This window comes from Dermacentor silvarum, chromosome 11, assembly GCF_013339745.2.
Source record: "Dermacentor silvarum isolate Dsil-2018 chromosome 11, BIME_Dsil_1.4, whole genome shotgun sequence".
NCBI lineage: Eukaryota > Metazoa > Arthropoda > Arachnida > Ixodida > Ixodidae > Dermacentor > Dermacentor silvarum.
The window spans coordinates 97,557,192-97,701,370 of record NC_051164.1 but is presented as its reverse complement, the minus strand read 5'-3'; the positions used below and the strand labels follow the sequence as shown (position 1 = coordinate 97,701,370).

General features: G+C 45.7%; 2 protein-coding genes and 1 long non-coding RNA gene across 8 annotated transcripts in view; 1 reads left to right on the top strand and 2 right to left on the bottom strand.

Annotated features, from left to right (window-relative positions):
• LOC119433776 (treacle protein-like) overlaps nucleotides 1-48,380 on the bottom strand; it is a 135,583-nt gene extending 87,203 nt beyond the window's left edge. For all 5 annotated transcript variants that reach the window (XM_049659131.1, XM_049659130.1, XM_037701026.2 and 2 more), the window contains exon 1: nucleotides 48,189-48,380. The gene's annotated coding sequence lies outside the window, so the exon portion shown is untranslated. The remainder of the gene's footprint in view (nucleotides 1-48,188) is intronic.
• A 32,595-nt stretch (nucleotides 48,381-80,975) lies between these two features.
• LOC125941576 (uncharacterized) lies at nucleotides 80,976-138,250 on the bottom strand. The gene is made up of 4 exons (XR_007464454.1): nucleotides 138,107-138,250; nucleotides 132,500-132,634; nucleotides 106,255-106,315; nucleotides 80,976-81,091 (listed from the first exon to the last, which is right to left on the bottom strand). It is a non-coding gene; the product is annotated as an uncharacterized LOC125941576 (long non-coding RNA).
• Nucleotides 84,129-139,980, top strand: LOC119433607 (dihydropyrimidinase). Of its 2 annotated transcripts, XM_037700862.2 has the most exons (13): nucleotides 84,129-84,421; nucleotides 116,667-116,761; nucleotides 117,089-117,162; nucleotides 118,048-118,158; nucleotides 118,814-118,981; nucleotides 121,051-121,193; nucleotides 122,982-123,050; nucleotides 124,904-125,181; nucleotides 126,211-126,352; nucleotides 127,660-127,743; nucleotides 130,012-130,275; nucleotides 132,060-132,288; nucleotides 139,664-139,980. In XM_037700862.2, the coding sequence occupies exons 1-13, from the start codon at nucleotides 84,419-84,421 to the stop codon at nucleotides 139,747-139,749; spliced, it is 1,746 nt and encodes a 581-aa protein (XP_037556790.1). In that variant the 5' UTR covers nucleotides 84,129-84,418; the 3' UTR covers nucleotides 139,750-139,980. The 2 variants fall into 2 exon arrangements, with proteins under 2 accessions (XP_037556790.1, XP_037556789.1); XM_037700861.2 differs by lacking the exon at nucleotides 84,129-84,421 and having other exon boundaries at nucleotides 116,661-116,761.
• Nucleotides 139,981-144,179: the final 4,199 nt, after the last annotated feature.

Here is a 144,179-nt window from a genome sequence, read left to right as displayed (position 1 = left end):
GCTACGCCGAGTTTGATACCTCAAAGTTCTCATATAGGCACGGGAAACTTGACTCATAGCCTCTAGCGGCGCTTTCGATACGCTGGAACGAAGTTGCATTTGTTAAAAAAATTTTCACTTTTTTAGTTGTACTAATTAAGCTTTTACTCATACCGTTCAATTGCTTTTCTTGCGTGTAAATGTACTTTCCATAGCCAGAAATAAATGTGAACAAGTTTTCATTTTTTTTTCTTGGTCTGGAACCGTGCTTAAGCATTACAGGGTTTAAAAAAACTTGACTCTTCCCGTTCGAGACAGGTGATATCCCTGCAGCCTTTGTCAAAAGTATACGGGCTACGTTGCATGCAGCAGGGAGGCTGACTAAATGCTGTTTAATTGATTTCCTCTGGTATGCCATACGTCCAAACGCCCTGGGGAAGGAAAACAACTCGCCTTCTCACCAAACCCGAGACCTGAATGGCAGGAGTACCACGAGAACCGCACCATGACATGACATGACACATACGGTGAACGTGCGGACAAAGCCCGTATACTTTTGACCAAAGGCTCCACCTACAGCGTCCACAGCTTGGAGCAACGTGAACGAGCACTGCTGTACAGGGCTTCGTCTTCCAATTACAAAAATAAAAAATTAAAAAAACGAGGAAGGGACATGTACGAAACCAGGAGGCAATGACGTGGTGGTGTGACGTCCTGAATCCACGAGCCAGAGCAAGGAGGCCACGTGCGTTAGGATCACATTCCTTGACACGAGGACATGCGGATGTGGGGACGGTGCCGGGAGTGTTTTTCTTTCTTTTTTTTCTGTGCACACACACAAAGTTTCGTGGGTACGGGGCAAAGGTGGCCAGAGGAGCGGGGCTTGAAACAGACAAAAAACCACGCCGCGGGAAAGTCGTGTACAGCGAGAAAGCGAAAAGCCAGTTCGCCGCAGAAGCTCCCCGGCGACGCGAGCAAAGCCAGCAGCAGCAGCAACAACAACAGCCGCGTCAAAGCGCAGATCTCACGGATACGAATTGACAAATTGCCCAAGGCCGCACGAATAACTGTTTGTAAACGCAGCGTTTCAAAAGACAAGTGCGACAACTGTGGTACGTACCACAGAGCCCGTTCGGCACATCGCCTTCAGGCGTTGTGCGTACTATTTGTTGTACACGCCAAGACAGCGCATCAAATGCAAAAACAGTTATGAAAATAATGACGAGTCACGTTTCACATACACCTTGAGAAATTTCTGATTGGACGTTTGCGGAAGGTCTGAATAATATGCGCAAAGTACGTCGTTTAGGGAAAGGAGTAGGAAGGTAGACTTCTGGGCGTTTCTTCTCGGTGCCGATGTGTCGTCATGTAAAGAGCTAACTTCCTTGATTGTGTATGACAATGTGTAGGTCGCGATAATATGGACGCGGCCCGAAAAATGTTGACCAATCACGGATGTCTAATGGCGGACTTGGAACAAAAACAGAGTGTAACATATTTACGTTATCGCGAGCCAGATATATTTCTAAGTGGTGACCCGCCATCGACGTATCCGCGTTGTCCCTCAACTCAGCAACATCATTCTATGAAGCAAGAAAAAAATATCATACCCTTAAAGCATTCAATTCTTAAAGTTGCTCTAAAAGACTCACGCAAGAGTGGAAGGGCATTTTTGTCGGTTATAATTGTTTGTTTGCCGTGTGTACTACAAAATTTATTTAGCAATAGCTGTGGGCGCAGCTTGAGCAAGAAGTGCGCTTGTGAATGAAATACCGAGTATGAAATGCGCTTCTCTGTTGCTTCAGGTGCACTGGAAAACTGTCACATTCTGTAGATATGTTCTGTTACATAAACGTCGCGCTGGACATGTAACATAAGTTCTCATAACTGACTTTCCCGTATATATTACGCCACATTTTCAAACCTACCAAACTCATGGAAGAAATGAAGGTTCCTAATATCTTCTAGTTCAGCTGCAGCACACTTTTCATAATTATAAAGGCACAAGAAATGTGGCGAAACTAAATTCTCAATGGTCAGAACTGAATGGCGCCTGTAGCGGGTTTCCTGTTTCAGCGGCCAACCTATAGAGCTGAAGGCATATATTGTGAAAGTCAAGTGGACAAAATTTGTCGGTCACTACTAACGCTGAGAAGCACTTTAAGGTTGCATCTCTTATACTTTAGGCAGCGTCAGGGTTTACACTTCCTGTTGTAGGCTTACCTTCGGGACGCTGGCTCGCTTGAAAAAGGTCTAGGAAAGGCTTGACGCACATTGTAGTGACCGAACTTCATCTTTACATCTCGTCACATGTAAATCGCAAGTCCACCCGTCCCTTTTTTTAGTTTCTTTTTTTTTTCATTCCGGCCTCTCTCTCTCCTACATTCTAAAAAAAAGTTACACCATTTGGGGCTTACTTTGTCCCCAAATAATAGTTGTCATCTTACATGTGTTTACTTTCTTTAAACGTTCTACGCTCTCTATACTTTCCTGTAAGGAGCGCTGTGTCAAGATGATGCCAGCATGCAGTTCGCAACCTGAAAGTACCCGTAGCTTAGCGTTAAGAAAAGGAAATGCACGCTAGGTAGTTGACGATTATTGCTTGCATGGGAGCGATTAGAGAAGCCTCAAAAGGTGCACATTTTTTCTTAGAGCAATACCTTATCTCGTTCCCTCTGCCTATAGCATGTGGGCGACTTCAAACTAGGGATATGCTGATAGTAATATTTGAGACCGAATCGAACGCGAATAACTCTGCCAGAAGCGAATCGAATTGAATACGTGTCGAATAGCTTTCGATTAATGAACAGCCGTTCTCACCATTATTATAAAATGATGTTCAGATATGAGTGTTCTTAACGCTCGTATGTTTCTGTCTCTGCATTGAACGTTATGAAGCGTTGCTTAATTAAAGCACAAATTGAGCATTACTTAGGAAATAAATAAGCAGTCTGCTCGCATGCACAGGAGTCTTCAGGGCGCGAGAATGATGATTGCATGTACGGTAAAGTCTGGCTACCTGAGCGACGTAGCCTGCTGCACTAGTTCGCATGTTCACGCTCAAGTTGTGCTGTCTTATGCAAACACCATGCCTGCGGGGATGAAATTATCGTATTTTGCCGCCAATTTCATGCTTGGTTTCGCACAGTTAACGTTTTTAAATATTCGAAAACTACACGCGAAAATATTCGTATTTACGAATAGCGATTGTTCTTCGACTGTTATTCGAAGTGTTATTCCAATAAACTATTCGATTTGCAGGCCGAATAGAATAGGAGACTCTTCGAATCGTTATTCGAAAGCTTCGAATATTCGCACACCCTCGGTATACACACGCCGGCGAAAGTCTTTCCATTTCATTAAATAATTTTCTCTGTGTTTTCTCTCACACATGCAATCATCTACCGAACGTTGTACCGCTTCTTTAAATCGGAAGGAGCAAAGCAAGAAGCTTCAAGTCAAGTCCCACGGTACAGTCACAGGTACTCGGACGCCGCCAATGCGGCGTCCGACACGGCCGCGCTGCAAATCTGTCGCGTGTTCCAGTTGTGCCCACAATGCAGAGCGTCGCATGGCTGTGGCAGAATCGGGTAACGCTATATGTGGCCCCTGGCACGAGCTATCCGGTACGAGCTGTCCTGGTACGAGCTATCCGAGAACACTCAATCCACTCGCCCAGCGCTGGCACATATTGCCACGCTCAGATATCGGCACCGCCACATTTTGCACATTTGTGGCGGACTGCGTTCATATCATTTGACCGTGACAAGCATACGTGATCTACGAATCAGGATATATCTGGAACAACAGGTAACATCAAAAAAAGAAAATATTGCACACGTTAGTTGGGTGCGAACCAAGAACCCGACAGTTCTGATAGAGGTGCCGCTAGTGACTTAGATTGATGCAGGAAGCTGGACTGCATTAATGCAGTCCAGCTTCTTTTGAGCCGCAGGGGAAGCTTTTTCTTTTTTTGCTTCTCAGGACCACAAACCGAGTGAAAACACTTCAACTCTACATGGTAACGGAGACGACACAACACGGGACAATATCTGCGGTCGTCTTTGTCCCCTCGTACTTTCCTCTAACGATTGAATCAGCGCCAACGACCGAGTTCGCCATTTTTGCTGCAGTCTGCGAGCGTTCAGACGTCCCGCATATTGTGCACATGCAGCCGTCGCCATAATAAGCAGGACTCCCAGTTTAGTCAATCGCTGTAGTATAATGCTTGCACAAAAAAATGTGAAGCATCGGCAGCAATGATACACGGGAGGCTGATCTTTGTTAGTTGAAATTTGGAAATTGATTCCAACCGCCTGGTTTGTAACAGGCTGAGTGGGCGGCAGGGATAAACTGCTCCTCCGGCCTGGAATTTGGAGCGTTCTTTGGAGGCCGCGCCTATACAGCCGTGTCTTTTGCCGCGCACACGCACTCAGCAGATCTGGTTTGGTTTTCCATTAACAAGAAATTCCTAAGCCGGTTTCCCCTTCTTCATCATAATCAACAGCACCCTATTTTAAGTGGACACTAAAGAGCACCGCTAAATTATTTTATAGTGGTAAAGTAGTAAAGGCTGCTGGTAACGTTCTTTCACAATTTTCCGTATTCATTCACTTGGCAGGAACACGTTCATCACTACAAGAATAAAATGAATGTCAGATTCATCCCCCCCCTTTTTTTTTTGCGTCGATACCTCTACACACGATACGTCACTGCTGACGTCACAAATTTCAAATTATCTCTTCGTATTTGAGCCGTTCTGGAGCAGAAATGGCTCTCGAAACTTGCTCCATAGCTTATCTGTTAGGTTGAGTCGCTTGTAGATTTCACCGTTTATTCGTTTTTCGTTTTTCTTGATTTCATTCGCGCCGTTTCCCGTGACAATAGTTTCGTCCTCTTCTTCCTATTACATGTTTCGCTTGTTTTTAGTGTAGCCGGGAGCTTCAGGGAGTCGCAGTGACTTGAGGAGGCCTGGTCACAAGCGCAGGCTATCCAACCGGGCTCAGCCTGGTTAACCTCTCTGCCGTTTCCTTATCCCTTCTCTCTCTCTTTTAACCCCGAGGTTCAGGATTACCTGAAGGTCCGGCCACAGGTTAACATGAACAATCAGCACCACGGGAGTAGTGACATTGCAGTGGTAGGATAACCGGGAAATACAAAAGTGTGTAGAACAAATCCCATGGCATACAGCACGCTTCGCGTCCAATTCATGCGCAGTTTGTCGAAACCATGGAAACGACGGCAGAGCAATGCCGGCAGCGGTGATTGAAATGTTAAACCGTAATTAAGCATATACAATATAAACCTTCTTTGAAATGCTCCTTTTAACACGAGCTTAGCGCGCCCCTGCCAGCAGTCTGTGAAGTGGACTGATTCCGAAAGCAGCGCACTGAAATCGTGTCGAAAATTGCCATATCGGTTTCGAATGGGCGCAGGCCGAAGAAACAATTGAGTAAAGAAAGCAATAGACTATCCCTGCTGGAGATTCGTCGCAGGACTTCGCGAATACGACCTCTGATCATCAGGCAAAGGCCAGTCTCTTCTAGGGATGAACGTAACCTCGGCTGGCTCCGTCGAGACTTGCACCGGCGCCCCCTGTAAACCGCTCTCCGCTGAAGTAATCCGGAAAACTTTCAATAGAAAAACGTGTTCTGTCGCCTCAAATTGTGTACACCTAACGTGTCAGTTAAAAGGCATGAGTTATGAGCGAAGAGCTTTGTGACCGCTTCTAAAACGCCTCAAGATCATCAAATACGTCTTCTACATACGAAGCAAAGCTGTGAAGGGTGCCATAGCTACTGAAGAGGTTGTGTAGAAGGGTATGGAGACGTGGTCTAACTTGTGGCTCCTGTTTCTCCTTATTAAATGCTGTTGCGTTGACAAGATCGAAGTTTACGCGCATGTACAAGAAGAACAAACATCAGCAAGCTGCATATGGCTAGGTTTTAACCAAAAGTAGGAGCGTCGGCAGGGTGTGTAGAAAGAAGTCGCGTCGACAAAATTCACTCCACAGTAGCCTATGTATGTAGGTTCCTTGACATAAGTGTCAAAACCAGTGATGGATGACCATCAGGTTACAATCTACCCACCAATTAAGGTGGATCTACTAAAGGTGGATGACGGAGGATTAAGGTGGATTAATGTAGATTGGGGTGTCTTTGTCTTGATACACACACACACAAGCACACACACACATACACACACACACACACATATATATATATATATATATATATATATATATATATATATATATATATATATATATTGGAAACGGCCCTGGCGAAGAGGGTTCCACTCTTGAAAATATTGGCGTAAATACAGTTCTCTTTTATGACAACGCCTTCGAATCGAATTCTGGGGTTTTACGCGCCAAAACCACGATTTTATTATGAGGCACGCCGTAGTTGGGGACTCACGGATTAATTGTGACCACCAGGAGATCTTTAACGTGCCCCCTATATACAAGACACGAAGTTTTTGCATTTCGCCCCCATCGAAATGCAGCCGCCGCGGCTGTGATTTGATCCCGCGACCTCGTGTTAAGCAGCGCAACACCACAGCCGCTAAGCCACCACTGCGGCTGACAACTCCTTCATGTGTGCCATCATATATATATATATATATATATATATATATATATATATATATATATATATATATGAGTAGGAATCAAACCGATGAGTCAGATTTTATTGGTCATATCATATGAAGCCCAATGACACTAAGGGGAAATTATCTGCAGTTCTTATTTGAATTAAAGAAATGATAAATAAATGGAAATGAAAGTGGAAGTAAAAACTGGCCACAGGTGGGATATGAACCCGCGTCCTCGCATACGTGTGCGATGCTCTTACCAACTGAGCTGCCGCGGCGCTGTTTTCCCATCTACTTTCTGGGGTACCTATGTTTATCTACTAAAGGCTCATTCACACAGCGACGAACTTCACAATGTTTCACGAATGACAGGACATACCTATACAAATCAACTACTGCCAGATGCCAGTAGCGCTTGTCCCGTCTGTCTCGCCTTACTATAGGCCGACACGACACCGATTTTGGTCTGCCGACTGTTGGCGACAGCGTTTTCGTTCCTTTAAACTGCTGTCGTCAACAGTCGATCGGAAGACCAAAATCGGTGTCGTGTAGGCCTAGTGTGAATGAGCCTTAACTAACCCTGGGAGTGTTAGCCAGCGCCACTACACACGGCCTTGGCGGTGGATGTGAAACATTCTTTCTACAGCATGGCGTCAGGTAGTACGCCAACTTTTTTGGGGAGAAGATAGTTGGTCAATAAACCCACACATGCTACCTGAAGGCATCACAGCTTCTTATGATATATGACTAAAAATTATCAGTTTCGCCATAAGGGCGAAGCAATGAATGCGATAGCAACATGTTAAAATGTTACACGAAGTGTAAGACTCGTAGCTGTAGTGGCAGTATGAATTGAAGCAAACGTAAGCTGACTAAGAAAGAGCGATCTGTTGTGCTAGGGCTCCTCTGTATGAATCCTGCCATCGGACAATTTCATTTATGTTTATTAATTGAAGCCAACGTATTTCTTAGCGACTTTACCACCACTTTCCCGTATCGGGTGTTTCAAACCTCTTTCCTGGTGCGATCCCGAAGGTAGTGTGGAGCTGCACCAATAAAGTTACATCATTTTCAAGTTTGCGCTCTGTTATTGTTTCGCGCTTTAATGATTTAAGTCTCATAAAATTTACGATAAAAGGCATGCGCTGTCACTGTTTTCGTTCATGGCATTTGTTTGTGGGCTGCCATTCTCAAAATTCTGAGGGTAATTTTGTCAAAAATGTAAGACCTGGCATGATCAACTTTAGTGATAGAATAGTGTGGCAATATAACCCGCACATACCGCATGCTATATAACATGGCAAGGTATATAGCATACACATACCTAAATATATACGGAACATCACGGCGACGCCGACGGCAAAAAATTCGCTTGGCGTGTCCATATAATTATAAATCGTCCCTCAGTTTCCTTTCTTCTCGTTCGTTATATAGCGAGGGTCTCGAATCCGGCCGCCTTGATGCCTTCAGGTGGCATATGTGGGTTTATTGACCAGTTGTCTTCACTCAAAAAGTTCAAGTACTACGTGACGCCTGCGGCAGAAAGGATGTTTCATCCGCCGCCAAGGCAGTGAGTGGTGGCGCTGGCTAACACTCCCAGGGTTTGTTCTAGTAGATTAACATAAATACCCCAGAAAGTGGATGGGAAAACAGCGCCAGGATAGCTCAAGTGGTGAGAGCGTCGCACGCGTAATGCGAAGCTGCCGCCAGTTTTTCATCCACCTTCATTTCCGTTTAGTTATCATTGATTTTTTTTTCAATGAGGAACTGCAGATAATTTCCCCTATGCTGTCCTTATTTATGGCATCTTTCATCGTAATTGGACAGCTCTCGGTACAAGCCATACCAACTTTTGGATATGGAAAAATGCGATTACTAGCGGAGCTGTGGCACGAGGAATTTCGACTATGGGAGCGCGCGAAACCGAAGCTGAGAGATTGCAGCGAGCACAAAGCCGCAGTTCTCGAGGCGATGTTCTGGGACAGCGAGGAACACGGAGCCGGACTCGCTGGCTGCCCGCTGGTGCTAGTTTCAAAATTCGTTCCAAGTGAACGTGCCTCGTGAAATCACTGACTTAGTTCATTTCGGAAAGTGCGATACGTACGCTAAAGCAATTAGCTAAAAGTCGTGAAAGGGAAAAAAACTGTTATCGGCCAGAATGTAACACGAAGCTAGGAAAACCATACGGGTTTCCTTTCTAGCTCCTTGTATTTGTAGGCTTCCTTGTACTTCATGATACTTCGTCCACCTTGAGGGTTTCCGCAGATTTGCCATAGTTAGAAGTTGATTAGTGATATTTTGTTTATCATTTAATTATGTATCTTGATTTCTAGTGCTGCTTGTGCCACTTGTGCTATATGCCACAGGCGATTTTAAAAATTGGTTATTGTTAATTAATTCACCCAGTATGTAAGCCACCGGTGTGCTGGTCAACGTCTTATACGGAATAACGTGATGAAACAACAAACGCTACCTAAATATTCTTACTGCAACAAATATACGCCTTCCAATGCATGAATCCATAGCAGTGACGCAACAGCAAAAAGTAGTGGGGAAAAACGCTGGCACAATGTTGCGATTGAAAAAAGCGTCACAAGATCTCGCACCTACACTGCTGTTAGTGTCCGGTATTCGGGTAAACGCACGCGGACTGGGCGTTTTACCGGATGAGCGGAGGCGCAAACGTGAACGGCCTGCACGGTGCAGCCACCTGGTGGCACAGAGCTCAACCAAACACAGCTAGTATTGCAGTAACCAAGTGTATTTTATTTCGCTGCTGGTGCAAATCTTCAAAAGCGTCGTAATCGTGTTGCTGCCGAAAATTTACACCACTAAAGTAATAAACACTTGGTTACTGCAATATTAGCTGTCTTTGCCTGGTTGAGCTCTGCGTCACGAGGTAATTCAGAACGGTAATGGCCACTTAAGTTGGCAGAGCATTTATGCTATTCTATGTTAGAGCTGCGCCTGATATCACCTTTGTTCACAGCAAGATTAAAGACCAGTTCAGCGGTGGGCCAGTGCCACTGAGCAGACCGCCAGTACATAGAAGCCAGAAAACTCAGTTGACAGTTGTGGCCTTTACACTTCTGCAAAAGACTACCGTTTCAGCCTTATCTGGTAATGTCTGCTTGAAACTTGTGTTCATAATGCAGTTGCTTTTTTATGTGGAAATATTGTATTACCTGTGAAGTAATCAAATGTTTGAATAAATGTGTGCCATGTGAACAAGTAGGTGCTTTATATCGAAGCAGTGATATATTCTTACTTGTTAAATTTTTAGTTTGCCACTGTGCCAGCCTTATGTTAAGCACAAATTTTTTTGTGCAAGTATAATTTACCTACATTATTACCTACACTGTCAATAATAGCTACCCTTGTGATGCTAAAAATGATGCAGCAGCATGATATTGTTGTAATTTGAATGTTGCATTCGTTCTCAAGATTGAACGCAGTGTTGAAGATTTTGTTGTAGAGTACCTTCGCAAATGTGATTATTTCTCAAAATATTTTGTACCTCCTACATAAAAAAAAATTCAAGCCTGAAAGATGACCGCAATAGCACGCGAGAAAGTGCTGCGCGAGTAGTCGCGGGCGGCACTTTCTCGTAATTTGCGGGTTGCCTTACCGCTTGAAAAATAATTTTAAAAAAAAAAACATTTATGTAGCTTGCATTGAGCAACAGAAAGATCGACCGGGAATTTTTCGTGATAGCCTACAATTTTCTGATGGATAATTTTGCTCTGTTTATATAATGTGACAGGAAAATTCATAATAACCACTAATTACGTAATTAGGCGATTTGCGAAAAATAGTCTGACTTGCTCCAAGTGACGACAAACAAGATTACATTGGTTCTGTCTAGCTACGTGGAACTCACTTTTTTTTTTTTTCAAATTCTGGCACAAGCTACGTGGGACGCCCTATATGTGCACATATACAGGGTGTCTGCCTGCCCGATGTATTCCGAACACAATGTCAAGTTGCGCCATGTTGTGGAATTTGCCATCTTTTCAGTTGTTACCAGACTGCTACGTCCTTTCAGAAAATAGCGACATTTCGAGCCAATCAGAGAGGCGGCAGCATCCCTTTGGTCCAATCAGAACTGGACAATATGGCGGAATTTTACAATGTCCCGAATAGCACCTTGGAATAGCATCCCCTTCATGCGATCCTGTCTTGTCTTGACTCAATAGAACCTTTCTTTTTTTGTTTTGTTTATTGCCATGTTTTAGACAGAATACACATAGAATTAATAGCGTCGAAAACAAAACCTCCGTTAATGCGGCTAGAGTACTTTTACGTACGCTGAAACTCACGCTACATAATGTTTCGCTATCTATAAAGCAGTACAACGTTTCAAGCATCGGATTAAAATTAAAGATATATTTTGTGGCTCCTGATTTACTCATTGGTGGTGTCATAGTGGTGTCATAGGTGGCGCCGCCTATTGTGCGGCGAAGTGCACGCGCCTAAATTTGCACGCGTGACAATTGGTATACGATCCTCATTAATCCCTACGATCGGTCTACTCACTACTTGCAAAGTTTCGTTTTGGCACTTCTAGAGTTTCACCTGTGTAAGCTCATCGTAAATACGCTTACGCGAACTTACGGCTTACACGAACCGAGTTTCACCGTCTAAAAATTAAATTCTGGGGTCTTACGTTCTAGAAACACTGTGTACTATAGGGGACTCCGGAATAATTTCGCCCACCTGGAATTCTTTAAAAGGTGCACTCAATACAGGCGCGTCTTTGCATTTCGCTCCCATCGAAATGCGTGGCTTTCGTCACTTCTGCAACCAGCCCTCAATGGCCTGAACGCGGTCCACGTTGGCCGAATATATCTTGACACTTTTCGTCGACACCTCGGAGGCGACGCGTACTTACCTCGTGAGCAGGTCATCCAAGAACCGTATACCACAAGCGAACAAACTAGCCACTACTCGCAAACTAGTGCTACGCTACTGCACTAAGGCTTTCTCTACGCCAAGCACGAACAACTACGAAGAAAGAAGCGATAGAAGGAAAACAGTGGTGCACAATTGGGGGAGGTTGTCAGCAAAATGAAAAACAGCTCGCCACTACGAGAACGTAAACACACGAACTACTACTGCAGCGCGATGGGTCTATAGACCACTCTACGCCAACCTACGCCAGCCTTATGCAAAGCCTACGCCAACCTACGCCAGGCTTCTACGACACAACCAGCCAAAAAAAAAAAAAAGGAACAAGTAAGCATACAGAGGGTGCTGCGTTGCTCGACCAAGGATACCTGAATAAATCAAGCAGGCTAGGTGACTATTTGTCACCGCCCCGTTTCAAACGGGATATCAATAAACCATCATCAAGGTCACCAAGATTTACACGACTGCGCTGGCCGTCACACCGTCCCGGGTCATCTCGCCATTGCGACGAGATGACCCGGGAAATTCAGACCGATCTTTCTCTTCTGCGTCTCTTTCTTTGCTTACCATGACAGCGCCTACGATAAGACACGTTTCTGCCATTCCAGAAGTGTAGCTTGTTGAAACAGGTTCGCGCAACATTCTCGTTAGTATCATTGCGGTATCGTTATTATTCTTGCAGACCACGTGAGAATTGGGTGCAAATGCGGCAACACTCTTCTTCAAAAATATTTGACGTGGGAAACATCAGAGGATGGCCCTTGCAAAATTCTCTTTCGGGTAGAAATCACTTAGGCACACTTCACAATCTTCATAAACGGGAGACTGCTTTATCTTGACGCATTACAAGAATATGCTATCCTCCGATTAAAAGTGATAGAGTTCTTCAGTCCCTATTGTGTCATGCAGCACATTTGTGTAAAATTTGCAAATATGCAGTTACGCCCTACTCGGAGCTTATATGCGGGCGTATGTGTGTGCGTGCGTGAGTGTACTTTCGGGCCGCTGTCACTGCTTTCCATTTCGCATTTGCAATCTCCACAATTGAACACAAAGTTATATCTATCGTTGGTCCACATATCAGCTTAGGCTTATCTATCACAAGTCTCGCATATCCACTCAGCATTAGTGAGTTCCTCCTATTGTGAGGACAGCATAAAAAAAGTACAATGGAAGCAGTGAAGGCATTGTTGGCTATTTCGTGCATTAATGTATACCTTTCTCTAATTCGCTGTCAGTTGAACTGGCTTCTAAGAATAATGAGAGGATGGGCTGAAATAATTGTATGCTATTTATACTACGTAAAAGTTTTGAAGCTCCCCTTACCCAATGCCCATTTTTCGGGCTTGTAAGGTATTTTAAATAAATAAATAAATTGTGAGCGCTAACTGTGCAGTTCATCATCGTCTTCATGTGTATATACCCATCCTCATAATCATCATCATTTTGTCGGGTTGGTGTTCGTGGGCTGTCTCGCGCTGTGTGACAATAGATGAGCTCTGCCTTAGTCCCGGGCGTCGTCTCACAAGTGGTGGAGCGTGCGTTGATATCCCCGTCCTCTTGCTCTACCGGTCACCCCTGGAGCTCCGCTCTGGTCGACGGTTGTGCTCGCCAACGCCAGTCATGGCACAAACCAACGCATCCACTGCTGCCACCACCTCAGCTCCGCCAGCTGGGCCTATTTGGTCCGTCACCGCCTACAACACGACGTCAGAGCCACTTCTGCTGCCGGAGGGGTCCACTGTTGCCATGCTCATCGACGCAGCACCAGTATGTGTCGTCACTGCTTTCGCCTGTTTCCTCCTTCGCCGAGTGTACGCCCACGGACGGTTCACCCAGTGCTCTCAGGGCCACTGTGAGTTCAGATCTGAGCCCAAGTCAGACTGATGCCTTGCTGAGCATCTTAAGGAAACACCAACCTTGCTTTGACGTGTGTTCGGATGGCTTGGGTAAAACAACCGTGGCCGCTCATCACATCGAAACCGACGGATCCCGCGTCATTCGTCGCCGCCCTTACCGTGTATCGTCTGCTGAACGGAAAGTTATAGAAGACCAAGTCAACGACATGCTCGCACGGAACGTTATAAGGCCTTCAGCAAGCCCTTGGTCGTCTCCTGTTGTCCTAGTTAAAAAAAAAGGACGGTTTGGTACGCTTTTGCGTCGATTATAGGGCACTAAACAAAATTACCCGTAAGGACGTATATCCTATGCCCCGTATTGACGATGCTTTGGATACCTTACAAGGTGCCGAATACTTTTCGAGCCTCGACTTGCGTTCTGGATATTGGCAGATCCCGATGCATGAGCCCGACAAAGAGAAGACGGCGTTTGCAACACCTGATGGCCTTTTCGAATTCAACGTAATGCCTTTTGGTCTGTGCAATGCGCCAGCCACATTTGAACGAATGATCGACACCGTACTACGCGGCCTCAAATGGAAAGCCTGCCTATGTCACCTGGACGACATTGTCATCTTTTCGTCCAGCAAATAAATAAATAAATAAATAAATAAATAAATAAATAAATAAATAAATAAATAAATAAATAAATAAATAAATAAATAAATAAATAAATAAATAAATAAATAAATAAATAAATAAATAAATAAATAAATAGCCTGAAGAAACGCTGAATGCTTCTTGGGAAGTTGCACTACAGCAAATTGTGTGACAATGGCTCGGGTATTGTCGTGGCGTTGACAGGATGGTCTCCTACTGCCATTCCTTGAGCAAAACACATTGGTCGAGGACGTGTATATTGAAGTTGCTACAAACGAAACGACGTACACATGAGCACAGGAGCAGCATGGTTGTGAATGACAAAGAAAAATACGGGCTGCAAGTGTGTAGGCATGTGCTGAGTTAGGCATGTTGGCTGTGGGTTGTGGCCAGCCTAGTGTTTGGTGTGTTATCGAAGCAGGGGGACGGGCTTACAATAATAGAAATTGCCTGACAACGTTGTCAAGCAACGCGAGTTGTGGCTACTGGATTACGTGTAGCAAGGTGGTGCATACAACCGGCACTGTCCAATTGCGAAGGTCAAGAAGTGAAACACTTCACCGAAAGCCGAAGAGAGAAATAAAACATAAAACCTTCCTTGTCAGTTTAGAGCAAATATTCCCGCTCTTGACATGCTATTCGCAATTTTAATTTGACTACAATTTTCATTTGACTTTTTTCGTTATCTTCTTAACTACGCCCCGGTACTCGGAGGTTACGATAGGATTTAGATGTGCAGAAATAGAAAGTCTTGGCTATGAACATATGGACAGAATTATTTCAAGTCAGTCCCAGGAACACTTAAATATGTCCTGCCGATTGGTGCATATTCATTTCAGAAAAGTAACAGCGCTTTATCTAGACGTAAAGTAGAACACAGGAGAGAACTTTGTCGCCTTCCTTTGTCCTATTCATTGCTGTTCTTGTAATCGGTGTCCCCTGTGAATATTAGTCCTAGAGCAGCGCATCCTTCGACTGCTACCACAGGATGAACTACCAAACGCAAACTACTGTCCCATCGCGTAGCAATCGGACATTATTTTGGCTTGATACAGAATATACTCCGAATCTACATTTAGACTTCGCTGGTTGGCGTTATAGGAGTCATCAGTAGCAATTAATCCAGGGTTCTTGAACAGTACAATTTCATCACTTAACACTATTTATCACGATTTAACATCATTGCCATCATTTAACACCATTTATCAAGTCACGCATTGTATATTTTAAGCATTTTTGTAATATAATTTCAGACATCATATATGGGGCTATATGTTTATATATTTTTCAACAACTCCCAGATCTATGCGATATTAATTCGGACGCTCTATGGCCTCAGTTGCATTTGTGACAATAAACTTTATTGATCCTCATCATCATTTCAAGCAAGCAAAGACATCAGTTCGTACTGTCACAGCCACACGATCAGAACGCAATGTCAACTCTTCGAGTGGTAAACTGTCCGCAAGCACAAGACCGCGTAGAAACGGTATTATCTGTACTGCCGACGCGGCGTCACGACAAAAGCTCAAACTATGCCAATAACCGCCTTCGTAAGTTCGGGGACGAAACCAAACAATCCCGCCATCAGCCTTCCACATGCCAGTAGTGAGCGCTTTCTTCGCCAGATGGCGCCAGCTATCTCACGTACTACCCAACGTCGTCACCATCGGCGGCGGCGGCCCGGTTTCTCCTTCGCCGTGGAGAGATGAGCGAGGAAGAGAGAGGGAAACAGGGAACCGCGTCAACGATTCGACCGGTCCTTCACCCCTAGTCCGGCCGGAGACGCCTCAACTGCGCGCGTGGGTTCGCCTTCACCGCATTGCGCGGTCGCTCGCAGGCAGAGCCCGCCGCCCACCTTCCTTTCGCGACGCGAGCGGCTGGCGACGGGGAACGTCGCCGCGCCGTTGCGCCCTTCGTGCAATGACCGACGACGATCCGGGTAATTCGATTGCGCTTCTAAAGGACGCTGCAGGGCCGATAGGTTGTGCGGACGGCCTAATTATTTTGGCTCTGGGAGAGCCATTGGTCTTATACCGGGTGGGACTATAACACCGAAGCTCGGTGCGCGCATCCATGAAGTGGGTGGCGTACGCCGAACTATGCGCGCGTGTGGGTGATTAGGCGCGCGGCGTTATTGAGAACGCTATTGGTCATCGCAATACTGCCTACTGCGGGCGAGTCGTTTCACCAGAGCGATCCGTGTACATCGGTCGCACTGAATCTGCCCACTTCCATCATCTGTAGTAGTAGTAGTCGGAAGTTCTTGTGCTAGATTAACGCGGCAAGTCCGTTATTACAGTACGTTCCACTCTTAAGGGAAACACCTCAGAGAGTTGATTAGATGTCCCATTTCGGCGCGAAAGCCTCCAAAGTCATCTTTTATCGCGCTTCACTACGCCAACCGCACTTGATTGTTTGCCGAAAAGGTTGAAGTGAAAGCCACATTCCGGTCAATTCTAATCAGCTGTTTCCGTAACAGTGGATTGTACTGTACATGTTATCGCCACTGCCTGCACGTCGCAGTATGCTATAAAGCGCTCGTTATCAGTTGAACATCTGAAGGAATGCGACGAATCTGGGCAGCTGGCGCTTACGGGCTACTATAGTACCACTCAATGTAAATACACCTGTGATACCGGAATGCAAGAACGCGCGTCTACCAAGCGTTGGGTGCGAATTTAAAAACGCAATGCTTTGCAATTAATACGGAGCCCTCACTACGGCGTCTATCAGAGTTGGTCTCTTACGCTAAAGGCCATCTATCAATTAGTCAATAAATTTGTAATGCAAATCTGGGGATTAAGAGGAAACTTTAGGCTCGGGTCGTATCCGATTCCGCCTATATAAGTACGTGTAAAACGCAGGAATGCTTTTATGAGACAACAGCTGGACAGATTTGAATCAAGCTTGTCGCATTTGAGAGAAAAGGTTTAGTTACAGTGACTGCAGTAAGCAGGATTTTGATTTGGGGTCTGCAATGTTGTTTTTAATTAATAAAAAAAAGCTAAGCTTTAAAAAGGCTGAAGGACGAAGTTTACAAATCCGTAACAATGCACCAAAAACAGATATCGCAGTTGTCTAAACTGCATACTTTAGAACATCTAAAGCGGACAAACTTATTATATAAATGTACATCCTATTTGACATCGTTACAACGTTTGCGAGGTGTCTGCAAAAGTTCTTCTCACAAATTATTCGTATATCCCAGAGCAGTGTATACTATATCAATTTTATCCGATTAATATGTCTTCTTATATATAGGCGCCGTTTACAGAACTGTGATATCGTTTTTCGTTGCGGAGTTGTAAACTTCACACACGAGTTTGTTATTTATTTCTTTATTTATCTATTATCAACACATTTTGTGATAAAATTGACGGCATATATCTAAAGTCCGCTGCCTAAGGTCCCTAGCTTTTAACTTTTCTTTTTCCTTTAGATGCAGAAAATCGCATCATAATTGCTGCAGCAGTTACCGAGAAAAACGATTCCTTCGCTCCCTTGTATTCATATGGCAGTCTCCGGGCTAAATCTTCCTCTTAATGTGGAGATTCAGCTTCTTCATATCACAGGCCCATAAACTCCATCCGATCCATGAGAAATGTGAAGCCTGCCGTTGATGCGGCTCGAGGTGGCGTTCGGGCCAGGAATCCACCAAGCCCACTGATTAGTACGTCCGGTAGTAGGAGTGAAGGAAAAAGGGTTTAACGTACATTATTTACACTGGCCCCTGGTACGGAAGCCCACTCCATCAGGACCATATGAAACGTCTGAGTTCACTTCAGGACACGTCAGAACCACCCCTCACTGCACCACACGTCTCCGCTTTTAATACCGTCGTCTTCCCTATAGGAGACTGGGCTGCGGAATCTGATGACGGTAGTTCGGCCAATCCCAATCGTTGAATCGGTCGCAACATCCCTTCCATGTTGACGCACCGTTCCGCCGGGCCCACCTCCAATGTCGCACCCCCACCGCCGCATTCTTGAATTTGCGTGGCCACCTGGGGAACTGAGCTTGAAGCTGTTCCCAGCACGGTATTGGGCGACGATGGCCCCCTTTCATCAATTAGCGGGCTCTACGCGACGGTCCTCTTGTCAGGATCAGGATTAGGTAGTGATATTCACTGTAATTAGCGTATCCATGGATAGCGGTCGTTGTTGTTGACTCGACGCGAGCTCATTTGTTAACGCGTCACAGTCTATGACAGGCCCGGCCGCTGTCGGTGCGCGCGCTGATGAATGGACCCCCTCATTGGAAACGTCCAGGATAGGCGCTTGTCCAGGCTGAGACGTAACACCGTCTTCTTCCGTGGAGCTCCACAAACAGTGGCAATTGCTTACACATACGTAAGGGGGCATCCATCTGACGTAGAAGACTTTAGCAGTCCATTCCAATATACTTCAAAAACAAACTTCGTGGATGAAGGGAAATTGGTGCTGGCCCGGGGACTGAACTCGAGACAGCTGCCTTGCCGAGACACAGTCGCTCTACGTACGGGCACATTGGACCGGCCAGAAGGTGCTACAACGTATTCATGTAATCTTCGCTATCACGGCTAGGGCGGCACCCTTGCACCCGCCCGCTCTAAAGGGTGAAGCCACACCAACATCATCACATCATGTCGCAACAAGATGAGGCATGTGTGTGCTGCAGCAAAAATCTGGAAACCACTCAGCACGTCCTAATGGAATGCGAAGGAACCCAGCGGGACCCGCTGGGTTCCGGCTTTTAGGGTTCGGGTGTCGTGGTCTAGGAGTCCAAGGACAACTGAGGGTCGCTCTCTAGCCTAGGCCACCGGTGCGTCTCGAAACGGGTAGCTGGCCTACGCTACCGGGGCGTCACACGGAGGTTTAGCAGGCCCACGGCATCATCCGAGCTGACTTTGACGAGGGTTGCTCTCTTTCGTGATCAGTACGAGGTCGAGAGGTAGCGGAAACGGAACAGGAAGTGGGGGGGGGGGGGGGTATTTACATCGGGAAGGCAAACTTATTTACCTAACAAGGGGATCATCGTACTGGCCGGTACACAGAGCGCAGTAAATCGTAGCATGTCAGCGCTACTACGTCTGAGCAGACTACATCCTTCTGGGAGAGCACAATCTACGTGTCATAGCAGATGGGAGACCACTAGAGCTACATGTGAGAGCATATGGGAGAGCACTCCAGATCAGCCACAAAAGTCCGCTTTAAACGCCTCCTGTACTCCCTAGATCCATAGGCCAGGGAAACCTGCGGGCACACGTTCGTCCAACCGGAGCGTCGGAAGTCACCGGAGGTTACTCCTTGAGGGCGAGGGTAACGCATTATCACTTCGGTGCCTTTATTCCCTGAACACACTTGGAAAAGTAGCCTCGGGCGCACATGGCTCACTGTCCCAAAGAAAGGTGTGGATGCTCGTAGACAGGGGGTGTCACGCTTGACTCAATTAGTGCATCTTGGCTCCCGAGATGGCTCAGCAAATAGCTGGTTCGTCTGTCGCACGGCCATGGCGACTAGTACCGGCCATAACGAAACGGCGTAGAACGCACTTTCCCAAGAGTTTCTCGGTTCCAGCGTCAAGGTCGGCGACCAAGTGGCGTCCAGCAACCGCGTATTCGTTGAAACGTGTCTCGCCATGGTGTCGCCGCTGGTCTTTCCCGTGGGACGTATCGTCAACTTCACGAAGCGATTCGTCGCAGGAAATCAAATTTGGCTCGAAGTTCGCCACCTCCGCAGGCCGATCGTAAAGAGGTAACGTGCACCTTCCAGAAGCACTTGGATTTAAAGTGGATGGAAGCATCACCCGGTCAGCATTCGAGATAAGCAAGACATATTTAGAGTAGTGGTGAAAAAAAATCCGGGAAGAGATTGATACGACCCGATCCGTTACAGGCCTAGGGTACAAGGTACATGTTTAAGTTTTAAGGAAGAGAAAATAGAATAAGGCGATGTATACAGAATGCAAGAATGAAAAACATGTACATAGCATACCTGATTAACTCAAGAAGGCTAGGTGACATATTTGTCACCGTCCCGTATAGAAGGGGATGCCATTCAATCATCATCAGCAGTCACCCCAGCGTCACCGACACCGACCGCTAGGGATGCGAAGAAAACTTGACATTCTAAATGACAACGACCCATGCTTCATCGCTGCTTTGAGTGCTATGTACCGAGCTGTGCCAAGTTCCAAATTCAGCTATGTTCGTGTTTCTGATCTGGACCACAAATATGTCCAAGACTCCAAGTATGCTGAGCACGCGCAATTGGACATCTTCAGGTGCCGGACACTCATGCCCGTGATAAGCGGCAGGAGATTTCAAGGCGAAAACTTATCCGCGGCCTTTGAGATCGCACCAGTGCATCGGTCGGATCTCAGAGGCCATGGCAGTGATGGAAGCAACATTTTACTTTTTGAAGCAGATTTCCGAGCAGAAAAAAAATGCAATACGACTCCTACTAGAGTTAAAAGCATCACCGAAGCGTCTCATAAACATTAATATTTATTATGAAACATATTGCCCATAGAATCATCAACGCAAATTGCAAGAAACAAACAATTTAAGAAGGTGGATAGTTATCGAACGCGCAGTAAAGTGAGTTCAATATTAAAATATCTGTACTTGGGCCGAAATGAGATGAAACCAGTAAAGGTGAGCACCACATTATAAAATTAATCACAATCACGTATAACCGTTGCCAAAGCAGCAGTTAACAATCGGTATGAGATCGAAGTAATCTCAGTCACTTTCACATTTCACCAAAGTAGTCTGCATGTCAAGTTCAGAAATACAGTTAAAAGAGCTGCACATTTAAAATGCCAGTTCTTGTGGCAGAAATGAGATCGAAGCCGATAAACCTGAGCATCGCAATGTAAAAGTAATCAGTCGCGTATCACAGTTGCCACAGTAGCAGTTGGTAATCAGTATGATAGCGAATTTCCCAGCGCAGTTTCGGAGTAGGTTCGGAGCAGTTACTAACAAAAATTATACGGAACCTCACGGCGACGGCGACGGCAGAAATCCGGTTGAAGTGGCCATATAATTGTTATCGCAATAAAATGACAGTTTGGAGCAGCACGTAGCATCCTTTCTCTATTGGAACAGTTTGGAGCAATTGGAGCAGCATTTCCATCACTGCCATTGTTTATCGCGCCTCTCGGATTTTGCTTCCCTCCCTGGCTAGGCTGTGTGCTCTGCAGCTGCTGCTGCAGACTGTGGAAAGCTTCAGCGCACAGTGCCTATATACGATTTGAATCAACCCCAAGGCGAGAGGTCGTATGAATCGACAACTTGGAGCGCACTGAAAGCTTGAAACAAAAGGAGCATTTAAAACAGGTAATCCTGCGAAACACGCCAAGATGGCGGCAGTATCGCGTACGGAAAGGATTACCATTAACCTGATTACCCTTTTTACTGTCATGGCTTTCTCGCGCCCTCAACACTCTAAACGCTCTGACTTCGATCAAATGAAGATAGATTTTCGTATTTTTTTAGGTTACAGGTGTTCTTTGCACATGAGGTAACTTGCCTTAAATACTGACAACTTGCAATGATAAATGATAAATTTAGGCATGTAGTGCTACAGGATGTACAATACATTATGCGTGACGCTGAGGTTAAGTATCGGCTTTTTCCCCAGCAAGCTTTATTAACATAGTTATAGCGATGGTAGTAACGTTTGCAGTGTGAAAGTATACTGCGTAAGCTAAACAAACGTACAAGACAACGTGGCCCTTTATTTACGGTAAAGAGCTTAAACACGTAAATATGCACTGTTGTCAATGTAGAAGGCCCTAAACTGAAGCAAAGATGGCGTATCTGTAGTGTCACTGAAGAAGATAAAAACAACACAAAAACAACACGCACCGTTTTTGTCTAGTCATACCTCTGTGTATACATACACACAGCTGTGAAGTTGATAAAGGCCTCAAGTGCCGCTTGTGATAATGGCGGTGTGAATGGGGCCGCGACGCGATAACAGATGCAAACAGAGAGAGACAGAGCGGGATGTATATCCATCGTCGCTGTTTGCACAGCCATACAAGTTGCCGCATTGTTGGATGCGATAAGACTCAAGTGTCTCCTCGCCCTCCCCCCCTCACTCCCTCTACACACACACACATAAACCTTTTCATTTATGTTTTTCTACACGCGATAAAACTGGCCGAATACTCGATGTACAGATCTCGCCTTACGGTTGGTCGCCGTAACTTCGTTCTTCTGCCCTGCCTGGTACCATAGCCTCCGATATGCCCCGATCTCGGAGGCAATACCAGGACCGTACACTGTCCACGGGAGGTGAAACTATGGCATTCAAGCCAGCACAAAATTATGCGTAGTAGTAGTAGTAGTAGTAGTAGTAGTAGTAGTAGTAGTAGTAGTAGTAGTAGTAGTAGTAGTAGTAGTAGTAGTAGTAGTAGTACAGTCTGGGTCAGAACTATTTAGGCCACAGCCAAAGCGTGCGCGAACTTTCAGTTTGTTTTAGCGCAGGCACAAACGACAGGATAGGGAAGGAACGTGATACAACACAGAGGTTATTTGTGTGATGCTAAGAAGTAATACAAAATCTTGGCAGGAAGTTACAGCGCACGGTCAGCTCTAACGTCCCTATTCAAACCCGTGCGAAACGCCAAATTCCCTCACATGGCCAAATTCCCTCACACTGGAGCGATTCGAATAAAGCCGGCATGCTCAAATTTTATTTTTTCGCCAATTTTCTTTTTTTTTCCAGCCTTTCATTAGTCCATCTAATGAAATACATTGTACTTATTTCAACTTTCTGTTAAATAATTTGCGGGAAAGTTTCAAGTTTTGCTTACATCTTATTAAATGTTTCGTTTATCTGCTTGCTTCTTTCAGCAGCCGGCTTAACTTTGGCATGCATTGTTTTGCTAAGCAAGTAGAAGTATCCGGCCTCGACCATGATGTCTATCACTAGTCATTTATACTTTAAAAGTTAGTTGCGTTTAAAAGAAAATAAAACTGCATACTACCAAATGCTAGGAGCAGAAGCAAGACCTATGGCCTCAAGTTTTTTTTTTTTCTAGAAATCGCCGATAATCAGCAGAGGGGAAAAAAATGCAGTTCTCCAGATTTACCGCTCAGTGAATGCAAACCAACAGACACTGCAATTGCGTAAATTATCGCTATAGCGTCTAACCAGGGAAAACGAGTAATGTGTTAGATTACAGTAATATGTGAAACACTAGCTTACGTCGTCAACGCGAGCCTTTTAAAAGTTCTATTGGCGAACTAGCGGTACATTTCAGAGTCAAGTTTCGTTCGCTTCAAAAAAACCTGGTAGGGAGATTTCATTGTAAAGTACTTTGATCTAATATTCAAAATATTTAGCAAATAAACAACCAAATAAATAAGCAAGCCCTGATAGAATCATTTCACAGTAGTTATGCACTTGCACCTTAATATTCAAAATAATGTGCAAACAAATAAATAAACGAACGAAATAAGCTAAAGATATATCCGTTTTATCTTGGCAACAACGTTGTCGACATAATACCAAGAAATTTCCGCAGTACTGTCGATGTGACTGTGTGCTGTGTGTGATAGGCATGACATCAAATGTGCACTTTGTAACGTGGCATCTGATTCTAAACAAAATCATTCTATGTAATGATGCCCGTGGACCTTAAGATTCAATAAAATATACAAACAAATAAGTAAACTGACGACGTAAGTGAATACCCAAAGAATATATCAAGGTATATCTCGGTATCATCTTGGCAACAACGCTGTAGATATATGTAGGTATTCTCGAAAATATACAAACACATAAACAAGCGATTGAAATAAACTTAATATGGCGTACATTCATACATCGTACTTTCAGCATATAAATTCCTATTCGTTGCCCTTTACTAATGACAAAGTATCCCAGGTAAGTGAGTGAAATACATTGTACTTATTTCAACTTTCTGTTAAATAATTTGCGGGAAAGTTTCGAGTTTTGCTTACATCTTATTAAATGTTTCGTTTATCTGCTTGCTTCTTTCAGCAGCCGGCTTAACTTTGGCATGCAATGTAGAAGGCCCTAAACTGAAGCAAAGATGGCGTATCTGCTGTGTCACTGAAGAAGATACAAACAACACAAAAACAACACGCACCGTTTTTGTCTAGTCATACCTATGGGTATACACACAGCTGTGAAGTTGATAAAGGCCTCAAGTGCCGCTTGTGATAATGGCGGTGTGAATGGGGCCGCGACGCGACCCCATTCATAATGGGTCTAGTCAGTGCGCCGACTCCAAGTTTCTAAGTTATCAGTTTTTTGTTACAGTTTCTTAAGGTTCGGTTTTTATCGATATACATTTTCACTGTAAAATCTATCGGTTCATCTACTTCGTCCTTTGCTATAGTTACAAGCACAGCAGCGTTAAAGTTCGCCTGTACAACAGCACTGCGACAGTCCTCTTGCGACAGCGAGCTCCGGATAACACTCGCTGTTTTACGACTTACAAAGACGCTCGCCAAATCACGACTCTTGTTTTATTGTTGTCAACTCCCTTTCGTTGTTGTTTTTTTCTTTCCCCGCGGTGAATCCACATGTTCCTCGCATCGCACACGAGCGAGCCAGCGTGTCATTGATTCGAAAGCGAAGCGGCACCGTGACGCAACCAAGCAGCAACCTACACCACGGCTCGCTTCACGTTGTAACCCGACGACCTTTTAAAGCGAGCGCGCTGCGCGCCTCTCCTCTTCCTACTTCCCCCCTCCCTTCCAAACGCTCCCTTCTCCCAAAAAAACTTCTCCCGCGCCCTCCCCAGCGGGCCCTTTCCCTTTGCTCCCCAATTTCCTCCCTCCCTTCCCGACGCACGCTATCCCCTTTCCCCCAAAAATTCTGCCACGCCATCCCCAGTGAGCCCTTTCCCTCTGCTCCCCAATTTGCTCCCTCCATCACCGACGCGCCCTTCCCTCTGCGATGTCCAACGCGCCCGTGCCAATTTCCCCCCTCCCTTGATTGCCAGCGCACCTCTCCCTAGTTTTTCCCCTTCCTCCCCCAACGCATCCTTACCTTCTCTCCCCGATTTTCTGCCTCCCTCCATTTCCGACGCGCTCCTCCCACGCCAGGAGGAGCGCGGAAATGTCAGACGATCACAGGAGAAAAACATTTCTTCTTCGCCGCGGCCTCCAAACGCCCACGCGGTCATTCTCTCGCGCCGCGATATTACCATATTTTTTCACCAACAGTCCGGGGGAAACAGAGAGAGAGAGAGAAAACAGAAATAAGCGAAACAACGTTTGTTGTAGAGACACGTTGCAGAAAGTCGGAATGAGCTGACATTCGTGAAGTACACTCTTGTTAAAGGCCGGAGCATTGATGCCTCTACTTTTTCTGATAATTTTATAACTTTGAGCGGTATTATTAATTTCATTTCACTATTGTTCAATACTCACTGTTCACTATTGTTCAATCATTGGTCAACTATTGACCAATATATTGCACAATATATGCACAAGCAGCATTTGCGTAGCGAGCGTAGCATATCTTTTAAAGCTTACTGATACTTTGACTTCGCAGACCGTGCATTATCACGTGTAGTACGAGTTGCTGCCACAGGAGAGTGAATTAATCAGAAACATTGTTACCGCACTCGAGATTTCCCACTTCACTTTCCCTGTTCAGTAAAGTTTTCAGCAAAGGTCAGTCAACTCAAGCGCTGCGCCTCAGTAAACAATTAAAATACTCGCCTTAGCACGAGGTCAAGGGTTCGAACCCCGCCGCGTCAGCCGTATTTCGATGGGGACTGAATGCAAATAACACTCGTGTATTGCGCTTTTGGGTGCGCGTTAGAGAATCCCAAATGGTCAAAATTAATCCGAATCCCTCATAACCCACCACGCAGCTTCGGGTCGGTAAACCGCACAATTGTCTGTAACACAACTAAAATATATTGCAAGCTAACAGTGTGGTTTAATACATTCGAGACCGTATAAACACGACACTTACTTTTTTTACAGCCCGCAAAGCGTAAAAGAAGAAAGAAAAAAAAACTGTCACTACGCTCAACCATCTACGTACTGTAGCCCAGAAAACGCGGTACGTCTTCTTTCTGTTCAGTTTTCGATTCCTCGCCAGCATCTGTAGCTAACCGAAAGGCCAAGTACGACGACTCCCTACTATACCCGCACGCACAAAGCGCACGCACATTCACGGCCGTATTACGATCGGCAACGTTGGCCCATCGGCCGATCTTTTACGACCTACTCTATAGGACGACGGCCAACGGTCGGCGCGGGGTTGCTCCGTGTTCCCTCGGCAGTCCCACTTACGTTTCGCCCTATACCCTTTCGCCCTCTTTCTTGCTTTTTGTTTTTTTCTTTCTTCGTTGGTCCCGCATCCCCGACTGCCAAACTCTTGTGTTCGTTCCGCCGTCCCGACTCTTCCATCTCGGCATGTAAATGTCATAGCTGCATCTGTCTCGTCCTCCTCGGCCCGTAATTCCCTCATTACGGCTGAATGCCACCGCCACAAAGACACCCACAACGCTGCCCTTGGGATGCTGCCGGCAGCTGAATAGAGGAACACGGTCTTGCCAGTCGTGTAGCCCACGTACTGATAAAATATGGTCTCGTGTGTTGCAACTTATAATACAACCATATAGTGGTGATTACTCTTTTATACACTGAATACTGAACACGCGTTCTTACAGGGTGTGCAGAGGAATGAGCTTGGACATTTCGAGGATCAAGTATTGTAGAAGACTATTCGAAGAAAAAACATCAAGTGCTGCTCGACAGAAAATGTAGCGGTGATGGCACGACGGCGGCTCGACGCCGAAGACGCGAGGACCACGATGGCACGGTGATGACCGACATGACCATGACGAAGGCTATAGCGACGCGACTACCGTGACGGTATCATTGAAAATGACGACGATTATGATGACATGACAGGATCGACTATGATGATGATGTTGACGACGAAGGTATGGTGACACAACGACGATGATGGTATGATGACAATGAGACACGATGACGACACAATTACGATTATGGTATTAATGACGGTGACGACGATGCTATGGCGAGCAGACTACGGTGATCGTAACGATGACAATGATGATGGTATTATGACAACGACGCCACGATGACGATGACGGTGTTAAGACACGACTACGATGGCGGAAATGACGGCGACGACGTTTAAAGCAATATGACGACGTCACAATAGCCAACAAGTCGCGCAATCGGCGTCGAATGTGAATTGGAACAAAGAACGTGCTGTGCTCTGGTGGCAACTCCTTGCGAGAACGGACCATGACAATGAAGAAAATTATGAGTGAAACAAGCGACGAAACCGAAGAAAATACGATGACAGATCGTCAACAGCTATCACTGTGTGAGCAAATAGGTTCGTGCCGAACTACGCTAGGAGACGGAAGTTTCATAAAAGTGAAAGTTGTCATTCACCCGAATCTTGCACGAAGATACAAAAAAGAAGAAGAAGAAAAAGAACGCGAGGCTTACTTCTAATGAAAGCTTCGCAGTTGAGTGAGGTAGTTGGGGGAGCTCCTTCTACAGCTATCGCTACACTTACAGCTATCACTACGGCTATCGCTGCACTGAGGTCTATCACTGTAGAACAATTTATTTTTTCCAATTCGAGCCGGTTGACATGAAGAGGCGCATTCAAGGTATTTCGATTTAACGCGCTTTTCTTCGGCCTATATACCCAACCAGTGCGACTGGCGAAATATGTACAATTTGCTCTTTCAGGAGCTGATTGTGATCGTGTTCTTCGTTGTGCACTTATTTTGCTCGCGGTGTTAGTTCACACTGACCTTCATGTACATTCTGGTTTTCCTTGTCATGAGGGTTATATATATATATATATATATATATATATATATATATATATAAACGATAGAAGAAGGGGGAAGCGAGGGGCTCGATTTTGTTATATATATATATATATATATATATATATATATATATATATCTCCCTGAGCAGTTTACTGCCCATATTGTTACGTAATAACATTGTATCGTAATAGAACTTTCCCTTTGGTATCGATTTTCTGTTCCATTCTCCTCGCCAACTCCCATCTGACCTTTTTCTTACCCTTTCTTTTTCCTTTACTCCATCTGGCATCTCGACCCACACGAAGATGTTTTAACTTCATGACTGGTCAGCAACATCTTTAGTTTTTTTTTATTCCTACAACGTTTATACTGTCTCAGCGACGTTCACAATCCCGTTATCGCTTTCTCGAAAACTGGGCGTCGCACCTTCACGCTCTGCTGTACAAATAACACCGTGTTTCAGCTACCGCCACTTGCTAAAGGCCTTCGTTTTTAACATTTCACGCACCGCTGGCTGTACAACAACCACCCACGCGATCTCTCCTCTTTCTCTCTCTCTCTCTCTTTTTCCGCCCGCTGCAAACGCGCCTTTCTTAACGCCGCAAGGAACGGAAGGTCACGAACGAAGCGCCCGTGGGACGCTCGAAAGGGCACTGCGGCGGTGGCGATGAATTTTGTAGAGAGGCGCAGGAACGTACTTGAAGTTTACGAATTCGCCCGCATTCGGAATTCTAGGACTTGGAGTGCTACTTGGCATTCCCGTTCTTGTCACCGTCGGCCTTCGTGCATTATACTTTGGAGAGCTATAGCTTGAGTTCTCATATTTGGATCGTCATTTGACATACACGTACTCCCGTTTATAACGCGCTGGTTGGCGTTATACACGCAGCTTTGTTCATTTGCAGTTCGTGTGTCATCACACAAAGATGCAGTTTTTTATTTTCTATGCTTGAGTCACCTAGTATCGTCACGTTCCTGTTTGGTACCCTGATTTGAGTTTCAGTTGCTGCTTTGTGTATTTATTTTAACTGCTAGCGTGCGTACTTATCATTGGAGTGTCATCTGGCATTGTTGCAGTCCCATCTCGCACCCTAGTTAGCGTAATACCTGAAATTTAATATCCAGTTCGTGGGCAGTCAGTTTACACTGTAATTGGGGTTCCTGTAATTGCGCCATCTGACATTCCTGTGTTGTCGTTTCAACTGCTCCCGTTTTGTACCGTAGCTTCGGTTCTATAGTTGGAGTGCCATTTGTATTTGTCCTGTATTTTTAAATAAATGTAATAATAATTTCGCATTCTTCTTTTGTCATCTGGTATGCAAGTTCATGTTCTCAAACTTACATTGTCATTATATGTATTCGCGTGCTCTCGTATGCTCGCATAATTAAACATCCACTGCCGTTTGATATTCGTGTGTTGTCGTTTGGCACGTTACTTTGAATTGTTAAACATGTAAATTATCACGTGGAAACGCCACACAGTAGGTGAAAGAGAGTAAATCAGCAAACATCTGCCGTTGACCTTCGTTCGACGGTATGTCGAGTATTCCGTACATTTATTCTCCAAGCACTTCTGAGTACTTCATTGTCTTTTTGCGGAGACTGCAGACAACAGTTAGGAACCATTTACACTTAAACAAGGTGTAATAAACACTGCACGCATCCTCGTATTTTTGTCTAACTTCCTCGTCTAACGTCTAACTTCCTAAACATGACGTATAAGTCGAAAGTGGGGCAATCTACTAGACACCCATGCGATACCAGGCAGTCTAGATTACAACTAAGCGCAACTTTGCGTAAATGTTAGGACCAACCAGAAGACCAACGTCATCCCTAGTAATTTCGCACCAGTTTTTACGGCGTTATTCTAGTTCAGTTCTGTTATTTTAGCTAGACATTCTTCAATGGTGCTTCAAATATTTATAAAAAAGTCATTTATTGTTATTACTGCGCAACCACGGATAAACGCAAAGCCAAATGTTCAGAATAAATATCCACATGTTACGCCCGAAACGACCGTATAGCGCGGTCAGCTTCGAAAATAGCGTGGCCCCTGCTCTGAAGGCTTTCCCAGTACTAGAATTAGAAAACAGCTCGTGTAAAGTGACGAGAGAACCGTGCATAGAAAAAAAAAGAAGAAATATCGTATCCAACGAGCCTCCAAACCAAACGAACAAATGACTAATAATAATAATAATAATAAAGCTGTATCAGGGCGTCGGCAGGTTTTCAGTTTTGAATGCATGTCGGAGGCTCGTGGTCTGTCGTCATAGGACTGTTAAACGCGCGGTATGGCTTGGGTCATTACTGAAACGTTCACGACCGAAGACATAAAGAAACACAAACACACGTGCTTTCACGCCTGCAAACACACGCACACCACACATGCGCGCAACACCCTTCTGCTATTGGACAGACGAGGGAGAGAGAGAGAGAGCAGACGACAAGGGATCGTCTGCTTTCCCCTTTTTTTTTGTATATTTTTAACGTACGCGGCTGCAACAGCAGAACCAACGTGCAAAGTAAACAAACCTTTCGAGTTTGAGCCTGTCCACGATGAGCATGTAAAACTCGGTCTCCCGTGATTTCTCTTGACGTCCATTTTTCATCCTTTCTTTCGTTTTCTCTTGCGGTTTGGCGCTTCTTTCACTTTATTTCTACTTTTTGCCCCTTCTGTTGACGCTGCCTAGTTTCCACAACTTTACTGCCCCTTTAAACATTCTGGCACGTTTGTCTATCTTTCTTTCGTGCGTTCGTTCTTTCGCTTAAACTTTGGCATTGCATCGTCGTCACTCACTCATCGAGTTGTCTGCTACAGCAACAAGTGCACTTGGCTTACAGCGACCTCGTCAGGACGTTCGTCATCCATGTCAACGCCGAAGCGCTGCCTGACGGGATGCGTCTGTGGATTCAGGAACGCGCTGCATTCTTGACGCCTCTTTTGGCCCGCAGTCGTCTTGCATTTCCATTGACGTTCGCACGAACCAGGACCGAACTAACCAAGAGGCACGCGCACCAAGAAGAAATGTAGCAACGGCTGTCTAAGATACGATAGAACTAAGACTTGCCCCAAGTTGAGCTAACGGTAACAGCATGCCATGAGATATATTTGGCTTGTCCGCATAACATATTACTATTTATGGGATGCCGAAATACCAGAGATGCAGATGTCAACAGCAGCACTAGTGGCGGCTTCTTCCGACGTGAAGCTCAACGAGAGTGCGTAAAGATATGGCAATGAAAGGGTACGTGCAACTTGGCCGGCAGCGCAACGGAGACCTCAGCAACATAATAATATATCTACAGTGGCCTTTTTCCTTCGACTAGTACAGCAGGACAAACAACATCGTTTCTGGCGCTTTGTAGTTGGACTAACGGCCGCAAGGTGTCGCTACCATCACTGTTGCTGATTTCCACCCACAGGCTCAAACTTTCTATTTACTAAAGTATGCTCATTATTCAAACATAGTTTGAGACAATCATCTTGAAGGTACAAGTAAAGGTTTATCTCTCCTAGTTTCCGACTTCAGTGGCACTCAAGTAAGGTTCTTGTGGCGAGTTTATGTGAAGTTACAAGTTTATTGAGATTGAAGTTTTAGACTGCTTCTTTCAGAATACCGGAAAATAGGACGCAAGCAAACTGCGCGCCGCCTGTCACTTGGTATAGGTGAGAATCACTCTTTAGCACGACGTCTTCTGGAGAGATTTCAAACTGGAGCATATGGCGCCAGCGTTCTTTGACATGCTCGACTCTATTTTCGTTGAACTAATAAATACTTTCATGGCTTTCTTGCGTTTCTTCCGCGTTTTTTTTTTTTCATTTTTATTATTTCTTCAACACATAATGCGTTCATCGAGTTGAGTAAATACTGATACCATCTGGGGTGTCCCGCGCTCACGCACTTCTGCTATGGCGTTTGCAACTTCTCCTCGCTCGAACAGACGTCACCGGTTAATTCCGTTTCACGTATTTTTAGCCGCACTCCGGGTCGGGGGAGCGAAACGTCGTACCACAACAACAAAAGTATTGGATAGTGGACAACCAAAAGTAAAGCACTGCGCAAACGGGGAAAGTGCGCAGAGTTAGGTGAAGTGGAAACACCAGAAGGCACTAACCCGCGACTTCGAGTGTTTCATAGCCGGAGCAGACGACATCGCCGTTCTTGCAGACGACATGCACAAGCACGTCTCGTCTGCAAGAAGAAGAAGAAGAAGAAGAAGAAGAAGAAGAAGAAGAAGAAGAAGAAGAAGAAGAAGAAGAAGAAGGGAAAAAAGACAGTTTACGAAAAAGAACACGAGCGGCCTTGACCGGAAAAGTTGTGCGCCGAGCTCCTCCGAAACGTTATGAGAAGCAGCAAAGCGTATATACTCATTCTTGGAGCTATATAGAGCGACCCTTTAAAGAAGTTGACCTTTATACCCATTTATGGCCGGGAATGACCTTCGAGGGTCCCCAAAGCCCGTTCGTTTCTTGCTCCCTTCTTCGAAGCATCGTAAGCGGGAACAAAAAGCAGCACAATGAGGGCGACCTCGCGCTCGCTAAATAAAGCGTTCTTATTGGCCCATGCCAGCCTTAAGTTTAGGCCATCTCATCTTGCTTTTATTCTTTCACGTGTGTTTAGCATCCGCTTCAAGGGTGTCGTCTTCTGCGCGCGTGCGTTGTTGTCTGCTTTCCGTTCACAGACGATCTTCCCGTCGTCTGCTTCTCCCGTTTCATCGTCACGGCCGGCTTATGTCCTTGTTATCCCTCTGAAATAGGACGTCGCCGTATCCCGTTAAGGGGATATTCTTTCGTTTTCTCATCCCTGCATCCTGCTATATTTCACGGTGTTTTGGAAACGAAGTTTGTATAACGAGAGACCTTACGGCTTACAAAACATATCAGCCGTCACCCCCCCCCCCTTGAAAAGGCGCCGTGAAGATGCGGGGCGATTAAGGTAATTTGCACGAATTACCAGCAGGGGCATAAGCTGCTTTTGTCAAGTTTTCCATTAAAAAAAAAGAAAACAACAAAAAGTGTTTTCATTACCCTCTCGGGTAACCCGAGAGTAATCTTTAGCCTGCGCAGACCGCTAGATGTGCATGCCTGAAAGATGTCTTCTCTCTGACGTATCCTGGGCGTCCGGTTTAGGTTATCCGGTTTCGGTTCCGACCCACGTCTCATCCGCCTACTTTTATTTTTTTAACTTTCCTCTACGATTTCTTGCCGAAGCACAGAGTAACCAGCCCCGTCCTCCCCACTTCGTCTTGTAAGTTAGAATATATTAAGAAGCAAAAAGCCACAGATTTTTCATTATGATGATGATGATGATGATGAAGATGAAGCCGACACGCCGACGACGATATACAGTATGTGTGGGATTTTAGATAACACAATCTAAAAAGGCATAGCTTCCCATTTCTCGCACGTTAAAAAAAAAACAGAAAAAAAAACAGGTAAAAGGTACACAAAGGCACAGAAACTTAATGTGCAATGCAGAATGTGCAAGGTTAAATGTGGCAGTCTTTTAACATGATGTGGTGACTGCACCAAATATTTAGGCCATCAGTCTTTTAACATGATGTGGTGACTGCACCAAATATTTAGGCCATGCTTCTAGTGTTGTTGGTGCAGTATGATCCCACTGGCATGCTTTGTTTTTTTTTTTTTTATGCGTATATAGCGTTTGGTTGTTTTCTTATATGTTATTTTGATCTGGTTCTCTCATTTCTATTTCTTTCCTGGGTATAGAGTGTGGGGCTTTCTATACCTTCGCATTTTTCTTCAATTAATAAATAAATGAACACAAATACACAGCAGCTAGCACTGTAACAAACACTTTAATCAAGAAGCAATGAATAAATAACAATGCTGAGGCAACTTGCGCAGTGTCATTACTCTGCGTTTAACAGGACTGGTCGATTGGTGATAACAAAGAACGGAAGACATTAATTAAGTCAATCAATTCATTTAAGCCCGCGCGGCCAGACCAGCAAGACGATTCTTTTGTAGAAAACAAATACGATTAAAGTGAGACAAAGATCGCTGGAAAAAAATCTATATTCAACTAAAGCAATTTTGTTCGTCGCTCAGAACCGAAAAGTCAGACAAAATTTTATAGTTCGAATCGCACGGTCTGCCACCACGCACCGCAGTCTCCAACGTCTGGACAAGGATGCCATCAATTACAAACATCTTTCAATGTTTCGCATAGTGGGAGGGCGCGGGGGGGGGGGGGTACAAACTGCTCAACGTCGAAATGCGGTATACTCGGCAGAAGAGGCCAACACTGACCATGTCTGAGTGAAATCTTAACGCTCTCGCGAGTAGTCGAAGACAATCTTCTTTTATTAGCAAATGAGTGCTCAGGCTCGCCTTTTTATATCTCTCTGTCGAAAACATCTCCTTATTGGTACCTCTAGAAAACAAACTACTTCCCATAACCCTTCGCAAAAGTCCAGTTTCAGCAAAACGGCCATAAAATCGAATAGCTATACTGCAGACTTCCATGCTATTGGGCTTAAATTCTAGAAATGCTCGCCTTCGTTCTAGTTTTGGTCGTGTTCGCGCAAGGTGCAATGACTTCTTGGCGTCTTGCCGAAACATAAACACGCAGGCCGACCCCGGAAAAGTCAAACGTACGAAAGTGCAGTTGCCGTTTCGTGAAAGAAATATCGCACAGAGACTCGAAAACAGTTAGCTTGATATACGATTCGTCAGCGAAAAAGCTATATACAGTCCGATAATGCAGCAAACACGCATTTTAAACAAAGTAGAAAACGCAAAGAACCACCAAAGCAGAGAGGCCAGAACATGTAGACCACGATAGTGATGATTAGTGTGATGGTAATGATGAATTAAAACAAAATGTTGGAAGGAAGCATTTAATGAACCAGCCAAAAATCAAAAAAGGAATTGAAGAAAAAAAAGATAAAGAAAAGGAAGAAAGAATAAGAAAGTATAAGCCCCGCAGCAAACGCAGAAATAATAAATAAACATAATACACACATAATACACCGACTAGTGCACCTATAGTAAATAGTAAATCTATTAGTGATAGTAGAATAATAGATTAGCAATAATGTAAACTGCAACTATACCGTATGTTAGTGATAACGTCAAGCACCGAAGCCGAACTCCCAGTATAGCCACGCACTAACGTTGCACCACGATTTATGATTACAGAAACACTTCACCAAACAACCTAACTCACTTGAACTTCCAATACGTGAAATTGACACGACATGATAAAAAGAAACTAAAGAAAACGATAAAGAACCGTGGGTTGAAGACACTACCAACAGTCCTCAAAAACTACAAATTCTTTTGAAAATTCGGGAAAGCCGAAATCAAAGCGAATATTTTTATTCAAGTCACTCCTACATCATGAGCCCCATAGGTCGCTGGATATCTTACGTACTAAATAAATTATTTCGCTTTTTTTTATTATTTAGAATCATTATCAACATTGAACAGAGAACGCAAGGGAGATCAACACCCTCTCCCGGTGACCTACAATCACCCCTGTCTTGTCACCCGACAACACCGCATGCCTGCATATTTCCGTATCTCATGACTCCATTTAATCCTTTGTCATCTTTTTTATTCGCTTCGTTTCCCTCGGCACCCTCTCTGTTATTCTAACAGACTACACCGTTGATAAGCTCCACGCATTATCTGAACAGCGCAAACTCCATGCCTGTCTTTTAAATATAGAATATCAACTACCCGAGTTCGTTAATCCATGTCACCGCTCTGCAGTCCCTTAAAAAAACTTTCGCTTCATCGCTTGTTACGCGCTGCTTAGTTGTCCTTTGAAATGCAATTTTCTTATCCCCTGAATGTCAGCCCATGAGATAGGACTCATGCAAAGCACACTTTTCAGTGAAATCCATAAGCCGCCTTTCATTATACCATCGGCCGCTTGCCAGACGTGTTCCGGCCCACTTTTTTATTCTCCTACAAATTTCTTTCTCATAATTCGGGTCGCTGTGGTTATTTCGTCCTAATAAACGTACTAATCACCGCTTCAAGAAGCTGGCTAGCGATCTCGAACACTCGTATTCCCAGGGCTCATATATATATATATAGGAACGAGAAGACAGGAAACCATAGAGTGAATGAATGAATAAACCTTCATTAGAAGCAGTGACTTATCAGTCGAGGTGGAGAGACCGATTTTTATTAGTCATATGATAAGAAGCACACAAATACATCAGCCTTGGTGTCATTGTTGTTGTCATATATATATATATATATATATATATATATATATATATATATATATATACAGAAATACCAAGATTAAAAGTGTTACGCAGTCTCACGATCCCTGCTTCCTCGAAAATAAAGCTATATATTTCCAGCAAAACAAAGATTAAAAGTGCTACGCAGTCCCACGATCTCTGCTCCCACGGCGCACGTGTTGGGCTATGTTTAGAACAACGCTGGAATCTATAGTCGCAAGCTCTCTATAACAAGTGACGTCAAGGCCATTTTTAATCGGTCGCGAGCGCCAATCGGAGCCTGTTGCGACATGTCCGTAAAGCACGTCGCTGTGAGCCGTTGTCTAAAGATAGCGGGGCGCCCCAGAAAAGGAAAGTCGGATTAAATCTTCAGAACAGCCGATGAGGAAGCTAGGAGATGATAATATAAAAAGACAGACGCGAGAATAGAGGAAGCGAGCGAAACGCGAGGGAGAAGGCGATGAAAGAACGGAAGCGACAATCACAATACGGATATATATATATATATATATATATATATATATATATATATGAGAGCATTAGCTTGACCGTAGACGTGTAACCCGGGCAAAGTAACGGATTACCGAAGAGGTGGGCGGCACCCCTAACGTTTGTAGAGTCATCTTGTGGAGTTCAACTAACACAAGGCGATTATTGCAGAGACGAACCATACTTAACTGCCGGTGCAAAGTGCCGGTAACGACCGAATCGCTTACACGTTGATGATGAGTTTTCCCTTCGACAAAACACTCACGCCACACACACGAACATTTCATGCTCGTTGTAGTTGGACAAATCGTCACGAGATATCTCTACCAGCTTTGCTATACTGACGTCCACGGTTCAGGTATAACCCGGCAGTCCGCAAATCGTAATAAGGTATCGGACAAGTTAAAGCTCTCTGCTGAGTACAATTTGGTAAAGCAAGTAAAACATCGCATGATTCCACATATCGGAGGACACATATGACGCACAAGAGGCTTCAGACAAGGCGCTTCGCCAACCAATGCAAACTCTAATTTGCTTCGCAAATAAGAAAAAATTAGAAATACGAGATAAGCGAACAGTTCGTTGAAAGTAATAACAAAACATGCGCGTTTTTCTTGCCGGTCCGGCAATAACAGACGACAAAGGCACGCCTTGCGTCGTTCCCTTCTACGTGTCGCCTGCTTCCACGCACTTCGTAGTTTGCCGAGCATGAACCAAATTCCCCATCAGCATGCCACTGTAAGCCCAAAATCTCCCAATCATAAGTATTTACTGCCCAAAACCGGGCAAAGCAGTATAAATAAATACGACTTGAAACCAAGTAACAACATGGGGGCAAAAGAAACAACGCCTTAGGTGTACAGGACGTACTGCTGGGGACACACACACGTCACTAGTGTTTGTCGTCTGCCGTACGTCTTGTTATAAAGTGCGCAGCACTAGCGCGCGTCGTCTGCAGCATGTGCCGGTCTTAAAAGGTCTTCTTTCTTAATTCACACAATTTAAGTACGCAGAAACCGGCCACAAGTTATCCCTCCGTTAAAACAAACGACAGAATAGTATAGTAATCCACTGAACTATCTGGGCCACAGCTATAAGACGAGTTTGAACAGCTGAACTGAGACACGGGACAGAGGGCGACGGACAGGGACGTCGCTAAACTCGTCGCTGAATCTGCGCATAAAACAAAATAATTCAGCTCAAGACTAGCTAAACGAGGGGATAAATTTAGGGATACCGGGAGCGAAAACGAGACGGCTACACCGCCCCAGGAAGTGAGGCGGGACTCGTGTAATGTCATCGTTCACGCGGGAGGAGAAGGCGCAGCGGGAGAGAAGAAATCGGGAAGATGGGAAAGGAGGATAGCGGAGGCGCTTCCCGCTTCTTTTACCCATGACCTTTCCAGCCGGTGCCACTCGGAGCGAGATCCGAGTCAGCGGGCGAGGAGGGAACTGCCTGCGGCCGCTAAGCGACCGAAGGCCACGCCGATCTCCTTGGATCCTCCCCCCCCCCCCCCCCCCCCCCCGCACCAGGTCGAAAAAGAGCGCGCGCTCAGCTGACGTCACCACCGATTGTGCGTTTCGATTTCCGGGCCGGTCTTGTTGCATGCCGACAGACCTTGTTGTCGCCGACGGCGATGACGGTTCCCTGGGGCTGACTTCGTCGGTTACGCACTTTGCTCACACCGCGACTTACTTTCTGACTGTCGGTGCAGACGTCACGACGCTGACGATTCCTGTCGTTTGCGCGACGTTATCGTCCGCGTCGCTCGTGATTCGGTCTTGAGATTTAGGGAAGCCCTTGACCACTTGCCGGCCGAGCTTGTTGCTGACGGCAGCGAGTGACGTTCCCTATATGCTGCTGCTGTCGTTTGCCTTCTTGGGAGTTGTGGTTGGTGCGTTGACGTCGGTGATGACGTATTAATGTTGGCAGCTCTTAATTGGTGACCTTGAGGTAGATGTGGCTGAAAGCGTTGTCGCGTCCGCAATGATTCAGTTCGCGTTGTTTGGTGCAGATCCTAATTCGTACAGCTCTGGTCACCGAGATATTGCCAATTAACTGCAAATAAACGTCTTTATTTCGTCCGCTTTAAATATGCCTTTCCTCGGGTGAAGCTTACAGAATAACAATTGTTTCTATTGCGGAGTCGGGCCAGTCGGAAACAAAACTAAAACTTTCCCACAGCCTCCAGATTTTAGAACGGAATTCTGAGAATAAAGAACGCGCTCTCTGCAGTCACCAGATTTTGACTTTTTCGTTCACATGCAACAGGTTTTATTCAAATCGATTCAGTAGTTTCGCAGCGTTCTGGTTTTCGTGTGTACTTGAATAACACACATGAAACACCCAAGCTAGAGGGTTAAAGTTATATCTTCCTCCTATATCTCGTTTTTTTTTTTTTTTTTGCGGGTGTGTGTGTGTGTGTGTGTGTGTGTGTGTGTGTGTGTGTGTGTGTGTGTGGAAAATGGAAAGAGCAATGTTTTCCGTTTTACGTGTTTGCATTCGTGACAAAAAGAGGAAACGTCCTATTAAGGACAACATGCCGCCGATGTAGGAGTCGAACGCAGAACTGTTGCGCACTGGTAGAGCTGCAGTAGCAAGGTTTACATTTGCTACGGCAACTGCTCTTTCCCTTTCTCCACTTCAGTTCTTTGGATATGTACACATTGCCGGGAATAAAATGTTTGTGGAGCACAGATTTCGCGGGAAAAACGAAATTTCGTCGCTACCCGGTAGCACAGATTCCAACTTACTGCACGGTACACAACGTAGTGCTTCTACTCCATCGCAGAATTCACCATTACCGTCGGGACAAAAAGTACCAGGACAGAGGCGAAAGGCAAACGTTCGTGGACTTGTGGCCCACATACCTTTGTCCCGCACTGTGCACTTTTGGACGGGAAGGCGGTGTGTCGTCCACTTGCCACCGTTGGCGCACTGTACTTTCTTCCAGTAATTTTCACATTCCGTTTGTTATGGGGGTTAATAAAAAAAAACGTGAAATCATTGCCCCTTATACTAGATATAGAAAGACGATGGTATTAGAAGTCACACGCAGGCAGGTTGCGTTTTAGTTGAGATTAAAAGAAGTGGAGACAGGTAAGACACGTAATGCAAGGAACACGGTTAGAGCAGTACAGCAAGTGGAGAGAGGATAAACGTTATCGAAGGCGGCAGAGAATTAATTGATGCGACAAAATGTGAAAATTTTCTATTTTGTGACATTCAAAGCTTCAGTCAAGAACATGCGGTTTGCCCAAGCCCGTGGAACATGTAGATCTTTGAGAAAGGATGTCATCTTAGCAGCTGTAGTTGAACAGAATGATGATGAATATGACTACGTCCGGGACGACGACAAGCACTATGTACATTTCTCCTCAAACTGCTGACTTCGCTGGTGGTTACTTCAAGGACATAGTGAGTGTGCGACTTTGTTTACAATGTGTACGACTTCACGCCGAAACATATCCACACTGCCGGCACATTTTGCATGTTGCTCACGTGTCTCCCAGTTGTTCATTCAAGCGTATGCAGTCAGTGTCGTGGTACGCGTATTAACCAGCAAATAGGACACACATTAAACAAACTCCTTAAGAAATGTCGAGCGCAGTGGCTCTGACGGTCGAAGTATCCCAAACTGACCAAAGATACTTTCGCTTCAGTACATTGAGTTCACCCGGGGCTGCTCGCAAGTGGAACTCTCGTCACTAAATTACTTCGGCTAATGATGCCTGACTATAGGATGCAAGGCAGCGCAGGGGACACGGTTACTAACACGGTATTTTTATACTTAACGTAATCAAACGTTGAAAACTTTCTTTCAGATCATTTTTTGCAATTACTTCCAAGATTGCAGTCTGCCTGGGTTGGAGACTAAACGAAGGCCAATTTTATCGTTTATGTATTGTTTGCCACGACAGAGTGCAAGTAGCTAGAACGAATTAGGATGATCGAAGCGGGACTCCTGGGCACTGCCATGTTGTTACGAAATCTTGGTACAACCGGCGCAAGCCGTCCCGGTAAACTTGCCGGACCGAGAGTCCGGTAAACACCACACATACACAGCCGTGCCATCCAGTATCAGTACCGGTAGGAATACCATCATTACGTTATTTCTTTCTTCAAGACAATCCTAAATATCTCGGGAGAGCATGGCTAAAGGCGGACAGTTGTCTGACTGGGGCCGTCCCGGTAAACAGGTAGCATTCGAAGGAAAAGAGCTTCACTAAAATGTCATTGAGCTAACACTGCGTAATTAATAAGTAAGTCTGGTTACGGCTGCTTGTACATAACGCCTCATCCACTCTACCTGACAGCAAGTGGATGCGTACGAGGCGCATGTAATATGTCATCTCAGTGCCAAACTAAATAACGTATTCGTATTCTCGTGGTCAAGGGCTCGCGAAAATATTCATGCTCGTTCCTATCCATATTAAGGTAACAACAGCTTTGCCGCGAAAGCAAACGAGGGTCGGGAAAGAAAAAAGAAAAATTTTGGCACCAGCAGTCACACCTGGATATCGTTGAATACTACAGCTGTGACAATTAGCGCATACCTTACTGTTATAATGTGACGCTCGCCATAATTACTTACGCGTGTTTTCCTGCAACTATTGTTGTTTTTTTCACAGCAGTTTATTTTTGTCTTGCGCAATCCCTTGACAACAAGGTAGCAAACAAAGCAGAATCGGTATTGCTAGTAAGATCTTGTTGACAGATCCACCTTCACTTGTATTGTAATGATTGTTTTTGCTTCGCTTGAGAACACAGTGAAGCGATTACTGCCCAAGTGATATCAACGTGAATCGCCAGATAAATCGTCGCCCAAAAAGTCAATTATTCGGGAAACAAGATTACATCAAAATATTACGTTATCATGACAGACGACTTTTTCGCTAGATCAAAAACAGGTGCTTCAAAACACGGCATACTTATCAGCCCGACATAATATCAGCAGGTTGTGGTAAAATGTTATGGCTATAACTTATCCTATTGGGCGTACTCAAACTCCTTTACACGTTACGTGAAATACACGATTCGCCCAATATGATATGAAATCAACCGCAACTATTTCGAAAAGAAGAATACTTACGTGCATGTCGTGGTGTGATCAGTCGAACCTCGATATAACGAAGTTCTACTTGCAGCAAAAAACTTCGTTATATCGCAAATTTCGGTAATTCGGGGTTTCGTTAATTCGATGGAACTAAGATCCGGAAATAAAAACACTTTGTTACACCGCGAATTTCGTTAAATCGAGGCACGTTATATCGAGGTTTGACTGTTACTAGTATGCTGTCCCAGTGAAAAGTTGTTTGTAAGGATCACAAAAGGCTTTGGCGTACTACTTTTGCGAATCACTACTTTTTTGGACGAGGCTTTACCTGGCCATTCAGGTTGATAGCTCTTGGGTGGTCATGACTTCAGAGTGTTTTCAAAAGATATGAAATCAGTTAGGTTCCGCACTTATATCTATAGCGTAAGTCCTTAAGCAAGAGGAGTTATTACACCACGGAAGGGAATATGCTTCACCTTATTGGTCATATCTGCCCTATTGAGGCACACGTTCGAATGAGACCATTACATCCACAAAGCGAAAATGTAGTTTTAAAACTGCGCACATCATTTGCTTGGTATGTTGCATACAATTATGATTATTTCTCTATTGTTGCGGTTTATTTTACATTCGCATGTCAAGGAACAGATACAAACAAAAAGTATTTCCACTGACAAGGAAACAAACAAGAAAAAAAAACGAAACCGAAAGAACTAACAATCACGGTGGCCTGCTGCGCATGCCCTCACATTCCAAGAATCTGAGTTCCCTATCAGATAGGGTAACCGACGGTTTACTCACATACCCGCTTCACATACCTGCTCAGATACCCGCTTTTCAGCAGTATCACTGCTGAAAAGCGAGACAGAGTTGCCGTCATACCATACATGCACGGCGTGTCCCATCGCATCAAGAAAGTAGGACAACGTGTAAATGTTCAGGTTGTTTTCAGTGCTCCTGAGAAGTTGTCCCAGGTGGCAAGAAGGACCTGTCCAGTTAAGAGACGCGGAATGCAATGTAACGTCAAACACAGAAAACCAAAGCTCGTAGACTGTGTTCAGGGCGTCGTCTACAGGATTCCCTTGTCATGCGGTGAGTGCTACGTGGGACAGACGGGCAGGTGCCTTAACGAGCACTTACGTGAACACGCCAATAATGTCCGAAATGGAAGGGAAGGTTTTCTGGCCCAACACGTTAGCCCGTGTGGGTGTACCCCGGAGTTCGAGCACATCACAGTTATCTACGAGATGAGGGTCATATGAGCAAGAACGTTTAATCAGCGAGGCAGCTCAGATGGTAAGGGAAAGAAGCGTGTGTGTGATTAAACCGTCGGTTACTCTATCTGACAGGGAACTCAGATTCTTGGAATGTGAGGGCATGCGCAGCAGGGGCCACCGTGATTGTTAGTTCTTTCGGTTTCGTTTTTTTTTTTCTTGTTTGTTTCCTTGTCAGTGGAAATACTTTTTCTTTGTATCTGTTCCTTGACATGCATATATAAAGCACGTCTGTCAATGAAATTTACATGAGCAACCACGGAAGGGCCGATAATATATGTTATCACACATCACTAAGGCCTTTCTACCGGTACGAAAAAAAAAAGAAAAACCATTGGTAGTGAACCTGCACTTACACACTAGCATAAAATGCGAAGCTGTGTATTTAGAGGCCTTCTATGAGTCTGACGATGGTTGTAATTGCCATAACATAAACGCAAAAACACGACAGACCGGCGACAACAAAAGCCACAGGCGTCAAATACAGTGAGCGAATGCAACAAGAACCACGGTTCCCACAATAACCGCAACCACACTTACTACTTACTACAAAAATAAAATTTAATGACCCGTTCTTTTTTTTTTTTTCCTTTCTCACTCTGCTGCCAGCTCCACTGCGTTTGTCGTACAAACGACCTGCAGGCAACGTTGGCGACGCATAATGGTGTAAGCCAGGATATCGTTTCGCAACGGTTTGCGACACTATATATAATGACTCGCCGTAATCGAGACGCTAATGAAAAAACGGGCTTTCGTAAGCGGCCGCCCTCGCGGCTTCAAACAGCTTCTGGAGTGGATTTGGCTAGCGGCTCGAATGCCCCTACATCGCCTTCGATGTTTGCATTTGCCTCAGTTCTCGTAGGTAGCTAGCGGTGCATAAACTTGCACGTAACGATTACTAAGATGAAAAACTAAAACTCCGAATTCATTCAGCAGTGTGGAAACCGAGGGTATAGTACGTGAGATTTTTTTTTTTTCTGACTTGACATGGCTTCGCTAACAAAAAACATAACGTGGCTCGTTTAATTGTTTCGTCGGGACACCAGCTGTGTTCTGCGCTTGCCTCGAGATATTCCGTAGCAGTGCATTCATGTGGTTAACGTTCGCAACTGATGCATCAAATTCGAGGAATCACGACATTTAATATTGACTGTCTCAGTAAATCAATGACATTTGATTACTTTTTTAGGCCGTCCGTAAACGTATCACAGTTTACGGAATACCGGTGACATGGGTGATAGCGTCCTCTTGCAGCGTTCTTTTTTTTTTTTTCTATGTCATTGTGTAGCGTCATCGTTCCCACAGAAGCAAAACAAAAAAAAAAGAAGAAAAAGAAACTATTTCGCTGATGATGGTTGCTGCCAACACCTTTTCACGCAGTACTTAGGGAGGACATGGTGATTGCAATTATAAGTCTGTTTACTTTGTAGTTTATGCCAGCGTCACAAGATGACCTCACGAGCACTGTTGTGCACTTACGTGCCTGCAGATTTTTTTTTTTTTTTTTTTTGCTATTGCGTCAAATGTCACACGTGTACGGACATGGTGAAACTTTCTAATACTGCTGTAACAGTCACCATGGAGCGTTATTTTAAAAAATACAACAACGGCTTCTTTGTATAACGTTCTGGAAAACAGCCGAATGACAGCATCCGAAAAGGCAAAACTGAGACTGATCAATCCCAAATGAAAAATTGGCAATGACAATTGTCATCGCCAATTTGTGAGTTGGAAATGATCAATTCGCTTCATGAGGAAAAAAGTTATTGCAAGAAGTGACAAGAAGAGCGAGAGAGAGAAAAGCCAATGGGCCGAAGTGTACAGGAATCCGTGTACCGGTAGCGTTTGGTTTACTTCTAAATAGGAAATATTATTGCCTGCGGAACCGGCTATTTTTTCATATATTTATAATGAAAGGACTCTCCCGTATGTGTTTGTCAATTACTGCGCTGCTGCAGTGATTTATTTCTCCTCACGTGATAATTTCATCCATTTAACCTATTATCATAGTGGGGAGGCCCGTGACACGTTCTTCTTGCCACCGTTTCTAATTAATCACGTTTTCTAATTAATCACGTTAAGTTAACCTGCGACCTTCGACGAAAAGAAAGATTTGTAAGTAAGTGCCAACGCCTGATTGAGTGGTTGATATTGAGTGATTGATCGACAAATCTATTATTCGATTTACTGACCGTCATTGATTGATTGGTCCATTGGTTCACTGATTGACTGATTAATTGATTGACTGACTGGTTGTTGCACTTAAGAATTTTCTGTGACAGCACTGTACTCACACGTTCACCGCAGACGCAGTGATTTCTGCCATGTAAAGCTAGTTAGCCACATTCTATAGTTAATCAATGAATAAATGAATGACCGCGGATAATAAATACATTATTTAACAGCCCTAAGGTCTTAGTCCTGGCGCACGCATACATTATAAACGAAATAATAATACTACTAATAATAATAATGACAATATTAAACTTAGATTTGATTCCCCCTAGAGAAATGGCATATGAGAAAGAGGACAGAAAAAACTGTCCCTCAGTTTAGGCACTTCGATGTAATCCCATGCCAGGTTGGCGATAATATTGCGTTCTTGCAAGTTCTGTGTTCGAGAAGGTGCTGACGACAAATACATATCGCAGATTCTTTTTGTTCAAGATTAGGGCCTCAATCCCGAAATCAGCTTGTATTTAGAACGTTGAAGGATGTACCGTCTCTGTACGGTCGCCTTCATTGTATGCTTCAATTGATCAGGATCTTTATTTTCTTTTTACTGAAACAAACGACTGGCGACGATCATGGTAGCTAGGCCCAATATTATTCAGTAGACGTTCTGAATTATAGTTCTGACAGTTAATACGCTTTCAGCCATTATAAGTGTACATGAGCCCTCTAATATAAAAACAAAAAAAGAAACCTGACACGAATACTCGTACCTAATATCGTCAGACACGCATCGTTAGTCTAAAAAATTACATCAAGCGCAAGCCGATTCACTGCGAACAGATAATGCCTCGGCAAGATCAGCTGATCTATAGCGAACAAATAGAAATATCGTGCTGCTAGTTCGCCCGAAGTAAGCTTTCGGATATACGGATAATATGCCGATCCGCAGCATTCACGCGAACATTGGAGTCCTTTGAATAGCCCATAAGCCGGAGAGAACATTTCAAAAGTACCTTTAAAAGATATATTTTTGTTAAAATTCTGTCTTCAACAGAGGCAGCCAGAACAGAAAGTGAAAATGCAGTGTTGGCAAATTAGCGGGAAACTCGCTAAATTTAGCGACTTTTTAGTTACCTGAACGACAACTTTGCCTTTTTGGAGTATTGGCGACTATTCTATAGATTTTTTTGTTGTTGTTGTTGTTGTTTAGTGGCCTATATGGCCGGTAAATTGCCCTAGTAAAATTTCTCAAGGTTCTGCTGCGTCTAACGCCTCGCCTTCATTTAATCCCAGGGGAGATATAAGTGCCTCCATTTGTTGTATATACTTCTAAAAACATACCGAAGAGCTTCTAGCAGTGATCCATCTAGGTGCATCAAAGCTTCTTTTATAAGCAAAGCGCAATCTTAATCAAAACGTGATACCGTTTTAGGAAATTGTGGAAATTTTAGGGAATTTCACATTCGACGACTGACTCGCTACAGCAGGAGGCAATTCAAATATAGTTTAAAGAATAACAAGGAAGACATGTAGGAACAAGTAAAACGTAAGCCCAATTTCCAGCAAATCCACCGTCATCGTCATCACCTAGTGACCCTGAAGAAATAATGTACATTTAAGTGCATCTTCAAAAAACATTCTACTGAAGTCAAGGAAAAGTCAGTAGAAACCCAATGGTATCTCTATAGCGATTTTTGTAAGGATAGCTTTCGCTAATGATTGAGTTTTTTGGGTCGCGACCTCGCGAGTCTGTCCAAAAGAAAGCTACCAACACTTCTAAAAGCACGACTAAAGCACGTATGGAATCGGCTGCTCGATTCTACGCGTCGGCGTCTCGTGCGATTACGAGGACTCCAAGGATTACAACGCGAAATCAGAGCAACCGTAAAGCAAAAAAGTACAGTCAACCAGAAATCTTTACGGACCGTTGGATCCAAGAAAAAAAAAGCTAATATCCGAATATCCGAAAGAAACTGCCTGGGAACACAACCTGGTATTTCCATTTCCAACCTGCACAAGTACATGTGAACAGCACAGTGCTGAAAGGTTTAACAGGCTACAGTCCCAAACAGCTCAGATATTCACCGTCTCCTCTGATTCCGCGTTCCGTAAACTTTTGCGGTTGACTGTACGTAGAAAGATATTGCGCGACCAGAGAACTTGCGACACCTGCAGGCCAATTGCAATGAAACAGTCACCATATCGAATTTGATCACCACGCATCAATAGAAGGACACGACCAACTTCTTGAAAAAAAAAAAAAACGACTTTCCTATCTCCGAAACCGATCAGGGGTACCCTAGGAACGAAACATGCTGCTTCGTACATCTCGGAAGGGCAGAATTAGGACCTTTTAGCTGACCTAAGAATCAGGCGGCGTAAAAGACGTTAACCTTTCTTCGTCTTTTTTATCGTCGTTTCTTTTCCAGCGACTCCCGAATCCAACGATAAATTGTTTGTCGATTCCCAGTGCTTCGCGCGACGTTACGCTCAGAAATAACGCCTCCGAATACACCGAGCTTAAACCGTTAAACTTATACGTGAGTAAGGCGGATGCGAAACTGGAATTACGGACGAACCAAAACTGGGGAAAAACGGAAGAGTCGCAATACCGGCGGAAAGGAAGCTGACCCGAACTTCCCGTTCGTTGTTCGTTTACCCTCGGCTAAACGCGGATATTTCTCAGAGGGAAACCAATACAGCAGTTTCCGCCGCTTAGAGATCTTACCTGCCAGGAAGGAAAGTGACTATCGCAGGAGTCAGAAAGACGACAAAAGACCATCAATAAGCTCGCGAGAGCTGAAACACTAGGTATTGTTTCACATCTTTCTCTCTTGGGGCGTGTTCGCGTAGTATCAGTAGCGTCGCAGCCAGCGCAACGGGCAGAAAGCAGTGGAAAAGGAAAGCCAGGGGAAGAAAAGGGAGGTTTCGCAGTGGTGGTTTTCGAGGGTAGAAGAACGCGGCGGCTACACAGGCAAGCACACAGACCATGCGGGAAAGGCCGACTATCAGGCAGAGCATGCCGGACCGAGCAGCCGAAGACGACGATCAGAGGGTAGGGGGTCCATTCGGGCGAGTAAAACTTTCGGGAGGCCGAAAATTCGGTCACCCTAAGGAAGCCGGTTTCTCATGGGGAACGAAGGAACGTGCCGTGCTTTAGAAAAGGGGGAAAAGCTCACCTGCATGGGCAGCGCGTGGTGGAGCAGGGGCGTTCCGAAGATGAACAACAAGCTCGCGCGTCGGTCGGTCGGGGCGGGCGGCCGCCGAAAACACAGACACCACGCAGAACAGAGGCACAGACCGGCGGGCAGGCCCCGACCCAACCGCGGGCTGCTTTCTCGCTAGCCTGTGCCCCCTCCCCTGGAGACCAGGGTCCCGTTGCCACGGCGACGGGCCGGAAAACGGCATGACGTCATCCGCGACGTCATTCGCGGCGGCTGGCAAGGCGCGTGGCCGCCGACGTCACTACTACTACCACCACCAACGGAACCGATCCTGGCGCCGCATCGGGGAAGGAGTCGGAAACGAGGCACCAAATCGCGCGTGGCTTCCGAGGACCGCGCCGCGTTGAGGATTTCGGAGGTCATGCGTTATGCCGCAGTAATGGAAGAGTGCGGAGAGGGAAAGAGGAGTCCCTATTTTTAGCCAGACGGGAAAGACGTGCGGGGTTCGGTCTATCTCTTTCTGCGTCGTTCGCGCCGAGCGAAACAGACGCGGTTGTGAGACAGCCGATGAGGGAAACACTCCCTTTTCCTCTTTCACTCGCTGCGTCGAAATGCGCGCTCGGTAGCGCGAAGCCATAAAAAAAAAGTTGTACGAGAAAACGAAAAACAAACCCAGGACATTCTTTTTTTTTTTTTAATCCTTCGAGGTAAAATGTGCAGGGTGCTTGCGTAATATAGGCCGGTCGCAAATGTGTCACGCTCGTCGGGTAAATCTGGTAACCACGCGCGACCTTCGAGTTTGACAAGAAAACGAACGTGAAGAATTGCTTGCAGACAGAAATGACCTACAGAAGCAACCTCAAGTTTTATCGTCTGCTGTCGCGGTTGTCTGCTACGGTGGTAGTCTGAAAATGTGTCGTCTGCTCACAATGAGGCGAAACAGATTTACTGGAAGCCGACGAGACCAAACTTAAAGGCATAGTACACGCCCGATCACTGAAGAGCCGAGCGTAGAGAAAAAAAAAATATTTCCCGCTTTCCTTTTTTTTTTAATTCTTTCCCGGAACTCTCTCCCAAGTCCCGCTTCCTCACAGAAAAGCCATTGTTGCTGCGTCATTTTCCTCACTGTTGTGTCAAAGCCAACTACGCTGGTTGGCTTCCCTTGCGCCTCGCTCTGGCTTCCTTTGGCTTCGGTCTTCGAGGAAGCCAACAAAGCAGAAGGGAATGACTGAAACGCTCACTGCGCTTTTTCTGGCGTTTATGCGAGCGTCTGTTCTCATCATTTGCTTGTTTTCATTTGCTGCACCGTTCTCCAGTCGGCGTGCGCGCCGGCGCTTTTCTATTCGATCGTTCGTTCTTTCTTTATTCCGCTTCTTTTTCAACTCGAGTGAACTGCGCTGGCAGCGGGAAGCAAGGCGCTCACAAAGCGTCCACAACTTCTGCTTTAAGTTTTACAACAAATCGCCAAATCGAAAAAGGTGCTTCCCGTCGATGTCTTCGCGTATGACGTTAAGTGAGAGACGGAGACAAGTTATATAGCCCATTACAAGTCTTAGTCAGTCATTCGGTGATAGACAGAGATTGATTGACAAGGAAAGCTTACTGATGGATCCGCAACTGTCCAGCGCGCGGCTAACACCTGGACATCGTTCAGCAAAGAGGGCGGGGGGGGAATGAAGACGAAGATGTGGTGGACGTATGACAGAGCACGCCCTCAATCGGTAATTATATATAAAAAAATGTGCATGTACGTACGTACACCCGTGAGCAAAAGTATACGAACCACAGGGTCGCCGAAAAAAAGTAAATTTCTCCGTATTTACCAAGCACAAACTGGAATTGATGAGTACACTGAAAAGTTCGCAATGCCAAGTTTGTAGTGCAGTCCTCAATTTGAAGTTGCGTTCATAGGCAGAGGAAGAATCTGCTTTTTCGCGCAACCCCTGGTCCGTACACTTTTGCTCACGGTTGTACATACATAATAGATGCATACATACGTATTCACATTGTACTTACGTACGTACGTGCATACATACATACATACATACATACATACATACATACATACATACATACATACATACATACATACATACATACATACATACATACATACATACATACATACATACATACATACATACATACATACATACATACATACATACATACATACATACATACATACATACATACATACATACATACATACATACATACATACATACATACATACATACATACATACATACATACATACATACATCGCATTTGTCCTCGTTACATCACTGCGTAGACGTCTCACAATGCATCGGCCTGGTTTGATGTTTTATTTAGTGCGTAAACGTAAAAATTGCGCGACAATAAAGATGTGACCCTTGTGCTGGATAAACATTGCGTGAGATTGCACGCATACGTAGGATGAAAGTAAACAAGCATTTGCGCAGAACTTTTTAACCTACACAACACTTGCAGCTTTCGGTAGATACGCGTCACCCAAAACATAGCACCCATTCCCTGCAAATGCAGAATTGTTACACCATTTGCTTCTATCGGGGCAGCGGGCAAACTTTATAAGCGTTTCACATACCGCCTCTGAACATGCAAAGAACGAGAGTTTAGGAATTTTCACTTAGCTTCCAAATATTCCGCACACACTATAAAAAATTCCTGCGCACCGCCCCTAACATTCTCCTATATTGTCCCCTAAATATACTTCGCGCATTATCTAGTTATAGATAATGCACGAATAATTTAGATATGCAGATAATACCCTGAGTGGGAACGGGCCACTGCCTTTAAAGGCATCACCATCATCAGACCCGATGCGGCTTCGCCTTCCTCGCTGGCTGGATCTTCGGATGCACGTTCCGGGCGCGAGCTGCACGTTCTGCTCGCGTTGAATTCGTTCCACGACTGCCATAGGAATCTGGCTGCCAAAACCAACGTTCCCGGTGCTTCGCCCATTTCTTCCGAGCCTGGTTCGTCTGCGGCTTCGAAAGATGTCAACCGTCGCTGCTCCGAGGCGCGACAGAGGCTGGAAGTTCGAGCCGAAGCTGTCGTTCGGTTCGACAAGCCGCGTTCCCAGCAGCGGCTCTTCATCCAACACGCAAGCGAACCTTTCAGAACTCTTCGCCATTCTCACGATGCAGCAGAAACCTGACGAAGGCGAGCATCGGCGCGACAGAGGATGGAAGTTCGAGCCGAAGCTGTCGCTCGGTTCGACAAGCAGCGGTCCCAGTAGCGGCTCTCCATCCAACACGCAAGCGAACCTTTCAGAACTCTTCGCCATTCTCACGATGCAGCAGCAACCTGACGAAGACGAGCATCGGCGCGACAGAGGCTGGAAATTCGAGCCGAAGCTGTCGCTCGGTTCGACAAGCAGCGGTCCCAGTAGCGGCTCTCCATCCAACACGCAAGCGAACCTTTCAGAACTCTTCGCCATTCTCACGATGCAGCAGCAACCTGACGAAGACGAGCATCGGCGCGACAGAGGCTGGAACTTCGAGCCGAAGCTGTCGCTCGGTTCGACAAGCAGCGGTCCCAGTAGCGGCTCTCCATCCAACACGCAAGCGAACCTTTCAGAACTCTTCGCCATTCTCACGATGCAGCAGCAACCTGACGAAGACGAGCATCGGCGCGACAGAGGCTGGAACTTCGAGCCGAAGCTGTCGCTCGGTTCGACAAGCAGCGGTCCCAGTAGCGGCTCTCCATCCAACACGCAAGCGAACCTTTCAGAACTCTTCGCCATTCTCACGATGCAGCAGCAACCTGACGAAGACGAGCATCGGCGCGACAGAGGCTGGAAGTTCGAGCCGAAGCTGTCGCTCGGTTCGACAAGCAGCGGTCCCAGTAGCGGCTCTCCATCCAACACGCAAGCGAACCTTTCAGAACTCTTCGCCATTCTCACGATGCAGCAGCAACCTGACGAAGACGAGCATCGGCGCGACAGAGGCTGGAACTTCGAGCCGAAGCTGTCGCTCGGTTCGACAAGCAGCGGTCCCAGTAGCGGCTCTCCATCCAACACGCAAGCGAACCTTTCAGAACTCTTCGCCATTCTCACGATGCAGCAGCAACCTGACGAAGACGAGCATCGGCGCGACAGAGGCTGGAACTTCGAGCCGAAGCTGTCGCTCGGTTCGACAAGCAGCGGTCCCAGTAGCGGCTCTCCATCCAACACGCAAGCGAACCTTTCAGAACTCTTCGCCATTCTCACGATGCAGCAGCAACCTGACGAAGACGAGCATCGGCGCGACAGAGGCTGGAATTCGAGCCGAAGCTGTCGCTCGGTTCGACAAGCAGCGGTCCCAGTAGCGGCTCTCATCCAACACGCAAGCGAACCTTTCAGAACTCTTCGCCATTCTCACGATGCAGCAGAAACCTCACGAAGACGAGCATCGGCGCAACGTTGCCGGAAATGCAACAGAAGCACCCGTTTCCGAGCGCTTCTCGCAAGGTAAACTTCTGTCGAATCCAGTGACGACGCTGATCGACACCTGGGAAGCTCGGTCATCCTGGGACAGCACCACCAAGCCTTCGGACAAAGAAGGGACGCCAAGCAAGCGGGTCCATAGGTGTCGAGCATGAAACCAACTCCATTGCAGAGACAGGACTGATTATGCGCGAAAAAGTCAGAGCCGAAGGCGAAGTTCGATGTGGTGCATACCCCGATGCAGATGCGACAAGGCTCGGCTGATTCTCATAGCAAGCATGCCACACGCTGACTGCCTTCCTGGACCTGCACCCAGGATTTCGATTTCTGCATCAGGACCTCTATACTTGTTCGTTTACTATACCGGGAATCGAAAGATGAAGAATATGCACGGCTGCTCATCTCTCGTCAAGGACGGAGCTATATGGACGCTTCATCTTCGGCTTGTTGCATGAAGAACCATAGCGCACGCCAATACACGGCGAAGTACTGTTGGCGGCAGATCTCGGCGCACACGTGCCATTTCACCAAGCAGCAGTTCTTCGGTGTCTGCCATTGGTGCATTGAATTATTACAAAGAAAAGCGTAAATGTTTTGTACGAATAAATATAGATGACGAAATCTGCGTATTTTTCTTTTCGTTTTGCAATGAAACGTTCAATCAAAATGATTGTCAGTTGGCGCCCGTGTGCGTGTGTCTTAATTGGCGCTTTTACACCCCTCTCTTAATCTCTCTCTCTCTCTCTCTCTCTTTTTTGCCATTCGGTTATTGATTCGGCTTTTGTACGTATCAAAAAATTAGGTTCTTGTACTTGAAGATCGCGCATCAGGTCAGTGTGTGTGCGAAATATATTCATAAACAAAAGAATGCCTCTATGACGTCACTGATGAGGTCAGAAGGTAGAGGGAGAGGGCGCGCAGCCGGGAGGCCTGAGGAGGGTTGCGGCGGAAGCCCTCCTTTCCCACTTCGCATCCAAGCGACTGTGTTCGTGCTCTCTTGCAGGTCCGCTGGCCGCGCGGCGACATTGGCCAAATCACGGAGCAGAACCCGCTGAAGTGTGACGTGTTTAGGAAGCGCTTTCTTTCTGCCGCGTTTACCTTGCAAGCTTCTATTCATTCTTTACATCACTGGGGCATCGCTCGTACACACCAGCACCAAGCAATTATGAGAAATATTTATATAGCAAACCGTAGTTAACTACTAATATTCGCTGTTAAAATGTTACATCACGTCATTTCATGAAAGTAGTCACTTTGAAATTCCTAACATGTAGCTAAATTTAGGGCTGCAGTTCAACTAGTCGGCAGATACCCAGTGGGGGCTAGCATAAAGAAAGTAACTTCCTGGCACCATCAATCGTTAATTTTGTTCGTGCGTTGTGAAGTGGAACAACTAAAGCTGGTAGATTTTTCAGTCAGCCAAAACTCAACACAAGTAAAAGTCGAACGTTCTGCTTTTTATTCACACATTTCGTACTGGAAAGAGACTGACCTCCATGCAGTGCGAAAGTGTCAATATACAGCAGTAATTTTCATTGCCAACTGAAATTTGTACATAATAAGCGAACATAGATTCCAGACAATCCAAACCAATGCAAAAATTATTGACCACCATGGCTGTGCCTTTCTTTCCTTTTTTCTTTTTTATTACTTTAACCTTGGCTTTGCATGTTGACAAAGAGTGAACAAAATGTATAGCCCAACAAACACGCACTAAAGCGTTTCATTACAAGTATTTCATCGGCAGCAGATGGGCTGACGTCATGACGAATGAGTCGAGCGACACTGCTCTTATGTCAGTCCACTCAGGTTTGCACAGTACTGGTTTACTCGTGCAAAATGAATACCTGCTCAGAAAATAGAGTGAAATACTTACGCTTAGCTGTTGGCATTAGGAAACCTGGAAAACTTCGCAGAACTGGAAATCCCGCTGTTAGAACACCACACAGCCGCACAAGACATGTGATGCCCCGATTTGGCAATATTCGTCTAATGCTTTGTTGGCCTGGTTTTCTGCGTCTTCCGTTCCTTGCACGCCTGATCAAGCTTATCTGTGTTATCTTTCCCATCTTCATACTTCACACGATAACCGAAGCAAGTGACCGAGCGCGAAACGACTTGTGATATCGCTGAGCGAGTGGCAAGGGTGAGCGGAGGCAAGTTCGACGGACGCACGAAGACAAGCACTTCCCGCGCTACCCCGATTTAAAATTCACAAGAAGAGAAATATAAAAATAACTTAGGGTGTCCGGCAACCGCTAGGAGCGCGCATGTTCCTCGAAACCGAAACTAGCGCTCGCCTTCCGGGGGTTGCTACAAGTAGTCAGCAAAGTGAAGCGAACAGTGCGTACATTCTTTGGAATCACGCATGCAACATACAGAACAGCTTACGTTTTACCAAAGCACAAGCTCAAAACAAGCATCCGAAGCACATAACTTTAATGAAGATAAAGGAGGAGTGGTCGGCCTGGCTTCTCGCTGGGATATAGCGGAAGTGGGAGATACAGGGATAGGTAGGTGGTAAAGATTACTGCTGCGCAAGCTGCCGGGGCGACGCCAGCTTTCGACGTAGGGCGTGACGTCCCTAGCCTTTCGTATATAAAATAACCAACATAGTTAAAAAATTATAGGGTTTTACCTGCCAGAAACATCATCTGATTCACCACCACCGACAACTAAGTACACGGGTGTTTTCTGCATTTCGCCCCCATCGAAATGCGGCCGCCGTGGCCGGGATTCGATCCCGCGACATCGTGCTCAGCAGCCCAACACCCTAACCACTGAGCAACCACGGCGGGTTAACCAACATAGTAACTGATTTCAATCTTGTTGTGTCACCGCTATGGGCGGCGGCGTGCTGTCAAAATTACCATCCCTCCCATTCCTACCAACTCTAACATAGCGCTACTACCATTACTCTAAAGCCACAAAGCATTGCATACCCCCCTCAGCAGTTGTAGTGTTGTAGTGGTGGTTTTCAACAGCTTCACTGGACATACACTTTCGCAGGGCCGCGAAAGCGAGTTTCTTTTTTCTTTGCAATTAATTAACGAAAATCAATAACTATCTTTCTAACTAATTAATTTACGGCAGATATCGCAATCTGCGATTTGTAGCCGGTGAGTTTGCAAGGCGTATCCAATTGGAATTAATTTCCAGAATGGCACCAGTTTGGAGATAAGCGCCATCAAACTCGCCATGAAAATGCACTGTTGCTCCACATACTTTTTTTAACCAAGCGCTCTTTTACGCACTGAAGCACAAACGCAAATGTATTTCACAAATGCACAAGCCCATGTATTTCGTCCCACACTTTCGGAAATAATATCTCGATCTCGAATATCTAATATATCATTATCATCACTATCACCATCATCGGGGTACGATCGAGTACGTGTCCAGGTTCGGCTTCCCATGCATTGCGTGCTGGCTGGATCTTTGGATGCGCGTGCCGGGCGCCGATCTGCGCGTTCTGCTCGCGATGAAATCGTTCCACGTCTGCCGCATCATCATTTGGCTGCCAAAACCATCGCTCCCGGAGCATCGCCCATTCCATCCGAGCCTGCAGCGTCTGCGGCTTCGAAAGATGTCAACCGTCGCTGCCCCGAAGCGCGACAGAGGCTGGAAGTTCGAGCCGAAGCTGTCGTTCGGTTCGACACATGCAGCGGTCCCAGCAGCAGCTATCCGTCGGATACGCAAGCAAACCTTCCAGAACTCTTCGCCCTTCTCAAGACTGCAGCAGAAAGCTGACGAAGACGAGCATCGGTGCGACGTTCCCGGAAACGCGACAGAATCGTCCGTTTTCGAGCGCTGCTCGGAAGCTGAGCTTCCGGCGATTCCAAGGACGACACCAAGCGAAGCCTGGGAAGTTCGGTCATCCTGGGACAGCGCCACCAAGCCTTCGGGCAAAGAAGGAACGCGAAGCAAGTGGGTACATAGTTGTCCAACAATGAAACCAGCCCCATTTCAGAGACAGGACTGATCATGCACGAAAAGCCGAAGGCCAAGTTCAATGTGGTGCATGCCCTCAGGCAGGTGCGAGAAGGCTTGGCCGATTCTCATAGCAAGCACGCGGCACGCTGACTGCCTTCCTGGACCAACGCCCAGGATTTCGAGCGCTGCATCAGGACTTCGATACCCATTCGTATACTATACCGGGAACAGGAGAATATGCGCGGCTGATCAACCTTCGTCAAGGACGGAGCTGTACCGCCGCTTCGTGTTCAGCTTGTCCCATGAAGAACCATTGCGCACGCTGGTATACGACGATGGCTACCGTCGGCGTACCTCTGCGTACGCGTGCCACTTCGTCGATCGTCAAACAGCAGTTCTTCGAAGTCTGCCATTGGTGGATAGAAATATTCCAAAGAAAAGAGTAATTTTTTTGTACGAATAAATATCGATGACGAAATCTGCGTCTTTTTTTTTTCTTTTAGCAATCAAACGTTCAATCAAAACGGTTTTCAGTTGGCGCTCGTGTGCGTGCGTTTCAACTGCCGCTTATTACCCCTCTTTTATTCTACCTTTTATTGTGCCGTTCGGTTATTGATTCGGCTTTTGTACGTATCAAAAAATTAGGTTCACCCTGGCACACCTGCTCCTGGAATTCCCGTGGCATGAAGACAGCGAAATGCAGCCGGAAACGGACGCGAACCGAGTACCACAAGCAAACGAAGACCACCTAGTCGAAACGTGGGAGGCCAATTAAGCTCACCCTCGGGGACTTGGAAGACCAACGGCAACTCGTCGCCAGGGCCAAGAGGGCAGTCGAAGCCAGAGGGTTCCTGGACTAAGGAACCTTCCCACCTCAGGGTCATACCGGGCCTCGCTCGGGACACTGCTTCATCAATGAACGTTTCTCTCTCTCTCTCTCTCTTGTACTTAAAGATCACGCATCAGGTCATGTAAGTGCGAAATATCAATAAATTTACAGCAGTAAATCAACACCAATTCTCTAATCGAATAAAATTTCAACTATAGTTCAAAGGCCGAATTTAAAGAGATCTGAATGCAATCTTAAACAATGCACAATACGTTTTCAATACAATATATAAGGGTTGACCAATTATATTTCAATATTTACTCAATAGAGCTTTTGTAAGCGAATATAATTAGGTATCTTCATTTCCGGCTCTTTTGCATTGATTTTTTTAAATTGTGTAGGAGGGGGGGAGGGGTAAAGCGGGTGTTATTTTGCAATAAAAAAACCGGGAAAATTTCTATTCTTTTTTTTTCTTTTTTCTTTGCCTGGCAGACAAACACCTAAAAATAATAAAAAAATTCCCTTGCCTGGCCACCCAAAGTTCGTGATTTTACTGGTATTTGTTCACGAACGATTACCACAAGCAATGTTCTTCCTTTGGAGATCATTGCAAAGAGAGCTGCTCGCCAATCATACCTCAGCAAATCTAAACGGGGCGCGATCACAAGGCGCTAAAAGCTTTGTCCGCTGATGTAAAATAACTGTATTATTCCATTTCGCAGTATGACCAACTAACTTGCGCCCAGGAAAGCATTGACGAAATCGGGGCCCATGCCGTTTTGCAACGACGCCAGTAGTTCGGTCGAAAGCTATTTAAGTTTACTAAGGCGCTACCTGACTTCGACATTAATCCATTGGGTGAATGCTGCGTATTGTTTCCACGCAATTCTTCCCAATGTAATTCAATTGTCCAAGCGCTTCGACCAGGGTCTTTGCCCAGTCACTACATGCCCAATTTATTTTTAATCTGTTATATTGCATGGCATGTCCTTAGAATGGTACCGTACGTACCATGCCGGTGGGGTGACTCGTAAATGCTGCTGGGATCTTCCAGGCGTGATGACGTTGGCCGCAGGTGCTAAAGTATTGTTGATGTGTAACGCGGTCGTGCATCCGTCATGATAAAGAAGCAGTTGTGAAGAGTTCCAAGCAGTCACCTTCGTGCTGATTTTGACGCGGTCATGTTGAACAAGTCTGCGCTCTGTATTTCACTGCAATTATCATGCATTGTGTGCATCATGCATATAACGTAGATATGCTGCGTTCATTATTACATGTCAACATTTTTGTACCTGCATGTTTTAATCATTTCTTTTCCTGCACTGCCGTGTGCCACCATGTAAAGGGTGTCGAGACCTCAGTCAATCCACCACAGCTTCTTGTACTGGTCCTCCCTATCAAAGGAAAAATAAACTTTGATTGATTTATTGCTTGATCGGATGCGTGTATCGAGTACTGCTTTTGTAGATAAGGTATTTGCAAACTGGGCCTACACACCATACTCTGTGGGAAAATGGCGACATCCCGACATTACGACAGTAACGTGCACGCACCGCGGGCTGGATGCCGTGCAGACCTTTAACATTTACTGTGGCAACGTTCCGCGTTCGACACAGGCAGAATGGCCATACAGCCTTTACAGTTTACTAGCTACCGTGATGCACTGCTCACGGATCCTAATACGCAGTTGTTATTTGCAACACATGCTAGCCGGAGCGGCCTGATCAGGGTGGTTTAGGGGGACCGACACACCACAGCACTGGTCAGTACGGGTGCATACTCCTACATGAGAATGCCTATTTCTTGAGACAGTAAATTATTAGAAGGGTGACGACAATAATGCCCCATTTGCCCCCCAGAGGACCTCTGCCTCCCCATTTCTAAGTAAAGGACTTTCATTCATTCAATAAATCCATTGATTCTTATTTCCTAATATGTCGCCGGTTTATATTAGAAAGATAAAGCCTTCTTAAATCGCAGCTCTGTAAATTAGGTTTGCATTTAAATGCTAGGATATTACTTTCGTTCGGAGCCACTAGGTTTTAGTCACAGGGACGTGTTTGGGGCAACGAGTGATTTCATTCCTGCAAACGAAACAGTTACCATGCTAATTCCTACTTTCCTGACAATGCATATTATAATTCTTCTCAATTCCTTATATTTTATATCGTGCGATGAATCTTCTTTCTCTTTTAAACTGAACCGCCCAATGCATCTGGTCTCACTAAACAAATACACAACACTCTTCTAATTGGCAGTCTTATATTTTCGAGTTCGTTCTTTTCTGAACTTAACTGTGCGTACAACCACCCGATTCCTAGCTGATCCCTCATTGTGACTACGTGCCATGTTTTAAGGGCGCGTCATCACCATCATGATCATCACCGGGTCACGAGTTCGCGCTCTGCAGGCCCTGATGCACCTTCGCCTAACTCGCTGGCTCGATCTTCGGATGCGCGTTCCGGGCACGAGCTGCACGTTCTGCTCGCGTTGAATTCGTTCCACGTCTGCCGCATCGGAATCTGGCTGTCAATTCCCGGAGCTTCGACCATTCCATCCGAGCCTGGCGCCCCTGTCGTTTCGAAAGATGTCAACTGCATCGAAGCGCGACAGAGGCTGGAAGTTCGAGCCGAAGCCGTCGTTCGGTTCGACAAGCAGCGGTCCCAGCAGCAGCTCCTCCATCCAACACGCAAGCGAACCTTCCAGAACTCTTCGCCCGTCTCACGATGCAGAAGAAATCTGACGAAGACGAGCGTCGGTGCGACGTTCCTGGAAACGCAACAGAGGAACCCGTTTTCCATCGCTGCTTGCAAGGTGAGCTTCTGTCGACTCCAGGGACGACGCCGAGCGACGCCTGGGAAGCTCCGGTCATCGTCGGACAGCACCAAGCCTTCGGACAGGAAGGAACGCGAAGCAAGCGCATCCATAGATGTCGAGCATGAAAGCAACATCATTGGAGAGGCAGACGTGATCGTCGATGAAAAGCCCGAGCCGAGGACAGAGCTACGTTTCCCTGAGGTTACGTCCTGAGGCAGGTGCCAGAAGGCTCGGCTTGACCTTCGAAGCACAAGGCTCGCTGACTGCCTTCCTGGACAGGCACCCAGGATTTCGAGTGCGGCGCGTTATGACCTCCGCTATAATTCGTCTACAACCGGCAACTCGCGGTTACGAGAATTACGGCGGCTCATCCGTGGTCATAGACGGATGTCCCGCCGCGTCATATTTGCTTTTATGAAACGAAAGTGAACGCCAGTGCGTGCTGTCTGGTGACGGAGGACCTCGGCGCGCGCGTGCCAGTTCGTCGAGCAGCAATTACCCCGAGTGTGCCGAGGATGAAAAGCAAAAATACAAAGAACAATGGCAATTTCTCGTACAAATAAATATATATAAAGCGATATCAGAATTGTTATTTTCTTTCTGTTTTGATTCGACAAGTGAAAGAACACAAAGAACATTACAAAAGAATGTCGTTTGTACCTCAATCGAACCCATAGGATCGATCCTCAGTCAAAACTTGTCATTTTTGTGAACGTGTACATGTGTGTTTTATTGGTGGCTTATCATATATATATATATATATATATATATATATATATATATAATTTTTGTCTTTTTTTCGTGCCGTTCAATTATTCATTAGGTTCTAGTACGTACTTCACCCAAATCACTCATCAGATCATGCAATATGCTGACTTCCGACGCTGCTCGACGAGTGTCCCGTTCTGATCTTGTCGAAAACCTCCAAGCCGCCCCCAGAGGCACCGGCAACCGTCACCAACGCCGCGCGCGTTCGGTGCGAACGCGGGCAAAACGCCGACGGCGTCGAAAACAGTTCTGCGCGTTGCTGGTGCTGCTGCATGTCCAAGTTTATAAAGCTGATAAAACTACTATCCTTACGCCGTATAGCTCTCTACTAATTTGCTATCGCAATTGATGCTTCGCCTTTCAGGTGAAACTGCGACATTTTTTTAAATCGTCTGTTGCAGATAAATAAATTCTAGTCCTTGAACTGCATTATTCAGAGGCGGACATGCATGAGAAATCGAAACACATAGCAGCGAAGCAGTCTATGGCTAGGATAACAGAATGTTTTTCGCACCCGTCGACAGAAAACTATCATCATCAATGGCTCATACCTCCGTAAGCAAGCAAAAAAATGCAATGGCTCATAGCCCCGTAAGGCACAGGCTACAAGCACGCAGGAAAGTGAAGCGAACAGTGCATACATTCTTTGGAATCACGCATGCAACACACAGAAAAGCATGACGAAAACTATCATCATCAATGGCTCATACCTCCGTAAGCAAGCAAAAAAATGCAATGGCTCATAGCCCCGTAAGGCACAGGCTACAAGCACGCAGGAAAGTGAAGCGAACAGTGCATACATTCTTTGGAATCACGCATGCAACACACAGAAAATCATGACGAAAACTATCATTATCAATGGCTCATAGCATCGTAAGCAAGCAAAAAAAAAATCGTCAGCCCTTTCCCTGTCGAGAAAATGGGGGTAAGCGAAACTTGTGGCAAGACGACGCTGTCGCAGGCATTCGTCTTCGTTTGCCCTAAACTCAAGGTTGGCTGCTCTTCGCTGACGTTTGACCTCAACACCGCGCTCCCGCGAATCGGGGGTCCGCGTCTCGCCTGGGCTTTGGAAGCCCTCGCACTAGAATCGGCCCGCCGACGACGAGCCTTTTCCCGAGCGAGTTCGCGGAGCTGTTGCTCAAACGCAGCCTACTCCTCGGCAGAACGCACCACGCGTGGCATTCGGATGCAGTCGTCGAAACTGATCTGAGGCGAGGGAAGCCCGGCGGAGCGCACGCCAACCCCTTTTCCTTCCCTTTCCCTCCCCCCGACACACCAAACAACACTGATTAGTCGAATTCCTTTCTCTCTTTCTTTCTTTCTTTCTTTCTTTCTTTCTTGCATTCTTTCTTTCGTGTCCCAGGCTCATTCACGCATACGCAATGCGGGTATGCGCCACACGATATTTTATTATCGTTAATCGTGACGTAACTGAACAGCATATGATGTTATTGATGACTTGACCTGACATTCATGTTACATTCGTACCCTTCCATGCCAATTTTGGTAAACACCAAGTGCACGAGACGCAAGTTTTCGATAGGCTTTTTTAGCGTGACACCACCACCCCTTGTGAGGCAATACAAGCTTAGCTTGAAAGATGCAGTCGCTCATACCCCCGTATCGCAGAGGCTACAAGCACTCACCAAAGTGAAGAGAACACAGCATACATTCTTTGGAATCACGCATACCACATACAGAACAGCATTTCAAAAACTATCATCATCAATGGCTCATACCCCCGCATGCAAGCCAAAAATGCAATAGCTGCATGATGTCCCCGTAAAGCAGAGGCTACAAGCACTCAGCAACGAGAAGCGAACAGTGCATACATTCTTTTGAATCACGCATGCAACAACCATAAAAGCACACGTCTCATTAAAGAACAAGCTCAAAACAAGCCCCCGAAACATAATTAATCATAAGGCGCTCGTGATAGCAATGCGAGGCACGTAGCGCTCCCCGCATACGTTTCTCGGTAAAGATAACAGTTGCGCAAGCTGCCGCGGCGACGGCAGCTTGCGACGTGGGGTGTGACGTCCCCAACCTTTCGTATGTAATATAACCTGCCTACCAACTGATTTCAATGTTGTTGCAGCACGGCTATGGCGTGCGGCGTGCTGCCAAAATTACAATCACTCCCATTCCTACCAACACTCTAAATTACCATTACTACTATTACTCTAAAGGCATACAGCGTTGCATACCCCCCTCAGCAGTTGTAGTGGTGGTTTTCAACAGCTCCGCTGGGCATCCACTTTCGAAGGCCCGAGATGGGGAACTTTTATCCCCGACTGATTAACGAAAATCAACAACCTTTTCAATTATTCATTTTGGCACATATTGTAATTTACCATTTATAGCCGGTGAGATTCCAATGCGTATCCAAAGAAATGGAATGAATTTCTAGAATGACACCAGCTGGGAATATGCGCCATCAAACTCGCCATAAAAAGGCACTGTTGTGCCATATACCTTTTTTTTTTTTTTTAACCAAGAGCTCTCTTACGCATTGAAGCACAAATGTAACTGGAACGCCCATATATTTTGCCCCACACTTTGGGAAATGATATATAGAAACGAGTGTCTTTCTGGAAATTCATTTCAAATGGATACGTCTTGCAAGCTCACCAGCTAAAATCGTAAATTGCAATATGTGGCGTAAACTAATGAAGTTAATTAGTGAAATTTCGTTATTTAGTTGAACATGCATTTCGATTTCTCGTGCTACTATGTCCATCTCTTCGAATAATAAAGCTCAAGGACACGACTTACGCTATCTACCACAGGCGATGTTTGACAATTCCGTAAAGCTTAGAAATCATCACCTCCTATTTCAGTGGACAATATTACAAAGGTCTGAATACTTGCGTCAACGATATCGAAAAGGACGCTCACTGTGTTTAAAATGTAATATATGAACGTTGATTGATGATATTTCGATATTTCTCAATAAAGCTTTTCTAAGGCAACACATCAGCCACCATCATCATCAGCATATATATATATATATATATATATGTGTGTGTGTGTGTGTGTGTGTGTGTGTGTGTGTGTGTGTGTGTGTGTGTGTGTGTGTGTGTGTGTGTGTGTGTGTGTGTGTGTGTGTGTGTGTGTGTGTGTGTGTGTGTGTGTGTGTGTGTGTGTGTGTGTGTGTGTGTGTGTGTGTGTGGTGTGTGTGTGTGTGTGTGTGTGTGTGTGTGTGTGTGTGTGTGTGTGTGTGTGTGTGTGTGTGTGTGTGTGTGTGTGTGTGTGTGTGTGTGTGTGTGTGTGTGTGTGTGTGTGTGTGTGTGTGTGTGGTGTGTGTGTGTGTGTGTGTGTGTGTGTGTGTGTGTGTGTGTGTGTGTGTGTGTGTGTGTGTGTGTGTGTGTGTGTGTGTGTGTGTGTGTGTGTGTGTGTGTGTGTGTGTGTGTGTGTGTGTGTGTGTGTGTGTGTGTGTGTGTGTGTGTGTGTGTGTGTGTGTGTGTGTGTGTGTGTGTGTGTGTGTGTGTGTGTGTGTGTGTGTGTGTGTGTGTGTGCTGATGATGACATCAGCATCACCGCAGTACCAGTATCGCCTACAAGCATGTCTTCCACGTAATGGCCAATTCCTAGAGCACAGATTACAGTCCACGCGGATACCAGATCTTGCGACATACTTTAGAAGAGTAACAATGACAGAACATGCTCATGTACTTCGATCTTTGCATTTGTCGGCTCCTGGTTCTGGTAGAAATCACGGTAAATATTCTAAAACATTTATTCACATTATCTCCTTGTTACCTTCTAAACGCTGTCGCATATACCCTGAACAATGCTCGAAATACTTATGACTGAAAAATTACTAAAGTGATTCCGACACCTAATAAGAAGGATATAGTTATAACAGAACATATCTGATCGATTTCTGTTATATCTAACATGGTCAAGCTCATGAAAAGGGTACTACATTATAGAATTAGTATCTGGATATCTTATCGTATTATATTAAGTTCAAACCAAGTTGGCTTCAGACCACAATACTCTATTTGGTGCGCGAATCCTGAGCTAGCATTCGCCACCTACACAGTGATTCATTAAATTAGAAGTGTTATGCCTTAACCAGTGCAGTCATTCAAATTTCCAGAGGAAGCCTCATCCCGTAAACTTTTGCGGTTGACTGAACATGCTTCAGTGTTTCACGAGAACGCGGGTGTTGGCATTATCTCCTCTATACTTGGCTGGTCATTTTTTGGCCGTCTTCCAGATTTTACCTCAGTTTCTGAAGTTTAGCTTTTCGCGATGACTCAATGACATCATTGACAGGATTTCAACATCGCAGGTCTTCCTCGGAAAATAAGTGGTGCCCATCATGAAGATTAGAGGTTATGATTACTTACTTACGTTGCCGTATTTCCCCTACAAAACCTATATTTACACAAGGTAAGGTCTGGCGGCATCGCCCTATGTGCTAATTCGGCTAGAAAAAATCAATCCACTTATCCTTATTTGTTAATCTATCGCCGGTTTATATTAGAAACAAAAAGACTTCTCGAAGCGCAGCTTTGTAAACTTGGTTTGAATTTTAGTGCTAGAATATTACAGTCGTTCGGAACCTCAAGGTTTTAGTCACAGGGACGTGTTTCACGGATAGAATGATTTCATTCAAGCAAACGAAACATGTACCTAGCTAATTCATACTTTCCTGTCAATGCCTATTATAATTTTTCTCAATCATTTCTATATTATATCGTGCAATAGATATATTCTTTCTCCTTCTCTTTTAAAGTGAACCGCCAATTTCATCTGGTCTCACTCCTCAATTACACAATACGCTTCTAACTCGTAGTTTTACCTTTCCGAGTTTTTTTTTTTTTTCTGAAGTTTTTACCTGCGCGTACAAACCACCCGGTTTCTGCCCCACCCCCCGTTGTGGCTACGTGTCACGTTTTAAAGGCGCATCATCAACATCATCATCATCATCATCATCATCATCATCATCATCATCGGGTTACGAGTGCGCGCTCCGCAGGCCCCGATGCGGCTTCGCCTTACTCGCTGGCTCGATCTTTGGATGCACGTTCCGGGCACGAGCTGCACGTACTGCTCGCGCTGAATTCGTTCCACGTCTGCCGCGTCGGAATCTGGCTGCCAAAACCATCGATCCCGGAGCTTCGCCCATTCCATACGAGCCTGGCACACCTGCGGCTTCGAAAGATGTCAACCGTCGCTGCATCGAAGCGCGACAGAGGCTGGAAGTTCGAGCCGAAGCCGTCGTTCGGCTCGACAAGCAGCGGTCCCACCAGCAGCTCTCCATCCAACACGCAAGCGAACCTTCCAGAACTCTTCGCCCTCCTCAAGATGCAGCAGAAACCTGACGAAGACGAGCGTCGGTGCGACGTTCCTGGAAACGACACCAAGGCACCCGTTTTCCATCGCTGCTTGCAAGGTGAGCTTCTGTCGACTCCAGGGACGACGCCGAGCGACGCCTGGGAAGCTCCGTCCTCGTCGGACAATACAAAGCCTTGGGACGGGAAGGAACGCGAAGAAAGCGCATCCATAGATGTCGAGCTTGAAGCCAACATCATTGAAGAGGCAGAAGTGATCGCCGATGAAAAGCCCGAGCCAAGGACAGAGCTGCGTCTTGCACGTCCTGAGGCAGGTGCCAGAAAGCTCGGCTTGACTTTCGAAGCACAAGGCCCGTTGACTGCCTTCCTGGACAGGCACCCAGGATTTCGAGTGCGGCGCGGGATGACCTCCGCTATACTTCGGTTACTATCGGGAACTTCGCGATTAAGAGAATTACGGCGGCTCACCCATGGTCATAGACGGATGTCCCACCGCGCCACACTTGTCATACGCCAGTGCGCGCTGTCTGCTGACGGAGGACCTCAGCGCGCGCATTCCAGTTGGTCGAGCAGCAATTACTCCGAGTCTGCCGTGGATGAAAAGGAAGAATACAGAGAACAATGGCGACTTTTCGTACAAATAAATATATATCAAGCGATATCAGCATTGGTATTTTTTATATTTGCTTCTAAAAGTGAAAGAACACAATGAACATAACAAATGAAGTTCGTCTGCACCTCAATCGAACCTATACGATCGATCCTCAGTCAAAACTATTGTCATTTTGTGCGCGTTTCATTGGTGGCTTATACACCGATTTTAATTTCTCTTTTTTTTGCCGTTCAATTAAGTTCTAGTACGTATTTAACACAAATCACTCATCAGATCATCCAAACTGCGGAATATCAATGAATTTTGAGCAGTAAGTCAACACCGATTAATTAGCACTATAAATTTACCAACTATACTTCAGAGGCTGATTTTGCAAGATCTGAAAGGCATCCTAAAAAACTACACAATATGCATTCAATGCATGCAGTCTCAATGCTATCTCAAAAAAATATTCAACCTTTCTAATATGGTGGCCTTTCAATTACGCGGGGTGATGATCATTTGCAAGTTTTACTGAACGTTTTTTTTTAAGTATCGCCTGCTGCAGATAAATTAATTCTAGTCCTTGAACTGGATTATTGAGAGAGGCGGATATGCATCAGAAATCGAAACACATTCGAAACACATCAGAAATCGAAATGGCAGCCCTGCTTATAAAACTAAGCCTCTAATCCTTTTAGAACGTGACGCTATCTGTCTGACATCCCTAGGTTTGTAGAGAACGATGTTGTATACGAGGAAGCGCGCCTACCAACGATACCCCGTAGATTCCGCCTTCTCTTTAACAGCATAAATATATCTAAATCTTTATGAATTTTAGCTATTCTATCTGATTTATTGATCCTTATTTCTTAATCTGTCGCCGGTATTTATTAGAAAGAAAAATACTTCTCGAAGAGCTGCTATGTCAAATTTGTTTTAACTGCTATAATGTTACTTTCGTTCGGAACCACTACGTTTTCTACGTTTTAGTCAATCAGGCGTGTTTGACGCATCGAGTCATTTCATTCAAGCAAAAGAAACCTTTACCACGCAACTTCATACTTTCCTTACTATGCCTATTATAGTTTTTCTCAATTCCCTATATTTTATATCGTGCAATGAATCTTTCTCTTTCTCTTTGAAATTCAACCGCCCATTTTATCTGGTCTTCTCAATTACGCAACACTCTTCTAATTCGCAGTCTTACCTCTTTGAGTTCGCTTTTTGGCCCATCCCCCATTGTGGTTATGTACCATTTTTTACATTCGCATCACCATCACCAGAACCCATGCGGCTTCGCCTTACTCGCTGGCTGGATCTTCGGATGCGCGTTCCGGGCGCGAGCTGCACGCTCTGCTCACGTCGAATACGTTCCACGTCTGCCATCGGAATCTGGATGCCAAAACCAGCGTTCCCGGAGCTTCGCCCATTCCATCCGAGCCTGGTGCCTCTGCGGCTTCGAAAGATGTCAACCGTCGCTGCTCCAAAGCGCGACAGAGGCTGGAAGTTCGAGCCGAAGCTGTCGCTCGGTTCGACAAGCAGCGGTCCCAGCAGCAGCTCTCATCCATCCAACACGCAAGCGAACCTTCCTGATCTCTTCGCCCGTCTCACGATGCAGCACAAGCCTAACGAAGACGAGCGTCGGCGCGACGTTGCCGGAAATGCAACAGAAGCATCCGTTTCGGAGCGCTGCTGGCAAGGTGAGCTTCTGTCGACTCCTGGGACGACGTCGCCAAGCCACACCTGGGAAGCTCGGTCATCCTCGGACAGCGCCACCAAAAAGTAACGCGAAGCAAGCACGCCCATAGATGTCGAGCATGAAGCCATCTTCATGCAGAAGGTAGAAGTCATCGTGCGTGAAAAACCAGAGCCGAAGGTCTAGTTCGATGCGGTGTATTGTGAGGAAGCTGCGAGGGGTACTGCAGGACGTCCTGATGGAGGCACTGCGTCCTTCGCAAGGTCAGCTGATCATCAAAAAATGAGGCACGCTGACTGCCTTTCTGGACCAGCGCCCAGGATTTAGATTGCTGCGTGATAGTCTCTGCTAGTTCGTCCACTACCGGGAAGCCTATTACGAAGAATGCAGCAGCTCATCCCTGGTCAATGACGGAGCAACCGCCGTTGCATTTTTGGCTTCTTCCAAGGACAATGTACGCAAACAGGCGGTGGCTGGCAACGAGGGACCTCGGTGCCTGCGTGCCAGTTCGTCGAGCAGCAGTTCTTCCGAATATGCCGTAGATAGAGATGAAGAAAGCCGCAGTGTTTCGGACAAATAAATATAGAAAACGAAATCTGAGTGTGTTTTAATGCGTTAGCATTAGGAGTTTCAAGGTGGGGAAAAAAAGTTCACGAGTGTGAAGTGTGGGAAGTTCGAAACGGTCGGGACGAGGCAACGAAGGGCGTGTCAGCATCTCTCGAAGAAGACAACGTTAAAGTGAAATCGGGGCACGAATGCGTGCTCGGCATGCCCCAATGTGGCTTCTAGATTGTACCGTTTAGGAAAATTATTCTGTCTGATTTGATGACTAAATTGCACAGGAATTGTAGTTTCTAGTAACAGTGTCTAAAAGTTCAGGTGCCCAATTCTTGGCCAATCCGCTAGGGTGGGTACGTGCCATGTTTTAAGGGCATCATCATCATCATCATCATCATCATCATCATCATCAATCTCGCTGGCTCCATGATCTTCGGATAGTCTCTGCATGATCTTCGGACAGCCGGCCCAGGAGCGGAAGCAGGGCCCACGGACGCTGACCGCCTTTTCTCTGGTTCCTGGATCAGTGAACGTGACCATGTTCTAAGTCGATGTGGTCAAGTATCGGGCGGCGGTATTATACTGTTCGTTTGGAGTTTTCGTTTTTATTTTGAGTTTTATATCGTTTCTTTTTTCACCTTCTAGTTTAGTGTGTTGCGAGCCAGTCAGACTAACCTGATGTCTCTCTCTTCTCCCGGTCAAGGGCATTCCCCTTGGCTAGCTTCTCTCCCGGCTCGAGAGTGGCCGATAGACAAATTTTTAAGCAGTACGTGGCAACAGGATTGTCCCTGTGGCTCTAGTACCTACCAATGGGGGATCAATTCAAATGAAAAACCCGAAAGCCATTCAAGTGGAGCTTCGAAAGGCCACCACCCACTTCCAGAAGATCACCGAGGTCTGTCAATTTGGTCGCGGTGGTATTCTGTGCTGCTCATCAGACCAGGAATGTGTTCAAGAACTTCTCAACTGTTCCGAATTTGCATCAAATCCGGTGAGCCCGCTTATTCCAGCACACCTTGCTTGCTCGAAAGGCTTAGTTCGCGGTGTCGACGCGAGCCTGGACCCATCAGAGGTATTAGACTTATTTTCAGTTGCTGGTGCTGTTTCTGTATACCGATGCAGCCGAATTATCGAGAACAAGAAGTCGCCTACGGAATCGGTCATTGTTACGTTCGCGGGAACATCCCGTCCATCTGAAATTAAGGCATGGCCCCTAATATACAAAGTAGAGCCACTAACTCCACGACCACTACAGTGCTCGAAATGTTGGCGTTACGGGCACAGCATAAAAGGCTGCAGGTCTGTCACTCGATGCCGACTATGTGGAGAAAATCACGACAGCACAGACTGTAAATCTCAGGAGGAAAAATGTTGTCTGTGTCACGAAGCTCACGCGGCAGACTATTCGAACTGCACGGCGAAGGAGCAAGAATTGAGAATTCTTGAAGTGGTAGAACGCAGGCGATGCTCACGTAGAGAAGCGTTTATTGAGGTTCAAGGAAGAACCCAGGGCTGTGCAGGTGTAACAGCTCGTCAACCCGCTGGCTTAGATATTTCTGTATCCAAGGCCATAGCAGAGGCAGTATAGAAGGCTACAGAAAAGGCCATGGAACGTCTTGCGACAACTATTTTTGAGTCCTTGGCACAAATGCTGTCTAGTCAGCTGGCGCAGCTCATTAACACCACCTCTACCCAGGTTCAAGCATGCCAAGTTTCAAATATTCTAAATCTAGGTCCAAACCAAACATCGTCACCCAACCCAGTAACTAATTCTCCTTGCGCAGGACCTTCTACTCGTGTAGAGACGGAACCAGCACCCCTAACAGATGATTATGAAGAATTTCAGGATGTAGACATGGAACTTAAGAGTATGAAACGCACCAGATCTCCTCCCCCCAAAATTTCCCCTAAGTCAAAACCTAAAAATTTGTAAAAGAGAATCTTTCCAAGAAAGACTTCTTGAAAGAGAGCATTTTAGAGCAGGCGGTCTCCGCCACCGTTCTATCTTCACCATAGGCTCTCTAAAAATCTTACAGTGGAATTGCCGTTCGATTGCTTCTGCTGCTACAGATTTATCATATATTTCTTCTGAATTTTCCCCAGACATAATTGTATTACAAGAAACCTGGCTCTCAAATGATCAAAAGTTTTTCCTAAAAAATTATCGATTATTTCTTTTGGATCGCCCTTCTAGAGGTGGTGGCATTGCTTTCTTGATTTCAACAAAATTTAGTCACAAGGCCACGATATCGTATCAATGTATGTCTGCTGAATGTGAAATTTTAGCATTAGACATAACACTTCCAGACTGCTCCCCTTTTTCCCTAGTTAATTTATATTTCCCGGCAGGAGTGCAGGATACCCGATGCCTAGACATCGCATTAGCTTCGTGCAAAAAAGACATAATACTCGCTGGTGACTTCAATTCTCATCACGTGTCTTGGGGGTTTAAAACTGACTTGGGTGGAAAACGCCTGTGGGAATGGACTCTTGACAATAACCTTTCTTGTCTAAATTCAAAAGTTGTTACGTTTGTTCGCGGCCATTCTCAATCAGCTCTAGATCTCACTTTTTCCAGCTCATCTTTAACTATATCCTCGTGGAAAACTATAGACTGTGCAACCAACAGCGACCACCTTCCTATTATATTTGAGATTGATTTCCCTGTGATTCCCCTCAGCGGAAAACATATCACATTTGTAAATTATGACAAACTTCAAAAGGAGTTGAAGTCTACGATGCTCTCCCGTATGAATATGCAAAAGGATATTAGGGCTATGAGTCTCTGTGCAGTTTTAAAACGTTCCTTAAAGAGTTCAGCTTTTCATTTAAACTCCGCCACAGGTAAATCTTTTAGCCCTTGGTGGAATTCAGAATGCACGCGGGCTCACCGAAAACGGAAAGCTGCTTGGAAGAAACTTCTCTGTAATCAATGTCCGAAAAATTGGAGTGATTACCAATTCGTTGCTGCATCTTTCAAGCGTACGATAGCTAAAGCCAAACATGAGTATGACGAGAATAAATCAACTTATCTCTCTAATTCTAAAAACAAGAAAGCCCTTTTAGATTTTTACGCTCACGAAAGATGATTCCGGTTCCAGCAAATATTGACTCTTTCGTCCTCTCGCCACGCGAATTGTCAGAATTATTGGAAAATATTGGAAAGGGCCTAGAAGATAGGTTTTCTTCAATAGTTCCACCATACCAATTGAAATCACTACCACTAGAAGAATTTAAGGAAGTTACGTTTCAAGAATTGGCGGCTGTTGTTCGCTCTCTGCCTTCTTCAGCACCAGGACCAGATGGAGTTACCACAGCTGTGATAAAAATTCTGTATGAATTGTCTCCGCACGAAATTTTGAATATGGTAAATTATTCTCTAAAAAATGCCTGGATACCCTCAGAATGGAAAATTGTTAAGGCAATTCCGATACTCAAAAAACATGGAGGTGGATATTATTTAGATAATATTAGACCAATTTCTCTCACATCCAACTTGGTTAAACTAATAGAAAGAATTTTGAATAGCCGAATGACGACATACATAGCTGAAAACTCAATACTTAGCCCCAGTCAAATTGGCTTTATATCAGGGTGCTCGATATGGTGTGCGCACATAGATCTAGAGAGTCGAGTACTACTTGCACGTCGTAGGCGAGAATATTCAGCATTGGTGACTTTAGATCTAGCTAAAGCTGGCAAGGGAACAAGAATTCAGGATCGCCAGTCAGCCTCTAGAGTCTGTAAAGGAATATGTTTATCTAGGTCAATTACTCACAGGGGATCCTGATCATGAGAAAGAAATTTACAGAAGAATAAAATTGGGTTGGAGTGCATACGGCAGGCATTGCCAAATCCTGACTGGGAGCTTACCACTGTCGTTGAAAAGAAAAGTGTACAATCATTGCATTCTACCGGTGCTAACATACGGGGCAGAAACTTGGAGGTTAACAAAGAAGCTCGAGAACAAGTTAAGGACCGCACAAAGAGCAATGGAACGAAAAATCTTAGGAGTAACGTTAAGAGACAGGAAGAGAGCGGTGTGGATCAGAGAACAAACGGGGGTAGACGATATTCTAGTTGACATTAAGCGGAAGAAATGGAGCTGGGCAGGCCATGTAATGCGTAGGATGGATAACCGGTGGACCATTAGGGTTACAGAATGGATACCAAGAGAAGGGAAGCGCAGTCGAGGACGGCAGAAAGTCAGGTGGGATGATGAGGTTAGGAAATTCGCAGGCGCAAGTTGGAATACGCTAGCGCAAGACAGGGGTAATTGGAGATCGCAGGGAGAGGCCTTCGTCCTGCAGTGGACATAAATATAGGCTGATGATGATGATGATGATGATGATGATGATGATGATGATGATGATGATGATGATGATGATGATGATGATGATGATGAAAGCTTATGATTCAGTGGAACATGGACTTCTGATAAAGCAGCTAGAGATGTACAGGTTTCCGAAATACATCACGGCGTGGATTGCAGAATTTTTAAGGGAAAGAGAATTTTATTGTTTTCAAAGCGGATGTTCATCGTCAAGGTATAGACGGAAACGCGGAGTACCACAAGGATCAGTGTTATCTCCTGTTTTATTTAATATATTTTTAAGCTCCATCCCTTCGCTCCATGACATTCATGTATACGTTTATGCCGATGACATCGCTTTTTTCGCGTCCAATCATGATCTAAATGCACTGTATCAATCGTTACACAATTACTTATGCATGCTTGAAACCTGGATTGCTAATATACATATGTCTCTGAACGTTAGAAAAAGTGCACTTCTTGTCTTTCCTTTAGATGTTCCCATTAATATTTCATTGGTGTATCGTCAAGAGTTCATTCCCCAAGTGAATTGCCTTAAATACCTGGGAATCACGTATGATGGGTCACTAAACTGGAGAAGCCACATTGAAAGAGTTGCGTCTGAGGCAACTCGTGCCGTGGGATGGCTACGTAAGGTCAGTCATCAACGATATGGGCTGCGAAGGCATATATTAATTATGATATATAAAATGTATGTCCGACCGATCATGGAATTTGGAAGTGTCTTGTTTTCTGGTAGCCCAGCTTATAAAATTCAACCTCTGATAATATTAGAAAGGGAAGCTCTGCGATTGTGCCTTGGACTCCCTAAGTTTGTTGCCAACACCGTGCTGTATATGGAAGCACGAATGCCAAGCTTAAAAAGCAGATTGAGGATTCTTACAGTCCAAACGTATTTAAGAATTTACGAATCTCCTCAAAGAAGACCAATGTATATTTTTATTAACGAACCAAGTTTATTCTTTAATAGTCATTGGTCGCGATTACACACCCCTCAGATCGTATTCGTACAGGCACTGCTATCACCATTGAATGTACAAATTCAACGCATTCAACCAACAAGTCAGTCAAAAATAAGCCTCCAGATAGAATTTGACGATATTTTCCCCTCAAATGCTAAACTAATGCCATACCAATATTTAAATGATCAGTTACAAGATTACCTCTCTCACCTGGAAACAAACAATATCATAGCCACTGATGCTTCACAGTCCGAAGAGAAGGCTGGCGTAGGCATTTTCTCTCCTTCTCTTAATTGGTCCTTCTCTATTCGCCTTCCAGATTGCACACCTATTTTCATAGCAGAATTATTGGCCATTGTCCTAGCGCTACGTAAACTTCCTGCAAATCAATCAACAGCTGTCGTAGTTAGATTCTCTATCGGTATGTGTGTCGCTTTCCACGGAAACGAATGCAGCTCTCCTTAGCTTGTTTCACAATTTAGTCCCTAAAAGTTTACAAAAAATTAACTTGCTGTGGGTTCCTGGACACCGCGGTTTATATCTAAACGAAATGGCAGATTTATTAGCAAGAACGTCTCTAAGTGGGCCTTTGATCCCTGTTTTACCGGACACTTCTTACGTCACTGCATCGAGATACAGAAAATTTTGTTTGCAAAATGATTTAAGCAACTTACCGCTGAAACCATCTACAGACTTTCAGCATCTAGGTTTTTGCTGGAATAAACAGTGGTGCTCTTCTCGGCAGTTGGAAGTTACTTACACCAGACTACGCTGTCGCATCCCGCAATTGAATTTTTATTTACATAGAGCTGGTCTCACGATGTCCCCTCTATGTCACAACTGTAAGGAAATTGAATCAATAGAACATTACTTTTTATCATACAGACGATATTCACGCCACAGAAAGTTATTACTGGAAGCTCCACTTTACAAAATTGGATTAGGTTTAAACATACCAGTATTGTTATCATTGGGGGCTTCAGCACTAGGCTATAGTCACAGAGACGTGTGTTGCGCAGTATTTAATTTCTTAACTGAAACAAAACGATTACCCTGCTAATTATTGTATTTGTATTCTACACATCAGATGCATTCATATCACCTAAATTGATTTCTCCAAATTGTTTTGTTAATATTACCTCCCTCTGATTGTAACAACTCTTCACTTTCACCTTTTTCAGTCAGTCTGACTGCTCGCTCGCGTGCTAATCTGGTTAGTGCGACATCTGTCTTTTTGTCTTTTACTTGGCATTTCTTGTTTTCTTGTTTTAAAATATGAATTTTCTTTAGCATTCCCACTGCCGCCCGATTCTTGGCCTGTCCCCCTTAGTGGGTGCGAGCCATAACGGAGGTGCATCATCATCATCATCATCATCATCATCATCATCATCATCTTCTTCTTCTTCTTCTTCTTCTTCTTCTTCTTCTTCTTCTTCTTCTTCTTCTTCTTCTTCTTCTTCGGATGTACGGTCCGGGCGCGAGCTGCGCGTTCTGCTCGCGTCGAATTCGTTCCACGTCTGCCGCGACGGAATCTGGCTGCCAAAATCCGCGCTCCCGGAGCTTCGCCCACTCCACCCGAGCCTGGCGCTCCTGCGCTTTCTAAAGATGTCAACCGTCGCTGCCCCGAAGCGCGACAGATGCTGGAAGTTCGAGCCGAAGCAGTCGTTCGGTTCGACAAGCAGCGGTCCCAGCAGCAGCTCTCAATCCAACACGCAAGCGAACCTTCCAGAACTCTTCGCCCATCTCACGATGCAGAACAAACCTGACGAAGACGAGCGTCGGCCCGATGTTCCAGGAGACGCAATAGAAGCGTCCAGTTCCACGCGTTGCTGGCAAGGTGAGCTAGCAAGTTCAGTCGCGTCGCCGAGCGACTGCCTTGGAAGCTCGGTGGTCACCATCGGACAGCTCTAAGTCTTCGGACAGGAAGGAACGCGAAGCAAGCGCGTTCGAAGTGGTTGAGAATGTAACTGCTTTCATTGGCGAGCTAGAAATGATCGCGGATGAAAAGCCAGAGTCAATGGCCAAGTCCGGTGTGCTGCGTACCGTGAGGAAGGTGCGAGAAGTGTCGATTGACTCTCGAAGCCGGCGGCAAGGCGACTGCCTTCCTGGACCAGCACCCAGGATCTTGAGGGCTGCGTGAGGACCTTCTTCGTCTGCTACCAGGAACCCAACGACGCCTATTGCGTGGCAATTCACCCCGGGTCGTCGAAGAAGCCACTGCCGCGTCATGCGTGGCTTCTACCAACGACAGCGGACGCCGGAAAGCGGTGGCTGGTGACGACGGATCTTGGCGCGCAAGTGCCAGTTCGTCGAACCGCAATTTTTACGAGTGTTTCTCGCTTGGCGAGGAAAAAGACCAGGAAAAACGGCAATTTTTCGTACAAATAAATATAGATAACGAAACGTTTGTGTTTTTGCTTGCCGGTTTGTTTTGCTTGGAGAAGTGAAAGAACGCAACAATCCAGAAGGAAGCTGGTTGCACCACCCCCCCCCCCTCCCCCCAATCGGATCTTTCAACAATCTAAATCCAAACAGTCGGCAGTTTGCACCGGTCTGTGTGCTTTATAGGTAGCTTATGTGTCCCTCTCTTTAATTTACTGTATATTGTAACAGGTCGGACGAACGTATTTTTGCCAGTCAGCGCCCGCTTCGGAGGTGCGGCAGATGGGAGGGGGCCCCGCAGTGACGTCACGCTATTTGCAAACAGGGAGAGGTATATTGTTTTGTGGAAAACGACATATGCTCTCGTCAGAATCTGCGCCGACCGTGTGTGATGCAGCGAGGCGCCACGCATATCCGCCCGAAGGGACGACCTCGGCCCTGAAATAAAGGAAATCTCACCGAGCGGCCTTGAGTGCCGGTTCGGGCTTTGGCGCGCATTGGGCTGCCTCTCGTTCGCAGCTGCGCCACAATCGTGTAAGAGTCAAGGAGGATACAAAAAAATGCTTATTTTTTAAATCCTCCTTGGTGAGAGTATAGAGAAACCATGTTTGAAAGTATACGGTTGACTGAAGCGGTAGAGCAAGCGAACGTACACGCCACCTGTAAACGGACCAACATCCTCACGGTGGCGTTAAAGTGGAGTTAGCGCCCACTGATCTCCACTATAATTTGCCCTATAGTACAGATCAGTGGTAGCGCCGCACATTTATACTTCACCCGTTCGCCCAGAGGTGGCGCTACAATCCGGAAGTCGCCGATTTTGGGTCCGGTTACGCGTTCGCCTGTTTTCGAAAGCATGTGCTCGGCAGGTATAGTTTGGAAAACGCTGTCGCCGTATAAGTTTTGCAGGGTAGTCACAGACGCGACATCAGTGCAGTTCAGGGCGTTTGAAGGAAGTAATGCGGCAAAAAAAGAAAGCACCTGACACGCTGTTGTATAGTACAGCCAGAGTCAATGGCCAAGTCCAGTGTGCTGCGTATCGTGAGGCAGGAGCGAGAAGTATCGGTTGACTCTCGAAGCCTGCGGAACGCTGACTGCCTTCCTGGACCAGCGCCCAGGATTTCGAGTGCTACATGAGGACCTACTTCGTCCACTTCCACGAACCCGACGGCGACCAATGCGCGGCAGTTCATCCCCGGTCGTGGAAGAAGCAACTGTAGAGTCATTTTTGGCTTCTACGAACGACAGCGGACGCCACTACGCGGTGGCTGGTGACGACGGATCTCGGCTCGGAAGTGCCAGTTCGTCGAAGCGCAGTCTTTACGAGTATTTCCCAGATGGAAAGGAACAAGACCAAGAAAAGCGGCCATTTTTCGTACAATTAAAGATAGATAACGAAATGGTTGACTTTTTATTAACTTGATTGTTGAGGTGTTTTTTTTTTTTTTTTTTTTTTGACAAGTGAAAGAAAACAAAGAACAGTCCTAGAGAAGGCCAGTCACACCTCAAACGAGTCTTCCATCGATCTGAATCCAAACAGTTGCCAGTTTGCACCCGTCTGTGTGCTTTATAGGTAGCTTAAGTACCCCTATACCGCTGGCCGATGTTTCGCGTTATTATATCAATGACGTCTAAACGAAAGTACAATGTGCTTTCACTACTGCGTCAATAGCGACTCGATATATACATATATATTAAACAGAACTATCACAACCGAGTTTCAATTATATTTTAGTGGGTAACATTCAAGAGGTCTTCATACTTACCTCAATTACATGTCGAAACACGCGATTTGTTTTCACTGCAATATGCCAACAGTGACACGTAATATTTTGGCAACAAAATTTTCATAAACGTATATAAAGCTACACCGCACAACCCGTGCGCCTACCACCTGGTTTTGCGCGTGCTGGTCAAGCCCTACAGCAGACATGTGAGTCAAACTTTGCTCGAATGCCACGCATTCTATAGAAAATGCCGCTCTTACACCACATGCGTCCCAGTTACATACAATTAAAAATGACGAAGATGGCCTTCCGGCGTAAAATTTTCCTCGAATCAGCTCCGTCATCTTGAGTTTTCGATGAATGTTCCAAATTTGTTATCATTTGGAGCTGTGCAGTTTGACCGTAGTCACAGGGCAATATGCAATGCACTTCATAAGTCTGTAGAAGCGTCTAGTCGGTTACGTTGGTAGGAGTTGTCCCTCTCAAGAGTCTCATCACGTCTTCTTTTATTTATTAGTTTTTAAATTTTCACTATATTTTCTAGTCAAATACGTTTCTTGTTCTTTTTACAAAATTTTGTTATTTATACTCATTGAATTTTTCATTTGTGAGCCAATTCTCCTCGAGGTTTGTGGCATTTAGAAAAAAAAGGTTGAAATCTACTGGCTGTAGGGAATGAATTTCCATTTAGGCTGCCAATTGTTTGATAAAAATCGTTGAAAACTATCAAGTTTACAACATTGTAACTTAACAATGAAAAATGATATCACAATTCTGTAAACTGCACTAAATAATACATCTAAAGTGGATAAAGTTGAGATATTATAAACCACTCTGAAATAGACCACTAATTTGAGAGAATGACTTTTGAAAAACCCTTGTAAACATTCTAAAAAATGCACATACGGTGTACATTCGTAAACCAATTTTTCCCACTTTAGATGCTCTAATCTAAGCAGCTTACAAAAATGCGATAATTGTTTTTGATGCATAGTTAGGGATTTGTACAGTTCGTGCTTCTATTTTGCTCACACTTACCAATTTTCGGCAATTCTAATAAAACATTCCAGGACCGAAATCTAAATTCAGCTTGCTACAGTCACTATCATTTACCTTCCTCTTTCAAGCGACATAAATTTCAATCAAATCGCTTCAGTAGATGTCTCACAAAAGTATTTATGTGTTTTAGAAGTATTTGAATATGCGGCATTGGAGAGTTCGTCTCGAGCTAAACGTTTCTCTTAAAGCAATAACCGTAGCGTTCACACGACGAACACAGAAAAAGGTGACATCATATCGTACGGTTATTGCTTCAAGTATCAGTTTGACTAGCCACAATGCATCACCGAAACCGCCTTCATTTTCATCGTAGTGTTATAGTTGTAAAACTACACAACATTGCGCGTCATGGAGTATTTCTGGTTGAGTTGGCTTAAAAGAAAGCAGAACGCATTTAGAATCACGACTATATACAGCCCCGACTTCCACTAGCAATTTGCCTAAGGCGAGCATTATCTAATTGTACTTCTCCGGACGTTCAGCTACATAAAATAAGCGGAAATATCAAATTCAGTAAAACCTCCTTATAACGAATTTGAAGAGGACCTCGAAAAACTTTGTTATATACATAAAAACATGTACTGAAATACTGATCTTTATGGAGACTTCAATGGGAATTTCACTTACTTCGTTATATCCATTATTTCGTTATGTCACGTTTCGTTATAGCGAGGTTTGTCTGTATCAAATTCTTGCTAAACGAATACAAATACAATATAAGTTATTTTTTCAGTATAGTAAAGTACAAAAAAATACTGAATAAAACCTGCTTTAGAACAGCTTAACTGGTTCACAGCCGCGTAATATCACGAAGTGGTAACAGCGCTTAGTTAAGAGAAAAGCAACACATTGACAGACAGCGTATTACAATTAGACATATACACAGTTGAAAATTAAAAAAAAACAAGCAAGTAATACTAAGTAAGGTAATAGCAACGGCGATTCGACTCGTATTCGAAATCTTTATTATTTGCTGAACAAATATAACGTGGACCTTTCATTCTGAAAGATATATTCACCACACACACGAACACACACACACGCGCGCGCGCGCAACACACACGCAATCAAACGAAACTGAATGGTGAACTACCGCTAGATGTCTTTTTTTTTTCCTGTCATCAAACGACTTGATTTAAACCATTTTCTCCCTTTGATAAAACCCCTTTCATAAGCAACAATGCGTTTTTCTCCTGCAATACATTATGCCCGAAACATGGCGACCTGAATATTATCCATCTCTAGCATACGTTCGCTGGTATACTGCGATTTCCCTCGCAACACCTGTACACGTACAATTCAGGAAATTACTTTTCATATAGTAGCTACAACACACCTTTGACATTTAACTGCCGTTTTAACGGTGAACATTGCATACAGCACGAGAAAACCAATCTACTTACAAGGTTTTGAAAAGTGTCCATCCAAGACGTGGGCGACGGTGCCTGCCTTCGCGCTCCGATTCTCACGTCGGCTCTCGACACGGGCTTGCGTGCGACGCGGTGTCCATTAATCGTCGACCTGGAGCGAAAATGTCATCGTCCCACGTGAAATGTCAGAACGCCACTGGTAAGAGCGCGAGGGTAATTTAGGCACGATGGCACGTAATAAGCTGCAGCGCTGTGCACTCAATGAAACGTCGTGCTGAATGCAAAATCGTTCGCGCAGCAAGCATTAGGAGCCAATTAAAGGAACCCCGAGATAATATTAAAATAATCAGCACTCCACTCCGGTGTCTCTCACAACCGTTGTGTTGCCTTCCGGCGTAAGTCCCGTCACACTCGCCCGTTTGTCCGTAAGCCTGCCTGCCCTGTCCTGCCCTGTCCTGCCCTGTCCTGCCCTGTCCTGCCCTGCTAGGAACTGTCGTGCCCTGCTCTCCCTTACCTGCCTTGACTTTGTTATCTGCATTGCCTGCATTGCCCTGCCTTTGCATTTATTGATTGCCCTGCCCCTGCCTTGTCTGCCTTGCAATTATTGTCTGTCCTGCCCTAGCCTGCCTTGCCTGCCTTGCATTTATTGCCTGCCCGGCCCTGCCCCGTCCGTCCGTCCATCTGTTCGTCAATCCATCGACCCACATATGCACCTACACGTTTCTTATACACCAGGTCGAGAAATTTGATTGCAACGTGGCTGCTATAGCAGAGCACGACTGCTACTCTGTGTCACATACAGATTGAAATTCCTTCCCAAGTTATATGCGGCGCTGCACAGAATTCGGCACGGTCTACGCAAAACTGTTACCCGGCCGTATAGCGAAACGGATAGCAGCGCCTGGCTTATCGGGCGCCAACAGTTTCGCGTTACCGCGGTCCACGCAGAAACGCGCCTTTTGTCAGTATCTAGAGGAGGGAGACGTTGGAGGTTGCGCAATTCAGTTCATTCGGACGGTCTATCTAAGCAAGGCGCTTTAGGTCACAGGTTCAAGGTGACTTAGTATAAAATAAATATAGTATCAGAAGAGGATGGGCCATCTCATGGGTCTCTGATCACAGTGCCTATACGGGATCGAGCCGCTTTACAGAAATCTGCGTTGTTCCCTGCAAATCATTAAAATATTTTCCGCTTACCGCTGCCCTGTTCTTGCTCAAATCTCGCAGCAAGACAGCATTTTATGGTCCGGATCGTTCGACATGACTCCTGGTGCTATTACTTACCTGGTAACATGTACAACATTTACTTGGTAACAACACCGTACAACATTTACTTAACCCTCCTGTGCGTGCTACGCCGCACTGGCTTCGTTACTGCGAGGAAGCCTCGCCTGCATAGCGCAGCCTGGGCAGAATTTTCTGCGCAGATAAGTTAAAGGTACACTAAAGAGAAAGAATAAATCAATTACACTGATATAGTGTTCTTTCAAAACGCAATGTTTGTTAATTTCGCAGCAAGAGGTTTAATATGAGAATTGAAAATTCAAATCCAAAATTCCGTGCTTTATTTTTTCTTTCTTTTTTTTTTTTTTCGTGTGCCGAGAACCCCAGCGCCTGTACGTCAGTGGGACGTTACGAATTTTAAGGCATCTTTTCGTCTTTGGATCGTAGCGAGTCTATAAAGGTTCTCGGTGAATTGCTAAAGCTCAGTATTCGGCTTTTAAAGTACAATGTATTAGCCTACATCTTTACCGATAAAAAAAAATTAGCTGCGCCCAAGCAGACGTCTCGAAAATCTGTGACGTCACGGGCGAGCTGGTACGGAAACTTCAAGGCGGCTTCGCCATAGGTGTTTTGGTATTGCTTATTTTTTTTCTTCTGACGTATCGAGGCTTTTTCCACCCGGTAACAGTGAACTATTTCTGGTATTTTAGAAAGGTAATTTACAAAATAGCTCACCTTAATAATCTCTTTAAATTAGAATCCGGCAAAAAGAGAGGAAAGATGATGCTCCCGATGCTGAAAGAATTGTTCCCCCGGAAGCGATAAGAACTTGCGATGATACGTGCGTGAAGTGCGAAGGCTAATTACAGGGGTTACATGAAAATTGCTAACACTCTTTTTCCGCCTGTTTAGATGCACTATATGAAATGCGTAGAATGTTCCCCAAATGCCCTGGGAGAGGCAAATGTGGCAGCCAATTTGCATTTACAGAGGATGGGGCAGGGGGTACGGGGCGCGGTAGGTTATGTGCAACGAAAGTTTAAAGTGTGTAGGTTAGAATCTTTGCGAATAGTTACTACATACTAGTTTTCGACCGTTTTTCCAGGCGTATAGGAAGTGCGTCCCGAAGGTTTCGACTTGGGTCGGTGGTTCTGCAAATTCGGAAAACTCTGCCGTGTTTTTTTTTTTCTTTTCTAACAGATTTTAAGGTATTTTACGAATTTCTTTGTATATAGTTGGGAAAGAAACTAACCATTTTTCGGTTGTTGAAGACCAGCTAAGGAACTAAGGAGATCGGTGAGGCGGAAATTCAAAATTACCCTTTGCAACGCCTTCGAAATGCCTAAAGGGTAAGAAACAGTTCTTTTTCCGCTGTGCAAACTTCTTTAAAGAAGTTCGTATTTGAATTCCGCCGGAACAGTTCACCAACTATAGTCGGATACAACTCAAGTCTGCAGTGAAGCCCCGCCCACGACCTCATAACCGCCAGCCACTGTTCCTCCTTGAGGCAGTAAATAGTTCGTGCTCCAGACTTTCACCTGTTACCCAAATAAGGCGCTAACCACAAAAATAAAATTATAAGCGCATAATTTTATACGTTTTCACTCGTCTATTATAGTCGGAACGTACAAGTATATACGACAAGTACAGTCGTATCAAGTACGACGACGTTTTGAAAATGTCGCATGACGACGATTTTGTTTGCTTCTGTGATTGGCTGGCGGAGTAACATAACTCCGCGAGGTCCGTGTGCCTTTGTTGCCAACTGCTGTTTTTTTTTTTTTTTTTTTTTTTTTTAAGTTGTGTCCTACTATAATTCAACGCAGCTATTACCCGCCTCGATTTGCGAGGAATAAAGCCGGTTTCGGTTTCGATCTCAACGTTTTTTTCCCACTTTAGCAGAGAACAACATTCCAACCGGCAACACTGAGCAGCCGCACCCCGGCGGCGAAGCCGACCGCGCAGGAGCAGCAGTAGCCCGGAAAAAAAGGCACGGCGCGCCGGGAAGCTCAGCTTCATTCAACGTGCGGATTCGGCGCGTTTTGACAGCAGCTGCCAAAGCGATCGGCACAAAGTTTTCGCTCTCCCGTGTGTGTTGTGGCGACCGCATCGACTTGAGGAATCCGAATCTTCGCAAAGGACACTCGGCGTCAAACAGAGCCGGCGTTGCAAGGATTTCCGAGAGCGCATTTTGTTTCTTTTTTCGCCTCCCTCCAACAACTGACCCGGCCCGGGAAGGCGACACGGCGGCATCATGGTGAGTCTAGGCGGCCGCGCGGGGTTGCATTTCTCCTTCAACCGTCGGCGCGCGGTCTATCGCGCCGGTTAGCGACGTTGCGCTGTTTCTGGTGGCTTTTCCCCGCTTCAATATACGAATTTTTTTGCAGTCTCCGCGCCAGACGCCGCGCCGTCAATTGATCGCTGGACCGGGGGCGTTAACCTGCTGCGGTCGAAGCGAAGCTCCCACATAGATTCGGCGCCCGCTTGACCGTTGCGGAAACTTCCCTTTTGTTTTCTTTCACTCGCTCCGTTTTGTAGTAGCAGTCTCGCTCGTAACTCGTGCTCCTGCTTGTGCCGGAAATAATGGATTCCATGAATAACCTTGTGCGAAACGCGCTAGTTTCTTTGCGCAGCTGTAATGTGGCTGCAAGCTTTCATTCATTGAAGCCTGACTTGCTAATACTTAACAAGTATCAAGTCGTTGGCGCATTCGGGGTGTCTCGAAAGCGACGTTATCTCGAGAACATTTAGAAATAGGCTCGTCGAAATAAGGTAAAGAAAAGAAAAAAAAAAAAGAAGTCCAGTCGTCCTTGGTCGGAGATTTGCCGCTCTGCGCCGACGCGGAACTTCAAAAACCGATTCGCATCGCGCCTGCAACGGCCGATTGACAGGAGGCGGCAAAGAAAAACGCGGGAATTACGAACGTATTTATAGTTGGCGGCGTGGCGTCGTTCGCAATTTATCCGCAAACAGCTTGTGATCTGCTAGGCGGTTCGCGGTAAATACTAGGAAGCTAAAATGCGACGTTTGTTGTGATGTGCATGTCGTGGTTGGGGCAAGATTGCCTACTTCCTTGTGGTTCTTTTGCTCTTTTGTTTTGTTTTTATTTTTTTTTATTATTTATTTTTTTTGCATTGTCTTTTCTCCGGGCAGGCGGTAGAATTTCTGAAACGCATCTTTCCCGGCACTGATCTCCTATTGGCTCTTGGAAGGTTAGGTTAGGGAACACCTGCAGGCAGTATTTCCCGGCAGTTTGTCACGTGACTTCCGAGCGCCAATAGAAGGTGAGTGCTGGGAGAAATTCGTTTCAAAAATTCTCCCGGCTGCCAGAAAAATACTCTGCCATTTCTTTCTTCTTTTTTTTTTTTTTTTTTTGTCTCTCTCTCTTTGCACAGTGTGAGACCAATATTTGTCGCAGGTATAGCGCTCTGCTGCTTCCAAGAGTGCATACGTGCATGAACACGAATTAAAAAAGAAAAAAAAAAGTACGTCACGAAGAAAGTCTCAACGAACTTCGTTGACTCGTATGCAATCTCGTCCTCCACTCGGTTTTGTAACTTTCGGCATGCGCGCGCGACAATTTGTCGACGCAGCTTTCGTCGCCACTTCCGTTAATAGACCTGCGCGTCCCGTCCACGGAGGGCGTTGACCGCGCCAGCTCCACTATTAATAGCCGACTCGGGCATCGTATCGGGTAATTGACTTAATTGACGCGGTGTAGTGATACCGGTTCAATCGCTCCACAAAGAGTGTGTGCGGGCGTTCGTCTGATAGCGAACGCGCAGACACACTCACCTACGGTTATGGGGCTCTTTCGTGGCTTATTGATTTCAATCTCGTCTAGCTTCGCGTGCTTTTGGCGAGACGGGCGGATAATGTCGCGATGAGTCAGCCAGTCCTATCGATTCCTTTACGTACGCATGCGCACTTTTATTTGTGCGATTTTGTAGCGCGATGCACCTCTTTTCGGAATCGGACAGCGTTCTGTGTTCGTGTAGTATGCCATGCATAACCATAAACGTTGCATGCGATTACACGTTGAATATGATAAAAGTAAACAAAATTGCTCCCATCGCATTTATTTGTACGTATATCGTTTCATTAACCGCTTCACGAGAGCTTCGGTTCACATACAGTCCTACGTATGTCCAAGGCCCATAATAATATGCAATAATTTTCATATTATTAAAGCGAAGCTCCCTCTGCCTCTTCCTTCGGCTTTTACGCTACTGCAGCTGCTGCTGATTCCTTACACGCTGCGTCGGGGGGTTGGTTCAGAGACTGCATATACACGGTAGGAGCGTGGCAGACAGGAATGTCGAGGCGAGGAGCTCGTTTGGACTTTTCCATCGCGTGGCATGGCACAATGTCCTCCAGAGCTCCCTGGGTGTCGCCACATTAGCCTCTTGACAGCTGTAATTATCCGTGACCCCCCTCGAAAGCATTTCAGAAACGGCAGCGCTTACCTTTATACTAACGTGCAAGTCCAGAGGGGGGCGTAGGTAGAAGTGTAGAGTATTCTCGCAGTTCCCATACAGGGAGGGAGAGGGAAAAGATGACCCGAGAAGGCAAGGAAACGGCGGCTGCGGGCAAACCGAAGGTACGGTACGGTACGCTTCTGCTATTTCTGAAAAATAAACGCCATGCAAGTAACTTGACGACCGTGGCAGCCACATGTCGACGGGAGCGAAATACAAAAACGCTAGTACATTTAGATTTAGGTGCACGTTAAAGAAGACCAGGGTGTCGAAATTAATCCGGAGTCCGCCACTATGGCGTGCTTCATAATCCGATCGTGGGTCTGGCACGTACAGCCCCATAATTCAATTAACCCTTTCAGCCCTGGATTTTCTATTTCTTGCATATATTTTTTTGCTTTGCATATTTTACACCACAAGGACTCTAGAAACATGCCTGAGCAAAAAATAAGTCATTTGTGTGATTATTTGCCGATTTACAGTCATGTCGTCAAAACCGCACATCAGGGCTCAGTGGTTGCGAAACGCAGTGACAGCTAATTTATTCAGAGGTGGAAAACACAATCATTGCAAACACAAACTTCACTAATTGTTCATGTGGAAGCCTCTGAAGCAGTTTCGAGCCTTGGCAAGACACAGGTGCACGTTACATTTTTCGCACATGATATGGGTTTGTCCTGTGCATCCCTCAAGCTTACAACGCTGTTCCCTGCTGTCGCTACGAAGAGGCCAGTGTCCCACCTGATCAAACCTGACGTCTTGTACAGGCCAATTTTCAGCATATCTTGCTTGTTTCGAAGTCACCAGAGGGGAGAGTGACGGCCTTCCTCGCTTTTGCACCTTTGGCCGGCTGTCGGCTCGTGCAAGTGCTTCACTAATATGGAGGGTGAAGTCCAGTAAGTCCAGTTGCTTGCCAGGCATCAGTCCTCGTGCAGCTGCATCACTTCTATACTCCAGCCATGCGTTCACAACTGATGCATTGATAACGTGAAATACCTGGCTCAGGCTGCTCAAACTCATCACCGATGTCTGAAGATCCGTCGATTTCTCCCTCCACATCAGACAAGTTTCCATTATCAAGTTCACGGAAAATTGCATCCGTGCATTCTTCCAGATGCCTAGAACGCAGGTTCTGGCGGGAATAGAATGAATCTGTTGGTATACACGGTGTAGCGCCCACCGACACCGCAACGCTGGGCGTTTTGGTCGGCGCTCTCAGCCGGTGCCTTGGCGCCGGCTGTCAAAGAAGTGAAAAATAAGGAAGCGCAGCGCGTGCTCGAGGCGCAAGCTCGGCACGCGCAGTGTCGTTCCAGAAGCTTGCCACGCTGGTCGTTGCAGCCGCCGCTCGGCTCGCCGCCTTCGCCCTTCTGAGTAGGAACGACGGCACGGCTCATACAGCCGTCGTACTACCCTCTTCCAGTGGCTGACCGCACGGTGCGCGAATCACTGCCTGCGGTCCCACCGCCAGCGCTACCCGGATCTCGTCCTGTGCCCGTCAGCCACCATCAGACAAGCCTTCCTCTCTCGACTTGCCCCGATACCGTCTCGTCGACCACCCGATGCGCTACCGCACCGTCCCCGGCCTCCTGCTCTCTCCAGGGGTCTCTTTCGTGCCAGTACGCGCACAATGTCCTCGACACCACCATGATACCGGCCACGTCATTGCCCTTACAACCCTCTTACAACGGTACAGGCGTGCCTGAAAAAAAGAAAAAAAAAAACACCCATTGAAATCAGACGCAATGGCAAGCCGATGGCACGCCATATACAACCACAAAGCCCTGTTGTCGTCAAAACCGCACACGGAAAAAAACATCTTCTTACAAGTAATATCTCCATGCAATGACGCTTATTCAAGTACATGTGTTCTCTGCAATCTGTTTAGACACTATAAAAAAAACCGCACCGTAAACTACGCAGGGGTTATTCAATTATAAAAGAAAAAAAGTGCACGTACCTGACGGCGCGTCTGCCATGTTTGTTGTTGTCATTTCTTCTTCCTCGTTCGACACGGCTCCGTAGAGTCACGTGACTAACCATGGCGAGGGCACTAGCACTTTCAATAGTACGATGCGGGAAAAATACAAGCAGTTTAGGTTCTTTTTTCATGCTGAAAATTCAGATTTTAAGTCATGTCGTCATTTGACGACGCCAGGGCTGAAAGGGTTAAAGTTTAGCACTTCTGCCACGACGCAATGTGTCATGAGGCAATGATAATGCTCAGCCCTCTCGCAGATTATGAACAATGGCGCACAACCACGCCTGAAGCAAACACGTCTCCCTGTGGGTTCAGTGTACTACGCAGACAAACAGCAGTCCTTCTAGCGCTCGCTTGCTCGTGTTAAGTGTGGTACGTTAATGGGTGTACGCAGTGAACTAAATGCTTTGTCGCTAATTGCTCGCTGCAAAATGCCGCAACTGATTAAGTGTATCGTTTGGCGAAAAGCCAATATAATGACCCGTGCCACAATACAGGTTGTTTCAGACAAAGTAGGCAGCGTACAAATTTCAATAGCAGCTGTTAGTCACCGTTGCTACCCAATTTTTGTGGGGTTGTTTCACGTGTAGCGATTTCACATTGCCTTCTCGCATGCAAAACAAACTGTAAGCTGTTCTCGTGAAGCGTTTTTTTTTCCGCGTTTCAACTCGTTAGTCCACCAAAACAAAATATCGGACAGGCCAGTGTCTGACGATCTGCATTGTTATTGGTTCGCCGTACAAGCCGTACTTCGTATCGTAAAATCGTACCATGAAGATCTTATCTCTTTAAGAGACTTATCAGATGCAGTAGTGCCACGAGTTAAAAGCTTAAAAGCAGCAAGGCTCTGAAACAGTGGCGGCCAAGACGTGTTTCCGGCTCCGCAATTACTTCCGGCGCATGTAGTCCGCAAAAACATAGCCTTCGAGATCTGTTTCTGTTACTCAGAGACGACCGTCTCTGTCGCGTGGACTTGGGACACCACCCATTCTGTGGAATCATCACAGCCCTGTCGCTTGTTGTTCACGAATCGGCTGGTTAAAATGAGCAGACAAGAAGGTCGAAGGGATGACAATTTGGAAGTTGAAATTTAGCTATGAAGGACTGCGCCAGGACTTATCATGTGACCAACAATGTATTGCGCTATAAATGCAACAATTCGCAGTGATTACGCATATGTGCAGAGACCACAAGAACGCCTGAAGCCACACGCACGAAAATATATAGACAAATCAGAATCACATTTTCGTTTACCAGACAATACGCTTGACCCCTCGGGACCAGTAGACCGTAACACGGAAGCAAGTGTTCAAAGTGCATATATTCAAATCCAGGTACGCCGCGACAGCGGCAAAATGAAAGCAAGCAAATTACGATACACAATACAACGTATTCGTGCATCACACAGTTACGCCTTAAACGTATCAATTAAAAAACAAGAAAATTTGCAACAGCACACACAATAACGTTTACAGATAGTTAACGTCACTGCCTAAGACACATAGAACCAGAGTATGACGGTAACTGTTCTTTTATTCCTCTCTCTCTCTCTCTCTAAGTGGCTGTATTTTCATGTGTGTTCACTGTGTAGAGTAGCTGGCACGTTTGTACTGCATATCGTTTCCTTGGTAACTGAGCGATATGATGTCTGCAATAGACGGGCAGACGAAAGCCGCATTAGCGGCCAGACGACATTTGAAATTCTTCCAGCGTATAGCCGTATGCGCGCCCATCCAGTTGGCACGTTTGTGCGTTTGGCGTCCGTTCAAAAGAGTTCTTCGGCGCTTCATCATTTCTTTTCCGTTTCGTGTAACTTTATTTTACTTCGCTTACGTTTCCCTTTTCCTTATTTATTTTTTCTTTCTTCTTTTCTTCTGTCAACGCTAATGGATGCAGACGTCCAAGCAGGACACGTGTTCTATGGTTGCCCGTTCATGATTGGTTCTCTATACTTCTGCACTGTTGGGGTCTTTTTCTAGCTTCTTTTTTTCATCGTCCGCTTCTTTTTGCGTGGGCAGCTGCCCCTACGGTCAGTTCGGGTGGCTGAGCTCAGCGCGCATTGAGACGAAAACCGGTCTTCGCCACAGACGCGCATGGCTACGCAGACAGCTTTGGAGCGTCCTTTTCAGTGCCCGCTAGTTTGCCTCGGTATTCTTCTCCTCTCCCGCCAGCGCGAATTCTTTCTCCTTTAGAAAAAAAAAATGTAATAAGGCTTGAAAAGGAAAGTGGCCGTCAAGGGCTTCACAGTAGTAATAATTATCGCATAATGACTACGGATAATAAGCGTGAGTTCTGTCCTAGTTAAAGCGTATCATTTTTCATTATTTGTTCAGAACACAAACCCGCTTTGTATCCCACTCCCCCGTCACGCGATACTCCGAGTTCGGCCTGTGAGGTATATGTAATTAATAAATGGGCGGAAATACTGCAGGGTTTAGGGCAGTCAGTCAAACGCTTGCGGCTCTCTTTACCCATAATCTTGCGCAGCTGACACAATACAGACGGATGGTAGGTAGTCTGAATACCATACAATACCGACAGACGATCCAGTGCGGTATGCATGTTTTGTGTACTGTAGTTGCAGAAGTAGATCCTTGTGACCTTTTTGGCACGTATTGCATGGCGTCTGCTTTGCATCTTCTTTTTCTTCTTTTGGCTCGATCATTATTGCTATAATGTGACACGTCCTCTATGGCAGTCCCGAAAGGTTCACTTGCTTGTATCCGGCCATTGTCAGCCAGGAGCATTCGAGAACCGGCAGATACAGACACACACTGGAAGTTGCTAAATATCGCCGCAACGTTCTCTAGCGGCTGCGGCAAATGGGACGGCATTTTTCCTCCGAAGGCAGGACATCACAAAAATGTGTCTGGCGATAGGTGCAGCCTGTACTTCAACAGCGTGTCAGGTGGTGTTCTTCTGCCACATTACTTCCTTTAAACGCCTTTACTGCATTGATCGCGCCAGTGGGCTGCCCTGCAAAGTTTATACGGCCGACAGCGTTTTCAAAACTATACCTACCGAGCACATGCTTTCGAAAGCAGGCGACAGCGTAACCGGACCCAAAATCGGCGGCTTGAGGATTGTAGCGCCACCTCTGGGCGAACGGGTCAACCATAAATGCGCAGCGCTTCCTCCACTGTAACGCCACCGTGACGATGTTGGTCCGTTTATCGTTCACAGGTGGCGCGTACGTTCGCTTGCTCTACCGTTTCAGTCAAACGTTTGAGTCAACCGTGTACTCTGAAACATGGTTTCTCTACTCTACACGAGTTTAGCGCAGCTGCGAACGAGAGGCAGCCCATGCGCGCCAAAGCCCGAACCGGCACTCAAGGTCGCTCGGCGAGATTTCCTTTATTTCAGGGCCGAGGTCGTCCCTTCGGGCGGATATGCGTGGCGCCTCGCTGCATAACACACGGTCGGTATGTGCAAGTAAATTCTAGGCACTCTACGGTCGGCGCAGATTGTGACGAGAGCATATATCGTAGACCTCTCCCTGTTTGCAAACAGCGTGACGTCACTGCGGGGGCCCCTCCCATCTGCCGCGCCTCCAAAGCGGGCGCTGGTTGGCAAAAAACGTTCGTCGGACCTGTTACAATATACAGTAAATACAGTATACAGTAAATTAAAGAGAGGGGCACATAAGCTACCTATAAAGCAGAAAGACCGGTGCAAACTGCCGACTGTTTGGATTTAGATTGTTGAAAGATTCGATTGAGGTGCAACCAGCTTCCTTCTGGACTGTTGCGTTCTTTCACTTCTCCAAGCAAAACAAACCCGCAAACAACAAAAACAGACAGGTTTCGTTATCTATATTTATTTGTGCGAATAATTGCCTCTTTCCGTGATCTTCTTCCTCTTCATCCCCGAAATACTCGTAAAGACTGCGATTCGACGAACTGGCACCTGCGCGCCGAGATCCGTCGTCACCAGCCACCGCGTGCTGGCGTCCGCTGTCGTTGGTAGAAGCCACGCATGGCGCGGCAGTGGCTTCTTCCACGACCAGGGACGAACTGTCGCGCATTCTTCGTCATCTGGTTCCTGGTATCAGACGAATAAGGTCCTCACGCAGCACTCGAAATCCTGGGCGCTGGTCCAGGAAGGCAGTCGCCTTGCCGCGGGCTTCCGAGCTTCCAAGGTGTCGCTCGGCGACGCGACTGAACTTGCTAGCTCACCTTGCCAGCAACGCGTGGAGCCGGACGCTTCTATTGCGTCTCCTGGAACATCGGGCCGACGCTCGTCTTCGCCAGGTTTGTGCTGCATCGTGAGAAGGGCGAAGAGTTCCGGAAGGTTTGCTTGCGTGTTTGATGGAGAGCTGCTGCTGGCACCGCTGCTTGTCGAACCGAACGACAGCTCCGGATCGAACTTCCAGTTGTCCTTCGTGCTTCGGGGCAGCGACGGTCGACATCTTTCGAAGCCGCAGGTGCGCCAGGCCCGCGGGTGGAATTGGCGAAGCTCCGGGAGCGATGATTCTGGCGGCCAGGTTCCGACGCGGCAGACGTGGAACGATTTCAACTCGAGCAGATGAACGCGCAGCTCGCGCCCGGACCGCGCATCCGAAGATCCAGCCAGCGAGTGATTGGAAGCCGCATCGGGGCATGCACGCGGTGCACGCATTCGTGCCCATGGTGCCACTTTGACTTTGTCTTCTTCGAGAGATGCCGGCACGCCTTTCGTTGCTCCGTTCCGACCGTGTTACAGCGAAGCCGTTTGTGCGACCATAGACGCCCGAAAACGTTACATCCTCCGGAAACCCGATGTCAGCTCACGGCCGTTCTGATTTCAAGTCGGTTGCCATTACCGACTGGTAGCTTACACAAACATGAATGCAAATCATTCTTTGCCTCATTCCAGGCACGTTGCAGCAGGTCGGAATAGGTAGGTAGGCACTGTCTCGCCACACTTTGGACCTCTGTAATATAAAAAAATGCATGACCGACGGTGAAATCGAACCTCTGTATTCGATCACATGAGCCGAATGATCAAACCACTAGGCCACGATCGCATTTTTTGCATAGTCTTTGTTACAATGAATCAAATAGTCTATATACAGGAACCAGTTACAATATCATGAAAACCAGGTGGTATGCCTAATGCTCACATTCCAAAGCCGACTAGCTCTTTGAGACGTTTGAAGCAAGCGTCACGTGCCAGTTTCTCCTGTTATTTCCTCGTGACATCGTGCTCATCAGCCCAGAAAGTCATTCGAGCTCTTATTCAGTACCTGAAGTCAACAGACTGGATTGCCCGGCTGTAGACATGCTGCACCTAGCTTAGTGCACGTGAACGTACGATCAAGACTCGTGTCTTCTCTCTCTCTTTCACTCCCCCATACCCCTCCCCACGTGTAGGGTAGCAAACTGAACTAAGTCTGCTTAACCTCCCTGCCTTTCCTTCCTACTCTCTCTCACCCCTCGTTATCGCTTTGAGACGTTGCTAGATTGCATCGTGGGGGCCGCTCCCTGGAGAAAGCCAAGAGTCATAGGTCACGCGACGGTCGTCTTGGCGGACAAACTTCATCCGTGAGTTTATTTTCGAGGACCGTGCTCGCCGCTATGTCGTTGTGATTTGAGTGTCTTGCTTGCTTTGTTTGGAACAAGTTCGGCCAATAAAGACTTTGAGTATTAACTCAAACCCTCGGCAGTATTTGTCGTTCTTGCGAGACAATGTAACTTATCTTCGCAGATTTGTGCGTTACTCTGAAATCGCAAAGTGTTAATTGCAACTCTATTTAAGTTTACGTCTGTTTGTCGGCATGTACGTTGCGTACATTCCGTTCGCGCACGGTCCACTCTATAATACACTGTAATCCAATCCGAGCACCAGGTAGAAGCTCAACCTTACGCTACGCGGCGTGTGTTCTGACTACTTCCGCATTCACATTCGCGCGATCGTATTCGCTTATCGGCGTTTAAGCTTTGTGTCGGACCACGCTGCTTTTTTTAGGATGCAGCGGGACAGTCACGCATTAGCGCCGCAGTCCCCTCTGGAAGTGCGCACGTAATGCTAATTCGTCACGTGGTACTAGCGCGTCACGATTGCGTAGGCATGCACGACAGAACACGTGATCTCTGAAGCCGCGTACTCGCGACGGAAGGCTTCACCCTCCGAGCCAACAAAAGTCGTGGCTGCAGCTGCCTGCGTTCTTTCAGCCTTTCGCTGCGCTGTAACGTGTGTATCGGTTCGCCATATCTTGCGAGCGTTGTAGCACCTCTCCGAAAAACCGCCAACCGAAGTGCCACCAAAGCGGCGTTGCCTCTTCTAAGGACCGGCAGGCATTGGCCGCGCAGTTTATCAGTGCACACAAGTCGACGCTGCGCGCCACGTGCCTTGTCTGTCTCGTAATATACTATCTGCGTCAGTCGGTTTTGGGCAGCCGCTGGGGTCTAATAGGCTAAAATGCTTGCAGCTGCATGCTTGACAGCGGCCTGCCAGGCTGTTTCAAATCAGCTTTACACTTGATTGAACAACGTTTTAGTTAATCGATAAATATTTGCCCGAGCAAAGGGAAAGAGTCCATGTCCGGCTGGTGTCGGCTATAGCTGATTTACTTGTTTGATGATATTCAAAACGTTGCCAGTTTTCGTCGCCGCCTTTTCCACTTGGTATAAGAGAGATGTCCGAAAATAACAAGCGCAGTAGAATTTATGCGCAGACGAACCTGCTTAATTGCGCTTCAGTGTTGCGCCCCATCATTCGAGTATCTCGGCGACGTCGGCTAAGAGACGTGGAGTGGGCGCAAAGTACGCGAAGTCACCTTCAAGTGTCACGTAGCGTAGCTTGAGCCCTTCTCACAGCGATGCTCTCGTATACGGCGAAGCTACTGAAACAGACTTCGTAGTATGCGCATGGTAACAGTCGGCTGCCTTCAGCCAAGTTCGCCAGTGGATGATAGCATTATAAACAGAGTAAGGCTCAAACAAAACACGGAAGGAGGCATTCGTAGGCTCAGAAAATCCATAATAGGCACCAAAGTCGAGATATGCATTTATAGGCACAATAAAAAGTGCCACTCACGCGTTTCTAGGCCCACAGTTCCGTACTTATATATTGAATAGGCCCGATAAGGACGTAAGGAAGAAATGGGCATTTTGCCTAAACTTCCGGTCTCCAGTGACAACGGAGAACGCCTTACAACAGCTCCTGGCTGCTGCAAGGTGCCTGAACGTATATATATATATAAACCGCTGCAGGAAAAAAAAAAAAAAAAAAAAAAACGCTGGCCGTACGAGGCTATCCGTAGCTGCGCTCCGCCAACTTGGCTTTTCACAAGTACGTATACGCGCGACTCACTCGAGCCTTCGGCCAAGCATTCATGACCTCTTCGTCATGACGACGAGGTCATGATGCATCACGAACTCGTTGTGAGGTCAATATATCGTCTCGTGACGATGTGCCACGCGCTCCGGTCTACCACTTCGGTACGGCAGCCGCGACAAAGGAAAGTAAGTTCAAGTTGGAAGCCTTCAGAAGCATGCATGCCTATTTTGTTTTTGTTCTGGTCTTTCCTTGTTTCACTGACATCAAAAAATAAATTAATTTAAAAAAAAAACAGAACAAGAGCTACGCTTGCCCCTAAACGCTACCAATTAACCTTAACTTTCTTTTCTTTCTTTCGAACGGTTCTTCTGAGAACCCAAGGCGTGGTTCTAGCCTATACGCAACAATGAGTTGCACTAGTGCATGTAGACCGAATGCCGGCATGGGGGCTCGAGAAATTGGGTTTCCGTGGCGTTCTCGGGAGTGCCGTTATTAGCCGCCCTATTATTGGCTCGCCGCTTCTGCCATCGGCACTTGGCGACCGTGCGACGCGGTCTCGCCCTGTGCCACGTGACCCGCGTTAGTTGTGACGGCCACGGAACGACTGCCAAACGGCACTTGACCTGGCGCCAGTTCCAGAGGAAGGCGATGTGTGTCTCTGGGCCAGGGTGTCAACAGCGACGAAGGGAAAAGCCACTAAGCTACCGGCGGCGGGCAAAAAAAAAAAAAAAAATCAGTAAGTCAACCTTGACAGAGCAATAAATTATGCAAATCCAACGCACGCACACGCTGGAATCCAGGTGAAGCGGCGCATATTAAATCTCACACAACTACAACTTGAGTTTACTTTTCATTCTACGTAGCGTGCAGCCTCGTGCAATGTTTATGATTGTCCGCCGCGAAGGCCACAACTTTAATATCATGCAATCCAAACCTTTGCCTATAGCCACCTGCAAAGCGTGCCAAGTTGGCAAAGAAAACTTAGCTTCAAGAGAAGAAAATACTCAGGGGAAAGCAAAGGGGGAAAGTAAAAACTTTGGATATTACGAATTTGGTACGAGAATTATAGTAGTATAGAATATATCATGGTATATGGTAAAAATTATCGTGTCTGTCTTCATCCTCCATCTTTTATGGGGTTTTTTTTTTTTTTCTCGCACACGCGATTCAATCGCCGCGGGCATGAACTCCCTGCAATTTGCTACTCCGTCCGCTTCGCGAGCGAATTTCTCATCCGCGCGTGCCATATATATGGCCGGAAAATTTCGCGGTCCACTTAATCGGGAAGTCGTATATTGCAACTTTCTTTTTTAATCCCCTTCTTCTTCCCTGAGTACTTTTTAACGACCTGCTATCGACTACGAGTGCAAAATTTAGTTGCGAAGTCCGAAGTCGCTCTTCCCTATTGTGTCTCGCCAAACATAGCCTCCTTATTCCGTCATTATTTGATTCCTTTCTTTCCATTCCTTGGTGATTCTTTCCTTCCTGCGTCGCTTCTTTCCCTCCTATCGTGCTGCCTTCATTTCTTCTGATTCCTTCCTTCTCCATTCCTCGCTTCATTCCTTGCTACCCTCCTCCATTCTTTTATTGCTGCCCCTGCTTCAACCTTGTCTTAGAGTGTTTCATTGCCGAACCGAGTCGAGCCTGGTGAGTGCTGCAGACACACTGAAAGTAGTAGTCAGCAAGAAGTCTGCGTGGCACATGGTGCTGGCAGATAGTAATCCCCATTATGCGCTACTATTACTGTCACGGCGTTCTTTGCTCGTTTCGAAGACACTAGGACACAGTTCGCCTCAAGCCTTACTCCGGCATCCGTGACTTCGCTCGTTCCACGGATGACATCGAATTTTGTTATAAATACAATTGTTTTCTTGCTCTTATACTTCTCTCGCTTGCTTATAATGTGTAAACAATTTCAGTGGCAGTTAATGCAACAACTTCAATTATCACGTGGAAAATATTAATAACTAGCCGCAAGGGATCCACTTTGGATCGCGATCCAGGCCGATCGGGATCGAAATTCTCAACCGTGATTGTTGGCCCCTCTGCCGCAGCTTCTGCAACGAAGCCGAATCGTGAAATTCAATCCCGATCGGGCTCGATCGCGATCGAAAGTATCCCCGTGTGACCGGGGTATCAGACAATACCCTAACAACTGTAAGGCAATAATGTGTCACCAGTGTCACCAGCTTTATGCAAACATTACTTTCAGAGTTCAGCCGTCACCCGGTCTTTCTTTTCTTTCTCATTAGCCTCTGCGCAGAGCGAATGTTCTCAGAAAAGATATAATGAAGACATTAATAATAATCAGAAGAATCATCTCCAACCCAGAGGCAATTTTCTTTTTTTCCTAAGTTTATGTATAGGCCCTCTCAAAACTTGTGTTATCATTTAGTTGCCCAATGCTTCGTTTCCAATGTTTGCCTTTACCCCCTTTTGATATATTGTTGGGCGTACTTTGCAAACAATCCAGTGTAACCAATCCGCCTCGCGGGTACGGGCCATGTTTTGAAGCAGCAACAAAACATTCCAAGACCGAAACTACCATCGCACGTCCAGGTCTTCTGGCAGCCGTTCCAAGTTCTTCCCATTGGTCATCCCCCGCGCTGCACTTCCAACTTCCAGAGACTTGCCAAGCGCAGCCGCCAGCGAAAACTATCCGCACTGCTTCCGTGTTCCTAAATGTTTTTGCAGTCGGCTGTATATATACGGACGCCGCTTGTACCAAATTAAGAGGGCCCTTAACTGCCGCCCATCAGATCACGTGCTCCTGGCTATCTATGTGCGTATATATATACATACACGTTGTCGACGAGAGAGAGAGAGAGAGCTCCATTTATGTACGCGGCGTGGATCTTCCGAGAAGGGAGACAGGCCCATCTTAGCGTTGCAAGAGGGCTGCTATGCTATGTACAAGAGGGCGGCACTCCCTTTTAATCTACGCGCTCTCTCTCTCTCTCTCTCTCTTTCTGCTGCTGCTGCCGCTCAGCCGGCGAGATCGTCTCGCAAGCGTGTTACGTCACGGCTACCGCAGTTGCGTGCAGTGCCGTGAAAAGGCGTTGCCTGAAGAGCCGCGCTTCCACACAACTCTGTAAATGCCCAACGTGTATCGCACGCGATAGTTTGATACCTCAAAATTCTGATTGGTGAACGGAACGACAAAATGGGGGCCCGAGTTGCCAGCATACTTGAAGTCAACAGATAATGAAGCCAAGGAAAGCGTACGGGAAGTTGTTTGTACTGTTATTTGTAGTGTAGGAAATAGTGAGCTACAGGGAAATTAAGGTGAGCGAAAGAACAACTTGCCGCCGGTGTGAGCCGAACCCACGACCTCAGCCATTACGCGTGCGTTGCACTACCGATTGCTCTATGGCGGCGGCGGCTGTTCCCACGTCCACATTCTGGGGCATTTATGTATGTGTGTATACGTATACAAGATGTAACCCTAGGAGTGTTAGCCAGCGCCACTTATGGCTAGCGGATGACGGGTAATTGCACGGGTAACTGACGGTAACTGCGCACCGATGCACGGTTTGCTAAACAACTGCTAAATAACTGCCATACTAATTTAGTATTAACTCCAATTACATTTCGTTTTTGTTTTTCTACAAATGTAAGTACTGTCCGTACGTGGCCAGAGATTTGATGACAAATTTGATATAGGAGTGTATAGCGTACGTGGAACTGTTAGTGTTTACGAGGGTTGTGCACACTTCCTACTCACAAATTATTGGTATGAGAACAACGCTCTATAATACATTAATTTCGGTCATCTTAGGTGTCCTGATATGCGCAACTTACAAAATTTTGGTATCGACGTTTCCTGACGAGTTCGAGATAAATTTCGTTCTTGATTTTAGCAATCCAAGAATTTTTTGTAAAAAAAATACGGATTTAATGACGAATCTTCCTACAGTCACTAGGTTATCATTATATATACATGTCCTTTTACATACAAGACTCATCGAATTCAGTGCTCTGGATGCAGAAAAAGAAACGATTTCTCCGTCTCCGCATTTTTGGATAGGAGCTCTCGAACTAAAACTTCATCTTGCCTGTTATACATATATATATATATATATATATATATATATATATATATGTCGAAATAAGGTAAATTGAAATGAAAGCGGACGAAAAGACAGCTCGCCAAAGGTGGGAGCCGAACACACGTCTTCCGCGTTACGCGTGCGGTAATCCGCCATGGAGATACCGTGGCTAATATCCTCCCATCTACCGATGACCATGGGTAACCCAAGTGACATTGCGGATTGAGTGACCAAAGGAACTAAAGCTGAAAATTTTAAAACAAATTTACCCACTATCTAGAAAACGCAAGATAATGGGTAGATCTTCAGAACACAAGACTGTGGGTAGAACTTGAGAGCCCAACACAAGACTGTGGGTAGAACTTGAGAGCCCAACACAAGACTGTGGGTAAAACTTGAGAGCCCAACGAAAGACTGTGGGTAGAACTTGAGAGCCCAACACAAGACTGTGGGTAGAACTTGAGAGCCCAACACAAGACTGTGGGTAAAACTTGAGAGCCCAACACAAGACTGTGGGTAGAACTTGAGAGCCCAACGAAAGACTGTGGGTAGAACTTGAGAGTAGAGCACTGCACGGGCTCGGGCTTACCCGAAAGCCCGAGCCCGGCCCGGCCCGTGGGCCGGGCCGGGTAGAACAGTTTTTTCACGGGCTCGGGCCGGGCTCGGGCACGGCGTGTGCTTTTTGACCCGGGCCGGGCTCGGTTTTTTTGACGCGGGCCCGGGCCGGGCTCGGGCTTTGTGGTGGTGTGCATGTAACGTGCAGCGAGTTATTTTCGGGCGTCTCAACTATGAAAAACATTATTTTTCGGTCTCGGGCCGGGTTCGGGCCGGTTTCGTGTTGCGCTCGGGCCGGGCTCGGGCCTAAGGTAAAGGGGTGGCGGGCCGGGCCGGGCGGGTAACGTAGATTATTTCCGGGCCCGGGCCGGGCCCATGTCTCGCCATAAAAGTTTTGATCGGGCTCGGGCGGGCCGCCCAACGTAAAAACGGGCCCGGGCCGGGCCCGGGCTGAAAAAATCGGCCCGTGCAGTGCTCTACTTGAGAGCCCAACGAAAGACTGTGGGTAGAACTTGAGAGCCCAACGAAAGACTGTGGGTAGAACTTGCGAACCCAACGAAAGACTATGCGTAGAACTTGAGAATCCAACGCAAAACTATTGGTAGATTTTGACAAGATTGTAGTAGATCTTGAGAGCCCAACCGAAGTCATAGAACCCAACCCTAGATTGTGGATAGATCTTACAAACTAAGTTATGGGTTGAATTGATTTGATATGACTTCTAAGCTCTTTAGGGGCAGCGCACATACGGCCGGCCACAAAACATTACGGGACACGTATGAAGCAAAGCAACAGACGGCTTAATTATCGGTGGCGCGAAGGCAGAGAATTCCCAAGATGGTGCATAAATATGGGAATACCCAAGATAGTGGCACTGTATTTGAGGCCACACCCCCTTACGTGGCTTGGACTGATTTACTTGGGCAAAATGAAAAAAGTGCCAGCAACCACTGCGTCGCCAGCTTTTCTCCACAAGCAATAATTCGTTCAGTGATGAAATGATGACATCAAGTGATATAAAAAAAAAAAGCGTTCAGGCTCTGAAGCACTTTTCGCAAACCTGCCTCGTCAGTACGGGCGGTAACGGCCGCATGGAAGAGATCTCGCACGGTGCGTTGGCAAGGGCTGCTGCATGCAATTAAGCGGGACTGATGATAGCGTCCCCTCCCCAGTACACGTGCCACACGACGCCGCTCTGAGCGTTTCTCGCCGAATCGCTGGAAGGCGCGCTTGCGGTCGTGGCGGAACTGCAGCTCGCCGTCGCGACTGACTGCGCATCACTCAGCCTCCATCGCCCTTGAAGAAGAGGAGGAGGGGGGGAGCCATTACGACAGCACCGCCATCGCGTTGCCCGGAAGCCCCATTGTGGGGGCGTGTGTGTGTGTGTGCATGTGTGTGCGCGTTATATCGCCCGTGTGTTATTCGTGCCACATACAGTCGGTCACAAAAGTTTTCGGGGCAAGTTGGTGTCTGTTGTTTTGGGGGCGCAAGAAGAGACGTGTGAAGGGAAATACACACGCGCAGAAAGCGCCAACTACCAGCTGATTTAATCACATACCGGGCGCGTATTTATTCTTCTTCTTCTTCTTTTTTTTTTTTTTTTGGCGCTAGCACAACCAAGACGCATATGGCGTGACAGTGATAGCTAGCATACCTGCCAACTCTCACGAATTATTCCTAAAGCTTACCTAATTGGGCTCGTTTTACGAATTTTGGGAGACACTTTACGAAAAATTACATTTAGTGGCGAAAATATTCGCTCGTCAATCCTTCCGTTGGAAGACCTCTGATGGTTAAAGTATGCAATAGGAGGAATACCTGATTGGAGTAAGTTCATTCAGAGAGGCAGGCGAAACAGGCAACAGCTGAAAAAGTCATTGTGATCTAGACACTGTGTTGGTTGTCAGACTTTAAGTGTTCTAAGTCTGCTGCCGCTAATAACTTCAGGGCAAGCTTTAAAGAAATGCGTGCTAAGACTGATTTCTATTGAACTGATTTCCTGCTATAGGCTTTAGCGTCTGTTTAAGTGAACGTAACCGCACGAAGACGCGGAATCCGTGCGAGCGAGAGTACTATACTGTGTACGCTCGCTCGGTCTGTGCTGCATACGCGGAGGAAGAAGTCAGACAAACGAGACGTACTGCACGAACGACGAGAGAGAAGCCCTGGACGCCGAGAGAGGAGAAAGCCGAAACTGTGTACGACGCGAAGATAGGGGGGTCACGCGAGTTTGTTTACCCGACCGAAGCCTCCCTCCCTCCCACTCACTTGTAGGGCTTCCGGGATCGCTATTCTTCGTGAGCCATTGTCGGCGAGCCGGCAAACTCCGGGGTTGAAGTTGGGTGCAGTGCGAGCTCTAGCGTTCCCCGTTAGTACCGTACTTGCGAACTCTATACTTATTACTTGTGCTCGATCTGTACTTGGAAACTTTGCTGATCGTCAGCGCTGTCTATAGTCACGATGAGCTTCGCAAGCTGTGTAGCTCATGTACGTATACAGTGTGGTGCAGTGTTAAAAAACACTTCCTTTCTTCTTTTCTTCTAGTTTTTTTTTTTTTTTTTTTTTTTTGGGGGGGGGGGGGGGGGCAGGATTTGCCGCAGGGCATTTGGATAATTAACTAAAACCGAATAAAAGCTTGTAACGCTGCATCGTGCAGGAACTTACAGCGACGTTTTCTGCAATCTTAATTGTCCGTCACCCAACTGATGTAGCTTTCAGAAACGTCTGGCTTCATTCCAGCCTTTCTAAACAGACAATAAAGTCTGATCGCCTACTTTCCGGGGCAGTGCCAAAGCAGGTGTAGAGCATCTGACGTTGCCAAGAGAGCCGAGCACATGGGGAAACGTTCCTCGGTCGACTTACTTTTCTCGATCCCCGAGCCCAGGTAACGGATGGCGTAAGGGCCGCTCCCGTCAGAAGCCTATGAAAAGACACTTCCTCAGCCCGGGTAAGGCTACGAGGAATAAACGCCTAATAAGTATTACAGCTGAGTTTTAATAAGAGGGCCTGGAGATTTTTTTACCAAGGAATATAAGCCTAATAAGTCACAAAATGCACATTTTTCCTCATGAAGTTAAAGGGACACTAAACAGAAGAAAACTAAGGTGAGCTGTATTCGTAAAATATGCCTCTAGAATATCGAGAAACTCAATCTGACTATGAAAGGACGCTTGGTAAGCCAGAAAACACGCAAGAACAAGACTGGTGGCTACGTCGCCTTGAATTTCACGCGCTATAGGGTCCCTTGATGCGCGCGGGTGCGCGCATCAAAGCACCCTACCCGCGACGGATTGCTGTGACGTCATGGATTTTGCGAGCGCCCGCTTACGTCTGGTTTAACTGTTCATCGGCCAAGGACTACACTGTATTCTAAAGGTACCCGAAACCAAACTTAGCAAGTTTCCAGAACGTTAGTTCAACATAACGGCCCAAATACGAGAAAATATTAAACATGGCGTCACATTGACGTACCGGCGCTAATCCTTTAGCACGAAATTAAAAGAAATGGCCGTTTGGCCTTTATTTTCGTTTCTAGTAATCAACGTTTTCCCGTCAAATCAACTAGAATTTAGTTCTAAAGGAATACTTTATCACCGTTTCTCTTTGGCATCCCTTTAAAGAGATGTTATGTTGGCGTGAATACTAATTAGGCGTTTCTTTAACCGTGAACTATATTGTAAAAACATGATTCGTACAGGGGTTACATGAGCTGACGGCCTGGTAGCCAATGATCTAGTTGAGGTCACGATGCCGAAAGTACCATCACACGTAGTTCCAGGCAAAGGAAAAAGAAACGGGGTTTGAGTAAAATTTTTCTGCTTGCGATGGCAAGTTAGTGTTCGCACACGTTCGTGAAGCCTCTCGTCTGAAGCGTTTCGTGTCATGTGTATAATCCCGCAAAATCCTCCTCCCGGTAGCAAGTTCAGTACTTCGTCTTTACATGTGCTTGTGTTAACTTGTTTGAAGCCTCTTGTATGTCCTATGTCTAAGTACGCTAAAAACAAAAAAACGGAGAGGAAATGGGGGAAAAGGCGCCAAAGTGCCATCATCCGCCGAGTGAATGCTAGATGGCGCCACAATGTCGCGCCGCAGCAGGCGCAGATTCTTAACCGAGGCACGCAGTACATACTACAGCGCAAAGCTCGTCACCGTGTCACCTCAAGCGGTAATCGATGAGTGAGAGCACGTACTACCGCCATCAGACTTGATCCGAACAATGAAGACGCATCTATGGCGGCCACATTTAGTAAACACGGACTGTAAGAAAACATCGAATGCTTTGGAAGGAGGACGCAATAAAGATTCTGCGCCCGCCAACCAGAAATCACCAGCAGCGCTTCCGCACAGGAAGCAAAATGGCAAATAAGGCACGTTCGGGTTAACTACGACGGTGACTAGCGTTACTGCATACGGCTCTCTAACGGTGAGTATACATAAGGGGCACGGTGTGCAACGAACCTGAACTTGCTATCGCAAGTCATGGCCTCCGAGGTCTGTTTGTGTTTATTTGTGAATTTTGAGCAGTGCGATAAAAGAACCGCCGGCTCTATTATCGTAATTGACAAAATTTTCCGATCTCAGGCCTTTTCTCATACGGTTGGGGTCCAAAAAAGCTTCCCTGACACGTCGGGTTCTCTCTCGTAGCGCAAGCTATGTGCGCAGTGCACGCAATTAACGGCGCGGCCTGTGAACGACCGTACGCAGCGTCATGATGACGCGAAACAGACCGGCGAGCAACCTTTCAAAGAAACCGCGCTTCCGCGCGGCTGAACTTCATAGCGCTGCGGCACCGAGTGCGGAACGTGACGACGTCGTTAGGTCGAAATGATGTAAGCGTGTCTGCCCGGGTGCCTTGACATTGGGTTCGCCGCCACTGCGCATGCGTGACGAGCCGTCCTGGAGTTCCGTGACGTCACGGACGATCGTGAGCAGCCGCGAGAAAGTTCGTGTGCGACTGCCTCTTTGAGCGCTCGACTCCAAAAATTTAACTTGGGGCCTCCTTCCCTTTCTTTGTTTATTTCTTTCTTTCTCTCTCCGTAGACTTCTTAAATTGTCTTTGATGTTTTCTGCGAATACGTTCGTGACATGCGCGCGAACCGACGTTTGTGAAAGACGGAACACACATCTTTGTTTGTTTGTCAACAGAACTGTCGTTTTCAGTTCTCAAAACATGGCTTAGGCAAGCCCAAGGTGACGGTATGTTGTAAAGTGATGCCGCGTGCGTCTCCCGGGGCTTCCGCGGCAACTGCAACATTTAAATGGCCTCTGAAGACCTTTGAGTGAAAAACGATGGCTCTAAGCGTGCTGAAGTTAATTTGAAATATGCAATAGGGGGGGGGGGGGGGGGGACAACACGTGTCATGAATATCAGGACGAAAACACAACTCAAGAGATAAATCAACAGAGAAGAAAAAAAGAGCTGACACCCAGCCAAACATTCTTAGCGCATGGCTCTAGCGGTCACGATTCATGGCCAATCCCCGTAGTGTGTTGAGCCGTACTTATAGGCGCCAAAGCAAACCAAACTGCAAAATTGACGCTTGCCTGGTTTTGCTATTGCGCATACTTCTCCAGCGCGCAAGAAAACTTTCAGTCTCCACTAATAGGTGAGACCGGATCGCCCGATTAGTGCACTGGAAAACGTATACGATTTGCAAGAGATACGCAACGAAGTACAATGCAGCGCGTACGTGTCATGTCGGCAGCTTATATACGACCTGCCTGAAACCTTAGGGAAGTCAAGTAGTGTTAAGGATATTGCTGTACTCACACTTGATAGCAGCTTGCTTCGTAGCCACGGACTCCGTTCTTGCTTCGCCGCGTCCCGCGCGCTGCACAGAATATCCCCGGGTATTGAAACGCGATGCACAGATGGAAATGAATCTATAACAGCACGGCAAACGCGAGAAACAATACGCAGCGGGTAGAATGAAGTGTAAAGGGATTTTCACACAGCAGCTGTGGCATTGCGAGCAAGCAGTGTATTATGCCTAAACACGTTCCGCATGGGTATCACCAATGGCCTCCGGGATCGCCCCGCTTACCGATCTCAGAGGCCATAGTCTTCGATTTTTTGTACAGTAATTATCCGGTGTTGTGATCGTTCAGCCACGCACCTGAAGACTTGTTGGTGGTACATAGTGTCTGCTTCCAATTGACACGTACTCCGTTATCTTACTATGAGGGATAGCTTTTACAGCGAAGCTGTATGTGACTAGGATCCCGGTATTTCTTCGTCTCCATCGACAGAACCAATCGCAGCGGAGGAGCGCCCCGCGTGCGCCAGTGGGTACGTTACAGCACCACCAGGTGGCGCTCGCCTCCGCGCATACGCGGCAGCGCCGGCCGTGCGGGGGAAAGAAAAAAAAACGGGAAAGCTCGTCATCGTGCATAGCGTTCGCCGCAAGCGTTTCCCGGTAAAGTTTACGGTTGCATAAGCTGCAGTTGCCGTGAAGTGACAACTGTATATCATACGAAGCTGGGAATGACGTCACTGCTTTTTCATATGTTTTGAACCTATTTCGTTTGTGTTGTGATGGTGCTATGGAAAGGTCACGCATAGTTAGTACTCCCGAAGAGCAGCGTGAACATGAGCGGTGACGGGAACAGCAACGTCAGTACTCGGTATGCACAACGGCCTCGTGCTCAGGCCCGGCAGCACTCAGTTCAAGGCTACGTCACATTGGTCTATCGGATCAGGTGATACCACAGGTTCGCTGGCCAACGACCTTCAGAGCGGGAATTGAAGCATCCTCCCCCTTTTTTTGTACAGTGATTATCCTGTGTTGTGATCGTTCAACCACTCCCCTGAGGACTTGTTGGCAGTATACGTAGAGCACCTGCTTCTAATTGGACACGTGCTTCGTTGCTAACGTACTATGGAGATAGCTTTTTTTCTTACGCTCATATGTTAATTTTCATTATTTCCACTAGAAAATGTTCTTTTGTTCACGATATTTAACGTAGTTTACAGATTTGCGCGCACTGAATAAATTACTACGTTTGTGCTGTCGCCCAATTTGAGAAATATTTATGCAGCCTGTTCGGTAATACTCCTGTGTCTCAAACACGCGGAGGCATAGTCAGTCACGCGGATATAAAGACCCATTTTTGGTGGCGTCACAGTGCAAGCACGGCTCAAGGACAGGGGCGACAATAATTAAAGTTCCCTCAGACAAACAATAAACACACGCACGCACACACACTAACCTTATACAACTTCGCTGTCTTTGATGTATGAGTTGCTCGGATTTGCATACTTCTGCGCAGGTATTGTTTTCGTAGGCAATAGTCAAATTGTCGTTGATCACGCACACAGACACACGGACAAAGAACATACAGACGGCCGTACACATCTGTCAGAGAGCTCGCGTGCTGCGCTGCTGAGCAGAACACAGCAACTGGAATTTCGCGTGCCCTTGTGCCTTCCTCTGCTCGCAGGCATTATCTCGAACCGGCCAGTAATGGGCAATATTTTTTTTTTTTTTTTGCATCGCAGCTTACCGCTTCACAGCTCTAGACAGAATTGTAGGCGTCTGTATGTTCTTTGCATTTCTTTGTGCAGCGCTGTGTTGCCTACCATGTACGTACCATGCAAATTAAGCATTGCGAAAATTTGCCTTTTCAGAGCCCAGCTCTTAGGCGCCCATGCCGGCGGCGGGCGTCGGAGTCGTCCCTCGGCGTAATCGACCGAACGAGCACAGCGAAAGATGAAAGCGACCGCGGCGCGCAGCGTGAGAAGCGTAGTGCCGCGCAAGACGGGCGACGATCGTTATGAGACGGCGCCAGAGTAACGCGCTGTCTACGCATCCGCGGCTGTGCCGGCCCATTGGGGGCAAGAAAAAAAAAAATCACAGTTCCGCCCGAAAGGCGAAGCACCAATTGCGATAGCAAATTTACTACTAGAGAGCTATACGGAGTAAGGGTAGTAGTTTTATCGGCTGTATAAACTTTGACACATTCGCTTACTAACTGAATTAACAAGCAAGGTGTCAGCGCGTACAAGCAAACATGAATAGATCACACTCGATGACTGCAGACAACCACTGTCAACCACTGTGCGGTCTAGCGCTTTAATGGAAACTGACCGGCGAGAGCACAGCGCATACAAAGGTAGGAGCGCTGCTGCAGATCGCTTTCAATATACGGTGCGCGCGATCGCCCGCCGCCGCGCAAAGTGCAAGTACGCAGTTGCTCGCAGAGCAGAAGCCGCACCCCCTCCCTCCCACGCTGCCTTCCCGCTTTCCTCCCTTCGTCTGCCATTTCCCCTTGCGCCCGGCCGCAAGATACGCATTTGGTGCCGCAGCTAAACATCGCCTCCCCTCCCATCCCCCCACGGCTTTTCGCACGACAGAATAAATCGCGTTTGCTCTCCGCCGTGCGTTCGCTCTCCGTGAAAACGCGCGTCCCTCGCGCGCTTTCACTCGCATACAGCATACGGCGCGCGGCGACGATTTTATCGCCGATGGACTTTATACGGAACCTCACGGCGACGACGTGACGAACCTCACAGCGCCGCGCGTCGCGGCTCTGCCAGTCGGTGGGGTGATCGGTGCGATGTCTCAGTATACCGCGAAATGAAAACACGTAAAGAGCTGCGCTCAAATTTCGTATTAGGGAGTATCGTAATCGTCGGTGATTTTCTTTAATGCCCACAGAACGTCTGTTTCGCAAACATTTGATAACAGATGTGCATTCGATGTCCGTGTCTGTGTTCGTGCGATATACTGATGAGTGTCAATCCGGTGAAAAACTGTCACCGTCAAAAAAAAGAAAACAATGTAGGTGCGGAGGAAAGTAATTAGAACACAGGAGTTAGTTGCGGCTGAACTGCACTTTAATGTCCTGTAGCGCAGCCTTAAGGTTAAGCAAGAAATTTGATTACGCATGTGCTCAGGCAAGCAATCATATAGCAGCTCAATCCAAATGCCCTCTAGCAACCGTTGATGCTGCTAGAGAGGATTCGAATGCAGTTCGGCCACAGCTCCCGTGTACCAATTACTTTCGTCTGCACATACGCGTGATAATACGAAGATGACAACGCGAGCTAAGGTTACCAAACACGCAGCCTTCTCGAAGTGACCCTTCGGCTTATCAAACAACTTCCTCGTGAGGACACATTGTACCGGCGTTGATATGGTCGCAATTGTTCCGGTGTAAAGGCAGATAAGGGAGCTTTAATACGCTTCTTACAAGCACGATTGTCGACTTTCGGTACAAATCCCCCACAGGCCGGAGATGCCGACACACACGTACACGCTCGTCGGGGGTGCTGTATCTACAGCTGACGGGACGCTTCGCTCTCGTCAATAAGGAAGTGTTCTCACCGCCGTTCAACTGTTCCAACCGATGCGAGGTTAGGGGGGGGGGGGGGGGGGGGGGGCGTGGTAAATGGCTGAGGAGAGGAGATGCGAGGCGTGTTGCGAGAGTGGCCTCGGTGCTGGCAGATAGAACCGACACACGATTTGAAGGGGCTGCCCGCCCACGCGTTGCGTGTTCTTTCCTTACTTGTGCGGTCGTGTTTCCCACCCCCTCTCCTCAGAAGTCTGCAGTTGCGTTCTTTACGCTTCGAGTTTCTGTATACTTTTGTTTCTCTGCGTCATGGATCAGCGTCGCCGGTCAAATTCGCGCGTGTTTCTGATGTTTTGACTTGACGGGTGATGGGGTTCCGCATCCGTGGTTCGAGGCGCGCGGCTGAGAGGGTGAGTGTGTTGCCGGCAAGTTTGTGCGTTGGGTGGGATGGGCGCGCCCAGTTCGTGACGTGACGGGAGAGAGAGGAGGCGAACCGTACGTTCCCACGCGTCGCGAATTGTATATACTGGGTGTTCAAAATTAAACTTTACGGAATTTTTAAAAAATCGCCTGTGGCAGGTAGCATAATTCTTATCGCTGAGCTGGGTTATTCGAAGAGGCGGACAATAGTAGCACGAGAAATCGAAAAACATATTCAACTAATGAACAAAAATTTACTAATTAACTTCTTAAATAATTTACGACACATGTAGCAATTTACGAATTGTAGCCGATGAGCTTGTCAGGCGTATCCACTTGAAATGAATTTCCAGGATGACACTAGTTTTGAGATATTATCTCCCAAAGTGTGGGACGAAATACATGGGCGTTGCAGTTACTTTTGTGTTTCGATGTATAAAACATAATTTTGGTAAAAAAAGTAAGTGGAACAACAGCGCATTTTTACGGCGAGTTTGATGGCGCATATCTCCAAACTGTTGTCATTCTGGAAATTCATTCCAAGTGGATACGCCTGACAAACTCACCGGCTACAATTCGTTAATTGCAAATATGTCGTAACGTAATTAACTAATTAGTCAATTTTTGTTAATTAGTTGAATATGTGTTTCGATTTCTCGAGCCACTAATGTCCGCATCTTCGAATAACCCAGCTCAACAAATAGAATTATGCTACCTGCCACAGGCAATTTTTAAAAATTCCGCAAAGCTTAATTTTGAACACCCTGTATATTAGTGAGCGTACAACGGAATTAAGTGTAAGGGTGGCATATCGAAAACCATCGCCGTGCTTGCTTAACTTCCCTGTCTTCTCGTTTTCCTTTCACCGGCTATATTTTGTTTGGTGGTTGGTTTTTCTTTGCACCGGAGCGCGCAGCAGAATTAACGCCGCTACGCCATCGTAGGCATTGCGCCGTTGACTGCATGCTTGAAGCCTGACAAGTACCATTTCGTGACATTTCCTTTTTGCCTTCCGCTCTTTGTTCCACGGGGGTTTTTTAAGGTTCACTGCCACCAATGTCCGCTGTTTTTTTTTTTTTTCAAAACTGTCGCTAATATTTTCGAATGCATAACCTGCCAACCCGTGAACATATAAAATTCGTAAAAATCCAGCGGATACGGCATCGAGTGGAGAGGGCTAATGTCGCGCATTTTTCGATGGAAGGATTCAATCATGGATCCCAATGGAAGTGTCGGGGACCGCCAAACGAAACTTTTTTTCGCGAAGAAAGTTTACTTAGCGAAGAGAATTTATTTTCCGTAAAACATGACGCAACATTTGTAGAATCGCAAAACGAGACCAAATTCGTAAACTACGGGAATTGATAGGTATGCACACAGCTCCGTATAGGTATGCCCTGACGCGTCTGTTGATAATTTCTCGGTGTTTCTCGTGCGAGCAAAAAGTAAGCGCGAGAATGTGCTAAATCCGCGCCGCGTTGCGAAAGCTATACACGGGCTTGCCCGAATATTCGCTAATATATACGCAGCGCGCAAGTGAAGATAATGTCGCGTTTTGACACCGCTTTAGTTTCCATCATCTTTGGAACGCCGACATGTTGCGGACTGAGATCATTTTCAGTGTCAGCGTTGCTATCATCCTCATCGATTTTTTGTTTTCTCCAGATCAGATAATTTCTGTCACGTTTTCGCCGCTCCAGTTTGTATAATCGTAAAGCAATCCCGAATTCGCAAGTTTTAGGAAAAATTCGGGACAGTTGGCAGGTGTATGTGCGTTGCAATACTCGGGATCATATGAAGCCACTATCCGGGGTTGTGTTCTGTTTTTGTGTCGTTATTACTACGGGTTATTACTCCCTTTATTACTATAGAATCAAGTCGCGTATACAAATGCCTGCTTAGTAAAGCAATGAAACCTAATGTTACTAAAGCAAGCAAGTAAGTTGGTGGACGTTCATGATTGTATTGCGCTTATATTATTATACTGACGGAAGAACCAGAAAACGAGCATAAAGGAACAAAAACCACTTTTTGCCCCTTTATGTTCCTTCTCTACAGTTCTTCCGTCAGTCTAACACTAAGCGCAGTACAATCATGCACAAATGCATGCGCCATGACCGAAGAAATATATATATTCGAGCGAGGCGTTCTCGAAACGGAACTCGCGGAGGAGGAAGGCATCGCTCGATATGACGTGACCACGCCCAACACGCCAGACTTCCGCCGCGCGATGCGGCCCGTTGCGCGTAGCTGTCTTCGCTTCACGTATCCTCTTCCGCCTTCGCGCGTGTGTGTGCTCGATCGGCCGTGCTCCGGCGAAGACGAGAGGTCATGACCCCGGGTCGTCAGGGGGCGACAACTCTTACTCCCGGGTCACGCTGCGTCGCTGTCAAACGTCGCCGACTTCGTTCTGAACGTTCCGCCCTCCCCTTCACTGGCCCCGAGCAAAAGAGACTGCACGCTTGACGGTGTACAAACGGTGCATGGTGGATTGGAGGAGGAGACGGGGGGGGGGGGGGGGGGGGGCTCTATCGTCGATAGCGCGGGCGTCGGATGTCGACGCCCATCGTTTACGATCGAATGAACGGTCGCGTGGCATGCAGAGCGTTTAGGCCGATAAGCTTATCAAGTGTCTGACGAAAAAAGAAAAACCTTCGTAGGACGTATATGCTAATCCGAGCAACTCGTATACATCAAAGACAGCGAAGCTGTATACGAGTGCGTTCTGCACACCTTTCGGAAGTCCTGGTTCGGTTTATACTACCGCCCGGGATCTACGCGACAATTTGCGAACGCTGATCCGGTGCAACTCCTTCGCTCTAACCTTAACCCTAAACCTAGCCTTAACCCTTAACCCAATCTTAACCCCTAAAAAAGGCTTTGCGATATCGGGCGCGTGTGTGCAGCGCTGGTTCCACTACGACGCGCCTATATGCCTCCTCGATTCCGGCTTCGCAATTACACCCGGCGTATGCTGCCTGCGAAAGCACAGCCTTCGAGATCCGTTTTTGTTGCTCAGAGGGCAACCGTCGCTGAGGCGTAGATTTGGAAACCCCTAAACACCTTCGCAGTAAAATGTGGAGTTGAGGCAACGCCTGAAAAAAATGGGAAGTCGAAGACGCCATCTTGCTGTGGGCGTCGGACAAGCTGCGAAGCGTGTGACGTCACAAAGACGCAGGGGCAAAATAATTTTCGGAAAACTCTACGGGGCGTGAATATTTATGTGTTTTAGCTACCCGAGCAGGTGGTTAAGGCGATCGAATCTTTCTTTGTGAATCCTGCCGATTTTGCTGACCGTATCTTGCCGAATAGCTCAAGACAGCACATATACCGGGTGTTATCTACAATTTTTTTTTTTTTATCGCCCGTGGCAGATAGAGTAACTGTCCTGGAGCTGGATTAGTCGAAGCGGCGGTCATTGCTCGCACGAGAAATCGAAATGCATATTCAACTAATCAACAAATATTCGCTAATTAACTTTTTTAATTAATTACTTTACGACACATTTCCAATTTATGAATTGTAACCGGTGCGTGAAATTCATATGGGCGCCGAATGCAAACAGGCTTTATGTGAACTGCGCTTGATTTGCCTGCACGTTAATGAACCCTATATAGGTGACCGGCATTAATGTCCTGCACCCACGGCGTCTTTCGTAGCCAGCTGCGGTGCTCGAAAGTCCGATACAATCAATTAGTCAATCAATCAACCAATGAATTAATCTGCTTGATGACTGCTTTTAGTGTCACCTAATGTAGGTATTCGTTATCTCCACACCTTCTGACGTATATCTAGATTTCCTCTACACTGCCCGTGCCGCTGCATGCTCGCGCTGTTTAAGCAAGTCTTTATCTAGTACGACCATGCTTATCGTCTCAATAACCTAATAATCTCACTAAGTGGCTAACGCACGCACATAAATGTCGCCGACGCAGGATAACAAAAGATAAGGGGGGGGGGGGGGGGGGGCAACAAGGTCATCGCGCCGCTTCGCTGACGGCTAGAAAAGCAAGTGTTGGCACACACACTGGCGGCTTTATATCTAACTGTGCATATAATTTGGACGAGGCAGCCAGAAACGCGACTTCAGATAAGAAGCAGACAGACTGGATTAAGTGGATCAACGTCGTCCTTTTTTTTTTTTTTTTTCTTACTGAGTGGCACTGTCCTCACCCTCGGTTACAGGATGCACTGAATGCGCCCTGTCCAGATAATAACCGTTGGCCCTAATCGAGCTAGTAGCGTTATGTACAGTGAGGCGCGTTTTTTTGTGCAACAACTTTCGAGGAGGAGATTACGCGTTTATTGGAACGTCATTTCGGCTATGATAACAATTATTACGATATTGCAATAAGATCGCGCTTTTCGGTGCATGTCAATCGGTAAACTCCCAAGGACCCCTGCGTTACCGTTTAGCTTCTATAAACGTTGCCCTGCGCGTCATATTGGCCACAAAAAAAAAGAAAAAAAAAAGAGTAACGGCGCAACACGAGGCATAAGTAGACGGACGACGCCATGTTTATCCAACATACTGTTTATCCAGCATGGTTGTTTGCTAGACTGCGTTTCGTCAGTCTCCGTCCTACACTTTGTCTTGCGCTGTTACTCGATTTTTATGCAACATACGTACCAACCGGCACAAATTCGTACTTTATTGCAGATCATAATGGACTCCGCTATTCTAATGTTTCAAATGCCGCGAAAATGACGTTAATCTCATAATGAAACGTGACCAACATACAAATTTGGGTGATGTTTCATAGCGGTAACTGGAGACCCCTGGGAAGAGGCCTTCGCACCACTACAGACATCCCCTGCTGCTGCTGAAAAAAAAAAAAAAAAAAAAAAAAACGCTTTTTTTTTTTAGCCGCCTAAAGTTTGCTTCTCCCAACGCTTCCCTGCGCGGTGTGAAGCTCGCTTTCCGTCACGGCCGCAAGTCTCCTTCACTGCCGAATGTGGCTCGAGAAAAAAAAAAAAAAAAACTTGTTCCGAGACGAGGAGAAAAGGAATCGTTCCAGTGTGTTTTCCAAGACGCCCGCAATGCTCATATTTTAAAGCGAACAGCTTTATTTGCCTCTTTTCTCCCGTTTTCGTGGTCGGTCGATGGTCGGACACGGCAAGGAAAACGTTCGTTCACTCGTTCGTTTGTGCTATTCGCGTACACGGACAATCATCGTCGATGATTTCTGCACAATTTCTTCCTAGATTAAGAATTCTCAATTCTTCACTTGGCTTTTTTTTTCTTAAAATTTACAGAATGCAGATTTCATGCGAGAACTCTCAACATGAATGTAAGATGTGAGAGCACCAAATATTTCATTCCTAGCATTAGAAAGCACCTATCTATCCAACTGAAAAATAGGCCTGATGTGAAACATTGTCAAAAATAATGAAAAGTCGACACATACATGACAATATATTGACACCAAGAGCAAACACCTGACCCTGGCCTACTATACTTTCAAACTCGTTTTACTGAAACACCTTACGCATATGATTCAAACTTGCAGCAAAGGTCCACTCAGAACATGCATGCAACATGTGTTGAATACTGTTATTTTCATCAGCTCTTTTGACTTTGATCCATCATTGTGACAAAAAAGTTGTGCACACACCATCTGAACAGGACATTTGCCCGTGCGTTTCCCAAGCGTTGTCTTGTTAAGCACTCGCTTAGGTTGCACCTTTTACAGCGTAAGCTGTTATGGGCTCATTCCAATAGCCGTTTCTGGTCGCGATGACGCCGCCGCCGCCCCCGTAACCGCTATCGCCGGAAATGCGAAAAATAAAGTACCCGCTCTCCGCCGGGATCGAACCCAGGCCCGCTGCGTAGGAGTCGGACACTTTACCACTGAGTCACGCAAGCGCTTGCTATCAGCGTCAGAAAAAGGTCCTACAAACGCGCCCTAGGCAGGCGCGCAGGCGCAGACGACCGGAGCCTCCGCCACTATAGTGGAGCCATCTAGTTAACGTGCCTGCAACCGCCGCGTGCGACGAGATGCGATTCAGACGAGGCGCGCAATCAACGCAATCCCGATGTTAGATGTGCGCCGCGTATTCTGGGTACCTCTTCGGTACACGTTATGGCGTCTCCTCGCAAGGTACGAACCGCTGCTGAAGAAGCGAATCGTAGAGCTACGTGCGCGGCTACAACCAGGCATCATCGGGCTCGGCAGACTGCTGTGCAGAGAGCATTGCAAGCCGCAGCTCGCCGTCGACGCCGACGCCGGGCGGACAGTTCAGATCGTTCTCGTCAAAATCGAGGCGAAGACACTTTGCCGTGAAGACCTTGTTGTTCGTGGTGCCGAAATTGGAGCTACTCTTGCGCCGCTCAACCAGCTTACGTTGTGACTGTGCTGCGTGTGCCACGCAGGCCTATGACTTGTTTTCTCACCGACCTGGCGTATTATCTGAAACTGAAATAAACTTGGTATTGTCTAATTGAAAACAAATATATTGTTCTCTATGCAGAGTGCACAGACAAGGTTGCTGATCAAGGGCGGCAAGGTTGTCAACGATGACATGATGGAAAATGCCGACGTCTTCATTGAAGATGGCGTCATTAAGTGAGTTGGCAGCGAGTGACATTACGCAGTTCTGCTAGCAATATAATGCATTACATCACTCGCTATTTGAAAAAGTTTCTGCCAAGATATGCAAGATGGAGGAAGCTTTCACGCACAGATAAAATTTTGTCGACGTTTCCAAAACACAAACTTCACAATAGGAGAAAGATTGATTTCAGAGTTTTCATAAACTGTCGAGTTTGTTTTTTTGATAATTGAAGTGTACCCTGTGTGTCACATCTTGTACAAACAGGGAATGGCAATTTTACTGCACGTGAAGCTTCGTCATTGGTGCGTTTCCAAAACAAAAACTTCTTTATATTTCAGGCAGGTGGGAAAGGACCTGTCTGTGCCAGGTGGGACTCGTACCATTGAAGCCAATGGGATGTACGTCATGCCAGGTAAGCAGGCACTGGGTTATGAAGTGAAAGAATTTAGGCTTCAGTGCCTCGGACAGCCTTACAGACACTTCTAAAGGGAGTAACACATTGGCTGGGCTGGGTGGTTCATCTTGGATAATCGTGATGACAGTGCACAAAGACTTAAAAGAGACACACATATAAAAGGACCTCTTCTTTGCTTGTCTTTTTAGTTGTTGTTTTTTGTGTTATTACATTGGCTTTTCAAACAGGACCTCTTTTCATATTGGTTTTTGAAAGCTTGTACATTTCATCTCAATAGTTTGTCTCTAATATTCTGGTTACATACAGCATGTCCCAAAGTTTGCTGTGCACATCACAATAATTGTTCGCTTTTGCAGAAAGACCAAGATTCATCAGTTACACACGATGTTGGGGGCCCTAAATGCTGGCACATCATTGCGAAAAGATATTCTTGTTCCCAAGCAATGACTGCCTAGAAGCAGGCAGCTTAAGATGATTTCAAAGTGTATAAAACAAGTTGGAAAAAATCTAAAGAAGCTAGAAGAAAACAGTGTGTGTACATAGTTACCAGTGAGACATTAAAAAAAATTGCAGACGTTATAATAATCTCTATATAAATCATTTCCAGAAGTAATAAATTCTGAAAAAAAGGAAGGGATACTTTGGAAAATCTAACAGAGTAGTCATTTTGTGAAGAGCTGTCAGTATTGCTTAACTCTTACAGTACTGTGTGTCTGCTTATGGCAGCACGGTCTAGCAGTCGTTCTGCTATTCAGACGATCTGTGCATGTCACTCAAGACTTGGTGCTTGCCACATCAAATTAAATTTTATTTACTCTCAATTGGTGAAATATTTCAGCTAGCATATAGTCTTACATAAGGCACACCATTTTTCTCCACCAGGTGGCATTGATTGCCATGTCCACTTCGAATTCTTCTTCATGGGAACACGCACTGCCGATGACTTCTACACAGGCAGCAAGGCAGCACTTGCCGGAGGAACCACCATGATCGGTACGTCTCGCACACAGTGTAACATTCACCAACATTCCTTTGAACTGATGTTCACCATTTGCTCAGCCTATTTCCATGCGCCCTCGCATTTCTTAAACACAGCTAACATACCCCTCATTTAAAAAATACTGCCTAGAAGCTTTTGGCTCAGCCAATGAATTATCACACAATATACAGTATTATGGTAGCTCTGTACGTAGCGACTACAAGCTTACAAATCTTGAGTCTCAATCCTTAAACAGGGCTAACAGCTCGGTAACTCTACATCTCTATGACCCCGCAAGAGCCAGCAGCTGCCTAAGTTGCAGAATGAGACATGATCTAACATTGGTGATTTGATAATATCTTTGATGCATTCTTGCGCAGACATACCTACTTTCCCTTCCTCACACCTATCGCCGTAGCTTATTGGCTGTGGCATCGCACTGTTAAGATTGAGAGAGTGCGTTTGATCCCAGCCACGGTGGCCTTTTTTTAAAACTGGCGAAATGCAAAAATGCTTGTGTACTTAGATTTAGGTGCACGTTAAAGAACCCAAGGTGGTGAAAAATAATCCGGAGTCCCCCACGACTGCATGCCTCATAATCATGGGTTGTGCATGTAAAACCACCAGAATAAAATTATTTAATTAACTTCTCTTCCTCGCTTTACGCAGTCGACTTTGTCACCAAAAAGTCTCCCAGTATGAGCCTGCTCGAAGCCTACGAAGATTACCGAAGCAGGGCTGACGAGCGCATCTGCTGTGACTACGGCCTTTCGGTAATCCTCGACGACTATAACGAGAATGTCCTCAGGGAAATGGAAACACTGACAAAGGAGAAAGGTACGTGACTTCTGCGTTTCTATCCTTGTTTGCTTTATCATTTTGCCTGGTGATACATACCAGGTTAATTTGAATACAAGGGACACTGCAGCGAAAAATGATCTTGGCTGTATTAGCAAATTACACAGTAAAATACCCAAAAAGCCACTGGTAAACCAGAAAATGCGCAAAGACGAAAGACAGCCTTGAAGTGCCTGCACTAGCCTGCTGTGACGTTGCAAATTTTGGCGCCGTCTGCTCGAGCCTAGTTGAAATTTTTATCACTTGATGTGGTCTACATTGCATTTTAAAACTGCCAGAGACTGAACTTGGCATGTTTCAGACACTTTACTGAGCCACATCAGCTCAAATAACAAGCTACATTGAAATCCGTTACGTCACACTCATGTACCGACCCTGGGGCTTTGGCGCGAAGTTTGGAAAATGACACTTCGACCTTCACTCTCTATTGTAGCAATCAACCCCTTACCGCGAAATTAACAAAAATAAAGTTTTTAAAACAGTACTTTAAAGCAAATCAGTAAAGTAGTTTAGATTGATAAAGTCGCTGTTTGAAGAAGTTTAATGGCATACTCGACTGGTATTTTCAGAGCCCTCTAATGGCACTTCCTAAAAGCATCTGCTCACTGATGATTTTTGTAATCAGTTGATAATCACTTTGCTCAGCGTGGTAGTAGAAAAATGGCTCGGAATGAGTGCAAGTGGTCATGCACAATGCATACAAGTTCAACTACTGCACCCTTTTATTCTGTAAGCGTCTTCACACTTGCGAATTACAATTTGGCCAATGTAAATCATCACAAGTGTGTTTTTGCTCAAGTTCTTGCTTTATGCGGGCATTATAGTTTGCTTGCATTTTCGTTCGAGGCACTTCTTATCTTCAGATAATAATCCAGTCAAAGGAGCACAATGTTGCAGTTTTAATCATGTGCACTGTATTTCATGAAACGGGAAACACTAATCTTCCAGGGGTACCACAAAGCTATATGGGGAACCCGTACGGTTTTCTTAAAAAGACAGCATCACAGTTGAAAAAAAAAACACCATTCTAGTCTGGAGATCAAAAACCAGGACCACTGCATTTCGGAAGCAGTCATTCTTCTATTTGAACTAACCAGGAAACCCTTGTGTGACACCTGTGGTGGCTTAGTGCCTTTGGCAATGCGCTGCTTAGCTCTAGGGCGCAAGGTCAAATCCTGGCCGCTGCAGCAGCGTATTGGTGGGGACGAAATGCAAGAACATCCATGTACCGTGCATAGGGTGCACGTTAAAGAACCCCAGGTGGGCAAAATTAATCCAGAGTTTTCCCACTACACCGTGCCTCATAATGATATTGTGGTTTTGGCACGTAAAACCCGAGAATTTAATTTTTAACTAACCAGGAGGCTAGCAAATTAAGAGTTAGGCCTAATTAATCAACAGCTTAAAGTGCAGACTAGGTGAATATGGCAAATCTGTTCTGTGAATATCCGCACCCACCGCAGTTTCCCAGTGGCTAGGCTGCCGAGCTCGAGATCGCGTGTTTGCTCCGGGCCTCGGCAACTGCATTTCGATGGGGGCAAAATGCAACAATACGCGTGTACTTGGATGTAGGTGTACGTTAAAGAACCCCAGATGGTCAAAATTAATCGGTAGTCCCCACTACGGCATGCCTCATGAACAGATAGTGGTTATTACATGTAACACCCCAGAATTTAATTTTTTGCAGAAATCCGCAATGTGGAGAAAGTTTCGTGAAAGTAAAAACATTGTCATCCACTTGAGAATACATGAAGCCATGAAAGAAGCTCATACAAATTTCTCACCTATATTTCTTACACATTTCTCATAGCCCAGTGTTCATACATATTGTGAGCCATGTGCGTATGCTTGATCAATTTCATGTCTGTAATAATTGTCATCCCACATCTTCTTAGCATGCTGCCTCTGTCACCTGGCCGAATAAAAGCATTCGGTCTGCCTCTGTTTTACAACATACTTTTAGCTCACTGATGCATATAGATAGCAAACATCATTTGTCCTACCTTTAACTTTCTTTACATTGCTTTCTCTTGTCATGACCTACACAGGTGTGAATGCCTTCAAGATGTTCATGGCCTACAAAGGTACACTCATGATGGAGGATGACAAGCTCATCCAGGCGCTCAAGGCATGCAGCAAACTGGGAGCCCTGGCTCGCATCCATGCCGAGAACGGCGACATTATTTATGAGGTCTGTATGATGTATGCGAGACGTGATGTAATTTCTGACGTTATGTAACGAGGAAGCCCTTTCCGGGTGAACTCTTTCCGTAATGTGAACGAGACCAGTGCGTCTACGCCGACTCAAGCATTAATGTGCTGCTTAACAGGCACTTCAGTCCCATTAGCACTCCACATTCTTTACCACATGCACATGTACAGAGTGGCATCGATTTTTTTGCTCCAATTAAAAGAATGTAAAGTTTGCTTTTAAAAAGAAACCACTGGCACAACGTTCTGAAATACATAATGCTCATGATGATTCAAAAATTTTGATCTAATGTGAACAAATCCATACATTTTAGTTCACTCACTGTTTTCAGATGTTTGTTTTCCGAGGCCACATTAATGTGGATCTCGGATGAGCACCACTAGGAAATTGTGCCACTGACTGGTTGCAGCGAAAGTGACTGGGTTGTACATGCATTTGCATTGATGTCCTGATTGTATATCTGTTCAAATGAAACAGTGCGTATCTGTACATCAAATAACCAATAATTCTGTTTTGTACCACATTAAAATTAATTTTGCCTAATTCATATTTATGCTAATTAAAAAATATGTGGTCTCTAAAAATTCAAATGAACAAGACCCAACAGCAAATCGATCTTGCAATTTAGTATTTGCTTTCATTAAAGATGATGTTAGGCATGTGAAAAAAGTCAGTACTTTCTGTATCGTTCTCGTGAGATCCAAATATCGCTATGGGACATAATCACTCAAGCTGGTTTTATTGTCTACTGGTATGTTACAAACATGAAAAACATTTTTTCAAATTTAAATTCCACGGTTAGATGCTAAAAGCTACATCTCCATGTATGTGGAAGAAGTAACCATCTCATGTTTGCATTTTATTGCCTAAATGACAAAGTGAAGATAGAATTTCATGTAGTATGATACCATGTTGCTGCTGCATCTTAGATTTTCACGCAATCTCATAGAATTCAAAACACACTTCAAAGTTGCTTTCCTCCCTCTGTGACAACACAGAGGTCTAGATCTAGATCAATTTAGTGTCTAATTTCTCAAAATCGGATGACAAGAATATTACTAAACCACTTCTGTACAGTTTCGCATGCACCGAACTTCATATCCAAAATGAATATTTTGAGTAATCACTTACAAGTGAATTTCGAAGAAAAAAAATAAGAAAATATGAAGGCAATGTACAAAATATTGGGCAAGGGGTGTCTTAGGAGGTTATGAAATATATTCAGTAGGGAAAAGGAATGTTTCTTAATGTTTATGCACTATTATATAGGGAAAGCAAGCAATAAGTCACATTGCAAATTCACCTTTTGTGAGCTAAACATGACTACATCATGTGCGATGTCATAATCTCTCCGATGGTGTCCACATATTGCTTTACACTTGTCCTTGTTGTGCAGCCACAGCTATACTCGCAGAAAAGTGTTTATGGCAATGAAAAGAAACCTACGAGGGTGCAGCTTCTGCGCATTAGTTACTATGCCAAGTAGTGCGGCCGAGTATGGCAGTGCTTTAGGTCTTTAGGGACAGATAGGGAGCCAGCGTAGCTTCCAGGTACGACCGTTTCACATTTTCCCAGACGTCGAAGATAAAAGCAGAAAACTAAGTGAAGCAACGCTCGGTGGTGAATTTCTTTTTTTTTTTTTTTGTCTTATTTTGCTGCTGTAAATAAGGTAGAAGGGTGGCAGTTTGGACTAGTTAGTATTCCAGTCTAATAAGAGTAAAAGTGCAAAAGAAGGCAGGTAAAGTTTTTTTTTTTTTTTTTTTCCAGAACCAAAGCAAGCTGCTTTGCATGGAGGTTACTGGTCCAGAAGGCCATCTCTACAGCCGAGAGGAAGAGGTATGTATTTTGCTTCTCGAAAAAATAAAAAAGAAAGAAAAAAGCTCAGCAGTAGCCCAGTGGCCATGGTGTTACACTGCTAAGCTCAAGGTCACAGGTTCAATTCCAGCTGCAGCAGCTGCATTCCAATGGAAGTGGAATGCAAAAATGTTTGTGTACCATGCATTGGTTGCACGTTAAATACGAGGTGGTCAAAATTAATCTGAAGACCCCCGCCATGGCATGCCTCATCATTAAATAGTGATTTTGGCATGTAAAACCCCAGAGTTGCTGAAAATAAGCATGCGAGCACAAAGGTATGAAAAGCCAGCCACTAACCTAGCTACTCCTAGAAGTCAAACAGTGAGCCCAGAACTTCCACAGCACCTTTCCTTGCATTCTGTTTGACTTGATGATCACCAGGTCTACATAACACTTTCATGCCTTTTTTTCTTATTGATCACTTTCTCAAGTATATTGTCACAGCAGGGAGTGTTTGTTTGGTAATGTTTACGTTGCTTTAATCAGTTGTCCAGCATCTGGAGCCTTTGACTGCTCCACAGCCTGAGTACGGTATATTGGGGCTTAAAAACCCAGTCAACAAGTAAATCAATCAGTCTTTGACACTCTCAGAAAGTCTATTTTATCGACCCTGAACTAAAATGTGACCTGTTCTTACTGCCAACCTTAATCTTGCAATACAGATTCCAAGCTGCCGCACGAACACATTCGCATTCTCTCCGAACAAAGACAGCTGCTTACTGGAACCACGTTCCCAATTAAATTGCCAGTAATCCTGACCAGCTGCCCTTCGAAGCCGCCATAGCAATGTTTCTGTTGACCCCCTCCCTCCCCCCAAAAAAACAAACTCTTCTCTGTAATGCCACCAGGTTTTGAGAGTATTTCAAATCAGCTAGTTAGTCGCTTTTCCCTCCATTTCAATGGGGGCAAAATGCAAAAACGCTGAAGTACTACTTAGATTTAAGTGCACTTTAAAGATTACCAGGTTAGTCACTTTTCACCTGTAACACAGGTGGAGGCCAATGCGACCAGATTTTGAGAGCACTTCAAATCGGTTAATGATTCAACCAAATAGTCAATAATAATGAATGAATCAATCAATCAATCAGTCAATGTTCTCTGAGACGGGTGAAGGCTGATGCTAGCAGGCTTCGAGAGTATTTCATAGCAGTCAAGCAATGATGCAAAAAATCAACCTGTACTGAAGGCAATGATCATGATGCTAAGTGAAAGTAGACGAAGACGATAAAAGGTGCTCGTTTATCTTTCTCCATAGTTTTTGACTCCATAGTTAAGGCTGGCTACTTCAGAGCTGTGTTAAGTCTTGTCAGGCAAATGCCCCCTTTGCAATTGGTGGAGGTGCGGGCTTCTATTCATCACCCTGGAACTCTGCAGACAAATGCTACCACGAGCTTCTGCAGCAACTAACAAATCAAAAAGTTAGAATGCATTGTTAGTGCAAGTTAGTGCATTGAATCCGAAAGCAATTTGACTCTTCTGCGCGATACTTTTCACTTGGTCATGTGCTCGAATTGGGCTAAGTCAATTTTGGGAGTGGGCCGGGTCACTTTTGAGTTTTGAACGTGGGTCAACTCAATTCTCGAATTTGGCAAAGTCAATTTTTTGTGTGTGGGCCACGACGTCTGTCCGACGTTGTGGCTGTTCACAGTGGGATTTCCCAGTGCGAGCCAGCAGGTCCAGCGCCGGGAATGTGATGTCATGACTTGGTCACATGGGTTTTCTTGCCATCGGTTGTTAACACCGGTCGGTCGCCGGATTTTCCGCTTCATGGGACATATAAGGCACTTCCACCTTAATAATCGATCGTAAATCACTGTTCCCTTGTAATACAGGTGGAGGCCGAGGCAACGCACCGCGCCATCGTGCTGGCCAACCAGGTGAACTGCCCACTGTACGTGGTGCACGTCATGAGCAAAAGCGCCGCCGAGGTGATTCTGCGGAAGCGCGCCCAAGGCTGCGTGGTGTTCGGCGAGCCCATTACTGCGGGCCTGGGCACCGACGGCAGCCACTACTTTAACCGATGTTGGAAGCATGCAGCCGCGCACGTCCTGTCGCCCCCTCTGCGGCCTGACCCGTCCACCCGAGGATACCTCATGGACCTGCTTGCCAGGTGGCGCTCTTATTTCCTTGCACTCGTGACTCTAAGTAAAACTGATAGAGCTAAGGGGACGCTAATAAAGAATATATTCGTTTAGTGCGGATTGGTAAATTATGTTTCTGGGATGCCAAAACTGTCAGTACAGTCATGAGGAGTCTTGGTAAACCAGAAAAGATGCGAGAATGAAAGACAGGTGGCAACACGCCTTGAAGTTCACGCAAAGGCTCAATTTAGCAAATTTTTAGAACATTTTCTACACGAGAATGGTCTAAACATGTGAAAGTACTTTGAAATCTATGATGTCACTATGACCCAGACACTGTAATTTATGCATGAAATTTGAAACTGGGAAAGTGTGCCTTCATTTTCTCCAACAGTGATCAACTTCTGTCTGTTGAATGAATGCAAACAGAGCCATGAAATAATATTTCATCAGTTTGAAGGAGTTTAGTGTTCACTTTTAGTGTTCCTTTAACACCTTATAAAGTTGCCATTTGATGGACACCGAGTGTTAAGTTCACTCTGCTGCAAGGTAGAAGCCATACTGCTGAAATACTGGAAAGAATTTGACGTAAGGTTTCCCCTTAAACTGCCTCAAGAATCACTTGCACAGCACATGTGTCTTGTCTCTCTGCTTCGAGGACATTCATTAAAAAAAAAATCATTTAATTCGTAACTTTTTGTATAATTATCTTTCGAGATCAGGGCATGCTCAGTGCTGGGGAATTGGCACCTGTGGCACTAACAAACCTTGTCGCCACACACATGGCTTACCTCTGCCTGCATAGTGCAGCAGAAGACATCAGTCAAACAATGCAAATGCATGGGTATTATGTGGTAATATTTGATATTGCGAAGTAATATTAAGTACTTATTACTTAGTAGCTGATGCGAACTGTATCATTTCCATTTTAAACTGCAATGAAACAAAATGATGTTGTAGTAGATTTGGAGAGAGTTATGAACTGTGCATGAATTACTGCAAAAGAAAGTAAGGCCATCTTTCATTAGTTCTTCTATGTGTGTGTATGTGTTTCCCAGTGGAGAGCTGCAGACAACTGGTTCAGACCACTGCACCTTCACGACCACCCAGAAGTCGATCGGTCAGGATGACTTCACCCGCATTCCAAATGGCGTCAATGGTGTCGAAGAACGAATGGGTGTTGTATGGGAGAATGGTGTGGTGAGAAAACTTTCCTTTTTATATTGACAGACTAATAGCACCGTCACATGGGCACCCATGCACTCCTTTTATATTCCTTTATATCTATGTGTATTTATCTTGAGAGAAATGCACTAGGTGTCACACGGTCACCCATCGGAAGGGAGTTTAATGGAGCTTTTGGTGAACTGAGTACAGTGATCTCCCTTGACGTCTGGAGAGAGTACTCTCATTCCCATGGTGCTTGAAATGTAAATGAAAATAATTTTTGTTTGCGTTGCTTTGCTGCAGTTAAAATTGTGAAATGAACTCGCTAAGAACAGCTAAAATCAGTGGCCATGCCTTCCAGTACGCAAGAACATGAGTACAAGATTGGCGGCATTGAGCATCGCTACATTAAGGGAATAGTTTACTTTTCATAGTAGTCAATTTTTCACATGAACGTTGCATGTTTACATTATGTTGCATGTTATGTTGCATGTTTACATTATGTTGCATTATGTTGCATTACATGCATGTTTGCATGTAGGAACAACATTAAGCAAAATAATTTTAGGCATAACTAAAGGTGAAATTAATGTGCATGCATATAAGCTGAACAACGCATAATAGGACATTGGCAGCTTTCGTCATAAACTAGTTTGTTGCCATATAACACGATGCAACTTATGTGCTGTTGAGCTCCTTTATGAAGTCTCATGCTCCCTCATCTCAAAGGAGATAAGAGAGGTATTTCAAGGGAGGGAGGAGATAAGGGACATGTGATAGGGGCATAGCATCAATGCTAAAGTTAATCTCGCACTCATTGTTTGGTGAAGGTTGTAACAGACGCCTGAGATAAGTTTTCTATTGCTTAAAGGGAACCACAAGGCACATTTGGATTACAGGGTTCCACCTGTAGCATCACTCAAATGTCTAGTGACATATACCTAAGGCACGACAGTGCTTCATTCTGGAATTGCAAAAAAAAAAAAAAATTCTAATTACACTAGGCCAATGCACTAACTATGGAAACAAGATGTCAGAAGAAAGCTGTCTGTAGTGGCTACCATGTAAATGAGAATGGACTGACAAGTCCACGTTGAATTGGTGACGTGATTCTTAACTCGCAGCTGGTTCAGAAAGTAGCATCACTGCTTGATGCAACGTTCTTGCCTGAACTGTGAAGAACTGCTAATACAGATGCAAAAGAGCAAATTGCCAAAGATGACGCAAAAAAACGCATCGCTGGTGCATAAAAAAAAAAAAAACAGTACTGTCACCTGTCAGAAAAAATTTTGGACTGTGCCGTCATACTGTATTTTAAAAGATTACAACATTTATTTCAGAACACTGGAAAGTTGGATCCCTGCAAATTTGTGGCCGTCACCAGTGCCAATGCTGCAAAGATCTTCAACATCTATCCACGGAAGGTAATCAAAATGTAACACTGGCAAACACACACCCAGCCGTACAAAAGTCACGACTTAGTCACTTGTGGTAGACATCCTTCTGTCAGTTCACACTGTTAAACTGTATGTACAATTTTATCACACCCCTCACTGTTAACTGCTCACTTAATTAGCCAATTTCCGTTGCGTTGCTGAGCTCAAGGTCACAGGATCGATCCTGACCGTGGTGGCCGCATTTAGATTGGGGAGGACGCGCGTCGCCTTTAAAGTGGAACCGCGATAGCAGCTTTCTTTTTTCTGCACCTTCGCCTCAGCGCGCCGCTGCCGAGGAAGCGAGCGCCATCTGGATGGCGTTCTTGCAAGGACCACCGACTAGGGTGCGCCGCTGTATCAACGGTAGAAATGTTGGAAAAGGGGGTGGTGTTCGAGTTTCCGCATAACAGAATTGTTTTCTCGTATATTCAAATTACCATCTGAAGCTATCATGCCTGTAGATTGCGGTTAAGTCGTACTTTACAATTTCTCCGACGCATTTTACTTTGAGAAATTCAATTAGTTCAATTCAATTAGTGAGACATTCAATTCAACGCGGAGAGCCTGCGTGGTTGGCGTGGTTCAGGATGATTTTCTTGGCAGGACAACACCACCGAACACCGGATTTTATGCGACACGGGGCCCTTAACGCTATCGCATTAAAACTGCTCATGTACCGTGCACTGGGTGCGCATCAAAGAAACCCAGGTGGTCAAAATTAATCCAGAGCCCCCCACTACGGTGTGCCTCATAATTATGTCGCGGTTTTAGCTCATAAAACCCCAGACTTTAATTTAATTAGCTGATTCCACAGTTATCAGTCAGCTATGATGGACGTCGTAGTGGAGGTCTCTGCATTAACTTTGAACACCCTAGCTTCTCTGATGTGCACCCAAATCTAACCACGTGAATGTTTTTGCATTCACCCTACGTCATTAAGCATCCATTGCAGCCACGAACCAAACCCATAACCAAATTACTTGGCGACAAAACTTGCACACACTGCCACTTGAATGAATGAAAAAGGCAATCAAGAGTTTCTTTCTACGAAGCATCAGAAAGAGCACTCAATTTCTACTATATGGCTAAACCTGGAAGGCCTTCATAGCTTCGTTATGTGACAGGCAGGCATGGTCTCATTTCTCGTCGGCTGGTTCGTCGTCTCGGAGTGTGAACTATTATGAAATAAAGTGAAATCTCGTTGATACGATCTTCACGGGAAACAAAAAATAAAGCGTATCATTAGAAAATCGTATCGTCCAACGTATTATCCAACTAAATCGTATGATCGAGAAAAGACAAAGAAATGTATTATCCCGAAAAACACAGAAACGTATCAACGAGATTCCACTGTATCACCAAATGACCACAATATCATAATTACAAGGACCAGTTCTACAGAACAATAAAAGCGGTCATTTTGTGTCTTAGCATTGTTCTTTGTAAATATATGATGCTTAACCAACCAACTCTGATTCAGACCTTAGACCACAACATCAGTTTCATCCTTGTCCCCCAAAGTAAGCCGAAACAGTGCAACTAGTAAGGAGGAGAGCAAATATTCAAAACTTTCAAATAACGAATATAATTCTGTCCGATTAGATTCAGTCTTCAAATCAAATTGTTGCTATTCTTAAATATGGATATATTTCAAATAGTTTTTCAATATTTTAGATTGCCAGCTGTGTGCAATCAAACATAAGATTGAAGCAGAAGTGTGATAAATTTCACTCTGGCAGCCATAATAGACAAGAAACAAGATGGACAAACTAGCCTAACATAGTACTTTGCTAAAGAAACAAGAAGTTGCATAGCAGCGCACTCTATAGGGTTGCTCAGGGCGCACTTGCCGAAGAATCGTAACTTTGCAAACTGATGTGCAGCGTAATGACAGAAGCTTGCTAACGTTGCGATTCTCTTTGCTCTCCCGCCTTAGGATAAAAGGATCAGAGCTTAGTTTTATATGGTGGAGAACTGCTGTATCATTATTCGAAAACTATTAAAATTACTGAGTACTCCATTGGACTCGCTTCTGGCACTATTCGATTCACATTCGACTTGGTCTCTAACTTTTCACACACACCTAGCAACTAGATGAGGACCGAAATTGAAGCAAATGCACATCACAAATGTGCATTTGCTTCCTTGTCGTCATTTAGTTGCACTGCCTCAGCTTTTTATTAATTGCTTCAAAGATGAACTAACCAAGTTGGCATTCCCACCAAGATGTCTCTTTTTTTTTGTTCTGCCTTGCAGGGCAGAATCCAGGCCGGTTCTGATGCAGATGTGGTGATCTGGGACCCCGAGAAGGAGCACGTCTTCTCGGCCCAGACTCACCAGTCTGCCAGTGACTTCAACATTCTCGAGGGATTCCGGTGCCGAGGTGCTCCGGTTTTCGTCATTTCTCAGGGGCGGGTCGTCGTCGAAAACGGAGAGGTGCATGCCGCCAAGGGCGTCGGCAAGTTCGTCCCAATGGCGCCCAACTGCAGCTACGTCTACTCAGCTGTCCGACAGAGGGAGGCAAGTGGTGACTTTTTGCCCACACAAACATATGCTTGTTGTTCAGTGCAGAGATGACACATCTCTTTGCTCTCCCTCCTTCTTTGTACATAAGTAAAATTTAATTTAAAATTGAGCACTCGTAGCTGAATGCGCTGTGATGTACTTGTGTTGGCAACACTTTAGTGAAATCAAAGTATACCATGCGTACATTATTTAGCTTCTTGCCGGAGACCGTTTTTCACCAGGTTATCACTGTTATCAAGTATCATTTGGTGCGAGACATGCATACCATATCGGGAAGTTCTTTAATTGTCGCGAATTCTGTAGCAAAGGGGCCTGGTCAGATTACGTGTGCAATGCAAATGCTGTAGTACATTTTCAAATGTAAGTGAGCATAAGCAATTATTCTGGAATGTACCATGATACATGTACAAATAGCAGACAGGCTTGGCCCGTGAGTTCGGATTGCAATGACCGACGACTGCCGAAGAAATAGAGGCCACTGTTGAAAGTAGTAGAACTGTAATAGTAGTTCTAGCGGCAGCTGTGGCAGCAGATTTTGCATCAATGTGGTTCCAGTTTTACAATGTCTAACTACAAATGTTTTGGCTCCTCTATCGTGTTGCTACTTTTGAAGTAAATGTTAGATATCACAATAATAAAATTCCATAACAATTAAATTTTGCATAAACAGTCTACCACTAGCATGTACTTGCTTTTTGGAGTGACACATAATCTTCATGTTTGTGTTACGTGATGTTAATAAGTAATATTAATTCAACATTCAATCATCTCTCATTGCACATTTGATAGTGTGTAGCGGCTTGCAGAAATTAACCAGAACGAAGGTACCATCAGCATAAACTGAATTGCGAACAAGAAAAAAAAAGTGATATGAACACTTGTTCCTTATAACTACAAGGAACTGCTATGTGCAGTCGTTCCATTAGCCGTCTTCAAGCATGGTGCGGACCAAAACGGACATCATGGAGCTTGAATTCACTGTCACAAATGCTGGCAAAGCAGGAAATGCAATAATATAGCCTAATCGCTTTCGGTTTGTTCGCATTTGCGGGAGGTGCGCATTTTCCATTCCCAAGACAGAGCTTTGCAGTAGACACTGTGTCCCTGTTTTCACCATGGCTCCTGCCAAAGGAATTTCATCTGCACCGCACCCAGCTCCAACTAAGGCTATCAACCAGCACCTCCCCCAAAGTTGTTTCGTGGAAGGAAACAACAGTGGGAGAGAGTATTTACGAAATGTATTTGCAGAAATGCAGCGCTCAGCAAGGTAAGAAAAAAAGGCTCACACAAAAAAGTTTCACCTTTGCTACGCCGACACATATCTGCTTCAGCTGTCCTGTAGCGCTATGTTGATAGTACCTGTTGTACACTTAGTGAAACATTTTTTTTTTTTTTTTTCGCGCTTCAGAGTTGGGTATTCCAGGACTTGCACGAGGGCGAGCCTTACATGATTAAATACTTTATCTTTCTCTGTAACCTGCCATGGTGGCTTAGCGGCTATGGTGTTGCGCTGCTAAGCACGAGGTCGCGGGATTGAACCCCAGCCGCGGCCGCCGCATTTCAGTGGGGGCGAAATGCAAAAATGCCCATGTCCCGTGCATTGGGGGCTCGTTAAAGATCCCCTGGTGGTAAAATTAATCTGGATTCCCTCACTATGGCGTGCCTCATGATCAAATCATGTTTTTGGCACGTAAAACCCCAGAATTCATTCATTCTTCCTCTGTCACCTCTAAGTTGAAGCTTTCTTCTAACACCATCGTCACTGCCGTCCCCTGCAGGCTTCAATGCCACGCAAGATCGATCGATCGGCCCCAACGCCAGAACCGGAGACCGTAGAAGAGGCGCCCGTGTCGCCCGCAAACGCTGCCCCTGCGACAAAGTCAACTCCACCACCTGCGCCGTACTACAAGGAACCCCTGTACCCAGCGACGCCACGCGAGTTCCACAGTCGGCCTCTGACACGCGGTGGCTGCCGCAACCTCCAGGACTCCACCTTCAGCCTCTCTGGTAAGCATGCCGCCTTCATCACACTTAGTCAACCCTTTAAGGATGGGACATAAACATAACTGAAAGAAATGCTTAAGTTTCGTCGAAATGGGCAAAACACACCTAGAACAAGGATATTCAATGTAAAGGAAGAAAATGTTCGCAGATATATACCAGTCTAAGCAACTCGTACATCAAGGAAAGCAGAGCTGAGTAAAGAACTTTCTTGCACCTTTCAAATAATGCTTCTTGGGGGGGCGTTGGGGGCAGAGGTCTCGACGCCATCCTCACAGGTACCCAGGGAGGATCGGCAATGGTGGGCTGAGGCCCCTTAGATCAGCAGCAGGCGGGATCCCCAGCAGCCCCACTGAGCAAAAGCCAAAGCCTAAGAGACGCTGACAGGGACACTGGTTGCGCAGGAACACAAAGCCGAGCGATGTGCGAGTAAATATGACACTTCCGTGAGGAAAAGTATACGGACCAGGGATTTCGCAATGAAGCCGATTAGCTTTGCCACCTACGAATGTAACTTGAAATTGAATACTGCAGTGCAACTTTGCCATTCCAAACTTTCCAGGGCACTCAACAATTCAGTTTGTGCGTCTGGATTACGACTAAATTCAGCTTTTTCGGTGACCCTGTGGTCTGTATATTTTTGCTCATGGGTGTACATCACTGTGGCCCCCAGCTTATGCCAAGTGGAATGTTAAAGATGTGACAGGAGTGATTTGAATACATCCATACTCAAAAACAAAGTGAAAGTTGCACTGAAGAAAAGTGTTTTGTATCCTCCATATGAAGCCGACACACATCTTGTCAGGTGGCCCAAGTAGCGCTAACTCACATTCCCAGGTCTGCACATACACAAATGCCCAGGGGGTCAGATGACAGGACAGCCGCTGCTTTAGCTCAAAAGGTAGGGCATTGCACAACACATAATGTAAGAAGATGTGTTCGATTCCAGCCAGCAGCAAGTTCTCTTATAATCCACTTTCATTTCCCTTTTCTTAACTCTACATTTCAATTTAAAAGAGCAGTTAATTTCCTCCATGCTTTCCTTGGTTTCATCTGGTTGTAACAAAAGGTTGAGCCCCTTGGTTCCCTTTATTCTTTTTGCTCATTTCCAGTACTACAGTAACATAGCTACACCATACTGAGCAGCCATAATCAGACACGCACCGATTAACTGTCAAGACAAAAAGCTGTCGAAGCAGCACACTTAGTATGTTTTCAAGTGGAAGTGACTAGACAAAATGAGACTATTTTAGAGAGGCAGGCCAACATTTCAATAGGTGCACCAAACTTTGTCAAGGCTGCCTTTTCATCACTGGCAGGGAGTGCAGTTTCGTGCAGTTAATGCGGTAATGTCACATGGTGTTACTCTTGGCTGCACTAGAACACAGGCTTTGCAAACTTAGCAAGGAGTTTTAGCCTGTCTGTAGGGCATATCACAGTTTATGGAATACTGAAACACCAGCAACACAGAAGTGCGCTGCATAGGGAGCCTTCATACACATGCCTATGCCATGTTTTAGGATGGTGCTAGCCTTCCAAAGGGTACATGCCACTACCTGCTAAATGCTCTGCCAAACTTCCCCCTGAGTTTAGGGATTTTTGAGAATCAAAATGGCAGTCTACCAAGAGGCCACCTAAACAATCCACAGTACCTGCAATTGTTGCTTCCGTGCAAGTAATCACATTTCGTGACATAGTAAAAAGCTTTGCACCCGACCAAAACAAAAAAAATACAGTATATGTAAGCTCTACACAAGACACATTTACCTTTTAGCTAATGCAGTAGACTTCTGGCAATTCGACTCAATTTGATTTTTTAATTCGATCCCGACCGAAGATCCCGACTATGGGCCCAAACTTTAGTTATTTCAATCCTAAAATTAGCCTATGCTGGATAATTCAAACTTGACCAGTCAGCGCACACGTGCATGACCCCTATGGTGACCCCAATAGTGACCCCTTTTAGTGGCAGCATGTCTAGGCGGAGCTCAGGGGACAGTGAATCCACTGAACACGCATATTTTCCCATCGAATAACTCCTATTTCTTGAGTCTGCCCTAGGAAGATTTTCAAGCAATAACCATGGCGCACCAATGTCCGATTATGGTATTTACCCGATTTTAAAGCAGGCCTTTTTTTTATGTTTTCAGGAAAATGGGGCCGAAAATTGCTTGTGCAGTGCAGTCGGATACAAAACCAAAACTGCCTTCATGATGTTTGTGTGCTTTACCGCATAAAACGAATCTACTGCAGCGAGGTGGATTGAAAAACTGTGCAGCAAAGCTGACTTTAGAAAACTGGCCGCCACTGTGCAACACATATTAGACCCTTGCCTAATTTTCTTGCCAGAAAATCGGGTGCGCCATTAGTATATTGCTACTTTTTTCAGGAGTTTTAATGTCATTTCTATGTTAGTTTTCTACTTTGGACACATGGAAAGTGGATGCATGTTTTATTCTGGGGTGTGTTAGACATGCGTGAATAGTACTGCCAAATGAATTGACCATGTGTTCTGGCGTTTTTTCTGCATCTTGTTTAATTCAACCTGCCTGATAATTCAGTTGATTTTGTCAGTGCCGTCAGGGTTGAATTAACGGAAGTCAACTGTAGGTCCTTCCTTATTAGTGAATAACTAAAACGCATTTATTTTACGTGCCAAGCAAGACCAAAAGCACGGCGTAATGCACTTCACGTTCTTGATACGAGATGGCGCTACCAAGTGCATACCACCATGCCACCACACACTTTTCTGAAGACTTCACCACATCAGCTTAAACACGATCGCAGACAAAGGGCATGGTTACACTCATGCAAAAATATTTTCTCTGCAACTTTCGTGCCAAGATCAACTGACCGTGGATTCTAAAGCTGCTCAATGGACTGTGAGGGACGCTGTAGTGGATGACTCTGAAAATCTTGACCGCCTGGCATTCAATATTGCATGCACCTAAATCTAAGGCACTTTTGCATTTTGCCCCCATCAGTTCGACCCCTGTCCTTGACAGCTGCATTCTGAAGAACTCATGCTCAGTCATCGGAATATCATAACTGCATAGGAACTACTGCGGGCCACCTCAAGAATATGTAGTGTGCCAACAGATTTTTCAGGAGTCGAGTGATCAGCATCAAATGTAATCGGATACTTTGACAGTACCATAAAGAAAGCTACTGATGTGCCGTTGAATTTTCGTCTTAGCTCTGGGGAAAACTGACACACACTTTCCAGATTTCAAAAAAGCCACCAATATTTGAGTGTTTCATGCTGCATGCAAACATAAAGAAATAAATTCTATGTGTTTAAATAAAGAAGATATCAGGGCTGCAGCTGCAGTGGGGTTAGTGAAACATCTTGTGCATAATGCAGGGTTTGTATGGGCACTAGGGTACAGAAATGACAATGAAATCGTTACATTTATTCACACATTAAAAAGCTTACATGCCTAACTTATGCTACAGTCAATGAAGGTCTTGCGGTCTAATTATCGCAGTTGTACTCGCTCTCTATTCATAGTGGGTCCATTTGTTTTCTAAAAGGTGTTTGGGCACTACAGTAAACGAATGATCTCCCTACTGTTGGCGCTCGGGCCCGCCTGCCCTTGTAGATGGTTGGGTCTCCTGTGCGTGCTTCAATCTCCTTCGCTTGCACATCCTATAGAGACTGACACAATTTGCCATTGTCAAAGGGGATGGATATCACTAGTATCTTGCTGCCCGAGTCTCCTTACGCCATTTCTGGACTGTGCCAAACCTCAAGTGTAAATGCAAGGGGCACTTAAAGAGTTAAACTTCTGTGACCGCACAGAAAGAAGGTCTAAGATGACAAGCAGTGGTGTAAGGCACGTTGCTACGGCTACCCTCCATGCTTTCTTTTTGCCTGTCCATTGCATGGTTGTCCTCAACAATTGCACTTTTTTGCGGGCTGCAGCTCACTTCATCCATAGTGCTGTGATGCTACTTAGGACACTCCATGGTGACTTTAGGCTAAATTAGGACCATAGGCAGACCTCTTCAGACTTGTTATTAAAACACAAAGCATGACACTAAAGAGAAAATTTTTAAATCCATGCGAAATAATACTGGGGATCAAATATGCCATGCTTCACTGTGGAACTTACACAGCTTTGAAATAGCAAAATTCTATGAAAGCAAGTCCTGAAAGGCAGATTTAAAGGGTTAAAAGTTGGCAAGCAACTAGGCTGATATCGTTTTACAAGGAAATACCTTTTATGTAACAGCACGTCAAAATGCCTATCATCCCTTAGCAGTGTTGTGCGTGTTAGGTTGTACAAATCAATGACAGTCACCTTGGTGTTTCATCGGGGAACATGTACTCTAAACCTATTTCATTGCACATAAAAGTGCCCTTCAACACTTCATTTGTTGCAGCCTCTGCCTATGAAGAGGTGCGCTTAAATTTGGTTAAATAACTGAGGAATTAATGCTCGGATGACAGACAAAAAAAAGAGGCTCAGTATTCATTCAAACTTCCAACTCCAACTTAAAAACCTTCTGTATTTGCAGTTTTGTACAACACTGAACAGAATGCGAGTTTGAGAAACTTACGATGAGCAGAAGTAATATGCGAAATATCTAGGCTAAATGCCACAGACTGGTAAATTAATACAAGTAACTTTAAAGGGCTGTCAGTGACAATATATATAGGCACTGTGTTGTGTACCGTCATACAATAAAAGTTTTCAAATCACCACATATGTGACATCTATATCTCTAACACATTGCCACGACATTGTGAAGAGCGCTCTTGTACATAACAAAGAACCAGGAAACATGTTGCAGCAGACATGCTAACAAAAAGGCTGTCGGCATAGTGGCTCCAAAAAATCTAATGCATCTAGCTTGTTCCACAGCTGCATGATGGGCTCTGAGGGAGACGGCAGGGGACGGCTCCAGCTTAATTTTGAACACCCGAGATTCAAGTACACAAATATTTTTGCACTTTTCGCCCAGAAAATTCAAACCCACGTACTATAATGGTAGCATTCTTACTTGCATCATGCAACTACATTCCGTCAAAACTGTAAAATATAACTTGATTATCTTAATTATATCATCATCATCATCAGCCTATATTTATGTCCACTGCAGGACGAAGGCCTCTCCCTGTAATCTCCAATTACTCCTGTCTTGCGCTAGCTGATTCCAACTTGCGCCTGCAAATTTCCTGATTTCATCACCCCACCTAGTTTTCTGCCGTCCTCGACTGCGCTTCCCTTCTCTTGGTACCCATTCCGTAACTTTAATGACCGGTCCACCGGTTATCCATCCTACGCATTATATTTATTATTATTATATTATTGTATAATTAATAAGTTTCTCTAGAAATTGGTTGCAATTCTGCAAGGTTGCAGAAGTGTGCCTACCATTAAAGAGAAGAAAAAAAAAACAGAACGCCTATATATTGCATCTACCGGCACGGTTCAAGCTGCGCTAAATACTTATTTGCTCTGAAAAAAGGCGTGACTTGAGTTAACAGCAGTTAACAGCAGTGTTAGTTTATAATAAATCACGGCGCAATCGCGCCGCTCGCATTCGCAGCATGAAGTCTGACCTCCATACCACCTTCGAAATGAGTGAAAAACGCTGCAGACAATTCAATAAACTTTCAGAAACGAAATAGATCAGTACCGAAACAGGTTACATCAATTATCGTGCGTAGGAACATGGTAATCCGAAACCTCGAATTACGTTACGTGTTGCGGCCGTTCATATCGCGTGTCACGGCTTTCAAGGAATAGATGTACTTATTGCATGTAAGAAGAAAAGCTATTTGCCGAAATAAAGCTGCGTTGTTACCGTAACTCACGCTTCATGCAGCCGAGAAGCTTCACTTTCCACGTCCATTCGATCCACAACCGGCACACACTCCCAACTCAGTTGACTTTCGGCGCGCAAACGCAAAGCGAAAGCTGAAAGTGGCAAAGAAGCGAACAAGACCACCCCCGATATATCTACAAGCCTGCCCACAAGAGCCACAGCACCGCGCCGCGGCGCCACCTTTCAAGACAAACGAAATTTACGTTTTTAGAGTATGGACAACTTTAGCTGTGTCCCGCCAGCTGCTACTGGTGTCATTCGTTTGCATGGAGGTAAAAAATTTTTTCCTTCCTCCATTATCGTTTGCACAATGCCTCCTTTGGTTTGCATCAACGCCTCCTATAAAGTCTTTATAGGAGGCGTTGTTTGCATTAGCGACAAGTTGACGTTGCCCTAACCGCACCCCTTAAAAACTGTTATTTGCATGTGAGAAAGTGGCGCCCTCTTAAAGAGCCTGGCCGAAGCGATCTCGGGTAATCTTAGCGCATCGCGTGTTTGAGCAACGCGTTGGTTTGAGCTCGTGCGCGATGTGCATGACGCTAGAAAAATGGCGCACGTTGCTGTACGCAAGGCGAAACTACAGTGGCTGTAGCGAAACGCTACTATCCATCACCGTCACATGCAGAACTTTGTCGTGGTTTAGTAAGCTGGCGGTCTCAGAGCCTGCGGACCATGGTGGAGCTCTGACTTCCGTCTTTTGATTAAATTCTGTCTGTTTCGATTCTCTTACAGAACGGCGAGGCTGAATTATCAGATTTAGCGACGATTCAATTAACAAGTTTTTACTGGAAGCACTCTGGACCCTACACCTTTAAATTCGCACGCTAGAATTGAGGCAGTAATTATTGCCGTTTTATTCGTAGAGCACTTTCTAGTGCAGTGTGCAGGTTTTGTAAATGTATTTATTGGCGCACCCACTCTGGGGGAATGGCCAGATATGAAATGTAAGGAATAAGAAAACAAGCTTTTTGTACAGATATGTTAGAATGAACAGAGACATGTGGGAAGAATTAATTTAGGAGAATGTAGGATTAAGTGGAAAACATAAAAATATACGATTTTAAATCAGTTTTCTTGAAACAAAGCATTAAATTTGAATCTAGCATTTGAATGTCATTGATCCTACTGAGGAAATTCTGGATAGCAGTGAAAACCTTCCCCGTCGCTGTGCCCAAGAGTCGAGGCACCCAATGATAAATTCGGAAGCAGTTCAAGCTCCACGACAAGAAATGAAAAAGCATTTTTTACGGTCTCATCTTCCCTCCGAAAAGAACAAATTGGTGAGGGTACCAGACCAGCCCTATGTAAATAGAAACTTAAAGATGGTTTTGTTTCTGAACAGCTAACTGTTGTTACCTTTTCCTTCCAACCTCTCTAGGACTCCAGCATTACAGCATGTTGGGCGAGTTGCATGGTCAGCATTCATGAATGTATGGAGAGCAAAAAGGGATTAGGACAAGATAGAACTCTTTCATTAAGTTCTGTTAAATAGCTCCCCTTTCTTTCTTTTTGTAATAGTGCGTTCATCTCTCCATTTTCAATCCAGGTGCCCAGATCGACGACGACAAAGGCTCGAGAGCTGCCATCCGTGTGCACAACCCACCGGGAGGACGATCATCTGGCATCTGGTAGACATCGCCGCATAGCTTCCATGATGACGGTGGCATTCGACTCTGCTAACTGCCACCTAATCGCCGCCGCTGCTTGTCAGCTGTCCTGCCGCCCAATGAAATGGCCGCGATCCAATTTCTTTCCATCTCCCTGTTGTGCTTGTTGTGTTGCCCTTACCAATCCAAACTACTTCATTATTTTATAACGCAGCATGCGCGGCATTCGCTAAATAAAGTAGCATCGATATCATGAGATCAGTGTCATTCCTTATTTCCACATGGAAATCACACTAAGCATGCTGGCTCACGCCAGAAAGCAGCAGGAACTGGTGCTCCAGTCTTATAGTGCCCTGCAACCAATGTTACTAGAACACTGCCTACAACTAATGACCCACATACGAGTGGTCGCTTCAGAGTGCTCTGGTAGTGGTACCAAGGCCGTGAAATACAGCCTTGAAAGCTGTATTATAAAAACCAACGGCTCAAATGGTTTTATTCGTGCTTCACTATCGCCGTTAAGCCCACACTTATGCGCTCAGTAAAGCTTAGTTACCGTCTTGCACGACCACTGAATCACATGCGAAAGAGCTCTAATATGACGACCAGTCGAATATGTCTTAACTGCCATTGAGTTCACCACATCAGCTTAAGCACAATCACAAAGGGCGTGGTTACTCATGGCAAAAAATTTTCACTAACTTTCGTGCCAAGATCGACTGATTGTGCATTCCAAAGCTGTTCAATGGACTGTAAGGGAAGCCGTAGTGGTGGCTCTGGAAATCTTGACAGCCCGAGATTCATTATTGCATGCACCTAAATCTAAGGCACTTTGGCATCTTGCCCCAATGAGTTGGATCCCTCTCCTTGACAGTTGCATTCTGAAGAACTCGTGCTCAGTCACCCGAATATCATAGTTGCACAGCAACTACTGTGGCCAACATCAAGACCGACCCGACCAGCTTTCCGAACCCCATCAATATATACATGTATAAACGAGAGAAGGGAAACCGAGGGGCCGAATATATATATATATATAGAGTGAATCCGGCTGGGCCTCATTTCGGTTACTTAATGAATTATATATATTTGTGACCTCCACATGCAAGTGGCAATGTTTCCATCTCTATTAAATGTTGTAAATTATTAGAAGAGTTCTTTTTTATTTTTCATGAGTCGTTAGCATTGCCTAGGTACTACAAAGAGAAGCAATACTGAGACACACATCGTTCATGTGCATTTCACACGCCGTTGATAAAAGACTCTGCCGAAAGGGTTACTGAAGTCTGCAGGTTTTTTTCGGGGTTAAAAAAGCATGCAAAGCAATTTGAAGCGAGGTAAACATACAGCAACATATTCATTCTTTAGGCATAGGCTGTCCATACCATTAGAATGAATTGTTAGTTGGCTACCTCCTTCTCCTTAAAAAATAGAATAAATTTTGTCTTTTGTATATATTTAAACACATTATATCTCTGCATGGTGTTCACAGTGGAAATTAAAAAAAAAAAAAAACGTGAAGGGAAAAACTACGCATGAGGTAGGCCACCGCTGGTGCTTCTAATGCGCTTGTCCTCCCACTGTCAGGATTTGCAGAAATAAAGTGAAAGTATGCATTAAAAGCCATGCACGTCCGCACCAACAATGATGCAGTAAGCTTTACGCCACAACAAAATTTGGAAGTGAAAAGGTAGTGGCAACTTAAAATCAAACCTTAAAAGATATGGGTAACACAACTCTGGTAATGACACCTTAACAGGGGGGACTCCCCCCCCCCCCCCCAAATACTCCATGGGGGGGGGGGAGGCAGAGCCCCCCTGTAGTCGGCGCCTATACCCAGACACTTCAGAGTACCAAAATAATTATTGTGCTCGATGTCACATGCAAATAATATTAAACAGATAAAATTATGCACCAAAAAGAAAAACAAAAAATACAACGAAAGTAACAAAAAATAATCCCATTGTACCATGCACAAAGGCTCATAAACCTTCTTCGTACAGGTGGGGTCATAAGTTTACAGGGTTTGGGTTCTGCAACAAACGGTGCTTCAACAAAATATACCTTTTGTTGAAGGTGCCAATCTCTACTCTAAATGGCACTTCAGGTTTACAGCCTCGGAAACCAATGTCATTAATACATAGGCAATGAACAGCCACCAGCTTGAGCCAGAACGCCTTCGATCAGTAGGCCCAATGTTTCTGACAAAATGTGTAAAAGAGGGGCCATAGCAGCCTTTCTGGAGAAAATGAAAGGACATTCAAGGCCTTTTCAAAGTATTTTCAAGGACTAAAGCACTAAGATGCCATACATCTTGAACAACTTGAGCACTGTCTTGAGCAAAGAGCACAAACAAATTCTTTTTTTTATTTCACAGGGAACGAGAAAAGGTGCTCCCTAAGCCTTCTTTGCATAAAGCACCACCACGGAGATTCCCGTCAAAATTAATAAAGGGCACCACGACCATTCAGCTACCACGGGAATGATGTGTAGTACATGGATTTGCCTGATCTTAGTGCTTGCGGCTTCAAACATTTTGATGGTTTTTTTTGTTTTGTTTGGCTTTATCTGCCTGTATCAGCCCAAATCTCAAAGCAGTCCTACTTCTGTCTATGCAGACGGCAATAAGACTGCACATGCAGAATATTGTGAATAATCAAACTCAACTGCTTAATTTGCCAAAAATTATCGACTGGGTCACAAAGCTGTTTGAAGCCAAAGGTTAGGCAAATTCATGAACTAACAATCATTCTGATGCTAGCTGAACACAGAGAGCGTGAACACAGAGGGCGTGGCGAGCGCCCTCTGTGCGACGTCACACCACGGGCCTAGATTCTCCGGCAACTCGCCTCGTCACAGTCGCCGCGCGGCCACTGCTCCTGCCGTTGGGCGCTCGCTGCAGTTTTACCCGTTGGTTGATCACAACGTCTCTCCTTTCTTAGCCTAGTGGGAAACCACTAAGTTTAATAACAACATGTCTAATTACAAGCTAAGTCTAAGCACAGCCAGGGGTCTGTAGCTATTGCTACTCGACTAGGTTTAACCAGAGCTAAACCACAGCCAATTTTTTAAGTACAACATGAAACTAATGGGCTTTCACATTCAAGGGTTTCAACGTCTACTACGGACCTTGGAAGAAAAAAAAATCGAACACAAGACAGTTTTTGCTTTAAAAGGCAGCAATTTTATTGCTTCCTCTGCAAGCTGTTTTTCGGAGTTTTATTTTTTTGTTGCTCATGTAAAGCAAAGCATTCCATCAAATCAACAACATTGTGTGTATATATATAATATATATATAATGTATATATTTATGTATATACTTATGGTTAGACAAATGTCAAGCAACAACGGATGGTACAATTAAACAACGCATTCATTCCAAAAAAATTTAAAATAAAGGCTAGAGTAAACAAATAATTGCCGAACAAGCGACAAGCTTTTTTAATTAAAACGAGGGAAAAAGAGCAAGCAGCAACTTCAGGCTGTTCTTGAGGTGATCTCTCTTTAACTGCAATATTTACAAGGTCACGCGGGAAAACACAGACAACGCGACGGCGGAGGCAACGGTAACTGCAGCAGTAATTAGTCTGCGAACACACGTCGTCTGCAACGGCAACTGGCAGACGGCAGGCAGAACAGGGGCAAAGCACAAAGGAGGCATAAGGCAAAAAGACTGGGATCGAGTCTCGTTAAAAATATCCTCTCTATGTACACAATGCACGGTGAAAATGCAGCAGAGCAGGTGCGACTGTTAAGTCAGTTTATATTACACCATCGGCGAAGAGCCAACGAGAGAAGGAAAACATTTTTGCACGAGAGTTGCCAAGAAGCCGGTAACATCTGCGCTGCCGCCGTCACCGCTGCCACCACCATCGCCACTCGGGGAAAACATGTTCTGGCTCACGTCGTCTTGAAAGAAAGGTCTGTATCCACCAGGCATCTACCACAACCGTTGTGTACCACGGGCGCCTTCCAGAGGTCATCTCCGCAGCATGGAATAGGATGGGCACGATGCAATGACTGCCGGTTTTTACAAGCGAACGGACACAAGATAGCCCGCTTCAACTTTCTGTCTACAAGAGGGACCATTCGTCAGCTCTTGTCGAACTCTCTCTCGTCTTGGTAACTGGGAGGACACGGAGCGAAGGAAAGTCAAGAAGGGCCATAAGTGTGCCATTCTCTCTCTGTCCTCGCACCCTGGTGGTGCGTATGTGTGTGCGCACGTTTTATCGCGAGTTTTTTTTCTCATTGACCTACTAACTGCTACGTCGCCAGAGCGCCACAAGTTGCAGGGCGAGGCAGAAGACGCTGGCTGCGACGACGGTGACGGTGAGGGCCGAGATATGAGCCGGGGCGAATATAGGAGGAGGCGAGGCCTGGTGCTGTTGCTGCTGCTGGGGTGGGGACGGGACATCGGGGGCGGCACATCGGGTTTGAGCGACAAGAGGTGGGGCT

Coding starts and splice junctions, on each gene's coding strand:
- LOC119433607 (XM_037700861.2), top strand. CDS start 116,661: ATGCAGAGTGCACAGACAAGGTTGCTGATCAAGGGCGGCAAGGTTGTC. Junction 118,982..121,050: donor AACACTGACAAAGGAGAAAG/GTACGTGACTTC, acceptor TGACCTACACAG/GTGTGAATGCCTTCAAGATG. Junction 127,744..130,011: donor TCAACATCTATCCACGGAAG/GTAATCAAAATG, acceptor TCTGCCTTGCAG/GGCAGAATCCAGGCCGGTTC.